Source organism: Bos indicus x Bos taurus, chromosome 2 (assembly GCF_003369695.1).
Source record: "Bos indicus x Bos taurus breed Angus x Brahman F1 hybrid chromosome 2, Bos_hybrid_MaternalHap_v2.0, whole genome shotgun sequence".
NCBI classification, from domain to species: domain Eukaryota; kingdom Metazoa; phylum Chordata; class Mammalia; order Artiodactyla; family Bovidae; genus Bos; species Bos indicus x Bos taurus.
This window is the reverse complement of record NC_040077.1, coordinates 125,602,747-125,716,468: the sequence shown is the minus strand read 5'-3', so window position 1 is coordinate 125,716,468 and position 113,722 is coordinate 125,602,747. Positions and strand designations below refer to the sequence as shown.

General features: G+C 45.1%; 1 protein-coding gene across 2 annotated transcripts; it reads left to right on the top strand.

Annotated features, from left to right (window-relative positions):
• The first annotated feature begins 41,416 nt into the window (after positions 1-41,416).
• Positions 41,417-108,759, top strand: WDTC1 (WD and tetratricopeptide repeats 1). Of its 2 annotated transcripts, none has more exons than XM_027519313.1 (16): positions 41,417-41,830; positions 55,252-55,399; positions 56,768-56,851; positions 88,830-88,876; positions 89,312-89,423; positions 92,105-92,292; positions 94,329-94,511; positions 95,209-95,303; positions 95,676-95,791; positions 97,129-97,204; positions 97,820-97,925; positions 98,585-98,758; positions 101,792-102,027; positions 103,401-103,578; positions 104,215-104,407; positions 106,780-108,759. In XM_027519313.1, the coding sequence occupies exons 2-16, from the start codon at positions 55,352-55,354 to the stop codon at positions 106,975-106,977; spliced, it is 2,034 nt and encodes a 677-aa protein (XP_027375114.1). In that variant the 5' UTR covers positions 41,417-41,830; positions 55,252-55,351; the 3' UTR covers positions 106,978-108,759. The 2 variants fall into 2 exon arrangements, with proteins under 2 accessions (XP_027375114.1, XP_027375104.1); XM_027519303.1 differs by having other exon boundaries at positions 41,419-41,830; positions 97,817-97,925.
• The last annotated feature ends 4,963 nt before the right edge of the window (positions 108,760-113,722 follow it).

Genomic DNA, 113,722 nt, shown 5'->3' with positions numbered 1-113,722 from the left:
TTAAGGTGTTATTTACATGTAAATTGCAATTATCTTCTCCCAGGGAGTCCTTTAGTATTTTAACTTTGTTCATAATGTCTTTTGCCATTTACGTTTTTAATCTTAATTTAATCATATATGCAAATGCTTTCCTTTATTCTTTGTATGTTCTGAACTACCTTTGAACACCCATCCATGACTCACCAATCCCTTAGCAATCTTTGGTTTTCTTGATTTGATTGATGTTGCCCCTTTGCCTCAAATGTCCTTTCTCCTTCCTACTGCCAAGCAAGCTCTTACTTATCTTCAATGCCATAAACCAAATAAAACCTCTATGGGAAGCCCCTCCCAATTCCCCCAGGTAGAATTAGTTGCTCTCTCCACAGTCCTCTCACAATGTGTCCATATCTTTACTAAAGTACATATCTCGGGGGTCCCCCGGTGGTCCAATGGCTAAGACTCCAGGCTCTTGGTGCAGAGGGCTGGGGTTTGATCCCTAGTCAGAAAACTATATGTCACGTGCTGTAACTAAAGATCCCTCATGCTGCAACTAAGAGTTGGTGCAGCCAAATAAAAAATGAATAAGTAAATAAATAAAATACAAATTATATTGTTTTATTGCTCTTTGCTTAATTGTATGTCTTCTCTCACACTAAATTATTACATGAGGAGTGGAACCCCATGTAGTTCACCTTTCTTTTTTTTTATTGTGTTGAAACATATGCAACATTTACCACCTTAGCCATCTTTAAGTGGACAGCTCATGGTATTAAAAACACATTGTTGGGACTTCGCTGGTGGTCCAGTGGTTAAGAAAACGCCTGACAACGCAGGGAACACTGGCTCAATCTGTGGTTGTGAAACCATTTACCTCAGATTGGGACTTGAACCCATGACCTGGGATTAGAACCCAGCCAAACCCAGCTTGGGACTTGAACCCAGTCAAAACCCTGCTTGGGACTTAAACCCAGGTGACTGGAACTCAAACCCAGCCAAAACTCTACCTGGGACTTGAACCCACATGGTTGGGACTCGAACCCAGCCCAAACCCACGGTACCTGGTTTCAGGGCTCAGGTTCTTGATGTCTCATCACAGAAAGAATTCAGTGAGAGACAGAGTGATAGGTAAGAAGTGGATTTATTCAGATTCAGAGAGAAGCACACTTCACAGACAATATGTGGGCCATCACAGAGGGTGAGTGCCGCCTAGAAATGTAGAGTGGTTAGTTTTTATAGGCTGGGCAATTTCATATGCAAATGAGTGGGAGGACTATCTCTGGTATTCTTTTCTGAAGAATCCCATGGACAGAGGAGCCTGGCGTGCATAGGGTTGCACAGAGTTGGACATCACTAAAGTGACTTTAGCCATGTCCAAGGAGCCGTGGCTGCGCGGGCGCAGGAGGGCCTAGAGGAGCTATCCCACACTGAAGGTCAGGAGGATGGCGGTGAGGAGATACCCCTCGTCCAAGGTAAGGAGCAGTGGCTGCGCTTTGCTGGAGCAGCCATGAAGAGATACCCCACGCCCAAGGTAAGAGAAACCCAAGTAAGACGGTAGGTGTTACAAGAGGGCATCAGAGGGCAGACACACTGAAACCATACTCACAGAAAACTAGTCAATCTAATCACACTAGGACCACAGCCTTGTCTAACTCAATGAAACTAAGCCATGCCCGTGGGGCAACCCAAGATGAGTGGGTCATGGTGGAGAGATCTGACAGAATGTGGTCCACTGGAGAAGGGAATGGCAAACCACTTCAGTATTCTTGCCTTGAGAACCCCATGAACAGTATGAAAAGGCAAAATGATAGTATACTGAAAGAGGAACTCCCCAGGTCAGTAGATGCCCAATATGCTACTGGAGATCAGTGGAGAAATAACTCCAGAAAGAATGAAGGGATGGAGCCAAAGCAAAAAGAATACCCAGCTGTGGATGTGACTGGTGATAGAAGCAAGGTCCGATGCTGTAAAGAGCAATATTGCATAGGAACCTGGAATGTCAGATCTGTGAATCAAGGCAAATTGGAAGTGGTCAAACAAGAGATGGCAAGAGTGAATGTCGACATTTTAGGAATCAGCAAACTAAAATGGACTGGAATGGGTGAATTTAACTCAGATGACCATTATATCTACTACTGTGGTCAGGAATCCCTCAGAAGAAATAGAGTAGCCATCATGGTCAACAAAAGAGTCCGAAATGCAGTACTTGGATGCAATCTCAAAAACGACAGAATGATCTCTGTTCATTTCCAAGGCAAACCATTCAATATCACAGTAATCCAAGTCTATGCCCCAACCAGAAATGCTGAAGAAGCTGAAGTTGAACGGTTCTATGAAGACCTACAAGACATTTTAGAACTAACACCCAAAAAAGATGTCCTTTTCATTATAGGGGACTGGAATGCAAAAGTAGAAAGTCAAGAAACACCTGGAATAACAGGCAAATTTGGCCTTGGAATACGGAATGAAGCAGGGCAAAGACTAATAGAGTTTTGCCAAGAAAATGCACTGGTCATAACAAACACCCTCTTCCAACAACACAAGAGAAGACTCTACACATGGACATCACCAGATGGTCAACACCGAAATCAGATTGATTATATTCTTTGCAGCCAAAGATGGAGAAGCTCTATACAGTCAGAAAAAACAAGACCAGGAGCTGACTGTGGCTCAGATCATGAACTCCTTATTGCCAAATTCAGACTGAAATTGAAGGAAGTACGGAAAACCACTAGACCATTCAGGTATGACCTAAATCAAATCCCTTATGATTATACAGTGGAAGTGAGAAATAGATTTAAGGGCCTAGATCTGAGAGATAGAGTGCCTGATGAGCTATGGAATGAGGTTCGTGACATTGTACAGGAGACAGGGATCAAGACCATCCCCATGGAAAAGAAATGCAAAAAAGCAAAATGGCTGTCTGGGGAGGCCTTACAAATAGCTGTGAAAAGAAGAGAAGTGAAAAGCAAAGGAGAAAAGGAAAGATATAAGCATCTGAATGCAGAGTTCCAAAGAATAGCAAGAAGAGATAAGAAAGCCTTCTTCAGCGATCAATGCAAAGAAATAGAGGAAAACAACAGAACGGGAAAGACTAGAGATCTCTTCAAGAAAAGTAGAGATACCAAGGGAACATTTCATGCAAAGATGGAATCAATAAAGCACAGAAATGGTATGGACCTAACAGAAGCAGAAGATATTAAGAGGTGGCAAGAATACACAGAAGAACTGTACAAAAAAGATCTTCATGACCCAGATAATCATGATGGTGTGATCACTCACCTAGAGCCAGACATCCTGGAATGTGAAGTCAAGTGGGCCTTAGAAAGCATCATTATGAACAAAGCTAGTGGAGATGATGGAATTCCAGTTGAGCTATTTCAAATCCTGAAAGATGATGCTGTGAAAGTGCTGCACTCAGTATGCCAGCAAATTTGGAAAACTCAGCAGTGGCCACAGGACTGGAAAAGGTCAGTTTTCATTCCAATCCCAAAGAAAGGCAATGCCAAAGAATGCTCAAACTACCGCACAATTGCACTCATCTCACACGCTAGTAAAGTAATGCTCAAAATTCTCCAAGCCAGGCTTCAGCAATATGTGAACAGTGAACTTCCTGATGTTCAAGCTGGTTTTAGAAAAGGCACAAGAACCAGAGATCAAATTGCCAACATCCTCTGGATCATGGAAAAAGCAAGAGAGTTCCAGAAAAACATCTATTTCTGCTTTATTGAGTATGCCAAAGCCTTTGACTGTGTGGATCACAATAAACTGTGGGAAATTCTGAAAGAGATGGGAATACCAGGCCACCTGACCTGCCTCTTGAGAAATCTGTGAGCAGGTCAGGAAGCAACAGTTAGAGCTGGACATGGAACAACAGACTGGTTCCAAATAGGAAAAGGAGTACGTCAAGGCTGTATATTGTCACCCTGCTTATTTAACTTATATGCAGAGTACATCATGAGAAACGCTGGGCTGGAAGAAGCACAAGCTGGAATCAAGATTGCCGGGAGAAATATCAATAACCTCAGATATGCAGATGACACCACCCTTATGGCAGAAAGTGAAGAGGAACTAAGAAGCCTCTTGATGAAAGTGAAAGTGGAGAGTGAAAAAGTTGGCTTAAAGCTCAACATTCAGAAAACGAAGATCATGGCATCTGGTCCCCTCACTTCATGGGAAATAGTTGGGAAACAGTGGAAACAGTGTCAGACTTTATTTTTTGGGGCTCCAAAATCACTGCAGATGATGACTGCAACCATGAAATTAAAAGATGCTTACTCCTTGGAAGGAAAGTTATGACCAACCTAGATAGCATATTCAAAAGCAGAGACATTACTTTGCCAACAAAGGTTCGTCTAGTCAAGGCTATGGTTTTTCCTGTGGTCATGTATGGATGTGAGAGTTGGACTGTGAAGAAGGCTGAGTGCCGAAGAATTGATGCTTTTGAACTATGGTGTTGGAGAAGACTCTTGAGAGTCCCTTGGACTGCAAGGAGATCCAACCAGTCCATTCTGAAGGAGATCAGCCCTGGGATTTCTTTGGAAGGAATGAAGCTAAAGCTGAAAGTCCAGTAGTTTGGCCACCTCATGTGAAGAGTTGACTCATTGGAAAAGACTCTGATGCTGGGAGGGATTGGGGGCAGGAGGAGAAGGGGACGACAGAGGATGAGATGGCTGGATGGCATCACTGACTCGATGGACGTGAGTCTGGGTGAACTCCAGGAGTTGGTGATGGACAGGGAGGCCTGGCGTGCTGCTATTCATGGGGTCGCAAAGAGTCGGACACGACTGAGCAACTGAACTGAACTGAAAGTGACTTAACAGGCAGGCATGGGAGGACTATTCCAACTATTTTTCGGAAGGGGTGGAGATTCCCAGGATTTGGGCCACTACCCACTCCTTGGTCTTTTATCAGTGCCTTGGAAATGTCAAGGCACCTCTGGGTGTGTCATTTCACTTGCTGACTGAGGATCAAGGTCTAGTCTTGTCTGCCATCTTGGTCCCACTTGATTCTAATCAGTTTATGTTGTGTCCTTGGGGTATGTCATTCTTTCAAAAGTTATGCCCTGCCCCTTTCCCTCCTGTTACAGTTGGGGAACTAAGATCCCACTTGCTGCAGAGCAACAAGGCATAACTACTGAGCCCGCACTCCACAACTAGAGAATCCATGCTCCGCCACAAAGGATCCTACATGATGCAACAAAGATACGGCCTACTGACCGCAACTAACCCCCAACACAGCCAAATAAATACATAAAACACGTTGTTGTGCAGCCATCACCACCGTCCACCCCTGTAACTCTTTTCTTCCTGTAAATCTGAAACTCTATATCTATTAAACAATAATTCCTCCTTCTGCCCTCCCCTCAGTTCAGTTCAGTTCAGTTCAGTCGCTCAGTCATGTCCGACTCTTTGTGACCCCATGAATCGCAGCACGCCAGGTCTCCCTGTCCATCACCAACTGCTGGAGTTTACCCAAACTCACATCCACCGAATCGATGATGCCATCCAGCCATCTCATCCTCTGTCATCCCCTTCTCCTCCTGCCCCCAGTCCCTCCCAGCATCAGGGTCTTCTCCAATGCCCCCCAGCAACTCCCCATTCTACTTTCTGCCTTTAAAGTACCTCATACATATCATGTATTTTTTGTCCTTTTGTGACTAGCTTGTTTCGCTTAGTATTACATCTTCAAAGTTCATTCATGTTGCAGCATGGGTCAGAATTTTTTTAAGGCCAAATATGATTCCATTGTATGAATATACTGCATTTTGATAATGCATTTAAGTGCCAGACAGTTGGGTTGCTCCTATGCTTTTGCTGTTGTGAATCATGCTGTTGTGAACATGGGTGTGCACAGGAGGGTGTCTTCGAGACCCTATGCCAAGAAGTGGAATTGCTGGGCCGTCGGGTAATTCTATGCCTTTTTGAGGAAGCTCCATACTGTTTTTCACAGCTTCGGCATCATTTTACATTCCCACCAACAGTGCACAAGGGTCCCGATTTCTCCATATTCTTGCCAACACTTGTTTTCTGTGTTTTTTAACTTTTTAATAGAATTAATTATATCTCTGCTGTACAGCAAAGTTGTTTTCTGTGTTTTTGATAATAAGCATCCTAATGGGCATGAGGTGGCTGACTAATTCATCTTTGTAAATGAACACTGGGCATGATGCAATCAGTGTTTATTGAGTGAACAAATGAGGCTACAGTCTTGTTAGAGGAAACACTGAAACCACTTGGCCTGGTCAGGCAAAATATAGCTACTTGTATGAATTACCTTAGAACAAGAGGTCCTGTTTAAAAATGTGGGACTAACAAGCTACCACCAACCAGAAGAATTCAGGAAAGGTCGAAAGGAGACAGTACACGCCCGTCCATGTGTGCCACTAAGAAGGACCCTGAGTCAAACGAACTAATCCCATCACCATAAAATCAGAGGCCGAGAGCCACGTGGCAGAGCAGCTCTTTCGGGTTCCTTTACCCTGCTGCTCTCCACCTGGGCACCTTTCCCTAGTAGCTCAGCTGATAAAGAATCTGCCTGTGGTGCAGGAGACCCCAGTTTGATTTCCGGGACAGGAAGATCCCCTGGAGAAGGAACAGGCTATCCACTCCAGTATTCTTGGGCTTCTCTGATGGCTCAGGTGGTAAAGAATCTGCCTGCAATGCTGGAGACCATCCCCAGAGAAGGGAACAGCTACTCACTCCAGTAGAATTGCCTGGAGAATTCCTTGGACAGAGGAGCCTGGCAGGCTATAGTCCACAGGGTTGCAAAGAATCGGACACAACTGAGTGACTTTCACTTCACTACCCTGCTGCTCTCCACCTGGGCACCTTTCCCAGTACAAGCCTCTGGCTTTGTCAGCATGTGTATTTCCTTGAACAAGTCATTTCCAAGTGTTAGACAAGAGCCCACTCTCGGGCCCTGGAAGCAGTCCCCGGAAGCGGTCCCCCTTCCTGCAGCAGTCTGAATCAGTGGTCTTCAGACTTTTTGCTCTCGTGCCAACTTAAAGTATTTTTTTTAAACTGCATTTGTGAGGATTCCAACATGAAACAATAACACACTCAAATTAAGATAATTCAAGCAGGTCATATGTACAAAGGAGCTAATTTAGAAGGTGCGGTCAAGGGGTAGGGAAATCACCAGGGATTATGCAGGAACCTGGGAAGAGCAGCAGCTAGGGTGTTACCACCTAAGGTCTAAAGGGCAATTTTTCTGCCTTAAGAGGAGCAGTGACTTTCCATCCAGGGTCAGGGCCAGAATGACTAGATGTCCAGAGGCTAGAACAAAGGGGATAAAAATCCTAATCTCGCTCCTCCCTCCATTCTGTCTCCTGCCAGGGCTTCCCAGTGACCAAATCCAAGTTGAGGCTAGAGGCACAAAGCCCTTGATGTCCTCCAACCAAGTCAGCCAACCAGGGGAGAGAAGACGGGAGAGATAGGTTGGAGAATGGATCTGCTGGTCCACATGCAGGCTAGGTGGCACATTTTAATATTGTTCACTGAAACATCTTAAATATAAGCCACTGCAAAAGGTATACTTGTTTGGACTTCCCTGGTGGCACAGTGGATAAGAATCCACTTGCCAGTGCAGGGGACATGGGTTTGATCCCTGGTCCAGGAAGATTCCGCAAGCCATGGAGCAACTAAGCCTGTGTGCTACAACTACTGAAGCTCAAGAGCCTAAAGCCTGTGCTCCACAAGAGAAACCACTGCCATGAGAAGCCCAAGTAGCACAACAAGGAGTAGCCCCTGCTTGCTGCAACTAGAGAAAGTCCGCCAAAAGCAACAAAGACCCAGGGTAGCCCAAACTTTAAAAAAAAAAAAGGATACACTTGCTAAATAAAACTGTTCCATCATCAGCTGAATGTAAGCATCATCAGGGTTTGATACTATCTTTCACTTCAAGAAAATACCAGAACAAGCTCACTTTAACAGGCAGAAATGCTACATCATTATTTTTTTTTCTTCTTGAACTTATAGTTTCATTTTGCTTCCTTTTCCAGAATGTTATCCTAAGGTAATATATTTTATGCTGGAAAGTCTGTTATTGATTACTTTATTCATACTCCGATAGAAATTTATATATATGATTGCAATTTAAGAAATTTTGAAATTTAAATAATTTAAATTTTCCTTTGACTCTAAGTCTCTATGTTTTAAAATTTCTTCTGGATTGAAATATCACTTATTATTGTACTAATACACAATTGATCAAAGCAACATAACATATATCTTTTGAAAAATAATTATTAAACAAAGAGTGAAACAATATTGGAAATATGTCTCTTACTGAAATCGATTTTTTTTCAGTTAGTTTGTGAATTTATGGATGTTACTACTGGAATGAAGCTGGGTTCAGCGTCAATTTTATATCTATTTTTAACTTTTATAAATAGAAGCTCTGAGAAACCGTGTTCAAATAAATAAGTAGATGAAAATGAAGGGAGTTTTGTTATAATAATGTCACGTAACTTTTTTAATTCTTAGAGTTTCAAGCCAAAAAATTACATAGTGATTATTTTGAAAATGATCAAAAGTTATTTTGGGGGGATTTCCCCGGCAGTCCGGTGGTTAAGACTTTGTCTTCCAATTGCAAAGGGCAGGGGTTTGAGCCCTGGTCAGGGAATTAAAGGTCCCACATGCTGTGGGGTGCAACCAGAAATTTCTTTTAAAGTTGTTTTTAATGACAGCAAAATCAGAACCTCTTTCAACTCTATTTTGAGAGCAAAGAACTGGCAATTGCTCCACTTGCAAAATGCTTTATCCAGTCTTCAGAGTTCTTCACCTGTGGTTGGTACCCTGAAGGTATTTACCCCTAGGGTAAGATTGTGGGTAAAACCCAGGGCTTAGAGCCTTTTGTAAAGTTGGAGAGGATGCGTGTGAAAAAGATAGACCTGGACCAAAGAGCATCTTCTCCAGAAGATGTGTCTTAGCAAAGAGCGTGAATAGAGTTTGAGGATCTGGACATCAATTCTTAGAAGTTTCTGTGCCATGCACCTTTGCCCTCCAGGCATTTCCAATTTAGTCAGGGGGAGAAGTTTGCCGACAAAGGTCTGCATAGTCAAAGCTATGGTTTTTCCAGTAGTCATGTATGGACATGAAAGCTGAAACATAAAGAAGGTTGAGGACCAGTGAATTAATGCTTTTAACTTGTGGTGCTGGAGAAGACCCTTGAGAGTCCCTTGGACCACAAGGAGATCAAACCCAGTCAATCCTAAAGGAGATCAACCTTGAACATTCATTGGAAGGACTGATGCTGAAGCTGAAGCTCCAATACTTGGGCCACGTGATGCAAAGAGTGGACTCATTGGAAAAGACTCTGATGCTGGTAAAGATTGAGGGCAAAAGGAAAAGAAGGTGGCAGAGGATGAGATGGTTAGATAGCATCACCGACTCAATGGACCTGAATTTGGGCAAACTCTAGGAGATAGTGAAGGACAGGGAAGTTTGGCATGCTGCAGTCCATGGGTCCAAATTGTGTCCGCAAAGAGTCGGACATGATTTGGTGACTGAACAACAAAAACAGCAAGGGGAGAGGAGTTAGAGAAACGTGCTGAAGGGTCGGTGAGTAATGATGGAGATGTTCAGGGATTTACTTTTCACTGTGGGGGCCAAAAAAGGGTTTGTGGGTGAAGTGGCATGTCAGCTGCTTTTCAGGTTGGGTAGGATTTTGACAGAAAATATAGGAGAGAGGACATTCAAGGTGGAGTGCACTGAATAAACAAAACCTCAGCGATAAGAAGCCATAAGGCAAAAGAATAAAAATGGAAGACATAGACCATGTGAGCATGTTTGGGAAATAAGGAGAGTGTAGACAGAGGCAAAGAGTGGGAGAAAAGGCAGAGACATAAACTCTCAAGGCTAAAATCTTAAGAGCCATCTTATCTAGTCTCCACTGTTATCTCCAGCACTCCACCAAAATCCACTCAGTGCTGTAAAACATCTAGTCCTCAGGAGTTCATTATTCAGAGCTGCGGCTCCCACCTTCTTAGTACTGGGGACCAATTTTGTGGAAGACAATTTTTCCACAGACAGGAATGCAGAGGTGAGAGGGATGGTTTAGGCAGTAATTCAATCATTTTTCTGTGACCCAAGGGCTGGGGACCCCTGCTTTACATAATACCCCATCCATTGGAAATATAAAGCAAGCCACATGTGTAATTTACATTTTTCTGGTAACTACCAAAAGGGGGAAAAAAAAGAAACAGGTGAAATTAAGCATTTTTGTTTTCTTGGAATATTTAAATCCAGATTATTAATTTTTAAACAATTTTGTGTATGTATTTTTATTATTTATTATTTTGGCTGTGCTGGGTCTTTGTTGCTTTGCGCGGGGGTTTCTCTAGTTGCAGCGGACTTTCTCTTGTTGCGGCGAGCAGGGGCTACTCTTCCTTTGGTACTCGGGATTCTCACTGTGGCGCCTTCTCTTGTTACTGACCACCGGGCTCTAGGGGGCTCAGGCTTCAGTAGCTGCAGCACACGGGCTTCAGTAGCTGTGGGTGTGGTCTTAGTTGCTCCTCAGCATGCGTATTTTCCCCAGACCACAATCAAACCTATGTCCCCTGCCCTGGCAAGACAGGATCTTACCCAGGGCACCACCAGGGAAGTTCCCCATTATTAATCTGCATATCATAAAATTAATTAATTTTAAATGTATACGTTTTGTCATATGTACAGGTGAAATTAATTTTAATAGTTTTTTATTTAGCTCAACACATCCAAAATATTATCATTTTAGTTAGAAATCAAAAGAAAAACAGTTACTGAGATATTATACATTCTTTTTCTGTACTAAACCATCCCAGTTCAGATCAGCCACATTTCACTTGCTCAGTGGCCCCACGTGGCTAGTGAGTAAAGCACAAATCTAGGGGGAACCTATTATATCTTGGACCACTTTTGGTAGTTAGACATCTTCCCTTGGATGATAGAATAATGCTGACTTGATTTCTTCTTTAAACACTTGCATCTTCAACTTGTTTGCTATCGACATGTATTAATATAGAATTAGGATAGGAATAACCACCAGGTGCTATGGTTTCTCATGTTAGGGGTGCCTCATCCTGGCCTTGCAGGTCAGAGAAGTTTTCAGGAGGAAGATACACAGGAATGGGTATAATTAATGCTTAAAAGAGATTTTATTATATTCAGCTTGTAATTATTCTCTAAACCATACTTATATGTTTGGTGTACTCCTCTGTATGTGATATATTTCACAATTTAAAAATGTAAGTTTTCTTCCCAGTAGCAATGAGCAATGATCCAGTGTCCAGATTTTGGCTTCTAAAAATCATCTTCAAAAGAAGAAACCAGGGATCTTTGGAGAAGTAGATGATTTTATGGTGGGTAGAGAAAAGAAAAGGCTTCTCTGGTGGCTCAGATGGTAAAGAACCTGCCCGCAGTGCGGGAAAACCAGAGTTCAATCTCTGTGTCGAGAAGATGATTCCCTGGAGAAGGACATGGCAATCCACTCCAGTATTCTTGCCTGGAAAATTCCATGGATAGAGGAGCCTGGCAGGCTAAAGTCCATGGGGTCTCAGGACTGAGTGACTAAAAATTTCCAATTTCCAGAGAATAGACAAGATGAGCTCAGAACGTCTTGCAGTGCCAGAAAGTAAGAAAGGATTAAAAAACCAAAACCCGATAACCTGAAAGAGCAAGCGATGGGCAAAGCTGGGACAATTTGAGCTACAGAAGAAATAACGTAGTGTTGGATTATAACCCAAAGTGTCAAATAAATATTACATGAGTCCCTGTTAATAAAAATAAATAACTGAATAAATAAGTAAATAAATGGGGGAGAAGAGACAAATCTTCTTTAAAGAAGAATCCCAAATAGTTTATGTAGATGCTTCCCCCTCCAGGAGGCAGAATTTAATCCCATTCCCTAACCCTTGAGTGTCAGCTGATCTAGTGACTTGCTAAAGAACAGACTGTGGAAAGGTGTGGGGGCAGGGGTGGTGGTTATGGAGTGGGAGTGGTAGAATCAGCAAGTGGTGGAAGGTAACATAACCAGTAATAAGCCCTGTGGGTAGCATGTGACCCATGATAGGGTGTGATGAGAAGGGCTCTTCATCTCTGTGGCTATTTGTTCTCCAGAACCCATAACCTCAGTCTAGTCATGAGGCAAATAGCAAGTAAGTCCAAATTAAGGGACATTCTGCAAAATACCTAACCAGTGTTCCTCAAGGTTTTCAAGGTCATAGGAATAAGGAAAGACTAGTAAGTTGTCGCTGGCCAGAGCAGACTAAGGAGACAGGGGAACTAAATGCAGGGTGGTGTCCTGGCTGGGATTCTGGAACAGAAAAAGAAAATTGGTGAAATCTGATTAAAGTCTGGAGTTTGGGATTTTCCAGGCAAGAATACTGAAGCAGGTTGCCATTTCCTCCTCCATGGGATCTTTCTGACCCAGGGATCGAACCCGAGTCTCCGGTGGCTTCTGCATTGGCAGGCGGATTCTTTATTACCGAGCAACCTGGGAACCCCTCAAAGCTAGGGGAGAAAGACATCAAAAAAGAAAGGAAGGAAGAAAGAAAGGTCTTGCCTACTAGAAGCAGAAACCTTGGAGGAGGCTGCATTTCTGGGAGCATGGGGAAGGGGTGAAGTGGAATAGCAGACCCAGTGGAGACTCTTGGTCAGGTCAGGGTTAAGCCTTTGGGACTTTATCTCATGGTAGTGGGGGAACCATTGAAGGTTACTGAGTGTAGCCTGACTTCAAGGGTATGGCTGATTTCAGAATGACTCAGCCAAAGTCATCCTGTTCAGCCTACCCAGGCCCCTTTCTACCCTCCCCTACCCAAGGTCCCTTCTTTCCATGAGCTCTTTATTCTTTGCCTGTAGAGGCCAAACTCTGGCTGGAATCTGAGTCTTTAGCACAGAGAGATCTCCTCCACTGCTCACCCTCCCACCCCCACCCTATCCTGGTTCAGTGGTCTTTAGAGGCTCAGCATTGCCACACCTGCTAAGGGTCAGAGCCACCTTTCAACCCACCCAGCAGAGACCCCTGGGCAGGGAGGTGCAGGATGGGGACTCATGTAAAAATCCTGTAAGCTCTTAGTGGAGTCATTTCCACCACACTCTGTCCCCTCTCTCTCCTCTCCTCTGGTGAAAGGAAAGCAGTCCATTGGAGAGGGAAGCAGAAGGCACCTTCAAGATGGAAACTTCTAGACTGCCACCAGGAAGATTGTTATCAGCCTTTCTTCGATGACCTGCTTGGAAACGCAAATATGTCCAGGTCAGAAGCTGGGGGCAGGGATGAGGGAGAAAATGGGAGAGAAAAGGTAACTCTATAGTTTGCTCTCCATATCCGTGGATTCAACTAACTGCAGATAGGAAATATTCAGAAAAAGACATTTCCAGAAAATTCCAAAAAGCAAAACTTGAATTTGTTGAGCACTGGCAATGATTATGGCACCCCAGTCTAGTACTCTTGCCTGGAAAATCCCATGGACGGAGGAGCCTGGTAGGCTGCAGTCCATGGGGTCGCCAAGAGTTGGACATGACTGAGCGACTTCACTTTCACTTTTCACTTTCATGCATTGGAGAAGGAAATGGCAACCCACTCCAGTGTTCTTGCCTGGAGAATCCCAGGGACGGGGGAGCCTGGTGGGCTGCCGTCTATGGGGTCGCACAGAGTCAGACACGACTGAAGTGACTTAGCAGCAGCAGCAGCAGGCAATGATTTACATTGTATTTACAATGTTATTGACAACTATTTATGCAACATTTACATTGAATCAGGTATTATAAGTAACCTAGAGATTGATTGATATTTTGGGCTATGCTGGGTCTTTGTTCCAGCATGTGGGCTTTTCTCTAGTTGCAGCTCACAGGCTTCTCTTTGTAAGAATCCGCCTGCAATGCCGGAGACCCCAGTTTGATTCCTGGGTCGGGAAGATCCGCTGGAAAAGGGATAGGCAACTCACTCCAGTATTCTTGGGCTTTCCTGGTGGCTCAGAAGGTAAAGAATCTGCCTGCAATGCATGAGACCTGGGTTTGATCCTTGGGTTGGGAAGATCCCCTGGAGGAGGGTATGACAGCCCACTCCATATTCTTGCCTGGAGAATCCCTGTGGACAGAGGAGCCTGGTGGGCTGCAGTCCATGGAGTCGCAGAGAGTCGGACACGACTGAGCGGTTAAGCACACAGCATGCTATTTTACAGGTATGAAGGACTTCAGCATCCACACATTTTGGTATTGGCAGGAGGTCCTGGAACCAATCCCCCAAGGACACTGAAGGAGGACTTCTCCTGCCAGCAGTGGTAGCTATGAGAATTCAGTGTTAGAATTTATCAATTTCCACACCTCAGTCATGCCAGTTTTCTCATCCTGTATCTTTAATCCTGTATCTTTTCCCTCTGTGGAAGAGAATACAAAACTTTAACTTTACTGAGCAATCTGTTCTGTGCTAGGCACTATGCATAACTTCGTTCGGTCCTCATAACAACTCTGTCAGTATACACATTTTACAGATAGAAAGCTGAGGCTCAGAGGAGGTAAGTGACATGCCCAAGGTTATGCAGCTGAGAGGTAGCAGAGCAGGAAGACAGCAAAGCCAGTTCAAGTCTTTAGAAGCATGGGCTTGAAAAGGATCTTAGGGAATTTTACCTTTCAGGGTAGAGGAAGGGAATGGTTTTATGGTAAAATCCAAATTTCTTACAAGGTATCTAGCCTCCACTTCTGACCTCACCCCTATAATGTCTGAAGTAGCCACAGCATTTAGAGAAATTCTTAAAGCCTTGTCCTTCTTTCTAAAGGTGTCCCTCCAAATCGTTCATTCAGGTCTGGGGCTAAAAATCAGAGCCACCATCCTTGTTCACCCCATGCAGAGCCCACATCCCCCTCAGTCACTCTTTGCGACCCTATGGACTGCAGCACGCCAGGCTTCCTTGTCCTTCACCGTCTCCTGGAGCTTGCTCAAACTCATGCCCATTGAGTCGATGATGCCATCCAATCATCTCATTCTCTGTCACCCCCTTCTCCTGCACTTAATCTTTCCCAGCATCAGGGTCTTTTCCAATGAGTTGGATCTTCACATCAGGTGGCCAGAGTATTGGAGCTTCAGCTTCCAATGAATATTTAGGACTGATTTCCTTTAAGATTGACTGGTTTGATCTCCTTGCAGTCCAAGGGACTCTCAAGAGTCTTCTCCAACACCACAGTTCAAAAGCATCAATTTTTCAGTGCTCAGCCTTCTTTGTGGTCCAACTCTCACATCCATATATGACTACTGGAAAAACCATAGCTTTGACTAAACGGACATTTGTCGGCAAAGTAATGTCTCTCCTTCTTAATACACTGTCTGGGTTTGTCATAGTTTTTCTTCCAAGGAGCAAGAGTCTTTTAATTTCATGACTTCAGTCACCATCCACATCCCCTTACACATGCTCAGGTGTCATCATAGTACCTACTGCCTCCTGACATATTTCTGTACTTATTTCTTTGCTAGTCTGTATCCATCCAAGAGAATATAAACTCCACAAGATCAGGACCTGGTCTGTTTGATTCACTGCTGTACTCCTAGTGTCTGATATAGTAGACCCATAATGTGTTGGATGAAGAAATTCTGCTTTCTTCCACTGAGTACTTGGCTCCTATTCCCCATCAGCTGCTGAATTCTCTCCCCACTTCAAAGCCTTACTCCTTCACTTTCCCATTAGGGACTGCTTCTCTGTCACCTTTCCTAGCCTAGGGACTGATACAGCCACCCAGTTAGTTGTTCCAACCAGAAACCAGAAGTCTCTTCAACTCCTCCTTTCTTTCTATCTGCCCTGTACCACTACCCCCAGTTTCCGATCAATCACCAACTCCAGTCCATTTTATCTCTTTACCTGTCCCCCAGATATGCCAAGTCTCCCAGTCCCTGCTATGCTCCCTCCTCCAGGCAGCTCTCCTACTTTGCCTGGGTTGCTGCATCAGCCTCCTCTGCCTCTGGTTAGGCCCTTGACATTCAGTCTGCATGTTGTAATCACAATGATTAGCCTAAAACTCAAATTGCCTGGGTAAGCATCCCATTGAGTCCTCAGAGACTTGAAATAAAGTCCAAGATCTTAATGAGGAATATAAGACTCTGCCCTGTGTGCATAGCCTTACTTTCAACCACACTCTGCTCCTGTCTGATTGAAACACTTTTCGTTTCCCCAAACGTGTCCATGACATTTCTTTCACCTGGGAACTCTGGCCAACTCCTGACTGTCATTCAGATCTTAGCCTGAACATCACTGTCTCCAGGAAGCCCTCCCCAGCCTTTTCCTCCCCACCAGGCTGGGTTAGGAATCCTAAGTGTGTAGAATCAAGGCATTTTGCCTACCCTGAATGATCTCCGTGGTCACCTGGTCCAATTTCCCACCCTCTTCCATTGCGTCCCTCTGGGTGTCACTGCTTGAACAGCCTCCATTACTTCTCCAACGCTTTTCACCTTTCAAGACCCATCTCAAGTTTAGATTCATCTAGAAAAATTTCCAGAGAGGGAAAAGAAGGCTGCCTATGAGTTAGGATGTCTCTAGTCTCCCCATTGCCACTTCCTAGTGTGACTGTGGGCATGCCATTTTGCCCCTGAGAGCCTCAGTTCCCTCTAAAAAACACAGATGATAACATTACTATCTACCTCATGGTTGTTACAAGTCAAATTATAGATGTTAAAAAGCAGTGTAAACACTGAAGTGTTGTGTAGACATGAGGATGATTATCGTCTTTCTGGGCACTGTGCTCCTGCAGCACTCACAGGTCATGCCCTACCATTCTGCACTTAATTATACCCTGCCTCCAACCATCTGCTCTTGTTCCTGTGTGGTAGCCTACTGTTTACCCCAGCGCGGAAGCCAACTGGGATTGCATCTCTTACAGCCCTTCTGCATCCCCTAGAATTCAGAGATCAGCGCTGAGCTAACAGAAGGTGTGTTTTATTACTGTGATTGTAACACAGTACCGTTTATTGATTGCTTATTAAGCACTCAGCATATACTGTTTCTCAGAACTACCTGAGAGATAGGTATTTTTACTTCCACTATGCAAACTAAGGGTCAGATAAATTAAATAACTTGTCCAAGGTCACAGAGCTGTTAGGGCCATGGGGACAGAGGCCCTGAGAGTCTTTGTGGCACTATCCCCAGATGTATGTTAAGGGGCTGGTGGCTTTCCACCTATTCAGTCTTCTGCCACAGCTGAGCTGTGTTGGAGAAAAAGGAAAAAAAAAAAAAAAAAATCAAACCATAGGCTGATCAGAGGAGGTGGCTGCCATGTCATGGACCAGACACAGGGGCAGGAGACTTTTGGCAAGTAAGTTAGGTATGGCTCCACCAAAGGGAGTCACAAAGCCTTGGTCTTGGGGATGCAGTGGGTGAGAAGTGGTCAGCAAAAGCCCTGGGGCATCTAAAAGTGTCAGCACTGAATAGCTGCCCACACCTACATGAGGAGCGTAGAGAGAAGTGTGCTCTGATGGCAAAGTCACTCACAGCAAGAGGGTGATCAGCTCACAGTGAACGTGAAGTCGCTCAGTCGTGTCCCACTCTTTGCGACCCCATGGACTGTAGCCTCTGTCCAAACAGAGAGCTGTAGACTCCTCTGTCCATGGGATTTTCCAGGCAAGAGTACTGGAGTAGGTTGCCATTTCCTTCTCCAGGGGATGTTCCCTAATCGAAACCGGGTCTCCCTCGTTGTAGTCAGACGCTTTACTGTCTGAGCCACCGCTTCCATTTTCCTTGTCCAGGAACTTGATCCAGGAGGAGGAAACGTGGAGTTCACAGTCTACCACTAGGTGGCGCTGTGCACAGAGAGGGCGCACAAATTACGCGATCAGAACCTTTCACAAGAATCAGAAGGGATTTTAGATCAAGTAAGCCATAAAGTAAATGTCTCCTTTTATAGAAGACATGTGAGACCCAGAGAAGTTAACCAAGTTTCCTAGTTTTGTGGCTGAACCAGTTCAGTTCAGTCGCTCAGTCGAGTCCGACTCTTTGCGATCCCGTGGACTGCAGCACTCCAGGCTTCTCTATCACCGACTCCCAGAGTTTACTCTAATTCACATCCATTGCGTCGGTGATGCCATCCAACCATCTCATCTTCTGTCGTCCCCTTCTCCTCCTGCCCTCAATCTTTCCCAGCATGATTTTTTCAAATGAGTCAATTCTTCGCATCAGGTGGCCAAAGTATTGGAGTTTCAGCTTCAGCATCAATCCTTCCAATGAATATTCAGGACTGATTTCCTTTAAGATGGACTGGTTGGGTCTCCTTGCAGTCCAAGGGACTCTCAAGAGTGTTCTCCAACACCACAGTTCAAAAGCATCAATTCTTCAGTGCTCAGCTTTCTTTATAGTCCAACTCTCACATCCATACATGACCACTGGAAAAACCATAGCCTTGACTAGACGGACCTTTGTTGGTAAAGTAATGACTCTGCTTTTTAATATGCTGTCTAGGTACTAGAGGCCAAATTCGGCCTGCTTCTAAGTTCACTACACTTCATCTTTAATGCTCATCAAATCCCATCAAAATGTCCATCTATTCATGGTGTGATCTTACTCAAGTCATTCATGTCCTCTGTGCAGAGAATAGTGAATTAGTCTAGATCCATGATGTCAATATGGTAGCCACTAGCCACATGGCTATCTAAGTTAATCGTAGTAGTAGTGTTAGTTGCTCAGTCATGTCTGACTCTTTGTGACCCTGTGGACTGTAGGCCACCAGGTTCCTCTGTCCATGGGATTCTCCAGGGAAGAATACTGGATTGGGTTGCCATGCCTTTCTCCAGGGGATCTTCCTGACCCAGGAATTGAACTTGGGTCTCCTGCATTGCAGGCAGATTCTTTACCATCTGAGCCACCAGGAAAGCATAATTAAAACTAAAAGTTAAAATTCAGTTCTTAATCACAATAACCACATTTCAAGTGCTCAATAGACAATTGTGAATAGTGGTTATCATATTGGACAGCATAAATATAGATTATTTCCATTATTGCAGATAGTTCTAATACCATTGCTGCTGCTGCTAAGTTGCTTCAATCGTGTCCGACTCTGTGCGACCCCTGAGACGGCAGCCCACCAGGCTTCCTGTCCCTGGGATTCTCCAGGCAAGAACACTGGAGTGGGTTGCCATTTCCTTCTCCAATGCATGAAAGTGAAAAGTGAAAGTGAAGTTGCTCAGCCGTGTCCGACTCTAGCGACCCCATGGACTGCAGCCTACCAGGCTCCTCCGTCCATAGGATTTTCTAGGCAAAAGTACTGGAGTGGGGTGCCATTGCCTTCTCCTCTAATAGCATTGGTTGGTATTTAAGGTCCTTCCAGCTTTTAGCATCCTAGAGATCCTCTGTGAGAGTGATGGAGGGTATAGGATTAAATGCATAAGGTTTTCCAGCTCTCAGCCTGAGTTTTTAACCACATACAAGGAATACAGAGAGAATAAGATGAATAAAAATCCTCCCTTAATGGAGTTGACATTCTAATGAGCCTAAGATACTGAATCTAAAAACCACAGCTTTGTGCCCCAGGACCTGTGGAGGGGTAGTTTGAGGTTACTATGTAAATAGTCCCTTGGAGACTGTTAGTGGCTACTGACAAATACTTCTTCTTAATTGCCTTTATTATCTCGATTCTTTCTTTCTCTACCCAACTCTCCCTGTGTTAGAACCCCAATAATGCTACCCTGCATAATTTTTGCAAAATAAATATCATTAGGAAATCCAGATGTAGGATATTAGACCATTATATACTATTTCAATCCATAGTCTCTGGAGCATAATTTTTAATCCATATGAAAATAATTTCACATTAATGCAATAAGAAAAATAACAATTTAGTGCATGCTCAGTCACTTCAGTCATGTCCAACTCTTAGCGATCCCATGGACTGCCTGTAGCCTGCCGGGCTTCTCTGTCCAGGGAATTCTCCAGGCAAGAACACTGGAATGGGTTGCCATTCCCTTCTTCAAGTGATCTTCCAAACCCAGGGATCAAACCCAGGTTTCCTGCATTGCAGGCATATTCTTTTACCATCTGAGCCACCAGGGAAGCTCAAATACAAAGTAGAGGGACTTCTCTGCTGGTGGTTTAGCCATGGACTCTAGCCAATCAGGTTCCTCTTTCCATGGGATTTCCCAGGTAAGAATACTGGAGTGGGTAGCCATTCCCTTTTCCAGGGGACCTTCCCCACCCAGGGATCGAACCTGGGTCTCCTGCATTGCAGGCGGATTCTTTACCAGCTGAACCACCAGGGAAGCTCTTGTCACAGTTTACCTTCAGATAATATTCTACCATTTCTCTGATACAGTGTTTGCAACAATAAACGTATGCAGTAAGTTTACAGCAGTAAACTTCCAGTTCCTTCTGAGCACATTTTATACTATTATCATCATGCATTTTACTTTTAAATATGTTATAAATGCCATGCAATACATTATTGCCTATTTTGGTTTAGTTGGACAATTCCTTTTTTTAAATAAGCTATTTTTAAATTTTTTATTTCTTTTTATTTTTGTGGTGGGTCTTTGTTGCTGTGTTTGGGCTTTCTCTGGTTGTGGTGTGCGGGCTTCTTATTGCAGTAGTTTCTCTTGATGAAGGGCACAGGCTCTAGGGCACGCAGGCTTCAGCAGTTGCAGCACTCAGGCTCTAGAATGCAGGCTCCAGCAGTTGTGGTGCACGGGTTTAGTTGCCCCGCAGTATGCGGGATCTTCCTGGACCAGGGATTGAACCTGTGTCCCCTGCATTGGCAGGCAGGCTCTTAACCATTGGACCACCAGGGATGTCCTAGTCAGCCAATTATTTTTTAAATAGATTGAAAGTGTCTTTTCTATTTATTTTATTTATTTTTTTTTACCATTTTCAATACTTCTCAGTTCTTTATACATATCCAAGTTCCCTCAGGTATCATATTCCTTCTTCCCGGAAGAACTTCCATTACCTTTTCTTATTGTTAGGTCTACTGACAGTGGATGTCCCCAGCTTTTGTCCGTTGTCCCCTCAGCTTTCAGCCACCCCTGCACCCCTGCAACCCAGCAGGGGTTCTTCTCCATGCTCTCCCTGCTCTCCTTGGGGCAGCCTGCGGTTGCCTCTTACATGATGATATGCAGGTCACGATGGTAAGACCTAAGGTGGGTTTCTCCATTGTCCTGACCCAGCCTCAGTCTTAGGCAGGATCTATGCATCTGGGCCTCAGGCAGGAGCCTTCTCAGCATCCCTGCCCCTCCTCCTTGTGGCACCAAATTCCACCTGGAGTTTTTGGTTGGTCTATAATGTTCCCAGACCTATACCAGATCTCAGATTGGTATTGCTGTAGGGTTTTGAGCCTGAACAAGTTTCCAGCCCCTTTGCGAAAGGTGGAGGGTTTCTGCTTCTCCTCACCCCCTGCCTGCAGTGGAGCCTTGCTTGTGTCTTGGAGTGAGAGTGTTCTCTACACACCCACCAGTCCAAGCAAAAGGGTGTTGCTGCTATTCTTCCTGCAGAAACAATAGATCTTTGCTGGGAGGAACCCAGGTGTGAGGGTCTGCTTCCCCTCCCCCAAAGGCTTAAAATTTTGCTTTGTTGAAAAGAAGGAAGCATCTGGAAAACTGTAAGGGACTTTGTAGTAGCTCCGTTGGTAAAGAATCTGCCTGCAATGCAGGAGACCCAGGTTCAATCCCTGGGTTGGGAAGGTCCCCTGGAGAAGGATAGGGCAACACATTCCAGTACTCTTGTCTGGGGAATTCCATGAACAGAGGACCTGGTGGGCTACAGCCCACGGGATCACAAAGAGTCAGACGCGACTGTGTGACTTTCACTTGCATCCTTCAGCAGGAGCCAGTAACCTGCTGCACACCTATCCCATGTGGGTGTTCTCTGGTCTCCTGCTCTGCTTTCAGTCTTTCTAGTGAGCCGCCACTGGAGGCCTGTGGAAGAGAACTTGGAGTGAAAACTCCTCTTGTGTCAGAGCCCCAGTCCATACCACACTGATATGCTAGCCCATGCATGGTTTTTAGAAATTTGTCAAAATTTTAGTTAATTTCTTCTCATCAGCTTCTCTGGCAGCCGCCACTTTCTCTTGTGTTTAATGAAGGTGACATGTGTGTGTATCCCATCTCACCTTTGAGAAGATTCTCACTCTTTGGAATTCAGTTGACTTCATTCTTCTCCGATGGGTTGAAGAAAAATTATGACATTGTAGACTACTTGCCTTTTTCTCCTTATTGAGTTGGGAGTGGTATTTTTCCCACTTTCTTCATCTGAAGTGGAAGTAAAAGCCTAGGAAATTTCTTGAAACGTACATTTTGTTACTGAACAGCACTGGCAACAGTAAAGGATTGGCGTGGTAAGTCAAGACTACTCTGGTGACAAGGCAGTGCCCCAAACAGGAATGTTGCCAAAAGTAATTCCCCATCCCTCTAGGTTGGGCCCACCTTTGCTGCTCCAGAGTGTGTGTCAGGCACTGTGGGGCAAATTATCCATTCATTCACTCAGTAAGTACTTACTGAGAGCATCCCGTGGAAGGGTATCCCCCAGGCTACCTGCTGGAGACTGTGCCGACAGGCATGGTCCTGGCCTTCATAGGGTTCACAATATAGTGAAAGTAGATACTGAAAAAAATCATGGCAAGTGTGGTTAGTGCCCCAAAAGAGGAAATAGAGGATGCTATGGGACATCACGACCAGTGATCTAACCTAGTCCTGTCCAGGGAAGCATTTCAGATGAGAGCTGGAGGTTCAGGAGAAGCTAGCCAAGTGGAGAGAGGAGGTATTCTACTTAAGTGTGGGTATGTATCAAATTCCCCCCAGTTTTATTGGCATTTATTTTATGATCACAAGTTCCCTGTGTCAGGAATTCAGACAAGGCATTACGGGATGGCTTGTTTCTACACCAGTGTCTGGGGCCTCAGTTGGAAGACTTAAAGGCTTGAGGCCTGGAATCATCTAAAAGTTTAATTACTCACTTATCTGGCGGTTTATGCAAGCTAGTGGCCTCAGCTCCCCTCTACATGGGCTTCTCTGAATGTTCTCTCCGCATGGATCAGTCTGGGCTTCCTCAGGTTCCCAGGGCAAACATCCCAAGAAAGAGAGCTAGGTGGAAGCAACACCAATTTTTCTTTTGGCTATGTTGGGTCTTCACTGGTGGTTCAAGGGGACTTCTCTAATTGCGGGAACTTCTATTATTATGACATGCAGGCTTTGGTGCCCTGTGGCATGTAGGATCTTAGTTCCCTGACCAGGGATTGAACCCATGTCCCTTGCATTGCAGGACAGATTCTTAACCACTGGACCACCAAGGAAGTCCCAAAACCATCTTTTCTGACTCAACTTCAGAAGTCACTCAACATCACTTCTACTATTTTTCCACTTGCTGAGGCAGTCGAAAAAATTCCACTCCACGTCAAGGGAAGAAGAAATAGACTCCCATCTCTTTATGGGGGACAGCAAAGTTCTAGAAGAGTATGTGGGACAAGAAATACTGCTGTGGCCAGTTTTGAAAAAAAATCCCACAGATTGCCCCAGTGGGAAGAATATTTCAGTTGAGACAATCCTTAAACAAAAATCTTCCAATGGGAGAAGGCAGAGTCCACCTGAGGACAAAAAAAGAGGCTGTCAGGCAGCCAAGAAAAGGAGACTAGCATGAGATCTAAGAAGTCAAAAACCAAAGTCCTCATCCTTACCCTTGATGAGTTTGTCATCTTAATGGCCGTGGTGCCTCCCTTCTGCTCAGTGCTTTACCATCAACAAAGCAGCACCTCAGCGATTTCATTTGTTTCAAACAACCACCTTGTGAGGGATGTATTATTAGTCCTATTGTACAGATGAAGAAGCTAAGCATCAATGAGGTGAAGTGGAAGGTGATACAGGAGGGGCAGACTCAGTGATTTTAGTTGACACACGGATAAACATTTTACATGTTAGTGTTAATAGTTAACATCTTTTTTTCATAGAGAAATATGTCTAAGACATCAAACGCATCATCTCATTGATATTATAGCTTGGACAAATCAAAGAAGCAAATTGATTTAAAGTTGACTTAAGGGAAAGTTTTATTTTTTTAATTTTTAAAAATTTATTTATTTTTGACTATGCTGGGTCTTTTTTGCTGTGTGAAGCCTTTCCCTAGTTGCAGCAAATGGGGGATACTCTCTAGTTGCTGTGTTCAGGCTTCTCATTGCAGGGGTTTCTCTTGTTGCAGAGCACGGGCTCTAAACACAGGCTCGGTAGTTGTGGCTCATGGGCTTAGTTGCCCCAAGGAACATGGAATCTTGCCAGACCAGGAATCAAACCAATGTCCCCTGCATTAGCAGGGAGATTCTTAACCACTGGACCACCAGGGAAACTTTTAATATAAAAGGTGTGTAAATATTGTAATAATGATAAAGATGAGAGGTAAATGAGGAGAGCGTGAGAAATACCGGCAGAGGAGTAAATGTGTTGGATATGTCTGGAGTTGGATCAAATCCTGATCAGTTCCAGGGGCAAAAAAAAAAAAAAGGTGTGAAGAGAGAGCCTGGCAAGTTATTTAACTCCCTTCTGCCTCAGTTTTCTCATTTTAAAAATGAAAATAATCATATTACTTCCCTATGAAAAGTAAATCAGTGAATATTGGTAAAGTGTGCAGAAGAATTCCTGGCACTTAGTAAGTACTATATAAGTATTTATTAAACAACTAAATTAAATCAACTTACTTAAGCATAAAAGGGAATGTACTGGTTTGTGTAACTGAAAAGTTCATTGATGTTTGTCTGTCTTCAGTCTGGATCCAGAGGCTCAAAGTGTACCATTACTTCTGTCTCTCTCTCTTTCTCCTTCCCTCCCTGACTCCTCCCTCTCGCTCCACATCTCAGCTCTACCCTGCGTAGACTCATCCCCAGGTGACCTCTCAACCACTGTTGGCAAGGTGACCACAGCAGCTCCAGGGTTAGAGGAACCTGACAGAGTTCACAGCTCCCACGCCAAAAGGAAGAGACACCTCCTTTGCACGGCTGTAGGAAAAGCCGCTTTATTCGTTCTTATTGGGCCTGCTTAGGTCACATGACCACACCTCAACCAATCATTGTGGCCCATAGGGAGGACTACTTGGGTCAGTTTAGTTACAAATGTAACCCTGACTCCAAGAGGTGGAGTGAGTTTCCGCAAAACCTTGGACCAAATATGCAGGAGGGGCGGTTCTCAGAGGAATATCCAGTGTTCTTCGAAGAAGAAAAAGCATTAGATACGGGAAGGGCTTCCCTGGTGGCTCAGATGGTAAAGATTCCACCTGCAATGCGGGAGACCTGGATTCAATCCCTGGGTTGGGAAAAATCCCCTGAAGGAGGGCATGGCAATCCACTCCAGTGTTCTTGTCTGGAGCATCCCCATGGACAGAGGAGCCTGGTGGGCTACAGTCCATGGGGTCGCACAGAGTGGGACACGACTGAACAACGAAGCACACAGCACTGGAAGGGCAAACAGAAAAAGTCTTCTATATTAAGTAAGTTTGTAAATTATCTAGAGTCGCCAGGCCTCAGTGTCCATGTGTTTATGTCAAATGAGTACAATATGAGACAGTGCCCACTGGGAATTCCCTGGCAGTCCAGTGGTTAGGACTGCTTTCAGTCACCAGCCTGAGTTCAATCCCTGGTCAGGGAACTAAGATCCTGCAAACCTCAAGGTGGTGCAGGCAAAAAAAAAAAAAAAAAAGCTCCCATAGAGTAAAGTCATGGTAAGTTTTAAATGATATAAACATTTAATAAAGCTTAGCACTATACCAGTCATAAAGTAAGCACTCAATAAATATTAGTTACTATTAGTAATACCCATGTCACAGAGTTGATAATGATGGAGCTGGGAGTTACATCTATGTTTTCTGATTTTAAAAACTACTGGTACACTTCAATCAACTGGTCTTTGTACCCTTCAATCAGTTTTTATAACAACAAACCCTCCTATCTCTGTAGTATTTTGCAATATACAAAGAGAATTCACCTACAATTTTCTTATTTGAGCCTCGCAATAAGAAATAAGGAATCCTCCTTATTTGATACACTTTGCCCTATACAAATGATACAAAATTGGAGAACCGGAAGCTTGAAGAATAATACATTTGCTCTATTCATTTCCTCAACAAATATTAAGTGTACACTACTTTGTGTTGAAAGGGACTCCTCCTAATGCTCCAGCTTTCTTCTCTACTCACAATGACGAGACATGCTTTTCAAGTTGCAGATCATTACCTGTTAGTGGGTCATGAGATCAATTTCGTGAACTGTTACCAGCATTTTAATTTTTAAAATGAGACAGAAAACACTGAGTGCATCCCAAATAGTGAGCCAGAATTTGTGAAACTCTCATTTAATTACACAGCTGCATATATATGTTGATACAGATCATGATGAAAAATGGAGTTTCCTCTGAAAGACTGTTGAAAAAGTTTCAAAGCCATTGACCAACAGAGGATCTCAAACTTTTTGATCCTAGGACTCCTTCGTTGTTCAGTCACTAAGTTGTGTCTGACTCCTTGCGACCCCGTGGACTGCAGCATGCCAGGCTTCCCTATCCTTCACTATATCCTGGAGTTCGCTCAAACTCATGTTCGTTGAGTCGGTGATGCTTAAAAATTATTGAGAACCTTAGAAAAATTCTTGTTTTATAGGTTTTATCTATTGATATTTACCATGTTAGAAAATAAAATACTGAGAAAAATTTAGATCACAGGAATATACGGTGGAAAAGGCAGGTAACATTTTTTTTACTGAGCTGGGTCTTCCTTGGTGTACATGGCCTTTCCCTCGGGGCAAGCGGGGGCTACTCTTTGATGCTGTGCGCAGGCTTCTCACTGCGGTGGCTTCTCTTGTTGCAGAAGACGGGCTGTAGACGCACCGGCTTCAGCAGTTGTGACAAGATGGCTCCGTGGTTTCGGGTCACGGGCCCTAAAACTTGGGGTCTGTAGTTGTGGCGCACAGGTTCAGTTGCTCTGTGGCATGTGGAATCTTTCTGGACCAGGGATCGAACCCGTGTTCCCTGCACTGGCAGGTAAATTCTTATCCACTGTACCACCAGGGTAGTCCAGCAGGTAGCTTTTTTGCACTCTTATGGATATTGTTTTGAATGTACAGACCCTCTGAAAGGTTCGTGGGAAATGGTCTACAGGATATCTGTTTAAATGTTTCTGCCAAATTTCTAACTCACTCTTTCCAAAACACACTCATTATTTAATCAATAGACTTTCCCAGAATGCCTGTTTAGTCATTGGCACTACTCTCCTTCAGTGATCCAGGTTTCAAACTAAGAATTCTGGTTTTGTGTTTATTTGTTGTTTTTTTTTTGTTTGTTTGCCATGCCTCAAACTCAGTCCCTTGGCAGTGAAAGCGCAGAGTTCTAACCACTGGACTGCCAAGGAATTCTCTAAGGATTCTGTCTGAGTCCTGTTTTCTTCATCCGTCAGACATCTACCTCTCTTCTGTCTTCCAAGTGGACCTGGAATTATTATTTGGGAGGTGCTGTAATGATTAAGAGCATTAAGTTGCAGTTACATGACCTTGCTATAGAGCTCTGGACAAGTTACTCACGTATATGCAAAATTCAGAAGTACTACCAGATATAAAATGAAAAGTAAATCTTCCCTTCTCTGTCCCAGAGCATCCTGTCCCTCACCTTAGAGGTAGCCATGTCTCAAATATCAGCCCTCAAAAGTTTTTCATGTCATTTCTTAATTTTTCTGTCTGTCAAACTCCAGGCTCACCTTGAACCCCTCCTTGGCTCTCCCCCAACAAAACAGAATTGGTTGCTCCTTCCTATTGGCAAACTCTGCATAAGCCTCTACAAGTTTACCAAATGTATCGCTTTGAACATAGACACATTTATCGTTTCTCACTGTATTTTGAGTGAATAGCGCAATGCCTTTTGCTTTTGTAAGCCTAGTGTCTATCCAGTTCAATGCTTAAGGCAGTATGAGTGTTCCAAGAGTCTCTGAAGACAGAGTGTATTTCCCTTGATCAAGAATTTTCAAAGACTCTCCAGTGTCTGTGAGGGTTCAGTCTACACTCATATGGAATTTCCAATTTTCCCCATTTTACCTCAACTTCCCTATCTAAACTGATGCCCTGGGAAATTTTGCTGTAGCCAAGATAGTCTCCTAATTAGAGCCAGTCTGCCAAACTCTGTCCAAATGCCAGGCCTTTTTCTGTGCTGTTGACCATCAGCTGAAATTCTGAAATCAAATGTATGTTTCTTAGAAACAAGAAATGTATCTGTTTACTTATCAATATGTAAGTGTTTAATATTTCTCACAAGAAATTATCTAGTTTGGAAAGTTGCATGATATCAATCCACTGCAGCATTGTTTTAAAATAGCAAAAGAATCCCACTCCTGGGGGCAGGGGGACATGTTTTGAAAGGATATATGTAGCCCAAAATTCAATGTAGCACTGTTTACAATAGCCAAGGCATGGAAGCAATTTAAACAAATGGATAGAAAGATGTGATATGTATATACAATGGAATACTTAGCCCCTAAATAGAATGAATTAATGCCATTTGCAGCCACACGGATGGACTTGGAGATTATCATGCTAAGTAAAGTAAGTCAGACAAAGACAATTATATGATATTGCTTATATGTGGAATCAAAAAATGATACAAATGAACTTATTTACAAAACAGACTCACAAACATAGAAAACAAACTTATGGTTAACAAGGGGGAAAAGTGAGGGGAGGGATAAATCAGGACTTTGGGATTGACATAAACATTACTACGTTAAAAATTGATAACCAACAAGAACCTACTGTATAGCACAGAGAACTCTGCTCAATATTCTGTAATAAACGTGAGAAAAGAATTTGAAAAAGAATAGATATATGTGTATGTATAATTGAATCACTGTGCTGTACACCTGAAAATAATACAACGCTGATAATCAACCATAGGCCCATATAAAGTAAAACATTTTTAAAAAGCAATAAAAATACTGAAAGTATCCTAAATTTCTACCAATATAGGAATGGTTAAACAATAATATAGTTTCTTTAGTGGCAAACTATATAGCTATTAAATGAGCTAGATCTAGATATATTAACCTGAATGAATTTTAAATGGAATTTTACTGCATGCTGGGCTTCTTTCTACAGTGTTATGTTCATGAGATTCATCTAGGTTGTTGCTTGTGACAGTGGCTTGCTCCTTCTCCTTGCTATATATCAATAGTATTCTACTGTATGAATACATCCATTTTACTATTGATGACCATTTGGGTTGTTTCCATTTTTCGGTTATGATTCTGTCATCTGCTATAAATATTCTTGTGCATAAATTATGCTTATATGTTCATGATCCACGTAGAGTGGAGGATATGAGTATACATTCAGCTTTAATGGATATTTTCAAAGTCAATTTCCAAAATGGTTGTACCATTTTACATTTGTACCAATAATGAATAAGCTTTCCAGTTGATTCACACTGTCACCAAAACTTGGTAACATCAAGAATTCCCTGAGAACCTTACACTTGCACTGCAGGCAGCAAGGGTTTGATCCCTGTTTTGGGATCTCCAGTCAGGAACTAAGATCCTGCGAGCCTTGGCTTGACCAAAAAAAAAAAAACCAACAAAAACTTGCTAACATCAGTAATTTAAATTAACCATTTTAAGGGTGAATAGTGAGATCTGATGAAGTTTTTTTGGTTTTGGGGATTTGGGGGGTCATTTATTTTATAGGATCTTTGCTGGTAGACCACTTTCTTACACCCAGGAGACTTACATGTCTCTCAGACATGTGCCTAGAAGGCTTTTGAGGGACAAGTGAAAGTATAAGTCTCTCAGTCGTGTCTGACTCTTCGCGATCCCATGGACTATACAGTCCATGGAATTCTCCAGGCTAGAATACTGGAGTGGGTAGCCCTTCCCTTCTCCAGGGGATCTTCCCAACCCAGGAATCGAACCCAGGTCTCCCGCATTGCAGACAGATTCTTTACCAGCTGGGCCACAGGGAGGGCCAAGACTGGACCACAAATTCAACCTTGTATCAATGCCCTTCTCACCAATGCATAAGGCAAAACTTCCCCTCACCTCTTATCTGCCCAGGGGAGAGCAAAATCTTCTTCCTGATAAAGCAAAGTCTAAAGACATCTAAAGCCAAACATTCGGTAGGGACAAGCCTAAGAGAGGTGGACAAAAACCAGCCCAGTGGGTCCAGCACGATGACCAGGGGTGCCCAGGTTGGGAGCGGTCAAGGGCTGGCTCTGCACCAGCCACAGGATCTCGATGTCTCGGGCCAGCTTTGGGGGTCCCAGCTCTCAGTGCTCCAGTTCCGTGTAACAGCCACTGCCTCAACTCAAACGACTTGACGACAAGGGTGTGTGTGAGGCCTGTGGTGGCGACGCCCCTCTCCAGCTGGATGGGGTGGTGTGCCTGTGCAATGCGGTGCAGGTTGGCTTCCAGGCAGACGAACATGAGCTCCTCCTGGGCCTCTTCTATGTAAAATTGCAAGGGGAAGTTGAACTTTTCAGGCATGGTCCAACCACAGCTCTGTCTCCATGTCCTCCTGCCCCTGGCTGATTCTGAATAGGGGCTAGTTCAGGAATTTATCCCAACAGGATTTAAGAGGAATCAAGCTCATGAAGTTTTAATTTGCATTTCCCTGATACTTGAGGTTTAGCAACTTCTCATTTAATAGTCATGTGAGTTTTTTTCTCAGTATGCATCTTTTCAGGCATTTTGTCTATGTTTATCTTACCTTTTATTGTAAAGGTGGTCTGTCCTTTTCTAATTGGTTTATAGTAATTCTTTATATATTCAGAACACAAACCTTTCTCATTTGTATATATTGTAAATATCTTCTCCTGCTTTGTAGACTGCTGCTTAATTTGGGTGATATGTGAGTTTGCCCATCCTTCCCCATCTTTGTTAGCATCAAAATGGAATTTGGAAAAAAAAACAGAAAATTTTGCCCAAAGGTATTTCATTGCTATCATAGTTTTAAAATATTTTATTATTTATTTAGCTGCGCTGGATCTTAGTTGCATCTTACAGGATCTTTCACTGTAGCCTAAGGACTCTCTAGCTGTGGCACGGGCTCCCGAGCATGTCCTCTGCATTGCAAGGCAGATTCTTGACCACTGGACCACCAGGGAACTTCCTCATTGTTATTACTTTTTAATAAGTATTATTTATTTTTTAGAGCAGTTTTAGGTTTATAGAAAATTGAGCAGATAGTAGAAAGGCCCACAGACCCCCTTTCCATCGCCTCCAGTTCCTTAATATTAATACCCTTCTTTAGTGTAGCATATTTGTTATAATTGAGGCAATATTGATACATTAAATATAGTGCAGAGTTGTTTTTTTTACAGCCCATAGTTTTTACATAAGCTTCATTTTTTTGTGTTGTATAGCAATAAGCACTTTGATAAATACGTAATGTCATTTATCCACTTTTACAGTTTCACTGCTCTTAATGTCCTATTTCCTCCCTCCCTTCTTCCTTCCACTTTAAATCCCCTGCTAACCACTGCTCTTTTTACTGTTGCTGTAGTTTTGCCTCTTCTAGCATATCATATAGTTGGAATCATACAAGTAGCCTGGCTTCTCGCACTCAGTAGTATGCATTTAAGTTTCCTTCATGTCTTTTTGTGACTTAATAGTTCATTTCCTTTATCACTGATTATTATTCCATTGTATGGATTTACCACAGCTTTTTATACACTCACCTTTAGAAGGACATCTTGGTTACTTCCAGCTCTTGGCAATTATGAATTAAATTTCTGTAAATATCTGTGTGCAGGTTTTTGTGTGGACATCAGTTTTCAACTCATTTTGGGTGAATGTATGTGTGTGTGTTAGTTGCTCAGTCATGTCCGACTTTTGGTGACCCCATAGACTAGCTCTCCAGGTTCCTCTGTCCATGGAATTCTCCATGCAAGAACACTGGAGTGGTTAACCATTCCCTTCTCCAGGGGATCTTCCCAAACCAGGGATCGAACTCGGGTCTCTTGCATTGAAGGCAGATTCTTTACCATCTGAGCCACCAGGGAAGCCCATTTGGGTGAATAACTAGGTGCTAAGACTAAGTCTGGGGCTTCCCAGGTGGCACTACTGGTAAAGAACCCACCTGCCAGTGCCGGGGACTTAAGAGACACTGGTTTGATCCCTGGGTCAGAAAGATCCCCTGGAGGAGGGCTTGGCCACCCACTCTAATGTTCTTGCCTAGAGAATCCCACGAACAGAGGTGTCTGGCAGACTATACAGGGTCGAAAAGGGCAGGACACGACTGAATTGACTTAGCACACATGCATGCAAGACTCAGTCTGGCTTTGTAGGAAACCACCAGACCGTCTTCCGAAGTGGCTGTGCCATTTTATATTCCCATCAACATGAATGAAATTTACTGTTGCTCCATCCACATCCTTACCAGCATTTGGTATTGTTAGTTTTTTTAAATTTTAGCCATTCTATCATTGGAAAAGACTCTGATGCTGGGAGGGATTGGGGGCAGGAGGAGAAGGGGACGACAGAGGATGGGATGACTGGATGGCATCACTGACTCGATGAACGTGAGTCTGAGTGAACTCCAAGAGTTGGTGACGGACAGGGAGGCCTGGCGTGCTGCGATTCATGGGGTCGCAATGAGTCGGACATGACTGAGCGACTGACCTGATCTGATCTGATCTGATTAGGTAAGTTGCATTTATCAAATGGCATCTGATGTTGAGCATGTTTTATATGCTTATTTGATACCTATGTATCTTCTTTGGTGAGATATCCAGAACTTTGTCCATTTTTAAATTGGGTTGTTTTCTTATTGTTGATTTTTAAGAGATCTTTGTATGCTTTGAATACAAGTCCATTACATGACAGGTGTTTTTGCAAATATTTCCCCCCATTCTGTGGTTTATCTTTTTTAACCTCTTAAGTGTCTTTTGTAGAGAAGATTGTTTTAATTTGAATGAAGTCTGGGTTACCAGTTTTTTCTTTCATTAACCTGAAAATTCATCACCCAACTCAGGGCCATTTAACTTTTCTCTTTTTTTATTTTCTAGAAGTTTTATAGTTTCACACTTAAGTTAATATTTCCATTATAAGTTAATATTTATGAAAGATGTAACAGCAGTATCTAGATTCTCTATTTTTTTTTGTATGTGGATGTCCAATAATTCAAGAAGTATTTATTGAAAAGATTACTTTTACTCCATTGAATAATCTTTACCCCTTTGTCAATCAATGGCCAGTTAACTATATTTGTGAAGATCTATTTCTGGGTTCTATGTCTGCAAGGTTAACAACTACTTCTCATTACATATGAAAACACTGGAATTCCTTTTTTTTTTTTTTTTAATATTTATTTAGCTCCACCAGGTCTTATTTGTGACATGTGAGATCTAGTTCCCCAACCAGGGATCGAACCCAGGCCCCCTGCATTGGGCACACAGAGTCTTAGCCACTAGACCACCAGGGAAGTCCCCCACTCTTTTTAAAAAAGTTTAGTTTTGGCTGCGCTGGGTCTTCATTGCTGTTCAAGGGCTTTCTCTAGTTGTGGTTCGAGGGCTTCTCATTGAGGTGGCCTCTCTTGCTGCAGAGCAATGGACTCTGGGTGTGCAGGCTTCAGTAGTTGAGGCTTGCAGGCTCTAGAGCACAGACTCAGTAGTTGTGGAGCCTGGGCTTAGTTGTCTCGAGGCATAAGGATCAAACCTGTGTCCCCTGCATTGGCAAGCAGGTCTTTTATTTATTTATTTTGGGTTGTACTGGGTCTTCACTGCTGCTCCGGCTTTTCTCTAGTTGAGGAGATTAGGGGCTACTCTCTAGTGGTGAGGTACAGGCTTCTAATTGTGGTGGTTTCTCTTGTCGCAGAGCACAGGCTCTGGGGCTCTCAGGCTTCAGTACTTGCAGCACTTGGGCTCAGTAGTTGTGGCTCCCATGCTCTAGAGCACAGACTTAGTAGTTGGGGCACATGGGCTTAGTTGCTCTGTGGCATGTGGGATCTTCCAGGATGCAGGATCAAACCCAGGTCTCCTGCATTGGCAGGTGGATTCTTAACTACTGGACCACCAGGGAAGCCCTGAAAACACTGGAATTCTCTTTGATCTATCTTTTGTGAGTTTGATTAGCAAAAGTCATTGCCCTAATCTTGATTGATACCAGGAATCCTGATACCACCGAGAGTCTAACTGTAGAGAACTGGGCTTGTCTCTGAGTTCTGGACTCTTGAGTTCTGCCCAAATCTATCACCTTGAAAGATTCTACAGTTGATACTCCTGGCTGGGTAGCCCCCAAATCCATTTATTAATCTCTGTTCCTTTGCCTCCTCTTGGGATGCCAAATAATTGCTTACTGGACTTTTCCAAACCTACCTTGTACGTAGTTCTAAGACATAGTTCCAACAAGTGAGATATAAGCAGAAATCTGTTGAGGGCTTCTAAAAAACTTTTGCTTTCTAATAAAAGACAGCTAGCTGTTTTCTTTTCCCCTGTTCTTCTTGCTTTGAACATAGATATGATGTTTGGTGCTGCAGCAGACATTTTATTATACTGAACAATTAAAACTGAGTGTTGGAGCAGAAAAAATAGAAACAAATTATGTTGAACAGTTGGACTAATTACAACCATCACCTACCTCAGGACTTCTTGTTAAGCATGAAAACAATCTCAAGTGTTAAAGCCACTGCTGGTCAGGTTATTTATTACTTGCCACTGAAAACCATCTCAATTAATCTTCTAACAGTCTTAGTTAATCTGCCAACTATTCTAGTGGGGCCATCTTGGGTAGACATTTCTGGAATGCTTCTTTTGGAAATGACCTAGGATTCTTTTTTTTCATTGTGCCACTCAGCTTGCACAGGCCCTCAGCAGTAAAATCATGAAGTCCTAACCACCGGGCCATTAGGGAATTCCTACCATAGAATTCTTTGAGACATTTTCTTGAATGTTCCCATCAGTGGCGATCTCTGCCCCTTCTTTGGCTGGATTAAAAAAAAAATGAAGATAATTCATTTAGGAAAGAGAAGACTCAGTGGGGACACGAGAGTCATATTCATTATCTAAAGCTTTTTTAAAAAAGATATTTAATTGCCTGGACCAGTTCTTATTTGCTCCTCATGGGATCTTTGATCTTCACTGGGGCATATGGGACCTTTAGAGTTGTGGCGTGTGGGACCTAATTCCCAAATCAGGGATCAAACCCAGGCTCCCTGCATTGGAATCAGGCGTCTTAGTCATTGGACCATCAGGGAAGTCCCTAAAGGTTTTTTAAGAGAAAAAGGGATCATTTTGACTATCACTCCTAATCAAATTGACACAAGACTTTACAGTTTATGTAAATATCACTTCACTTAATACACAAAATCTATGTTGCCACAGAGAACAGAGTTGAGACAAATAAGTGGAAGTAAGAACTTCATTACAGAGAAGAACTTTCTAGTGATCAGAATAACGCAAACAAGGAAATGTGCTGCCCCATGACAGGAAGAATTGCTCACCTGGAAAGGGCTGAGCAGAAAGCTGAGGATGCCAAGCAGGAAAGCAGATTAGGGCTCAGTTGATGCTAAAATTCAGACCCAAGTCTGGGGCATGAGATTGGCTAATTCTTTCTTAGTTTCGCTAAGCAGGATTTTAGAGAAGGAACAGAAGATCGGTAAGATAAATGGGAGCAGGAGGAAGCTTCCAAGTGGAGTGAATAACTTGAACAAAGGTGCAGTGTCCTCAAGATGAGTTGGGATACTCTTGATGGACCAGTTGGACTGGAGTGGACAGTTTGGGCCCTTGAGGGTCTGTGACTTTAAGCAAATCACCAGACTGTTTTAGATCAATTTTCTCTTCCGTAAAATGAAAGGACTAACCGAAATCAGTGAGTCTGAAGTTTTCTCACAGCGACCTAGAGGGCACTCCCAAAGGCTTTGCAAACACAAGTCCTAAAGAAAATACTAGGAGGGAATGTGTTAGTCGCTCAGTCATGTTCAACTCTTTGTAACCCCATGAACTGTAGCCCCCAGGCTCCCCTGTCTATGAAATTCTCCAGGCAAGAATACTGGAGTGGGTTGCCATTTCCTTATCCAGGGGATCTTCCCGACCCAGGGATCGAACCCGAGTCTCCTGCATTGCAGGCAGATTTTTTTACCGTCTGAGCCGCCAGGGAAGCCCCTGATGAGTACATTAAAAAAAAAAAAAAAATTCAATTATAAACTGTTTCAAACATTCAGAAAAATATAGATAATAATATAACCACTAAGATAAAAGTGATGTTTAATATTTTGCTATGTTTACTATTGACCTCTTTTTTAAGAAATAAGTTAGCACTATAGCAAAACCCAGTTTCCCAGGTCACAAAAGTGGTAAACAACCCACCTGCCAATACAGGAGGCATAGAATACCAGACCACCTGATCTGCCTCTTGAGAAATTTGTATGCAGGTCAGGAAGCAACAGTTAGAACTGGACATGGAACAACAGACTGGTTCCAAATAGGAAAAGGAGTTCATCAAGGCTGTATATTGTCACCTTGTTTATTTAACTTATATGCAGAGTACATCATGAGAAACGCTGGGCTGGAAGAAACACAAGCTGGAATCAAGATTGCCAGGAGAAATATCAATAACCTCAGATATGCAGATGACACCACCCTTATGGCAGAAAGTGAAGAGGAACTCAAAAGCCTCTTGATGAAAGTGAAAGTGGAGAGTGAAAAAGTTGGCTTAAAGCTCAACATTCAGAAAACAAAGATCGTGGCATCCGGCCCCATCACTTCATGGCAAACAGATGGGGAAACAGTGGAAACAGTGTCAGACTTTATTTTTCTGGGCTCCAAAATCACTGCAGATGGTGACTGCAACCATGAAATTAAAAGATGCTTACTCCTTGGAAGGAAAGTTATGACCAACCTAGATAGCATATTCAAAAGCAGAGACATTACTTTGCCAACAAAGGTTCGTCTAGTCAAGGCTATGGTTTTTCCTGTGGTCATGTATGGATGTGAGAGTTGGACTGTGAAGAAGGCTGAGCGCCGAAGAATTGATGCTTTTGAACTATGGTGTTGGAGAAGACTCTTGAGAGTCCCTTGGACTGCAAGGAGATCCAACCAGTCCATTCTGAAGGAGATCAGCCCTGGGATTTCTTTGGAAGGACTGATGCTGAAGCTGAAACTCCAATACTTTGGCCACCTCATGTGAAGAGTTGACTCATTGGAAAAGACTCTGATCCTGGGAGGGATTGGGGGCAAGAGGAGAAGGGGACGACAGAGGATGAGATGGCTGGATGGCATCACTGACTCAATGGACGTGAGTCTCAGTGAACTCCGGGAGCTGGTGATGGACAGGGAGGCCTGGCGTGCTGCGATTCATGGGGTCGCAAAGAGTTGGACACAACTGAGCGACTGATCTGATCTGAAGAGACTCAGGTTTGATCCCCTGTGCTCCTGAAGGAGGGAGGGAATGGCAACCCACTGGAATATTCTTGCCTAGAGAATCCCATGGACAGAGGAGCCTGGCAGGCTATAATCCATAGGGTCGCAGAGTCAGACACAACTGAAATGACGTGGCATGCATAACCAAACCCCATTGTTCATCTTGGTTTTCTTCCTTTTCCTCAGAGGTACCCACTTTCCCCAAATTTCTATGTGTTTTTCCCATTTAACTTTTTGTACTTTTATTTCATATGTAAGCATCTATAATATGTGGTATTTTGTGTTACGTTTTACATCAATGTCATACTGAATGGATCTTTTTCAACTTTCTTTTTTCCACTCATTATTATGCTTTTAAGATTTCTCTATCTTGACAGCATGTGAATCATTGAATTGGTTGTGTAGTACTTCATGATCAGGGATTGAACTTGCTTATCCTGCATTGGCAGGCAGATTCTTTACCACTGACACACCTGGGAAGCCCCTGATGGCTCAGCATTAAAGAATCCACCTGCAATGTTGGAGACAGAGGTTTGACCCCTGGGTCTGGAAGATCCCCTGGAAGAGGAAATGGCAACCCACTCAAGTATTCTTGTCTGGAAAATCCTACAGACAGAGGAGCCTGGTGGGCTACAGTCTATAGGGTTGCAAAGAGCCAGTGCAAGTAAACGCACAGTCACCAGTGGTTAAGACCCCGTGTTTCCAATGCAGGGGATGCAGGTTCAATCCCTGGTCAGATCCAACATGTCTTGAGTTGCGGGGGGAAAGGTTGTGTTCTTTTTAAATTTGTAAAAAAAAATATCAGAAGTTGCATTGCTGGGTTGTAAAATATGAGCATCTTAAATGCTTTAATGAGCATCTTTAATTTCAGGTTGACTATATCCCCTTTTGTCCCAGAGTCCAATCAGGACATGAAAATAGTGGTGTCAGTGACTACCTCTATAGAGCTGATCAGCTGGGGCATCATCGCTGCATTCACTACTACAAGCCATATTTGAGTAATCTTTGTCTACTTCCAAAAGTCAAATCAGAAAATATTAGAATTGGTCATATAATTAAATATCTATACAGTAAAGTCAGAGAAGGCAATGGCAACCCACTCCAGTCAGTACTCTTCCCTGGAAAATCCCATGGACAGAGAGCCTGGTAGGCTGCAGTCCATGGGGTTGCTAAGAGTTGGACATGACTGAGCGACTTCACTTTCACTTTTCACTTTCATCATTGGAGAAGGAAATGGCAACCCACTCCAGTGTTCTTGCCTGGAGAATCCCAGGGACAGCGGAGCCTGGTGGGCTGCTGTCTATGGGGTCGCACAGAGTGGGACACGACTGAAGCGACTTAGCAGCAGCAGCAGCAGCATACAATAAAGTAATTCTTTCTAGAGTATCCTGGACAGATGACTATATAATATATCCTATACATGAATCCCACCAAAGACAGAGAGCTCCAAACCTCCCAAAGTAGCCCAACTCTAGTGGTTAGAAAGTTCTCTCTTAAATTGATCTGAAAACACCTATGGCTGGGAGGGGTCTTATTCTGAACTGAACTCCCCTGTGAGTCTCTGTTTCTTCTATGTAAAATGAGAGTAAGAATAATACCTACCTCATAATGTTGTTGTGAAGATCAAATGAGTTAGGGTGTGTGTGAATGTATAATGTGTGTAAACAAAGATACATGTATATATGTATGTATACATGTGTATATATATATATGTATACATATGTATATGTGTATATATTTATCTATAAATGTGTACACATGTATATGCGGACATGGATATATGTATGTATATATGTATATATATGCAATATATAAACCTGTCATATATACATATATATTCATAGATGTAGAAAAGAAAAAGAGCGCATGAGAGAACAAGTGAGCTCCTGATAGAAAATAATAAATAATAGATGTAGCTATTATTAACATTCTTCTTGCTATCATCCACTCCCTATCAACAACTTGACAACAAATATTTACTGAATGTCTGCTCTCTGCAAAATATTGTTCTAAGAGTCACAGAAACATCAACCATACTTCTCTATCAATATTTCTAAGATCCTCTGATATTGCCAGCATAGAACAGGGTTTAAAATGGGGGTTCTGGACTCAAATAAGCTGGGTCTTAATTCCAACTAGCTATATGATTCATGACAGTATTGCTTAATTCACTGATAAGTACTTATCTCCCATGGTAAATGTTCAATAAATGTTAGCTATTATTCATTTGAATTGACCCAGTGGTTTAGCCTGCAGCTTGGGAGCTATACATAGGTGATCTCAAAGCTTTCTCCCAGTCTCGAAGTTTATAATTTTTTATTTAAATTATTTATTTATTTTTATATTATCTTGGTCACACCATCCAGCATGCAGGATCTTAGCTCCCCAACCAGGGACTGAACCCATGCCCCTTGCATTGGAAGCACAGAGTCATAACCACTGGAAGTCCCCTATACTTTTTCTTTAATTTTATTTTATTTAACTTTACAATATTGTATTGGTTTTGCCATATATCAAAGTGAATCTGCCACAGGTATACATGTGTTCCCCATCTTGATACTTTTTTAAATTTGGTGAAACATCTATCTGTAAGAGAGAGATCAGGAGGAATGATCCACAACATTTTTAGGATAAAGGCATTGCACAAAGCTGAATTGACAAGGGTAGGCTTTAACGCTTCCAAATGGGGAGAAATCGCACTTAGGGAGCTCACAGACTAATTCAGCTCTTGATATGAGCAGAAGCAGGACAAAACAAGCAACTCATGGAGTAATAAACACGGGGCAAACACTCTAAATGCTAAATACCTATATATAGTTCTTCCTGAGGACAAATGCTGCCTGGTTCTCACTGGAGGGACAGGTACTATTCAAAAGTTCAGACTCTCAGATTGGTTCCTTATCATCCATGTGACCCTGGGCAAATTGCTTTTAACTTTTTTATGCCTCAGTTTCCTCTACTGCAAAACAGATACAGTAATAGTACCATCTAAGGAATAGCATCTTCCTTAGTAGCTCAGTTGGTAAAGAATATCCTGCAATGTAAGAGACTGAGGTTCTATCCCTGGGTGAGGAAGATCCCCTGGAGAAGGAAATGGCAACCCACTCCAGTACTCTTGTCTGAGGAATTCCATGGACAGGGGACCTGGTGGGCCACAGTCCATGGGATCCCAAAGAGTTGGACACAACTGTGAGACTAACTTTCACTTTTCAAGGAACTGTACTCAGTACAGTGCTGACATAGTAAGCAAATGCTCAGCAAAAGCACATTATTGTTATTGTCTGATAGAGGGCACCCTATGGGTGAGCGATAAGTTTCCATTCTTGGAAGATGACCTTGTCTTCTTTTTGACTGGAGGCTCCTCGTGGGTGGGGCCCAGTCTCTACCTTCAGAAGTTAGGCAAAATGACTCCCTTGTGACCTTGGGAACTTCTTTAGAGAGGAAGTGACTCCTCCATCAGACTTGGGACTCCACAAGGCTGGAACCGCCTCTCAGAGGTGGGAACAGCAGTACTTGCACCGATCTCGGATGCATCTTGTCTCTTCCAACAGACTGAGGGTTTCCAAGAGTGTGTGTATGGCTGGCTCCCCTCCAGGCCACCCAGTGTAGGCTGATTACCTTTTATCCTCCTCCTTCAGGCGGGGAGACAACGGTGAGGAATGTGCCGCTGCAGCAGCCTCCAAGAATAGGATGGAGTGAGCTGAGACTTGGCTCTAGGGGAGGACCTGGGGCCCCAGCCTTGAGGGGTCCCGCAATTAAGGGGCTCTGAGGAAGTCTTGAGAAGGCTCTTGAGAGACTGTGTCGGCCTCTGGGGGCAGTGGGTGAGGGGAGTGTCCCAAAAGTGACAGCAGGGAGCATTTTACGTGGATATAGGATAGAAGGCGCGTCCGGGTAACTAATGGCAACTGGGCGGGGTAAGCCCGCGCTGCGGGAGCTCTTCGACGGAGAAAAACTACGACTCCCAGGATGCCTCAGGGCCTAGCCCAGCTTTTCCGCCCGCCCACTGGCTGCCGGTCTGGCGAGCGGCGAAGCGGATTGGCCGCGGCTGTGCGGGGCTCCCCCACTAGCAGGTTAGTGGGCGCCGCCGGCAGCAGACGTTGACCGGGCGCGGGGAGTGGAGGGTGTTGGAGGGGGCCCTGATCGCCATTCTGGAAACTGCCGGGCGCTGTCTCCGTAGCGTAGCCGCTGGCTGTGAGGCGCGGGGCGGGGGCGGAGACTGCGTGGCGCAGGCGCGGTGCTGGGCTTCTCCTGGGTCCCCAGACAGCTGGAGGAGATAAACAGAGCAGGAGGAGGGAGGGGAGTGCGTGTGTGAGAGCGCGCGAGGGAGTGTGAGTGTGTGTGTGAGCGCGGGTGTGAGGCGGTGCGCAGGGGCGGGCGGAGGCGCTGTCCGGCCCCGGCCAGGCGCCGGGCGGGGAGCATGGGAAGGGGCTAGAGCAGCCCGGGCCCCCCAGCCCCCTCCCCGGGATCCGCGCCCCCCCTCCGGGGAGAGGGGCCGGGCCCCCCGGACGGACATGGGCTCCTGAAGTTGCGCCGCCACCGGTCCTAGGAAGAGGCCTGACAGGTACGGGTAGCCGCCGCCCCCTGCTCTTCGCGGGCGCCCAGGCGAGGACCGGCTCCGGCAGCCTTGGGCGCACGGGCCGCCTCTGCTCTGGGCCGGCCCCAGCCCTGCCGGCCCGGGGGCCTGAGCCCGTCCGCCTCGGGGAGGGGGGCCCGGGGTGTCCCAAGAAGGGGCAGGCCTCGCCGGGGCGGAGGGCAGAGTGGGCCGGGGTCGAGGTGGGGACGGAGGGCTGGCTGGGAAGTGGTGGGGAAGGCTCTGGGAGTTCGGGGAGCCTCAGCAGAGGGAGAGGTGGAAGTCGTCCCATCACGGGACTTTCTTGCGGAGTTTTTGTTTGACATCTGATATGGCCCGGGTCTCAGGAAGAAGGGGGCAGGTGGAAGTGCCGAGAGGGCTACGTTGACCTGACCTCCTGCTCTCTCTTAGTTTCTCTCTCTCTCTCTCTCTGTCCGTCCCCGTGTCCAGTCCAGGCTTCTGGCAGCCGCAGATGCCTTCAGTGGCCCATCCTGGCACCAAACTGAACTCTGCCGAGGTGTTTCCACCAGGCGACTGTAGCGCCCGTACAAAAGGGCCTTTACTTGGGAACTGGCTATTCAGTACCCACTTCAAAGGGCAAATAGGAAGTGTGGAGTAAGAGAGAGACTGCGACCCAGCAGGTTCCAATTCTCGTTGCTGAAAGCTGCAGAGACGCCCCCTTGCCAGTCAGGTTGAATTTGCCCAGTGCCCTCTGTCTCTCCTCTGCAGGTGTGCTACCGGGGTCTCTAGAAAAGAGATATCGGGGACTTACGACTCATGTCTAACAACCTAATTTGACTATTTCGCCCAAAGGCCTTTTTTTCTATGACTTTCTTTAACTGGTAGAGCAACTTAAAGTTTTCTTCTCAAGTTAGTGAGTTTAAAAGCCTGGTAGGGTGGCTGTAGCTTCCCCATTCTTTCTAAAGATGGGTAGGTGATCAGGGCCAAGTGGCAGTTAAGTCACCACTTTTAATAAAGCCTGAAACAGTTTTGAGAAGACTATTCTGAGGTCACCTCCTGACTCAAAGGCATTATGAAATCCCCACCTAGGGCACAGGTATGCCCAGTGGCCTCACTAAACTTTTCTATATCTTGCAGTCCTTCTTGACTGGCTAGTCTTTGTTCCTAAGTTGAAGGAACTACTTAAGGCTATTTTGGTTTGAATTCTGGTTTCTTCTTTGTAATTCTTCTGTTTTTAAAGAGGTTGTTGGCTGTTGAGTATAGTACTAACTAGATTCCTCTCTCACATGCCAAGGAGTAACTAGAAGGGCTTCCTTGGGCCGAGTCTAAAGACTGACAATGAATTTCTTCCTTGCAAGCTGTTGTGTTTCATTAGTAGGTGGAAAAACAACCTTTTCTGCCGTAGTTTGTCATCACACTGCTTCAGTTCTGGAGTCCAGCGATCCTTCCCTCTTTTAATCTGCTTGGGGGCACTTGTGTTCAAGTCACATCCCTGTTTGTAGAAGCAGTGCTTTGGGTCAACTTTGAGGAATAACTGAACAGCAATTCATATTTGTGCCTGGGACTCCTTCCCTTGGGGTCACTGAAGGAAAGAGAATATGTGTAATGCTTGTGGTGATGATCTCATTGACGATTTGCCAGTTTTGAGTTTTAAAGTAGTCAAACAGCTTTCCTAGCTGGCAAGAACTCATGAGACATCCTGTAAAGGATATTTTCACACACCTGGGCTTAGAATCTGGCAGATTACAACTGAAGAAGCCCCCTGCTAAACATCTGTAGCTCTGGAGAGGCTACAGATCCCTCTCCAGATCATCCCAGCATGGAATGATCCAGAACTGTGACTTTAATTATTCTTTAATTATTTTTCTTCTGTCTTTTTTGAATTAAGGAATATAGCCTGTATGTGCAGTCCTGGGTCTCAGAGAGGGAGTCATAGACAACACGTAGTGTGGTGATACTTACCTTTTCTTTTGGGCGACTGGTTTAATGATCCATTCTGTTTCCTTTCTTCTTTCATTGTCACCTTTCCAGATTCTCCACCACATCTTTGGGCTGCCAAACCCATATAACTCTTGGGCTGTGCTTTCTTCTCAGCTGTATAATAAGAAAGCTCTTCAAAAACCCAAGCCTCGATAGTTCCCATCAGAAACCAGTCCCTTGTGTTACATTTAATTCTGGCTCATTTACTGTGAGGGATATTTGCTAATTGGAATACATCCTAAAAAGTGACTGACATTTATTGAAGGCCTGGTATATGTCAGACTCTATGCTCAGTAGTGTTTTTACTTTATCTAATTTAACCTTCATGACTACCCAGTGAGGCGAAAATCATTTTTCCTAATATACGTATGAAGATACTGGTTCAGAGAGGTAAAATAACTTGCTTAAGGCCGCACAACTAGTAAGTGAAAGGATCAGAACTCAGACCCAGGTCTGTCTCCTCGGGAATCGTGACACTTGATCAGGAGCTGAAGGGACCAGAGCTAAGAGCCTGGGGGACGTATACTTGAAGAACTGTCCTTGGAAAGGGACCTGGACTTTTCTCTGTGTGATTCTGGAATGCAGCATTAGGATCAGAGGATGAAAATCCCAAGAGGGTAGATGTTGGTGTGACAGGAGAGAATTTGGCTTTCTAAAAACAAAATGGGCTGCCTTGTGAAGGAGTGAGTTAGCCATCATTGGAAGTATTCAAGCAGAGGCTTTGCCACTTTTTATCAAAGATATGGTAGAGGAGTTCATACTTATGTAGTTAATTGGACAAGTTTTTTGTTTTTTTTTTTAGTAAACTGTTAATATGTGAAAATTATATAAAATTCCTATTGTTTTGATCCGTAAATAACTAATATGTATTGAATATTTTGTGTCTGGTACTTGCTGGACACTTTTCTTCCAAGATTTCATTTAGTCCTAGTGATAAGTATTATCACTATTCCCACTCTACAGATGAGGAAGCTGAGGATCCAGAAAGTTGACAGATATGCTGGAGGTTACACAGGGAGTAATAGTAGGGCTGATACTTGATCCTGCGTGTGCACCTTCTTAGATGCGTGTCCTGGAGTAAATCAAATGTTCTCTCTGAGCTATGCTTTTCTGATCTGTGAAATGACCACCTACTCTACAGTGGGTTTGTGAGGACTCACTGATGTAATATTTGCTTTTCATTAGATCTCGTCTATGGCCCATCAAGGGCCTGGGTTTGGGGGTGAAGGGACTTTGGTTTCTTCAGGGTGAATTCAGGCCTGCCAGAAACCCTGAGAGTAGTTCTGGGGTTCATTCTTGGTGCTATTAGTAATAGCTGCTGACTCCACAAAGGGCTTTGTGGCATTAGTGACTAATACCCTAAAAACTTGAGGCCTGAATAAGAGGAGGATTCAGCCAACAGGTTGGGGTATAGGAGGCAGTGTTGGAGGCTGTGTGGAATGGAAATTCTCACCCTGTTGTAGAGTCCGCTTCAGGGATCAGTGCTGCATCTTTATATTTAATGTCTTCTTTTAGAATGAACAAGGTCATAACTGCTAGAGCTGTGACAGAGCTGGATGCAAAGAATAATAACCCTTAATCCTCCCTGTAGCCATCTGGGGAGGTATTAACCCCATTTTCTTGGGGAAGGGGGCAGAGGAGGATCTGTCCTTGCCCAGGTAGCTATCTACAGGTTCTTTGGAGGCAGTGTTAGGATCAGGACCTTGGTAAAATTATGTCCTTGTTCATAACCTCCAGATTTTATTTTCGGAAAGCATAAAACTGTGCTTATTCGTGAACCTTTTAGAGAGCCTTTCTCAGAATGGGAGTCAGGTGTTTCTGGTCAGGGAGCTTCATCAGTTGAGGCCTAAGTGTTTGGGTGCCAGTGGCTCTTCCGGTTCCCTCTTGAGCTAGACATCTGGATGTAACACAACTGCAGTTGAATCAAAAAGGAAACATTTCCAAATTGATTGACTTAGTTTTCCTTGACCTTTCTACTAGGAGTGAAATTAGAGGGTGAAACTTAAGGGCTTCCCTCTGAGAGGTATGTTGAGTTGTGGCAGGATTTGGGGTGATCCAAGTTAAAGGTGAAATGCAAGACCAGATGCTCTTGAATTCAATGAGAAAGGATAATGTTATCAGAATACTCTCCCATTTCTGTTTCTGTTCCCTTCCACTACCTTAAGATAATTGTGGCCCTATGACACTGCAGATAAATTAGTATGGTCACTGAAAAGCAAAGTTCTGAGAACAGGAAAATCTTTTACAAAACTTCAGATGGCAATAGAGAACTCTACAGACAGAGAAGACATCAAGGTGAGTTTTCATCCAGAGCTCCCAGAGTGGAGCATTTCTTAAATGGCCTTTCACAGAGAATGCTTCAGTCAGCCCCATACGGAATCATTTAAGCCAGGAGCCTCAAAGATGGCAAAGAACTTTTCCAGTGGTGCTTGGCTGATGGGCTTGTCCTGCCATCCACACCTTTCTCAGATGTTCTTGTGCCAACTTAGTCCATGACCCTGAAATGCAAGCTTTAAGTTTGTGTTTGAGACCAGCAAAGTCAAGGTGATTTTGATGCCTTAGCCTAACCCTAAGAAATAAGAGACAGAGTTTCTTTTGGCAAAGAGTGCTTGGATGTGGTCTAAATAAAGATAGTAGGAATTCTTTTTTAGTGGTCAACAGCCTGGGTTCTGGAGATAAACTATCTAGTTTGACTCTTCATTTAATTACTGTAACTTTGGGAAGTTAACTTCTCCATGCCTCAGTCCTTCATCAATAAAGTGAGAATAATAGTAGTACCTGTCTCAGGGCTGTTATGAGGAGGGGTCTGTCAGACAGTACTTGTAAACTGCTTAGAATGTCCAATAAATACTATTTGCTAGGCTCAGTATCAGGCATTTCCTCCCATTCCTCATCACTCTGTGAAGGTGGGCTTTATAATCCTTGTTGTATAGATTAGGAAACTGAGGTTTAGAAATAACTTTCACAGAGAAAGTAGGTGGTAGAACTGGAATTTGAACCTGAGGTCTGTTGGACTCTGCAGCCAACTTTATTTTATTATTTTAGTTCAAATTACCTTTATGCATTGGAAGTGCATTTTTTTCCCCCATAGGATTGCTCCAGTAGGAAAACCATTGCAAACAGAGAGGAAACTTGCATATATCTTTTGCGTAATTCAGGATGTTGACAGGGAGGTCAGTCAGTTGTCACTCAGCCGGGGGCACTTCCCTGTAGTGGGAGGCAGCAAGTCCAGAGGAAAGAGAATACAGATGATGTGGATTCAATCTCCACTCTACTGCTTCCTAGCAGTGTGTCCTGGGATAATGGTATTGGAACGAATTTTGCAGTGCATCTCAGTCTACCTCTTGTTTTACAGATGGGTAAGTAGGCTGAGGGAATGAAATGCCATACTCAGAGTCACGCCGCCAGTTAGAGGCAGGTCTTGGCTTGGAGCACAAGACCCTAATCCCAGTTCCGTGCCTCTCCCTCAGTACCGCGTAGCAGTGGGCTTCAGTTCCCTCTTGTTAAAAGGGGATCGTAGGAACTTTCCAGCATCTTCTCAAGGTTATTGTGAAGTTCAAATAAAAGCATGAACAGAAGCATTGTGATAGGTATGAAACACTGTTTGTATGCAAGGCAGTCATGTTGTTGTTCATTCAGCAAGTTTTAATATATTGGTACCTGCTAAGCCCACATCACTCCTTGGGAGACCCAGGAGGGGTCAGCAGATGAATCAGATAGATAGAGTTGGCCCTCAGGATGTTTTCAGTCTGTTAAGAAAAAGAAGCCACATAAATAACTGCTATTCAAGTTAGGAGACAAATGAAGGAAAGGGTGAGAACTAAATTTTCTTAAATTGTGATTTTGAGGTAGAGAACCGAAGAAAGGGTTTGGGGACTTTTCCTCCTTTATAGCTGAGATATAATTTACTTACCATAAAACCCATGCTTTTAATGTGTGCAGTTCTTCACTTTTTGATATAGTCACAGTTCTATAACCATCTAATTCTGGAACATTTTCGTCACCCCCCCCCCCAAAGAAAACCATACCATTTAGCTATCACTGCCCACCCCCAATCACCCCATCTTCTCTCTCAACCCTAGACAACCACTAATCTACTTTCTGTCTCTAGCTTTTTCTATTCTTGAGATTTCACATAAATGAATTCACACAATATGTGGCATTTTGGGACTGGCTTCTTTCCCTTAGCATAATGTCTTCAAGTTTTCATCCATGTTACAGTGTGAATCAATACTTCATTCCTTTTTATGACCAAATAACATTCCGTTGTATGAATAAGCCACATTTTGTTTATCCATTCATCAGTTGATGGACATTTTGGTTGTTTCTGTCTTTAGCTATTGTGAATAATGTTACTATATGCATTCTTATACGAGTTTTGTATAGAATTTCTTTGTTTTCAACAAAGTCACTTTTTTCCTCCTGATCTTGTATTTCAAAGCTAGTAGAGGTGATAAAGACATCCTGTTCTCTATGCCCCACCATACCACGCACAATGGAATCCTCAATGTCAGCTTTGTCTCTCTGGTAGGGAAGGAAATGTGGAAGAAATGTTGTAACCATGCCACTGAGCATAGATAACAGGAGTTATCCGGTCTTAGAATTTAGGTTTGGCTACCATATATTCCCTCATAGCTCAGTTGGTAAAGAATCTGCCTGCAATGCAGGAGAGCCTGGTTCGATTCCTGGGTGGGGAAGATCCTCTGGAGAAGGGGTAGGCTACACACTCCAGTATTCTTGGGCTTCCCTTGTGGCTCAGCTGGTAAAGAATCTTCCTGCAATGTGGGAGACCTGGGTTTGATCCCTGGCTTGGGAAGATCCCCTGGAAAAGGGAACAGCTACCCACTCCAGTATTCTAGCCTGAAGAATGTCCATGGGGTCACAGAGTCGGACACAGCTGAGCGACTTTCACTTCACTACTACTGCTGTTGCTAAGTCACTTGAGTCGTGTCCAACTAAGCCTTCAATTAACAATCTATTAAGCCCCTACTATGATCCAGGTATGTATTTTGCACTTTTATACATACTTTATCATTTATTCCTCACAATGCTCCATTGAAGGAGGTTAGCATCCTTCTTTTACACGTGAGCAAATTGAAACTCAGAAAGATTAAGTAACTTGCCCAACCAGAGGCTGAAATTCAGGCCCAGGTGCCTACGTACTTTAAGTCTGCTCCTCTTTCTGCTACATTAACCAGAGCCCAAACAAGGACTGTGGCACACCTAAAATGGGCGGTTCCTCGTGTTTGCATATTGCCATTTAATCCTTGGTTCCAGATGAGTAATCTTCTCCAGGTGTACTTTGTTCTAGGTTTGTTAACCTTAAGCTGTTATATTACTGGTACCCTTTGCATTATGACCCTGGAGAAGGAAATGGTAGCCCACTCCAGCATCCTTGCCTGGAGAATCCCATGGACAGAGGAGCCTGGTGGGCTACAGTCAGTCGGGTTGCACAGAGTCCAACATGACTGAGTGACTAACACTTGCATTGTGAAGTATGAGTTGAAGTCCTCCAAACTGAATTTTATTAGCTTCCTTTAACTGTAACAGATATAGGCCCATTGAAGAAAGTTTCCCAGTAGCCTAAGTTAGAAGTCTGTGGAAGTGATGGTGTTAAGTTCTAGGTGTTTTAGAGCTCCAGGAACAGAATACCCTTTGGAAGATACAACATCTACATAGCAGCTCATGTTTTCTTTATAACATTAAGTCATATGTTTTCCTCTGTGCCTTAGGTGTTTCTGTATTTCTCATATTCCTGATTCACAAAAACTGGCTTCCTTCTTCCTCTTTTCCATTGAATATCAGCTGGAGTTTGCCTGTAGTATCTTAAATTACAAGTAAATACCATTCCTAAACCTTTGTATTCTAGCTGGAGAACGTTTTCTTGAACTTTCATATTCTGCTAGCAAATTAGCCCTCAATGTTATGAGAGCTTTAAGTGTGAAAATCAGAGTTTATTTATTAACTGTGCTATCCTTAGGATGAAGAAGATACATTAAAAGTTTCTTGTTGTCTGGGAGTTCCCTGGTGGTTAGGACTCAGCCCTTTCACTGTGATGGCCTCAGTTCAGTCTCTGGTTGGGAAGCTAAGTTCCCACAAGCCGTGTGGTGCAGCCCCCAAAAAAGTTGCTTGTCAACTGTTAAACTCTTCATTCTTCATTAGTGATTTCCCAGGAGTCTGCCTAGCTCTACTGTTATATGTTTAGATGTGTGAATAAATGAGTATAAATAAGATTTAATTTATTATTCCATGTTGTTCCTTCTGAATTTACTGTCCTAGCTATTCATTTTGATCATCTGACTAAGTTAAAGTCAGCCTTCTTCAGTCTCTCCTTGGAGCTCCGATTATGGCCTGGGTGCCTTTGATGCTCCAGTAACTATGCTTACATTGTGTGCTCTTAGTCTGTCACAGTCCCTGGCAAAGTAGACACTGAATTTGTTACTTTATGGGTTCTTGAAGTCACTTAGTTTGGTCTTTTTACCCCTCAACAGAACTGAATATTATGTAATTCGCATACTGCACCAGAGATAGAAATTCTCTTGAATTAAACACTTTTCTAGTGTTTAATCACACACACACACACACACACACACACATATGTAACCTCCTTTTGCCAATTTCAATATTTCATTCATATCATTTCATGTCTATGAGTTCTTTACTCTGTAGAATTGACTATTTCTGAACCTTCCTTAAAATAATGCTTTTAAAATTTGACCATGATTGAATCTCACATTCATATAACTTTTATTTACTGCTCTGATTATTTATGTATTTGAGAAGTATGAAACTAGTTATGCCCTCTGTACATTTGAGTATATTTCTCTCCTGAGGTGAGCCTTTTAAATGATCTCTACTTAGAAGTGTTTCCAGTTATGCTTGTCTGCCTCTTAAAGTTTGTGAAGAGGCACTGTTTCCTTAAGAGAGGAGAGGGTGGGCTGTGTTACAAAATGAGCTATTTGCCAGTGTGCTATCATTTCTTCTTAGGATGGGAATGGAACTGTTTACCAAAATACCACCTGAGCAGTAGTTGTGTTAAATTTGACATTTTGGGTCTTAAACCTCTGCCTACCAGTCTGATACTGTTTTAAATCCCAGTTTCCATTTTACCATTTACCTGAATAGCAGTGATTTTTGCTTGCCTGGTTTCTCTGCTTTTACTCTTCTTATTCCTTTTAGTATTTCCAAGCCACACACCAATATTAGCTAGAGTTCCTTGTGGCTTGTGGGATTTTAGTTCCCCCACCAGGGACTGAATGCATGCCCTTGGCAGTGAAAAACACAGAGTCCTAACTGCTGGACCACCAGGAAGTTCCCTAAATCCCTTGCCTTTGATTCTTTGCATCTTAGCATAGGTACTGTATCTTTTCACCTTCACTATTCCCTCATGACTAGCACAGTGCTGGGTGCTTGGTAAAAATTCAGTTTATGTTTTAAGAAAATTAGTGAATGAATAATGACAATTTATTTGGCTCTTTTGGGGATTCCCTGATAGTTCAGTTGGTAAAGAATCTGCCTGCAATGCAGGAGACCCCGGTTCTATTCCTGGACCGGGAAGATCCGCTGGCTGCTGCTAAGTCGCTTCAGTCGTGTCCGACTCTGTGCGACTCCATAGACGGCAGCCCACCAGGCTCGGCTGTCCCTGGGATTCTCCAGGCAAGAACACTGGAGTGGGTTGCCATTGCCTTCTTCATTGTGTGAAAGTGAAAAGTGAAAGTGAAGTCGCCCAGTCGTGTCTGACTCTTAGCGACCTCATGGACTGCAGCCTACCAGGCTCCTCCATCCATGGGATTTTCTAGGCAAGAGTACTGGAGTGGCTTGCCATTGCCTTCTCCGAAGATCTGCTGGAGAAGGGATAAACTACCCACTTCAGTATTCTTGGGCTTCCTTTGTGGCTCAGCTGGTAGAGAATCTGCCTGCAATGCAGGAGACCTGGGTTTGATCCCTGGGTTGGGAAGATCCCCTGGAGAAGGGAAAGACTTCCTACTCCAGTATTCTGGTCTGGAGAATTCCATGGACTGCATAGTCCATGGGGTCGCAAAGAGTTGGGCACGACTGAGCGACTTTCACTTGGGGATTCTTGTGGTGATCATTACTCTAGGAAATTGCATAGTGGAGCAGTTTATTTATGTATACATAGTGGTTAAGAGCGTACGTACAGTTTTGGGTTTGGGTCCCTGCTGTGTCTCCAGTTTATCAGCTATGTGACGTTGTGGGAATTGTTTCATACCTATGACTGTCTCCTCGTGTGTACAGTGAAGATAAAACCAGCACTACCATACAAGCTTTTGAGCTGATCTTAGCACTGGTTGTCTCCCTTCTCAGAATTGTATCCCCCTAGATCTTTGTGACTTCTTGCCATTCACATTTCAGCTTAAATGTCATTTTCTCAGAGAACTCCTCTGTATCAGACTGGATTTGTAGTTGTCAGCAACAGAAACCAATTCTAGATGATTCCTAAAAGGATATTAAGGAAACTCAACAAAATATCAAGGAAGGCCACAAAGCCAGACTTGAAGAATGGGCTGGAACAAGGGAAATTAGCTAGCAGCCAGGACCCACAGCCAAAATTATTCACAGAACCAGTCCGTGAGGTCACTGCTGCCACTTACGTAGCTTACCCCACCAGCTGACTGGACCCTAATGGCAACTGTAGCACCCCTTCCTGCCAGCATGGACTCTCCATGGTCCTCTGATTCTTTGACAGCATATCTCAATTAAGGTCTGGGGCTCATGTGTCTGTTGACATAGCCTGGGCCATATGCACGCACACTAGGTATAGGAGAGCCTCAGAAAGAGAATCTTGTCTCCACCATTCTCACTTCATAGTGAGAGGGCTCTCTACTTCCCACCAGACTCATGAGATGGGAAATTCCCAAAATGCAGGAAGGAAGTTCACATGCTGAGCAGCCAGACAAACTCCAAAATGCACTATATCTTTTTTAACCTCAAGTCTAAAAGTAGCTCATCAGTCACTCTCTGATCAGCTTGTTTTATTTTCATCATAGCACTTTTCACTACTGGATATAGTCTTATTTTATTTGTTTTATTATTTGTTATCTATCCCCTCTTGCTAGAATATAGGTACCCTGAGAATAAGGAATTTATCTGTCTGTTCACTGCTATGTCTCCTAGGTCTGGAATAGTACCTGGCATATAGTAGAAGCTTCTTGTGCTTACTTGTTGAGTGAATAAATGAATGGGTGAATAAATATAAAGCACTTAGCATAATTCTTGGCACATAGTAAGTACATAATATTTGGCAACTTAGTATTTCTTAGCAGATACAAGTATTTATGTTCCTTTCAAAATAAAATTAGGGAAAGGGCTTTATACTTACATTATTTTTTTTGACCTTCCCAGTAACCTTCTAAGGAAAAGGGTGTTGGGAGGAAAAAGTGAGCCTTCTTCTGGTGAAGCGTGCATGGCCCCGTCACTGTTTGCTGCAATGCTTCCTGTGCCTGTGAGTCACGGGAATGAGTGCCTACTTAGAGAGATTAAGAGACTTGACCAAGGCCACATGGCTGGTCTTACTTTATATCAGATATACTCACTGACTTTGGTGTTTTCCATTGTGATAAGCCCCATCTCATATTCATGGTGATTGTGGGGGCAATTACTGTTAATGTTTTGGCTTTGACTGTTATAACCCAAATCAGAGTCATAAACACAATTGCAGGCCAGTGCTTAATTGATGTCAGTTTGTTCAAATTTATAATTTTAATTTGATAGCCAAGGGCCCCTGGAAAAGCCATCACAGAATTGTAGTTCTTACGATGGCATCCCTGGATGTTCTTGGTGCTTGTAGGTCTTGTGATCCTAGGTAGTGCCCATGACTTCCATATATCCCTAGTAATGCTCACTGAGATGCAGTGCTGGTTGGCTTCCACATTCTAAGGGAAGGTTTTTGCCCTTTTAAGAGCTTGTAATCCCAAAATAGATCATGGAGACATAAGCCCCAAAGAATTCAAGCCGAATGGGAGCATCTAATCAGGCAGCAAGTTTTGTTTTGTTTTTTTGTCCTACTGTGTGCCTAGCACTAAAGGGAAAAAAGCAATCTCCAATAACATAGTGTTTGTAAATGGAGTCTCCTTTTGTGGTTAAATGTCAAAAGGAAGGGAAGGAGTCTGCTCACAGCTCAGGTGAGGAATGTTTGGTTTTAGGAGGGTATACAAGGGATCTGCAGGAGGCCAGCAGGAGGAAAGCCTGGGCCAGGAGATCCAGAAGTGGCTTCAGGGGGTCCTGCTGACTCAGGAGGGTTAGCAGAGAGGCCTGATGGGTCCCCAAGGCATTGTCATAGGGCCATCATGGAGAAGAAAGACCGGACCTCCTGTGTGACTCCAGAGGTAGAAACAGGACCAAAAAGTGGGCATAACAACAGGCAGAACTTTATTTTAAAATTTTGTGGGTTTATTTTCTCTAGCTGTTTTTTTTTTTTTCTGATTGTAAAATTAATGTGGTTATATAGAAAAAAATTGAAAACATCAAAAAGTAGAAGGAAAAATTCAGTCATACTATTTATTATCTAAAGATGGCAATTGTTATTTTTTATATTTCCTTTTTTAAACATAGCTGTGATGATAGTGTTTATTGCAAAAGAAAATACAGGCAATCTGATATAAGCATTTTTCTTTCACAAGTAGCCTTTCTAATGCTGCATTATATCATATGGCTATCCGTTATTTAGCTGTTCCTCTATCATTGGAAACTTGGGTGGCTTTATTTATTTATTTTGCTCTTCCAAAGTCTGTGATGAGTGTGCTTCAGTTTGGAACTTTTTTATTTCTCATATTTTGTGCTTTCTTAATGATAAATTATCAGAAACGGTTTCTCTGTCAGAGTTGTATAACAAAGAAATAGTTTGCTTCAAGAGGTTCTGAGTATGAAAATCTACCTATCAGGATACTGAAGAAGGTTTTCTTAAAGTTGGACATGGTCACCATTACATTTCCTTTCCACTCTTTGACTCTGTGAATCTGTCAGACAGTTGAATGTTCTGTCTGTGTTACTGATTTTGTTTGGGGGAGAGCCAAGCTGAAGGTCAAGGATTTTGAAGCATAATTAAAAGTTACAGACTGGTGGCCACAGATGCATACTGAGCAAGTAAAACTTGACATCTTTCTCGCTGTATGCCTTGTTCTTCCTTTCAGGATGTGTTTCCATCTTCCTTCATACTCAGTCACACACACACATGCACACACACACACACACCCATTTTCTGGAGAAGCATACATGGCTCCTTCAGTGTTTGTTCCAGTGTTTCCTGTGGCTGTGAATCACTGTTTCTCCCCTGCCCCCTTGACCCTCCAGAGGTTCTTCAACACTATGGAGCAGGGCCAGCGCACCATGTCGTAAATCACAGGAGATAGCCAGTTTACTGGGTGGGCTGGTGGGGTATTTTAGGGGTGGAATCAGGGCTCCAAAGCCACCTTTCCCCATCCCTCAAGGTTTGATGATTTTTCTTCCCCCAGGTAATTAAATGTGTGTCTTGTGGACCTGGGCTTGGCTGGAATGCTCAAGGGTCCTGAAGATCCTTCTATAGCGTCCTTCTGTTGAACCCATTAAGAGAAGATGGCAAAAGTCAACATAACTAGAGACCTCATCCGTAGGCAGATAAAGGTAAGCAACCCAGGCCCATGATCCAGAACATGAGGTCCTTTTTTCCCCACAGGTTTCTTTTATAGCTGAATAAACTGAGGACTAGAGTCTCTGACTTGCCCGAAGTCGTACAACTAATTTAATCAGTGACAGACCCAGGACTGGAGCCGAGGTCTCTTGACTCTGATCTTCTTTTACCCAAGAACGTGGGATGCATGGGGATTCCTCTGTCCAAGCACGTGTACCTGGGCTCCTGAGATTGGTGGAGTCTGGGGAGGGAGGGGAGCACGAGTGTGGACATCTCTGAGGGTGGGGGTACAGCAGATGTAAGGAGAGCTTCTTCATGTTGCTCTGGCTGCTCAGCTGAAGCTGGGAGAGTCCTAATCCCACTTTAGCTTAAGCTCGCTCTTCTCTTCTTCGAGAGTCTCCTGTACCAAAGCCTGCACCTCTTCTCTGCGGTTTGTACATGGAAGACTCTCTAGTACTGTGAGATGAATAGATGACTGGGCATTCACACTCATTTAGCTATGTAGCCCGGACTTTGTCAGGGAGGCCCTCAGCAAAGGAACACGGGTGTAATGGAGGAGATTCAACCAAGACAAGTTGTGCTTCTGAAATAAGAACCCCAGGCTGGGGTCAGGAGCTTATAATCTCACTGCCCTAATTAACTACCTGTATGACTTTAGTCATTTCACCTCCTTGTGCTGCGGTTTTCAACTGTTAAACGATAATAATGTCTGTCTGCCTGCAGGCTAATCTTGAGGATGAAATCTAAAAGACCCTGAGAAAGTTCTTTGTAAAGGTTTGGTGACAAAAATCTTTAAAAACTTAAGTGGCCTGCAGCATCAGGTGTGGTTGCCATCTAGAAGGACCAAGCACAGCCTCCCCATAAGCCATGCACTTGGTGCGCGTCAGTCTGTGTGTCACGTGTTCTGCTCTGCATCCTTTTGCAGCTTTGTTCACTTGTAGGGGCATTTTCTTGGTTTGATTTCATTAGACTGGGTGGCCCTCAAGGGCCAGGACTAATTCCTAGAGGCACAGAGTCACATAATTGAAGGACTGTGCAAGTTATTTTTCTCCTTTGTATATATCCCGGAATATGTGTCCTGAAGATGATGCCCACCTTCTTTAACCTAAATATGGAAACATTCTATTTGTTGTTTCAGGTTTGTTTGTTTTTTTGAACCTAACAATTAGGACTTAGTGCTTAATTACATACTCTCTTCTATTCTCTAATCCCTGCTGAAGTATAGTGTAAGCTCCTGCAGGCCAGTTTCTTGTTCTCTTTTTCTAGCTCTAGCCCAGCACATTGCTGTATATGTAATAGGAACGTAGTAAATCATGTTACATTTCAATCAGTTGAACCCATGAGTTTGTTTCTGTCTGCAGGAGCGGGGAGCCCTGAGCTTTGAGCGGCGCTACCATGTCACTGATCCCTTTATCAGACGGCTGGGCCTGGAAGCAGAGCTGCAGGTAAGAGCTCCAGTTTGCACCCTAGATGCAGATGACTGGTTCTCCACTCTCTGCCTGCCGAGAATCTTCTTGGCACTGTTCAAGGCATAAACAGTTTTTCTCTGTAGGTCATACCTGAAGGTTACCTCTCGTTTATAGCAGCTTTATTAGGCACAGAAATCTGAATCAAGGTTAGTGATTGACACGGTCACACAGGAGTTGTTTTTTGTCATACTATTTCCTTGGTGCTTGGAAAAAGACTATTGAATTTCTTTCATACTGCTGTTTTTACTATTGGCTTGGACAGTTAAGATTCTTACCTTTGTATATGAATTTAGAATTTACAAAGTGTTTTCTCTCGCTCACACACGCACACACACATGTTTTCTCATTTTATCTTCAGAGAAATGCTGTGGGAGGTAGATAGGAAATAGATACATATTTTTTTGAAAAAGCGATTTAGAAAAACTCAGCACCTTGTCCAGTGTTGTGTTGTCCTGTCCAGTCCATGGAGAGTCAGGTCTAGAGTCCAGAAGTTGAGCTTTTTCGTTGTGTCAGACATAAAAACAGTCCATAATATTAGTTTCATTCCCTTTTCTTCCACAAGATCATGTTCTGAATCCAGCTTTTAGCTGTCCTGTCCAACTTAGTGTCATTCTTGGTTCCTTCACATTAGTGTTTATAAGTGATTGTGTTGATCTTAGAAAAAGATTAGAAAGGAAATTATTGAATACTAACAGTGTTATCTGGAGGTAATGAAATTATAGATGATTGTTATTGTTTTCTTTTCATTATAAACTTTTATCCCTTATAAAATATGACTACATTAATAGTAATATGGAAAAGAGAACTAGAAATTACATCTTATTCCCACCTCCCTAATATAGTTACTATTAGCATTTTATATACTTTGTTTTATCTCTTGCATATTTTCACATAATCGTAATCACACTTTGATTTGATATTTTTTTCTATAATAATCCTTCTCTCTGTATTACCAAGTAGTCCTCACAGCTTTCACTGAAAATTTTTTTCTGATTATAGAAGTGGTAAATATCATAGTAGAAAATATGGAATTGACAGAAATATATAGAGAAGAAAACAAAAATCACTTTTAATTCTTCCATCCAGAGATAAACATTGTTGCTGTTTGGAATATTACTTTTGTGTATTATGAAGCAGAATGCTCATTAAGAGATGGGCATTAGAGTTGGATAAATTTAGTTTCAAGATCTATCTTCTCTCCAGCTGTATGTACAAGTTACCCCTCATTTCCTGATCTATGAAAAAGAACAATAGCTGAGAACTGTGGTGATGATTAAATGAGGTGATTTTGTAAAGTGATTAATACAATACCTGGATCATAGTAAGGTAGTTCAGTAAATAACAATTATTATTATTAAGTCTTCCAGTTTTTTTAATGCTTATATAAATTTTTTTTTACTTAATTGGTCTTATACTATTTACACAGTTTGTTACACTCTTTTATACTTTTATTTCCCCATATCCCATGGACGGAAGACCCTGGTGGGCTAAAGTCCACAGGGTTGCAGAGTCAGACACGACTGGAGCGACTTAGCACACAACGCACATATCTCTAAAAAGCCTCTGAACACATGAGTTTGTAAATGCATTGTACTATTTGTCCTTTGTTTGTTTCTTTCCGTGTTTCCTTTAGAATATAAAGTGCATCTGTTTAGTGCAGTTGGGCGTGGTGCATGGAAAGTTTTACCTCCGAGGAGACATTTGGTAATGTCCAGAAACAATTTTGGCTGTGAAAACTAGAAGAGCTCTACGGGCATATAGTGAATAGAGTGTAGGGATGCTGCTAAACATCCTACAATCAGAGTACAAAAAGAACGTGCAGCAGAGGATTATGCAGCGCCCAGTGCCAATAATGCCAAGGCTGAGAAACCCCACTCAGGAGGCGGGAGATGCTGAGTAGACAGTTCCCACTAGCTGGCTGGGCTTCTCCTTTTAACTGTGCCTCCACCCAACCTGTATTGTCTCTACTATCTCTTCCTGGTTTGATAACTTTGTCCACAATAGACTTGGAAACTTCAAGAACACAAAACAGGATTCTATGATTCCCAAAGATTTGGCACTCAAATACAAAAATATGTTAAGGTGGATGAATTGTTTGAATTTACACCTGGCTGAAGGCAGCCTTGTTGGGGACCTGTAGCAGCAGTGCACAATATGAAGGAATGCACACAGGTTTAGATGGTAAAGCAAACATCCCAGCTTTGCACTTGTGAGGCTTAGAGAAGTCAGAGCAGATGGAAAGAACACTGGGAGAAAAAATAGGCTTATGAGAGAATCAGGGGGTTGGACCTGTAAAGTTGGGAAGCCTTTTGGATAGCTTTGTGGAGATGTCAGGTAGGCAGTTGATGGTGCTAACTGGGGGAGAGCTATGGACCATAGGGAGAAATTCAGAGACTTCAGCATCCATTTAGGCTTAAAGAATAAGCCTAAATCTCTCTAACTCTTAAGAGATACTCCAGCTGTCAGAATTGATTACAACCTAAGGAGATTGAAAAGTTAACCACCAAAGAGAGTCCATGAAGTAGAACAGAAACAAAACCAGAAGAGTGTAAGGAGAGCATTTCAAGAAAGGAGTGGTCAGTTTTACTCAGTGCTTCGGAAAGTCTGAGTAAGTGGGGGCAAAACAATGACTGTGGCCTAAACTAAAGCAGTTTTATTGGAGTGGTGAGAATAGACACTAGACGGAAGGAGTAAGTTGGACATGAAGGAGTGCAGAAGCAAGTAATGGTAGTGGTTTTGCCACTTAAGTCCTGTCCAGCTCTTACGACCCCATGGACTGTAGTTTGCCAAGCTCCTCTGTCCATGGGATTCTCCAGGCAAGAATTCTGGAGTGGATTACCATTTCCTTCTCCAGGGAATCTTCCCAACCCAGGAATCAAACCCAGGTCTCCTACATTGCAGGCAGATTCTTTACCAACTGAGCTACAAGGGAAGCCCGTAGCAAGTAGACAACTCTGTATTTTAAAAAAAATTTTTTAGGAAATTCTCTCATAGTCCCATGGTTAAGACTCGGTGCTTTCACTGCAGTGGGCCTGGGTTCATCCTCTCGTTGAGGAGCTAAGATCCCACAACTGCACAAAATTTTAAAGAGGGTGATTAAATTTTACTTATCTGTTTAGTTATTACAAACTTTTCCCCTAGATGAAAGGAAAGATAGGATGTAAGCAGTAAAAAGGGTAAACAGTGGCAGGAAGGGGGACCCCTTCCAGGGCCGGAAAGTGGGCTCTTGTCTAACACTCAGAAACGAATTGTCCGAGGAGACACACACGCTGACAAAGCAAGAGACTTCATCGGGAAGGGGCACCCGGGCAGAGAACAGCAGGGTCAAGGAACCCAAGAGAGCTGCTCTGCCCCGTGGCTTACAGTCTCAGGTTTTATGGTGATAGGATTAGTTCCTGGGCTGTCCCTGGCCAGTCATTCTGACCCAGGGTCCTTCCCGCTGGCACACTCATCACTCAGCCAGGATGAATTCCATGAGAAGGGTTTTTAGAACTTGATGGGACATGCGGCCTGGTGCCCCCTCTCTCCTGACTTTTCCCAAACCCTTCCAGCTGGTGGTACCTTGTTAGTTCCATTTTGTTCACCAGGACCTCCTGTTGTAAGAAAACTCTTGGTGCTGTGCCTGGCCGTGGTGGGAGGTTTTGATAAGTGGTGCCCCTAACAAAATTGTAAAAGATAACCTTCTCTTGTCTCTACACCTCCTCTTCACCGTTTTTTCTTAGCTCACTGCCGGGATAGCTGACTTTCACAGATGTGAATCTCTCTTGTCCTGCTCTCTTCTGTTTGACTTTAACCAGTGGGGAGTCTTTCAGGAGATTGGAGGAAGAAGACATCTGTTTTGTTTTCCCTTCATTTCCACCCTTCAAAGTCACTTTTGTTTTGTTTTTGTATTTGTTTTCCAGCTCTATTGAGCTGTGTAGACAATTCTTGAAGGACTTTGTTTACCAAATGGGACGGTAGATGGAGGGGCATATGGGATCAAAGGAGGGATTTGTAAGAATGGGAAGAAATACTAGAGCTTGTTTGTATGTTGGTAAGAGAGAAAGGGATTGAGGATACAGGATTAGGACAGAATGACTGAAGGAGCAAAGTCCTAAGGAAGATTGGAGGGTTTAGGATTCAGAGTTGAAGCAGAGGGCTCAGCCTTTGATAAGTGCAAAGACATTTCTATCATTGTTACAAGGTCTGGTGGGTCTGGGGCCAAAAGAAGCATGAAAAGTGAAAGTGTTAGTCGCTCAGTCTTTTCCTACTCTTGGCGACCCCATGGAGAGTAGCCCCCCAGGGTCCTCTGTCCATTGAATTCTCCAGGCAAAAATCCTGGAGTGGGTCGCCAGGGGATCTTCCCGACCCAACGATCAAACCCAAATCTGCTGTGGCCCCTTGCCCGTGGATTGTTTACCCGCTGAGCCACCAGGGAAGCGTAGACTGGGATAAAAACCAGAACATCATTGTAATAGTCTGTACAGTAGCAGTTCTCAAAGTGTGGCGTGCAGACCCCTGGGATCCCCATGACCTCTTCAAGGGAATCCATGAGGTCAAAACTACTTTCATAGTAATACTAAGACATTGTTTGCAAAACTAAACTAATTCATTTAAAAGTTTGTGAAAAAGTGGTAATATTGTCATTTTAGTGTGAATCAAGGCAAGTAACATCAAATTCATTGAATCATTCACCCTATGCATTTGCAGTGACAAGCCAGTCTTACTTAAAATGCCCTTGATGTAAGTGCAATAAAACGTACTAATTTTAAATTTCAACTCATAAGTACAGATCTCTTTAGTATATGGGGTAGGAAGTACTGCTGCTGCATACTGAATTATGATGGTTGTCTTGAGGAAAAGCACTTGTTCAGTTGTTTTGAGTTGTAAGCTCAACTGGACATTTTTTTCATGGAACACCATCTGAAAGAATGGCTAGCAGACGAAAACTGTGGTTATTCAAATATGGATATTTGGCAGACATTTTCTTTAAAATGAATGAAGTAAACTGTCACTTCAAGAAGAACAACTGACAGTATTTGTTGCCAAGGATAAAATTTTAGCTTTAAAGAGAAAAAAAAAAAGAATGTAGGAAAACTTGTGTTTGCCACCAAGAGCTTGATAGCGTCTCAATACTTAAAAAAAAAAAATTATTCAGCTCTGCCAGCTCTTAGCTGAGGTATGCGGCATCTTAGTTGTGGCGTGTTGCATCTAGCTTCCTGACCAGAGATAAAACCTGGGCCCCCGGCATTGGGAGTGCAGAGTCATAACCACTGGACCACCGGGAAAGTCCCTTCTTAATACTTCTTAAAAGACTTTTTGATGAGATCTGTGGTGATTTTAACAAATGTCAGCGATATTTTATTGTATAATAAATGTTAGCATTTGAAGATCTTCAAATTCAATAAGTCGCTATTTTCCAAACAGTCATACATGTACAGAAGTCATACGTGTGTAAAAGACCCAGGCATAATGTAAAATCAACCAGCACTTTTTAATGTAGCAGGTTACCAACAGCTCATTTATGTGGATTCAGATTCCACATTGTAACATTAAGAAACCATTATTTGTCCAGTTGTTGTGTAGTATCAAAGAAGGATACCTACAGTGATCTGAAAAGGCCATTAAAATACTGCTCCTTATTCCAACTACTTATCTTTATGAGGCTGGATTTTCTTCATATACTTCAACTGAAATAGCATCTTGCACCAAAGTAAATACAAAAGTAGATATGAGCACCCAGACATGAGAATCCATTAAGCTGGACATTAAAGAGTTTTGCAAAATGTAAAGCACTACTGCCGTTCTTCCCATTACATTCTTTTGCCTTGGAAAATATAGTTACTTTTTATTTAAAATGTGTTAACTTATCATTTATTACTATTTTAAGTGAAATTAATAACTTTATTTTCATTAAAGTTATAATTAATAATGTTAAGTTTAAATGAAGTTAATATTTCAGTTTTAATTTCTAATATGGTAAATATTGATAACCTATATCAATAGGTCTTGAGACTAAAAAGTTTGTAAACCAGTTGTCTATAAAGACACGAAGCCGAGTGACTGGATTGTGTCACTGGTGAGAAAAAAGAAAGAAGACAGATAAAGGCCCAGGACCAAGAACAAGGCATTTTCGGCATCTAGAGATTATCTTTCTTCTCTTTCTCTACCCACAGGAGACAGAAAGAATAGCATAGTGGTGGAAGAACATGATATCTTGGAAGTCAAGGAGGAAAAATATTCAGCTGTACTGATTCTTACAATCCTGATCTCAAAAGTCTATCCTATTTCCCTCTTTCCTAGTTTGAGGTTGAAAAGGATAACGTTTTTTGATACTCTCACCCCCCACTATAGTAATAAAAATGCTATTATAAGCCATATGACCTTGGATAAGCCCTTTAACTTCTAGGGCTCATTTCCTCATCTGTATAATCTGTATAATCTGACAAACATCCTGTTTGTCTCCTGGGTTTAAGAGAAGGAATAGTTAATTTGTGTATGTAAAGTATTTAGCCGGAGAAGGCAATGGCACCGCACTCCTTGCCTGGAAAATCCCATGGATGGAGGAGCCTGGTAGGCTGCAGTCCATGGGGTCGCCAAGAGTTGGACATGACTGAGCAACTTCACTTTCACTTTTCACTTTCCTGCATTGGAGAAGGAAATGGCAACCCACTCCAGTGTTCTTGCCTGGAGAATCCCAGGGACGGCAGAGCCTGGTGGGCTGCTGTCTATGGGGTCGCACAGAGTCAGACACGACCAAAGTGACTTAGCAGTGACTTAGCAGAAAGTATTTAGCATGGCACTTAGTATATTGTAAAATTCATCGTATATAGTACTCAAATATTAGCTGCTATTATTATTGTTATTTATAGAAAGTTCTTAAAGTTTCCTAAGATGCTGATTTGATGGCATCTAACTTTTAAAAACGCTTTCTGGTCATTTTCTTCCCTTGTTTTGTTTCCCATCCATTATCACATTTGTGTGTTGGTCGCTCAGTTGTGTCCAACTCTTTGCCAACCCCATGGACTGTAGCCCACCAGGCTCCTCTGTCCATGGAATTCTCCAGGCCATAATACTGGAGTGGGTAGCCTTTCCCTTCTCCAGGGGCTCTTCCCAACCCAGGAATTGAACCCGGGTCTCCTGCATTGCAGGCAAATTCTTTACCATCTAAACCACCACAGAATCCCTTATCACATATGGACCCCATTTCATTTAGCCAGAGTTGGTTTGGGGCATTAAGAAGAGGTGATATTATAAGGGTTGGGGGTGGAATAAAAGAGGTAAAATCAACAGTAAAAGCTCCTGCCTTTTGTGGTTATTGATTATAATGCTTTCCATACTGTCTGGGGGAATTTTTTCTCCTGGATTTGCTAATTTACTATTTTGTATACTTTTTGAAAAAGCAAAAGGAAATTCCAAGAGAACTTTTAGGATATAGTGCTGAACATTTAGTAGAGGTTCACTAAAAGCCTATTGGTTTGATTGACTTTTAAATTTTTCTATTTTAGAGCTAGCTTAAAAGTTTAAAAAGGTCATCTCCTTTCCACTGTTTTTCTCAGCCACCAAATGCACTCTCCTGGAATCAACTAGCATACTCAATTTCAATATCCTTCCAGATAAATTTTATTCATTTTTATGTAGATTCTCACCTTTTCTCACAAATGTTAGCCTAACGTATTTACTACTTTGTATCTTACTTTTGAATTTAAAAATATACTTTCTTGATTTTACCATATCAGTACATAAAGATGTCTCTAATATCTAAATTTTTCATGGCTTCAGAGTATTGTGTTGTATGAGTGTAGTATAAATTATTTAAATTGTCCCTGTTGTTGAAGATGTAGATTACTTACAATCTTTTGTATGGACAGTGTTATTCCTTGCAACATCATTTGGCATATGTGGGTGTTTATCTTTAGAATAAATACCTACAAATAGAATTAGCAGGCCAGAGAGTGTATCTACCTGTAATTTTGATAAATATTAACAAAATTGCCTTTCATGGAATATGCACAGTTTATCAATTTATACTCAAAGCGTCAATTTACACTCTTATCACACTTCTTCACTCTTAAACATAGTATTCAATAAACAATTGTTCTCTCAATCTCAACCTCTTCTCCCCCATGTAGCCATCATTCTGAGAAATTTCACATACAAGTGAAATACAATGGGCCAGAGAGTTGGCTTCCTAAGAGAAATGTAGTCTAGGCTGATACCTGAAATATGGATGGAAGGAGCTAACTAGATTTGGGGGAGATAGGAAGAGACTGAGCAACTTCACTTTCATGCATTGGAGAAGGAAATGGCAACCCACTCCAGTGTTCTTGGCTAGAGAATCCCAGGGACGGGGTAGCCTAGTGGGCTGCCGTCTATGGGGTCGCAAAGAGTCAGACACGACTGAAGCAACTTAGCATCAGCAGCAGCAGGAAGAGAAAAGTTCTAGACTGACAGAACAGCATTTGAGTGATACAAAAGAGAGTAGAGGGTACTTGGTTCATGAGAACAGATAGTTACAGATACAAATTGAAAAAGGATATAGATAAGGTTGGTGAGATGAGTGTGAGTGGATGATGTTTCATAATGAAGGGTGTTGTAAGCTGTATTGAAGATTGTTGATTTTATCCTCAGAGCAGTGGAGAGCTATAGAGTGGTCCGTATCATGTAAGCAACATGATCAGAGTTAAGGTTGTTTTTGTTTTTTAATTAAAATTGCCTTCAAAATGAAGATTGCTGACATTTAAACTGTGAACAAATAGACCACTTAAGAGACAGTGGTAGTGATTCAGGAAGAAGTAATTGGTTACTTGAACCTAGATAATGGTAGTTTGGGTGGAGAGAAGTCAGTGAATTTGAAAGACATGTAAGAGGTAGAATTAATAGAATTCTTGATGATTAAATGTGAAAAGTTAGGAAAAGAGAGGAGTCAAGGATGAAGTTAAATTTCTTTTAGCAGAGTAAATGATAGTATCATTCACAGAGTTAAAGAGCACTGGAGAAGAAATAATTTTGAAGGAAAAGATGATAACTTGGTTATTGCTGTTCTGGAGCTATAGGCCATGTGTCATCTAGTGCTTTCTAGATTGTTGCTGTTCAGCCACTAAGTTGTGTCTGACCCTTTGCAACCCCATGGACTGCAGCACTCCAGCCTTCCCTGTCCTTTACTATCTCCCAGAGTTTGCTCAAACTCATGTCCGTTGAGTCAATGATGCCATCAAACCATCTCATCCTCTCTTGCCCCCTTCTCCCCCTGCCCTCAATCTTTCCCAGCATCAGGGTCTTTTCCAGTGAGTCGGCTCTTTGCATCAGGTGGCCACAGTATTGGCACTTCCACTTCAGCATCAGTCCTTCCAATGACTATTCAGGACTGATTTCCTTTAGGATTTACTGGTTTGATCTCCTTGCAGTCCAGGGGATTCTCAAGAGTCATCTCCAACACCACAATTTGAAAGCATCAGTTCTTCAGCGCTCAGCCTTCTTTATGGTCCAGCTCTCACATCTGTACATGACTACTGGAAAAACCATCGCTTTGACTGTACAGACCTTTTTTGGCAAAGTGATGCCTCTGCTTCTTAATATGCTGTCTAGGTCAAAGAGGAATGTTTCATTGAGAAGGAAGTGTAGTCAGCATCATCAAATACAGCCAGGGACCAGTAAGATAAGGACTGAGAACTGTCCCTATGATTTAGGGCGAGGAAGCCTCGTGGTCACCTTGGCAAGGGCCACTTTTGTGGTATCGATAGAAGTGGGTTGAGAAATTATTGGAAAATGAGGAAGTAAAAATGTCCAGTATAGACTGCTCTTTCAGTATGGTTATGAAGGGGAAGAAAAATGGACGGCCACAGCTAAATGTGAATTTGGCATCAAGGGAGGACTTTTTAGATTAGAGAACCTTTAGGACCCTTAATCCCAAGGGGAAAGAATCAGTAGAGAAAGGGAAAGTTGAAGATACAGAAAAGTTAAAAGATCATCTAGGGTTGGGATTTTGTCAGATGAAGGTTGGAAGAGAATGATTGTGGTAACGAATCATATATTTTTAGGGAAGTGGGAAGATACGAGTAGCTTGTGAGGGAAGAATAGAGTGATTGGACTTAGAGGACTTGTTAAGGATAAGAATCATTGAGGAATGATATATATTCTCTTTTTTTCACTTACTAATGTATCTTGAAAATCACCCAGGTTGGTTCAGAGAGTTCTTTTTTTTGTTTTTTGGCTCCGCCTTGCAATCTGTATGACCTTACTTCCCTGACCAGAGATCAAAGCCAGGCCCATGACAGTGAAAGTGCTGAATCCTAGCCACTAGACCTCTGGGGAATCCCTCATGGAGCTCTTTTTCACAGCTGCATGGTAGTCTATTAATAGTATGTAGATAAAACAAGGCTAAGTCAGTGAATTTCCCATGTATGGGCTCTTACAGTTGTTTGTAATAGTTTGTAATTACAACGCCATAATGAATAAACTTTTTGTGTATATGGATTTTAGCATTGCTGGAGATACATCTTCAGGGTAAAAACCTAGAAGTGGGAGTGCTGACCAAAGGGTAAATGTATATGTGGTTTTGTTAGCTATTGCCATGACAGCACCTGTTTCTCCACAACTTATCAACAGACTGGGGGGTTGAGCTTTAGAATATTTTACCATTCTAGCAGATGAAACACGGAGAAGGCAATGGCAACCCACTCTAGTACTCTTGCCTGGAAAATCATATGGACAGAGGAGCCTGGTAGGCTGCAGTCCATGGGGTCGCTAAGAGTCAGACACAACTGAGCGACTTCACTTTCATGCATTGGAGAAGGTAATGGCCACCCACTCCAGTGTTCTTGCCTGGAGAATCCTAGGGACGGGGGAGCCTGGAGGGCTGCCGTCTATGGGGTCGCACAGAGTCAGATACGACTGAAGTGACTTAGCAGCAGCAGCAGATGAAACATGATATCTCAATAGAGTTTCAGATTATATTTCTCTTATGAATGGGCTTCCATGGTGGATCAAACGGTAAAGAATCTGCCAGCAATACAGGAGACCCAGGTTGGATCCGTGGGTCAGGAAGATCCCCTGGAAAAGGGACTAGCAACCCACTCCAATATTCTTTACTGGAGAATTCCATGGACACAGGAGCCTGGAGAGCTATAGTCCATGGGGTCTTAGAGAGTCAGACACGACTAAGTGACTAACACACAAGGGTGAAATGGAATATCTTTTTTTTTAATGTATGTAAGGGCTTCCCTTGTGGCTCAGCTGATAAAGAATCCGCCTGCAGTGCAGGAGACCTGGGTTCAATCCCTGGGTTGGGAAGATCCCCTGGAGAAGGGAATGGCTACCCACTCCAGTATTCTGGCCTGGAGAATTTCATGGACTGTATAGTCCGTGGAGTCACAAAGAGTCGGACACGACTGAGCGACTTGCACTTTCATACAAGGGTTGCTTTAATATAATTTTGCGAAGTTTGGTTTAATGAAGGAGAGTAAGAATTTATATATGTAACTGCATAGTTTTACAAACATAAGTATAGACTGGATAAGCAGAGACTAATGCAATTGGTCATCCCTAGGGGATAGAAGGGAGAAGGCAACGGCACCCCACTCCAGTACTCTTGCCTGGAAAATCCCATGGACGGAGGAGCCTGGTGGGCTGCAGTCCATGGGATTGCTAAGAGTCAGAGCGACTCCACTTTCACTTTTCACTTTCATGCATTGGAGAAGGAAATGGCAACCCACTCCAGTGTTCTTGCCTGGAGAATCCCAGGGACGGGGGAGCCTGGTGGGCTGCCGTCTATGGGGTCGCACAGAGTCGGACACGACTGAAGCGACTTAGCAGCAGCAGCAGCAGGGGAGAGAAGGCATAGAGTGGAGGGGTAGAGAAAAGGGAATAATGCTTCTGGACCGTTTTGTAGAATTTTTACTTTTATAACCACATTGAGGTTTTACACATTCAAAAAGTAAAATAAAGTTGGCAGAGATGGGGAAAGTGATGTCAACTAACTCAAGTAATTTTTGACATAGTACTTTGACTATAAATATTAGTTGACTGTATATATTTTGAAGACAAACTAAAGAAATCTTGATTGAACTCCAGTTAGTAAATTTGTCATTTGTAGTGCAATTGCTGCAGCAGTTCTGTAACTATTTTGCGTATGTTGCAGAACTGAGCAAATTAGTAAATATGTCGGTGTTGGGGTAAATTTATCAATGTATAATAAATATAATATTTATAATATTGATATAATGTTATCAGTGTTATTCCCTTCCAAATATGGAATAGGCAAAAGAACTCTGAGGTATTGAATTGGAATTATTAGTATCAGTAGGAATTCATGGGTGTTTTGGGGTTTTTTTTGGCCACACAGCTTGTGGGATCTTAGTTCCCCAACCAGGGATTGACTGTGGGCCCTAGCAGTGAAAGCGCCAGATCCTAACCACTGGACTGCCAGGGAATTCCTGAATTCATAGTTTAAAAATACATATATTTTAGCATACGTTTATATATTATTTCTAGCTCTGTCTTCTGAGAGGGTCCAAGAAGCAATCATACCTCAATAGCCATGAGTTACTGGTTTCTAAAAAGAACTATGGGTTCTTGGAGGAGTGACTGATTCAAGTCTGGGACAGCCATGAGCCTACAGCATCTTGTGGCAGAGCATTAACAGAAAGTGAAGAAGTAAAAATGATAGGGGCTTATCATAAGGACACGGAAGCCAGCTTGAAAGGCATGCTGCTGGCCAAACCCGTTGTAGTTTGAGCATCAGGATGAATAATGACTATACTGAATTAAAAACCCACTGAATAAAAAATACCTGAGTTTGTGCTGGTGAGAGAGAGAGAAAGAGAAGGGGAGGAGAGAAAGCGGGGGAAAAAAACCACTTAATTCTAGTAGATTGTGGTGGTGGTTTAATCTCTTAAGTCGTTTCTGACTCTTGTGACCCCACAGACTGTAATCTGCCAGGTTCCTCTGTCCATGGGATTCTCCAGGCAAGCATACTGGAGTGGGTGGCCATTTCCTTCTCCAGGTGATCCTCCCAATCCAAAAATCAAACCCAGGTCTCTTGCATTGTAGGCAGATTGTTTACCAGCTGAGCTACAAGGGAAGCCCAAAGTGAAAGTCATTCGGTCATGTCCGACTCTTTGCAACCCCATGGACTATACAGTCCGTGGAACTCTCCAGGCCAGAATACTGGAGTTGGTAGCCTTTCCCTTTTCCAGGGGATCTTCCCAACCCAGAGATCGAAGCCAGGTCTCCCGCATTGTAGGTGAATTCTTTACCAGCGGAGCCTCAAGGGAAGCCTAAATGAAGAAATGAAACGTTGGGAAAATCACAGATTTATAAGCATCATACCAAATCAGTAATTGATTCAGACAAAAATAATCAGTGAGTTATCGAACCTTTGGGTGGAAATTGATGTTTGCACAATGTAGAAGTATTTTCTCGCAGACAACAAAAGGGAAAATAATATTGGAGTGGAAACCCTGGTCTGTCTGTACTCAGTCTCGTCCGACTCTTTGCAACCCTGTGGCATGTAGGCTGCCAGGCTCCTCTGTCCATGGGATTTTCTAGGCAAGAACACTGGAATGGGTTGCCATTTCCTGCTCCAGGGGATCTTCCTGACCCAGGGCATCTTCCGCATTGGCAGGTGGATTCTTGATCACTGCGCCAGCTGGGAAGCCAGAGCAACCTGTAGATGCCACCTTAACATCAGGTGCCACCTGATAGTGTGCACTGAGGACACAAGATCACCCGGGTGGTGGTTCTGTCAAAATGCGTGATCTGAAACTAATCCTCAGGAGGTAATCAGACAAATCCAAACCCAGAGACGTTCTCCAGCACAACTGACATATTATTCAGAGATGTCAGTGTCAGAAAAAATAAAGGACTGAGGAACTGTTCCACACTGAAGGAGACTAAAATGAAAATGACAACTAAATGCAGCATGTGATTCTGGATTGGATCCTGGATCAGCAGAATCAAAGGGGTGATATTGGGACAGTTGATGAAATGTGAATGTAGACTCTGTATTGAATAATAGTATCATGTCAAATTTCCTGACACTGAAATTTAAGTATGTAAAGGGTCCTGAAGTCTGTAACTTATTCTCAGATGGTTCAAGGGGGAAAAAACGTGTGTGTGTGTAGAGAGAGAGGCGAGGGGGACACAAACGTTAGCAGTTATGAATTAGGGGAAAGATGTATGTGGGTGTTTTTGTTCTATTCTTGTTCCTTTTTTATATGTTTGAAATTGTTTCAAACAGAGTTTAAAATGCTCATTAAGAAAATATGAAGAAGTGTTGTAGTGGCAGCAACTTAGGAAGAGAGACCAAAGGGAGGTCAAAATTAGAAGATTTAAGTTTAACGTTGATTAGGATAAGTTGTAAGTTGTTCTTACATATAGACTAAAACACTTCTCTGTATTCCTTGAACACCTTTGCTGAGCGTTCCTCATCCCCCTTTAGTTTTATATGCTAGCTCATCTTGTCTCAGTGAGTTTTGTCCTAACCGGACAGGAGCCAGATACCCTGGGATTTCAGTTTGTGACCTGCAGTCCTTACTGTGGAGGCAGGGAGCTGTTTGCTTTCAACATCACTAGGATTTTCCAGGTCTTCCTTAAACTTCTGATCATACTTTGATCCATTCTATTCCTTCCACTCATGGGATTTCTTGCCACAGTGTTTGGCATCAACACTGAAAGGCAGAGGGAGAGAGAAGAAAGTACCCTCTCTTTACAAATAATGAGAGTAAAAAATCACTTCCAAGTTCACATGAGTGGTAGAAATAAGATTAGTAAGATTTGTATCAGGCCTGTCTGGCCTTAAAGTTCATAGTCTTTCCTACCTCACCCATGTGTCTACTTTTTTAAAGGCCTTATTAACAAATAGTTCTTAGCTTGGTGGATTTATTTTTCTGCCTTTTTAGTTTTATTAATAATGTCCTTATAAGTTGCATACATTATATATGTCCCAACTTCACAATTGGTTTGATGTTTTTTTGTTTCTGTTTTGTTTCTTCTGTAAATTTGAGCATAAATTCACTGGAAACAAGTCATACCAAACTAGTGAGGTTTTCTTTTTGAATATAGTTGGTATGGCAGACCAGGATAGTTTGATAGAGTAACCTGATTCTAATGAAGATTTGTCAGAGTTTTTTTACAATATCAGTTTAGAGAAGGAAACTTGACAACTTTTATCAAGTAGTCACCCTGAAAGAAAGAGATGGAGCAGAGATCTGACTTTGTGAGAGATTTCAAGGACTGTCCTTTATATCAGGAGCCAGCAGATTATGACTTGCAGGCCAAATCCAGCCTGCCACCTTTTTGTTGACTTGAGTTTTTGGGGTTTTTTTAAGTTTATGTGTTTTATGTAAGTGTACAATTCAGTGGGGTTTTTGTTTTGTTTTTAGTATATTCACAAAGTTGTGCAGCTGTCACCATTACCTAATTCCATACATTTTATCACCCCAAAATAGAAGCTGTTTACCCATAGTACTCCCCATCCCCTACCCCTGGCTCCAGCCCCTGGCAACCACTCATCTATTTTCTATCTCTATGGATTTTCAGAGAAAGCAATGGCACCCCAATCCAGTACTCTTGCCTGGAAAATCCCATGGACAGAGGAGCCTGGTGGGCTGCAGTCCATGGGGTCGCGAAAAGTCGAACACGACTGAGCGACTTCACTTTCACTTTTCACTTTCATGCATTGGAGAAGGAAATGGCAGCCCACTCCAGTGTTCTTGCCTGGAGAATCCCAGGGACCGGGGAGCCCGGTGGGCTGCTGTCTATGGGGTTGCACAGAGTGGACATGACTGAAGTGACTTAGCAGCAGCAGCAGCATGGATTTTCCTATTCTGGATGCTTCATATGAATGGAATCATATACTATGTAGCTTTTTGTTTCTGACTTCCTCATTATGGGGGCTTCCCTTGTGGCTCAGACAGGTAATGTGGGAATGTAATGTGGGAAACATCAGTTTGATCCCTAGGTCAGGAAGATCCCCTGGAGAAGGGAATGGCTACCCACTCCAGTATTCTTTCCTGGAGAATTCCATGGACCGAGGAGCCTGGCAGGCTATAGTCCATGGGGCCGCAAAGAGTCAGACACGACTGAGTGACTAACATCTTTTTCATTTCCTTAATATGATAATTTCAAGATTTATCTATGTTGAAGCATGAATCATACTTCATTCCTTTTTATTCCCAAACAACACTCCATTATATGGATATGCCACATTTTATTTATCCAGTCATCAGTTAGTGGATGTTTTGTTTCCACTTTTTGACTATTGTGAATAATGCTGCTGTGAATAATTGGTGTAGATGATTTTGTGCAGACATTTATTTCCAGTTCTTTTAGTTATATACCTAAGAGTAGAATTGCTGTGTCATATGGCAACTCTATGTTTAATTTTTTGAGGAACTGCCAAACTTTTTTTCCAAGTGACACCACCATTTTACATGTCCACCAGAAATGTACATGGGTTCCATTTTCTCCATATTCTTCCCAATACTTACTGTCTTTTTTTTTATTATAGTCATTCCTAGTGGGGGTGATGTGCTATTTCATTGTGGTCTTGATTTGCACTTCCCTAATGACTAATGATGTTGCACTTCTTTACATGTGCTTATTGGCCATTTGTATGTCTTCTTCTTTGGAGGAATGTCTTTTCAGATCCTTTGACCATTTTTATTTTTTTTTAATTAATTTATTTTAATTGGATATTTAATAATATTTAATAATATTATTTATAATATTGTAGTGGTTTTTTTGATACATTGATATGAATCAGCCATAGGTGCACATGTGTCCCCCATCCTGAACCCCTCCTCCCACCTCCCTCCCCATTCCATCCCTCAGGGTCATCCCAGTGCACCAGCCCTGAGCACCCTGTCTCATGCATCAAACCGGGACTGGTGATCTATATCACATATGGTAATAAACATGTTTAAGTGCTATTCTCTCAAATCATCCTACCCTTGCCTTCTTCCACAGAGTCCAAAAGTCTATTCTTTACATCTGTGTGTCTCTTACTGTCTCGCATATAAGGTCATCATTGCCATCTTTCTAAATTCCATATATATGTGTTAATATACTGTACTGGTGTTTTTCTTTCTGACTTACTTCACTCTGTATTATAGGCTCCAGTTTCATCCACCTCATTAGAAGTGATTCAAATGCATTCTTTTTAATAGCTGAGTAATATTCCATTGTGTTTATATAGCACAGCTTTCTTATCCATTTGTCTGCCAATGGACATCTAGGTTGCTTCCATGTCCAAGCTTATTGTAAACAGTGCTGTGATGAACATTGGGGTACATGTGTCTCTTTCAGTTCTGGTTTCCTCGGTGTGTAGGCCCAGCAGTGGGATTGCTGGGTGGTATGGCAGTTCTATTTCCAGTTTTTTAATGAATCTCCACACTGTTCCATAGTGGCTGTACTGGTTTGCATTCCCACCAGCAGTGTAAGAGGGTTCCCTTTTCTCCACACCCTCACCAGCATTTATTGTTTGTAGACTTTTTTGATAGCAGCCATTCTGACTGGCATTAGATGGTACCTCATTGTGATTTTGTTTTACATTTCTCTGATAATGAGTGATGTTGAACATCTTTTCATGTGTTTATTAGCCATCTGTATGCCTTCTTTGGAGAATTGTCTGTTTAGTTCTTTGGCTCATTTTTTATTAAATCATTTATTTTTCTGGAATTGAGCTTCATGAGCTGCTTGTATATTTTGGAGATTAATTCTTTGTCAGTTGCTTCGTTTGCTATTATTTTCTCCCATTCTAAAGGCTGTCTTTTCACCTTGCTTATAGTTTCCTTCGTTGTGTAAAAGCTTTTAAGTTTAATTAGGTCCCATTTGTTTATTTTTGCTTTTGTTTCCATTACTCTGGGAGGTGGGTCATAGAGGATCCTGCTGTGATTTATGTCAGAGAGTGTCTTGCCTATGTTTTATAGTTTCTGGTCTTACATTTAGATCTTTAATCCATTTTGAGTTTATTTTTGTGAATGGTGTTAGAAAGTGTTCTAGTTTCATTCTTTTACAAGTGGTTGACCAGTTTTCCCAGCATCACTTGTTAAAGAGATTGTCTTTTCTCCATTGTATATTCTTGCCTCCTTTGTCAAAAATAAGGTCTCCGTAGGTGCGTGAATTTATCTCTGGGCTTTCTATTTTGTTCCATTGATCTATATTTCTGTCTTTGTGCCAGTACCATACTGTCTTGATGACTGTAGCTTTGTAGTATAATCTGAAGTCAGGCAGGTTGATTCCTCCAGTTCCATTCTTCTTTCTCAAGATTGCTTTGGCTATTCAAGGTTTTTTGTATTTCCATACAAATTGTGAAATTATTTGTTTTAGTTCTCTGAAAAATACCGTTGGAAGTTTGATAGGGATTGCATTGAATTTATAGATGGCTTTGGGTAGTATACTTATTTTTGTTATATTCTTCCGATCCATGAACACGGTATATTTCTCCATCTATTTGTACTTTGACCATTTTTAAACTGTTATTTATTGTTGAGGCATAAGAATTCTTTGTATGTCCTGGATAATAAACTTTCATCAGATTATGTGATTTGAAAATTTTCCTCTCATTCTGTGGATTTTTTCACTTTCTTGAGAGCACTTTTGACTCACAAAACTTTTAATTTTCTTGAAGTCCAAGTTATTTTCTTTATTTTTTCATAATAAATGTGACACTTTTGATGTCACATTTAAGAAGCCATTTCCTAATACAAGATCACAAAGATATATACACTTGTGTTTTCTTCCAAAAGTTTTATAGTTTTAAGTCTTCTGTGTATGTCTTTTATCCATTTTGGGTTAATTTTTATATATGGTGTCATGTTGAGGCCCAGTTTCATTCTTTTGCATATACATATTCAGTTATGTATATGGGCTTCCCTCATAGATCAGTTGGTAAAGAATCTGCCAACAACGCAGGAGACCTGGGTTCGATTCCTGGGTCAGGAAGATCTCCTGGAGAAGGAAATGGCAACCCACTCCAGTATTCTTGCCTGGGGGATCCCATGGACAGAGGAGCCTGGCGGGCTACAGTCCACAGGATTGCAGGAGTCGGACACAACTTAGCGACTAAACCACTACCACCATTCAGTTATTGGGCTTCTCAGGTGGCGCTATTGGTAAAGAACCCACCTGCCACAGCAGGTAGACATAAGAGACTTGGATTCGATCCCTGGGTTGGGAAGATCCCCTGGAGGAGGGCACGGCAAATCACTTTGGTACTCTTGCCAAGAGAAGCCCATGGAGAGAGGAGCCTGGTGGGCTGCTGTCCATAGGGTCACACAGAGTTGGACACAACTGAAGTGACTAAGCAGCAGTGGCATTCAGTTATTACAGCATCATCTGTTGAAAAGACTACTCTTTCTCTCATTTGAATTGTCTTGGCACTCTTGTTGGAAATCAGCTGCTACTGCTGCTAAGTCACGTCAGTCATGTCCGACTCTGTGCGACCCCGTAGACGGCAGCCCAACAGGCTCCTCTGTCCCTGGGATTCTCCAGGCAAGAGTACGATCTTGCCTCTGCTCACCTCCGAAACTTAGCTTGCCTTACTCTGTCCCTTTTATCCCTGTATTCTAGCCACTGGCCTTAATTCTATATCTATAGCATGCCAAGCCTCTTCTTACCTTTGTACTTGTTCTTTTCTATGCCTGGCATGCTTTTCCTTCTCAGCATTCAAATTTCTTCTCAAACTTATCTATAGGGTTTCCCTGGCCAGTGTATCTAAAGTATAACCCATCACCATGTTTTCTTGTCTTTAATTAATTTTCTGTTTGTGCCGGAGCCAGCCGGCAAAGTCAATCAGGTCCCGAGAACGTGCACGACACGGCTGAGAAAGAATACTACAGCAAAAGAATACTACAGCAAAGATGGGGTTGAGAGGATCAGACACGTCTCCACAAAGGGAAGCGGTCTGACCACGACTTTATTCAGCATCTTATATTTATACAGGAGAGCAAGAGAAAAACAAGACAGTTAACATTTTTCCTGGCTGACCTATACATCTTACGAAAAGTCACAAAAAATCTTGAGAGCATGGGAATGGCACCCTGTTATTATTTCTTACACAAGATAACATTTCCCTGTGTGTGAGAAGTTTGTCCAGAACTCCAGGTGTCTGCAGTAAATAATCGCCTAATCTCTGGGGTGGCGGGACAGAGAGCTATGTTTGCAAGCAAACCCTCAAGGACTGAGGCAGCTCCCAGAGCTGTGTCCTTTAGATAAAGGACCCCGTTCTCACGGGCAGCTCCCTGCATCTCCTCCTTTCTTTTTATATAGGTGCACGCTTATGTTCCTTTAACCGCAATTTCCATAGATAGAAGCCTTTATCATCTATAGATCATCAATCAGTTTTTTAATTAAACAAGGTGCAAGAAATAAAACAGTTAAAATTATTAAGAATAGTCCTCCTATGGCTGCTCCCAAGTACCAAATACTATTGATGGTAGGTACATGTCAAAAAAGTTCTTTAACAAAAGACTCAGCTCTTTTTGCAACATCCAAATCAAGTCTGGGCGCATTTTCAATGTTCATTGTTTCCTGATGTAGATACAGTAAATCTAAGGAAATATTTTCATTATGCCAAATACCTTCTAAATGAGCTTTCACCTTATCCCAAGCAGTTATACTACCATTATATTTTTTGGGGGTAACACAGATCCATCGAAAATCGGCATGACATTATACCCGTAATCTCAACTTTATACCTTGAACCTCTTTGCCTAAAAATTTTACAACATCATAAAGGGCATTCAATCGATCCTCTAGCTTTTTGTCAATATCTTCTTGAGTCCCCAGGGTAACGGATACATTTTGTGCCAGATTATTAACAGAAGTTGCAGTTTGCACTGATTGTGCCAGGGACAGGGCTGCAGTAATCAAGGAGGCAATAAGGGTTACCAAAGCTACAAATCCCAGAATTATTAACCCTATTCCCCTGCGATAACGCATTAAAGCACCCTCTACTTCTCTCCAAAGCTCAAGTCCTTTTTCATCATACCAAGACCCATTAATCTTTACAGGAATCATAACAAAAGCAGGCTGTCTTAAGACTAGAACCCTAGTTTGATTAGTAATTCCCCTGACGCAGTTAGTTAAGGTACAGTTGTTACAAGTTACATTATAATTTCGTAACCCAGGTTGTATATTTACAGATCCTACTAGCAAAGCATAAGGGTGAGGCACACATGCACGAGGGTATCTCATGGTGAGATTCCATAAATAACCGTGTCTCACTTTTGATCCCACCTGAAGGTAGAAACCCTCACATCCAAGGGTGGCAGCTAGTTTCCAGATTTCTGTTTGGAACACTTTAGAGCCGCCCAAGTTCCAAATACGGGATGCAAACTTTCTATTATCTTGTGCTCCGGAGTTTCTGGCCGAGTCTGGAGACCAGTCCCACAATGACTCATTTGTCCCAAATATGTTATAAACCGTAGCAGTTCCATCTCGACACAGTTTCCATGGTGCAGCAGTGGCTCTTCTCCTTGCTTCAGGGTCACAGAAAGGGATATCTAAAGGACCAGTTCCATTAGGACATTGAGGAATTCCAGATTCTTTCGTTACTCCAGGAATATATAGGCTCCAACCATTGTCATAATCAGCCTATCCTGACTCCCCAACAAAAAGACATCCTGTTGAATTAAAATATCTAGACAGACAAATAGGTAAACGATCAAACACTCCATGATAAGAGAAATTAACTTGATTAGGAATAATATGTTTATCTGAAAACCTCCCAGGGCATATCCTCTCTATGGTACTGAGCCGCTTGTTCATTTAACTCTTCCTGTTCATCAGAGCTTAACACATCATCATTCCTTCCAGCCTTACAAGATGTTCCCTCAGGCACGGCATAAAGCGGCTCAGGCGGAGGGGCGGAAGGCTCTGCAACTTCGGGTTCTGTGGAATCCTGGAGGGCCTTTTGAATCTTACGTCCCTCATGTTCAGGATCCAGACAGTCTCTTATGAGAGTCCACAAAGAAAAAGCATCCACAGGGACACGATTGGGACCATGTAAGGAATAATATGTCTGCAATTGTTTTCCTACTTTCTTCCAAGTTTCCAGACTAACTGTTCCTTCCTCTGGGAACCAAGGACAAACTTCTTCTACAAAAAGTAAAACCTTCTCTAACTGTAACTTATTTACATGAATTCCCCTGCCTTTTAACATAGTTTTCAACATATGTACAAATAACTGGCTGCTATTGCCTTGTCCCATGATTTATTACTCTCAACAATAACACTCCCTGCCCCTTCAATAATTAGGCATTCCTCGTTACTTAACCTCAATCCTGACGGGCAGCAGCCGTCGTCGCACTCCAATTCTCGAGTCCCTGTTCGGGCGCCACCTGCCGGAGCCAGCTGGCAAAGTCAATCACGTCCCAAGAACGTGCACGACACGGCTGAGAAAGAATACTACAGCAAAGATGGGGTCGAGAGGATCAGACACGTCTCCACAAAGGGAAGTGGTCTGACCACGACTTTATTCAGCATCTTATATTTATACAGGAGAGCAAGAGAAAAACAAGACAGTTAACATTTTTCCTGGCTGACCTATACATCTTATGAAAAGTCACAAAAAATCTTGAGAGCATGGGAATGGCACCCTGTTGTTATTTCTTACACCAGATAACATTTCCCTGTGTGTGAGAAGTTTGTCCAGAACTCCAGGTGTCTGCAGTAAATAATTGCCTAATCTCTGGGTGGCGGGACAGAGAGCTATGTTTGCAAGCAAACCCTCAAGGACTGAGGCAGCTCCCAGAGCTGTGTCCTTTAGATAAAGGACCCTGTTCTCATGGGCAGCTCCCCGAATGTTTGCACTAGATCTTCATTGCTGTGCAGGAGCTTTCTCTAGTTGCAGCAAATGGGAGCTAACTCTTTGTGGTGCCTGGGCTTCTTATTGCTGTGTCTTCTCATGTTGCAGAGCACAGACTGTAGGCCCACAGGCTTCAGTAGTCGCAGTACGTGGGCTCAGTAGGTGTGGCATATAGTTCTAGGGCACGTGGGCTTCAGTAATTGCAGCACATAGGCTCAGTAGTTGTGGCTCTCAGACCCGAGAGTTTGCAGCCTCAGTAGCTGTGACCCACAGGCTCAATAGCTGTGGCACATGGGCTTAGTTGCTCTGTGGCATGAGGAATCTTCCTGGACCTGGGATTGAACTCGTGTCCCCTTTGTTGGCAGGTGGATTCCTATCCATTGCACCCCTAGCTAAGTCCCACCATGTTTTATTTTCTACATAGCACTTATCACTGTCTGAGCTCATTTTCGGAGAAGGCAATGGCAAGCCACTCCAGTACTCTTGCCTAGAAAATCCCATGGATGGAGGAGCCTGGTAGGCTGCATTCCATGGGGTCGCTACCAGTGAGTTGCGACTGAGCGTCTTCACTTTCACTTTTCACTTTCACGAAATGGAGAAGGAAATGGCAACCCACTCCAGTGTTCTTGCCTGGAGAATCCCAGGGACGGCAGAGCCTGGTGGGCTGCTGTCTATGGGGTTGCACAGAGTCGGACATGACTGAAGCGACTTAGCAGCAGCAGAGCTCATTTTACTGATTCCTGTGCTTTTTTTTTTTGGTCTCCCTCATCACTGGAGTTCTTTATCTTATTTACCACCATAGCTTTTGCACATGTAAGAGTGCCTATTTTATAAGAAATAAAAATAAAATCAGTCCATCAATCAAATAAAGTGAATTTGCTGGGATAGACAGCAGATATAGGTCAGCATAAGGAAAAAGTTTCTCATATGGTTGTTGACTCACCCCACTATATTCATACTTAGATTTTTGCTTAAACATATAGCAGTTGAAATATATATTACCTTATTTTTTTAGAAATATGTTTTAAATTGTTCCTTTTAATAACTTCTAGGAGGATTTTTCCTTCCCCAGTAATCATAGTTCACATTAGGCTGTACTGTAAGTCTTAAATTATCCTGGTGCAGGGGAGAGAACATATTTGGACTTGATTTCCAATTTTGCTACTCAGCTATCACAGTGTTTTACAAATACTGATTTGTGCCCCACAACAATTCTATGAGGTTATGTATATTATCACCATTTTTTTTAGAGATATAAAACCTGACACACAGAGAAGTTATAGGACTTCCTCAAGGAAACACAGCTTGTGAACCCAGAAACACATTTACTGTCCTTTATGAACAGTTTAATGAACTTTGAAGAGTAATTATGTGAAGCAGTTAGGGCAGGGCCTGACACGTGGTATGATGGGTTTTGGTCACTCTTGTTTCTCTTACTACTCTAGTAGGCAATTTTCAGTCACACTAAAATTTGAGAAAGCATTGAACTCAGTTAAAGAAGCAACAGAGGATTTTACAAAGATGTTTGTTTACTCACATCATTCTGCCTTTAGGATAACTGAGTTGTTTTTTTTTTTAACTTTACAATATTGTATTGGTTCTGCCATATATCGAAATGAATCCGCCACAGGCATACACGTGTTTCCCATCCTGAACCCTCCTCCCTCCTCCCTCCCCATACCATCCCTCTGGGTCATCCCAGTGCACCAGCCCCAAGCATCCAGTATTGTGCATCGAACCTGGACTGGCGACTCGTTTCATATATGATATTATACATATTTCAATGCCATTCTCCCAAATCATCTCACCCTCTCCCTCTCCCACAGAGTCCAAAAGACTGTTCTATACATCAGTGTCTCTTTTGCTGTCTCGTATATAGGGTTATTGTTACCATCTTTCTAAATTCTATATATATGCGTTAGTATACTGTATTGGTGTTTTTCTTTCTGGCTTACTTCACTCTGTATTATAGGCTCCAGTTTCATCCACCTCATTAGAACTGATTCAAATGTATTCTTTTTAATGGCTGAGTAATACTCCATTGTGTATATGTACCACAGCTTTCTTATCCATTCATCTGCTGATGGACATCTAGGTTGCTTCCATGTCCTGGCTATTATAAACAGTGCTGCGATGAACATTGGGGTACATGTGTCTCTTTGAATTCTGGTTTCCTCAGTGTGTATGCCCAGCAGTGGGATTGCTGGATCATAAGGCAGTGCTATTTCCAGTTTTTTAAGGAATCTCCACACTGTTCTCCATAGTGGCTGTACTAGTTTGCATTCCCACCAACAGTGTAAGAGGGTTCCCTTTTCTCCACATCCTCTCCAGCATTTATTACTTGTAGACTTTTGGATCGCAGCCATTCTGACTGGCGTGAAATGGTACCTCATAGTGGTTTTGATTTGCATTTCTCTGATAATGAGTGATGTTGAGCATCTTTTCATGTGTTTGGATAACTGCGTTTTATTTGCCTTCAGGACTCATTGCATTCTGTTATATTGTGACTGTGTAATCTTAATACATTAAGGCTAATAAACAACATGTATTGTGAAGTTTAAATGAATTCGTATACATGAAAGCTTAGCACTTACAGGCACATAGCAGACATTTCAGTTTTGAGGGAGATACCCCAGAATTTAAAAAGGCAGTATGACACCATGGTTAAGAGCCAAGCAGTGGAGTCTGTCAGACAAGGATTCACATTCTTACTATACTGTTTATGCAATATGGATATTAACCTTTTTCTCATTAAAAAAAATGAGAATAGTAGTGGTATTTCCATCATGAGGCAGTTGTAGAGTTTAACTCAGCATTAAGTGAAGGGCATAATGTTGTCCCTAGAGGATGGTGAGATAGCACTTACTATATATTAGCTACTACTATCACTATTATTGTGATTACCTTTTTTCTTCCCTCTCTTTATTGAAGTATGATTTGCATAAAAATAAAGTACATGGGTCTCAGGTTGGATGAGTTTTGACAAGTAACTACTACTCATGACAAGACAGAAAATACTTCCATCACCTTAGAAGTTCCCATGGTGCCCTTTCCAGTCAACACTCCTCTCTCAGAGGAACCACTTTTTGGCTTCTGTCTCCATAGATTAGTTTGTTTGTTTTCTATTTCTCCCCATAGGTTAGTTTTGCCTGTTCATACACTTTCTGAAACTGGAATTATACAGTATGCGTGTTTTTCTGTTTGGCTTCTTTTGCTTAGCATCATGTGTTTTGAGTTTCATCCACGTGGTTTCATGTATCTATGGTAGTTTCTTTTTATTTCTGAGTAGGATTACACTGTTTGAATACACTACATTTTGTGTATCTCTTCTGTTGATGATCATTTGGGTTATTTCTCATGTGGGACTTTGAAAATTAAAGCATCTAGGGGGCAGGTAGAGAAGGGGATGACAGAGGATGAGATAGCTGGATGGCATCACTGACTCGATGGGCGTGAGTTTGAGTGAACTCCGGGAGATGGTGATGGACAGGGAGGCCTGGCGTGCTGCGATTCATGGGGTCGCAAAGAGTTGGACACGACTGAGAGACTGAACTGAACTGAACTGAATGCTATGAAACTATAAAGAAAGCTGAGGGCCTAAGAACGATGCTTTTGAAGTGTGGTGTTGGAGAAGACTCTTGAGAGTCCCTTGGACTGCAAGGGGATCCAACCATTCCATCCTAAAGGAGATCAGTCCTGAGTGTTCACTGGAAGGACTAATGTTGAAGCAAACTCCAAAACTTTGGCCACCTGATGCAAAGAACTGACCCATTGGAAAAGACCCTGATGCTGGGAAAGATTGAAGGCAGGAGGAGAAGGGGATGACAGAGTATGAGATGGTTGGATGGCATCACCAATTCAATGGACATGAGTTTGAGTAAACTCCGGGAGTTGGTGATGGACAGGGAGGCCTGGTGTGCTGCAGTCCATGGGGTTGCAAAGAGTTGGACACGACTGGGCGACTGGACTGAACTGAACTGAACTGAAGGATATTCTTATACCAGTCTTTAGGTGGACAAATGTCTTCATTTCCCTTGAGTAAATACCTAAGGAATGGAATTGCTGGGTTATACAGTAGAGGTAAATTTGACTTTATATCAAACTGACAGTTTTCTAAGGTGATAGTAGCAGTGAGATCTCTTTTTAATACGGGTGGGAATAAGGGTGGCATTTGAGGTAATCCAGCACAGAGAAATATTTGGAGTCATATGGACCTGGGTTCCTGTAAACTGGTGTTTACAGTCTGAGTGACTTATTTAATATCTCTGAGACTTAGTCTTACCTGTTAAAAGGGAATGACAATAAGGTCATGTATATTACTATCTAGTATTCTACCCAGCAGCAGCATACCAAGCTAGGGGCAGTAGTGCAGGCTTGTAAGGGGGTGTGTGGTCCGCAAAGAATTTAAAAGCAGTAAGAAAACCACCAAAAAAAAAAAAAAGAAGGCCACCTAAGTGTCGGTCTGCTTTTTACCATCATTATGCACCTGCAGGTCGAAGCAGCGTCAGTGATAAAATGCTTCTCCTTGCCTCCTTTTCCTCCTGTATACTATGCTGCCTAGCAATTATAGGAATTTATAATAAATAGTCATTATAAGCAATCTTTAATCAAGTTAAGCAGGAAGTAAGAGGTTGGAATTTGGAAGCTGAGCGAGATCTAGGACTTCTGTTGCAGGTTCGTTCTCTGGGCAGTTTGTTTCTTCCTTATTCCTGGTATGCAAGGCTCACCATAAGCAGGTACGTGTCCAGGGTTCCAGGGAGCCAGCCACACAGAGGTCTGTTCCTCTCTCGGAGCCATCTGTAAACAACGACTCCTCTCTTTCTTTAAAGTTTGAGGTTTTCTCCCTTCTTTTTTACCCACTGTTTAATTCTGATATGCCATAGGCATATTTTCTTCCGTTGTATTCTTCAACTTAATTCTAGATCACGTACCTCATCTAAGCCAGGCTTATTTATCAAGGCCAAAACAAATCCTCTTAAACACCCCATGCCTTATATAAATTAGCTTCCCAAACACATAGTCTAACTTATAGAGCCCTTTATTAATGCCTTTTGTCAATAGTTACTTTGTATTTTTGTAGAATCTGATTTGGACTTTCTCTCTACACTTTCTCCAACTTACCTGTCTCTGAGCTGTTTTTTACTGTGTAAAAATGAGTCATAAGTAACATGTTTGTCTTCTGTGGCCTGTCTTCTGTACTTTGGATGCACTACTGATTTGAGGACAAATATAATAATTCTGGAAGCATTCATGCACTTTTCAGACAGTGCTTAAGAGCCCGAGCCCTTGAGTTAAAATGCTTCCTGATTAAAAAAAAAAAAAAAGTGCTTCCTGATACCACTTCTAGCTGTGCTACATTAGCCATGTCCAACGTGTGGGTATGTGTTGGTTTGGTTTATACCACCAAGCAACTCTCCAATACCAGCTGGTTCCCTACAATTTAACTCAATCCTGATACTGTCTACCTGGAGATAGTGTCAAATCCCTCGGGTTAAGAGCTCAGTCCTTAACCACTAGACCACCAAGAAGTCAAAAGCTTAGTCCTGTGAACAACCCTGCTGCCCTTCAGCCCCAGCAGCTACTTCAGACACCAGTTGCAAATCCAGGCTGTCCCCTGTGCTTTCGACTAATTGTAGATTAGGAGTTCCAAGGGGCTTCCCTGGTGGCTCAGACAGTAACGAGTCTGACTGCAGTGCAGGAGGCCTGGGTTCGATCCCTAAGTCAGGAAGATCCCTTGGAGAAGGAAATGGCAATCCACTCCAGTATTCTTGCCTAGAGAATTCCGTGGACAGAGGAACCTGGCAGTCCACAGGGTCACAGAGAGTCAGACACGACTGAGCGACTAACATTTCAGAAGTTCCAAACCCCTTTTCCTTGGTTTCAATTAATTTGCTAAAGTGACTCACAGAACTCAGAGAAACATTTTACTTACTAGATTACTGGTTTATTATAAAACAATATAATTTAGAAAACAACCAGATAAAAGAGGGCAAGGTACATGGGATGGGCTGCATAGCTTCCATGTCCTCTCCTAGCATGCCACTCTCCCCAAATCTCCATGTGTACCAACACAGAAGCTCTCTGAACCCTGTCCTTTTGTGTATCCCATTACCTTGGCTGGTTGATTAAATCATCGTCCATTGGTGATCAGTTCAGCCGCCAGCCCCTCTCCCCTCCCTGGTGGTCAGGTTGGAATGAAAGTTCCAACCCTCCAATCATATGTTTGGTTCTCTTGGTAACCAGCCTGCACCCTTAGGTGCTTCCCAAAAATCTCATCATTAACATAAACTCAGGTGTTAGTTGAAAGAGGTTTGTTATGGATATCACGACATCTTTATTACTTTTATTACTTAGAAAATTCCAAGGGTTTTTAGGACTTCTGTGCCAGACAGACTATATCAAGACTATATCTTCCTGACATACAATAAATACATATAAATTACAGAATCGCAGCAGTTTACCTAAGCTCTCTGAGTATTGGGTTTTCTTGGGGTTTTTTTTTTGGAGGGGGGGAGTTGTTTCTTTTTGTTTTGATTTTTTTCGGTCACACTGCTCAGCGTGCAGATTCTTAGCTCCCTGAACAGGGATCAAACCCATACCCCCTGTGTTGGAAGTACAGAATCTTAACCACTGGACCTCCAGGGAAGTTTTTCTTATCCGTGAAATAAGTAATGATACCTGTTTCTTAAACAAGATAATGGATGTGGAATGCTGTAAAATTCCTGTGGCTGCCGTAACAAATCACCATAAACTTAGTGGCTTAAAACAGCACAAATGGATCATCTTCTAGTTCTGTAGGTCGGAAGTCTGACCTGGCTCTCACAGGCCTAATGTCTTGACAGGGCTTTGTTCCTTCTGGAGGCTGGAGAACAGAATCCGTTTTCTTGCACTTTCCAGTTTCTAGCATTTCTTGGCTAGAAGAAACCTTCCATCTTCAGAACTGGCAGTCGTCGGTCAAGTCCATTTCACACTTACATCTCTCTACTCTCTGCAGCCAGGAGAGGTTCTCTGATTTTAAGGACTCCTGTGATTGTATTGGGCTCCCCTGGATAAAGATAATCTCCCTACCTCAAGGATTTTAGCCTTAAGTCACATCTGCAGAGTCCCTTTGCCATCTACCATAATGTGTTCATGGGTTCCAGAAGACCAGGACATGGACATTTGTAAGGGGGCCGTTATTCTGCCCACCACTGGTACACGGTACTACACCTAGCTCTTTGTAAGCCCTTGGTAAGTGATGAACATTAAAAGCCCTCAGCACTCTGGGAAATTGCACGCTAAAGATGTGACCCCTGGGCGCAAGTAATTTAAAGCTTGGAGGGAAAATGAGAGGGGTGAGGAAAGAAATGAATCTGATTCAGGAAGAGTGACCAGAATCATGTATGGATTTCAACCCGGTGCCATGGGAAAGTGAGAGGCCGCAGGTGAGCCAGTGGTCTGGCAAGTTAAACAGAGTGAATGTGTCAATAATGTATTGAAGTGCAGAACCTATGAAGACATGAGGTTCAACCCACATGAGCATTTTTATAGGACAGTGGGTGAGAGGGAAGGAAAAAGCAGAGGAGAAGCCTCTGCTGACGAGAGAGTCAGGGGTTTGTTCATTCTCTCAAGTCTTCCCACGAGGCCCACCGGACCCACTTGTTCACTGTGCAGCAGATACGTGCCAGGCACTGTTCCTGGCCTCGGGAATACAGTGAGCGTGGTCACAGGGGCTGCCTTCCCCACTCAGTGTGGTGGAACAGACAGCCGTGTCAACACAGAGCCGTGATACAGCTTGACAATAGGAGCCCACAGGAAGGGTGTCCCTCCTTCCCAGGTTTACGGGATAGGAACAGCTGCTTGAGGGAAGTGCCCACGAACTGAGACCTGAAGAGTGAGTTGATCAGGATGCTCTGAGCCACAAGCAACAGCCCAGCTCAAGTGACCTTAAAGCAACGAGCAGACTGGCTCCTGACTGGAGCCCAGGAGTCGGGTAGGCATCAGGGTGGGTTACTCTGGTCATTCTGGCTCCATCTTTCTGTGATTCCTTTGGCTGGGCTTTTCTCTCCATGTTTATTTCACTGTCAGGCTGGCTACCCTCGTGGTCACAGTCCTAGGAGTCACATCAGGACACCCAGCATCCACAGGAAGAAAGGTGTCCCTTTTGTAGGTTCTTCTCTGAAAATGAGAAAACTTCTTTTTTACACGCTCTCACCTCCTGGCCCCCTTGCATCCAGTTGGGGTTACAGGCTCATTTCTGAGCCGGTCCCTATGTCTGGGTGAATGCCATGTCCAATTTGGCTTAGATCTAAGTTCCTGAACCCACCATTGTGGAAAGGACAATGAACTTACACTTCCTGAAATACATGGTCTTATTTTGGGCTGGACAGATAATGAAATGAAAATCAAGATTCCATTAGGAATGAGGGAAAGAAAGAACAGAATGTAGGAATGGAAGTGGCTTGTTCTCCTCTTCTCCAGTGTAAGACTTGTTTCTGCCACTGCATACCTTCTGCTTTTCATGGTTTCTGTTTCCTCGTAATTCTGGCTTTGCCATGACTTCTCTCTGTGCATGCTTTCAACTTCAGCCTTCGTCAGTAAGTGCCTCACTTCTCCATGTTTCTCAGTTCACATCCCTGTGCTTGATTTACCTCACTTTACACGTACCTGAAGTAAGCTCCAGGAGACCAGGGACTTTGTTATGCCCCCAGCATCTGAACAGTACCTGGCATGCAGTGCGTGCTGGGTAAACACGTGCCCTATGAGTGAAAGATCAGGCTTCTGGCAACTAGCTGCATTTCGGTCAGTTGGGCTCCTCTGTCCAGATTTTCTGTGGCTGAGGGGCTGTCCCTTGAAGCGACTGTTAATAGATACCCCTCTGGTGGTAGGAGCAGAAATTTGTTTGGATACATTTCCACTATTACCTGAATTTTGGTTTACTTTTCTGCAAAATAAAGTCAATAAAATCTTCCCTTTGTGGCTCAGAGGGGTTCAATATCAAGTGGAATTATGCATATGAAAGTGTATTATATATTGTGAACTGCATGGTGGTTTGATTCAGTCCTGGTCACTCACTCACACCTAGAAAACCCTGATGATGGAAAGGCTATTTTATCTGTTCACTTCTACTTCTTGACATTGAGTTCTCCAGGAGAACTTCTAACTGGCTCTCTTCTTGTCCCCCAGGGTCACTCAGGATGTGTCAACTGCCTGGAGTGGAACGAGAAAGGAGAGTAAGTATGAAATCCGGCACCTATGGGTGCTGGAGGAGGGTGTGGGGAGGTTGGGAGGCGGGGATTTTCCTTCCTCTTTGTAGATCGAAGGAAAAGAGTGGACCCAGAAGAGGAGTTGGGTCCTCTGCTCTCTGCTGTGTCCTTAAGTTTCATTCATCAGCAGCACACAGTTAAATAATGAATCCCAGATAGATGGAAGGTTGGATGACCTTCCAAACTCTGTTTTTTTGATAAGCTAATGCATTTAAGGAACAATGAGAAATCCTCAGAACAAAATATGAGACTCAGTCACTGTTTACAAGATAACCTTATATTCTGTGACACGTACTGTTGTTCTTAAAGTTGTGTGTGGCCTAAGTCCTTTCACCTGGGAAACATGGGCTAGAGGAACTTGAGGAGAGGAGAGGTCACAACTGTTCCTCTCTCCGCTTACAGCTTGCTGGCCTCTGGTTCTGACGACCAGCACACGATTGTGTGGGACCCGCTGCACCACAAGAAGCTGCTTTCCATGCACACAGGACACACTGCAAACATCTTTTCTGTCAAGGTGAGCAGGACGAGCCGCGGAGCAGACGGACGGTGTGACTGGGCTCCGGGTGTGGTCGTGTTTGCGTGTGTGTCTCCCACCTACCCTGGGGGTCACAGACCTCTTTGTGATCTGAGCATCTGCTGGTGATTTCTAAAACTCTCTGTCTCTTTTCCATGCGCTAATTCCTCTCTCAGAGCCAAGAGGTCAGCTCCAAATGAATGTATACGCATGTGAGTGGTGATGATATAAGGTATGGTTCTGAGTACGAACTTTGATAGCATAGCAGGCAGACCCGTATTTGACTCCCTCATCTGCCTCTTGGAAGCTGTGTGAGCTGGGCAAATCACCTGACCTCTCTGAGCCTGTTTACCCATCTATAAAAAGGAAGTAGCTAAGGACAATCCCTCAGATTCATGAATAAATAAACTAAAAAGGGAAGTAGCAATCCACAGGGTTGATGTTACAGTTTAAGGAGATTGTTGATTAAAAAAAGCACCTGGCCCAGGTGATTGTAGGAAATGAGTCTGCTGTCTGTTGGTGGAGGGGGGTTGAGGAGAGGGGAGGGAGGGGACTTACAAATGCCTTCAGACCTCTGAAAGTGAAAGTGTCCAACTCTTTGCAACCCCGTGAACAGTATAGTCCACCAGCCCCTTCTGTCCATGGGATTCTCCAAACAAGGATACTGGAATGGGTAGCCATTCCTGTCTCCAGGGGATCTTCCCGACCTAGGGATCAAAGCCAGGTCTTCCACCTTGCGGGCAGATTCGTTACTGTCTGAGCCACTGGTGAGGCCCCTTCAGACCTCGGGAGGCCTGTTATGTGGAAGTAACGTGACGCTTGTCCCTTTTGGTCCCAGAGAACAGACCTCGAATTAGTGACTATGAGTTTTCAGAAGCAGATGGAGGCCTGATGAAGGAAAGAACTGTCTGATGCTTAGAGGTATTTGAAAAAGGCAAAATGGGCCTTCTGAGGATGTAATCAGTGTCCCAGCACTGAGGTATTCCTCACGGGGAACTTAAAGGAAATGACCTTTAAGGATGTTTCCAGCCCTGAAATTCTATAATGGTGTATGTGAGAGTGAGGCTGTCCTTTGGAAAGCCTCACTCATCCAAGAAATCTTTTCCTGATTAATATCAAGACCAATTACAAGAAGCCTGAAGAGGAAGACAGATTCAAGAGCTCAAAACCAACTCATTTCCTTAATCAGAACTTCTTTCCCAGCTCTGACTCTCATCTACTGTTCCAAGGACCAAGCCTAGATTAATTCTGTGATTTTTAATGGCAGGAAAATGCTGATTCACCTCCTGCATGATGACCAGAAACTGCTTTCGTCCCCTGAAAAGTGTTAGGCCTAGTTTAAATCTGTGGGGTCAGATCAGGAGAAGGGACCTAAGCCATCATTTTGGCATCATAGAACACAAAATGTCGAGTTCAGAGACCAGAATTGGACAGTGGCCTTGATATTCCCTAATACTAAGACCTTGGGCAAGACCCTCAGCCTCCTCTTCTACTATAAAAGGGTTTCTCTCCCTTCTGGTGATAAACCACAGATGTATTTAACCCACGAGCTCCCCCTAGTGGCATCTATAATGTAGGACGAGTAGGGCAGCAGCTGCAAGCTCTTCCCAAGGGCTCTTGTTTCTGTTGGGAGTAGGGTATATGTTGTTTCCAGACAGGATTAAAGATCCCTAGTTGTCCCTAAAAATGATCAAATTCCATCTTTCATCTAGCCCTTATGCTCGTGAGCTATTAGAGAAGTGGATGTGGAAAGAGTGAATTTTTAGCTCAAGCCAGGTGGGACTTTAGTATTTTTAGACAAAATTTTAGTATTAATCAAAATTATGTTTGTGGCTGTTTTGTCCTTGCCATATGTGATCTGGACCGTTCTGTTCTCAGCTTCATTGGAATGATGGTTGTCCTTCTGAATGATGGCCACATAGAGCTGAGCCTTCTGATGCTCAGCCCTTCCCCAAGGTCTGACTTCTGAGCCATTTCCAGCACTGCCCTTATAAGGAGTGCTACTTGGAGCATCTTTGCATGGGTCCCGTTTTTCTTTTAGAATTACTTCCCAGAAGTGGTAGCTTTGGGTCAAAAGATAGAAATAGTTTTTATATGTTACCTGTTGCCAGATTGTTCTCCAGAAATATTTGAACCAATTTAAAACACTCACTCTCTTAAAACACTGAGGGACTTGTGTTTTAAGACTAATTTATTACTTAACCCCCAGGTTATTAAATAGTCATCATGAAGCATCTAGGAGTCAGACAGACTTGAATTTGAACCCAGTCCTGCTGAATGCTAGTGCCAAACCTCAATTTTAATGAGATTTTTATATTAATAAGATAAATCACGTACTCAATGTCTAGCACATGGTAAATACTTAATAAATGGTAACAACTGTGATTATCATCCATTCAGCTCTTGGCCTGGGGAAGAATCAGAAGAAGAGAGTTCCTTAGATAGTCCAGCTTGGCGTGGGTCAGGACCACTCTGGAAAATAAAGGTGTACACCCTGATTTTGACTGATAGGCCTACAGGCTGATGCTCAAGATCCAAAGTTCTCTTGGTGGACTGGCCTGGATGGGCTCCTTTTCTTATCTGCTATGGAGAGGGGGGAAAGATGCTAAGATGCAGGCTAGTCTCCTTCCGGGGCCCACCCCTACCACCTGCCAACCTCTTCTTCAATCTCTCCCAAGCAGTTCCTGCCTCACGCTGGGGACCGCATCTTGATCACAGGGGCAGCTGACTCCAAGGTGCACGTCCACGACCTGACAGTGAAGGAGACGATCCACATGTTTGGAGACCACACAAACCGGGTGAAACGCATCGCCACGGCACCCATGTGGCCCAACACGTTCTGGAGCGCTGCTGAGGATGGGCTTATCCGGTGAGGCCCTAAGGCGGGGCGTGGGGCCTGGGCCTCCCCTGCTCCCGCTGCATGTGGGTTCCCCCCTCCCATCTGCCCTCCTGCTTCCTTCCACAGACCTGGCTCCTTCCCTCCAACGGAGGTCCAGCCTCATTGGCCTGCCCAGCACAGTTATCAGGGAACAGATACAGTGGGAACACTTGCTGATTCTATTCTTCTCCTTCCTCACTTCTTGCCCTCTCCTGAGCTACACAAGCCCACTGGCTTTCTCGCCGCCTTGCACACACAGTCTGCTTCCTCAGGCTTTTGCCCCTGCTGCCCCCTCTGCCTAGTTTTCTCAGCCCCAGCTCTCTCTCAGCTCTTCTCACCCTAAGGAGACTGCCAAAGAGTCACCTCCTGGGAAGCACCTTCCCTGGCCACCCTCTGCCACAGGCCTTCCACCACTGTGTTTTGTCTCTGTGCTCTCACTGTATCCTCTATAGCTCTGATCACCACCTGGAGTTATTATTTGCTGGCTCACCCTTTTGTCTGTGCCCCTCACTGAGTAGTAAACTGTCAACACTTTCGCCTGTCCTGCCCTTGGTTGTGTCCCTAGAGCCCAGCACAGTGCCCCCACACAGAGGCACATGATCCGTTTGCCTTGAACAGTCGGCCAGTGGGCATATTCTTGGGAGGGGATCGCAGCCAGAAATGGTTAAGTGGCCTCTCCCCCTTTCCGCTGACCTGCATCATCACACCTCTGCCTCTGCTTCCCTTTTTCTTAACATGGCCTCATTGCCTTTCTCTAACTCCTTTCTTCAAATATACCCTGAGAACTTTCCCCCTATCCCCACAATCTGCTTTAACTGCCTCCCTGAGGTCCCACGGGACTTGGTGCCCTCTCCCTTTTCACAGAGGACGAGGGGTATCTGAGTCATGGAGGAACAAGGACTCGGACCAAGTCAAGTCCTACCTCTGTCACTCGTGTCCAGGCAAGTCACTTCACCCTCAGACCTCAGTTTCCTCATCTGTAACAAAACCAGCATTTCAGGAAGAGCAGTCTGGTGAGGATGGCTGAGAAAGATAAGCGAACGACAAAGAGATTATGGCAGATGTTTAGGTGGAGGTGGGTAAGCTCAGGGGTGATGCCCCTGCCGTTTTCTGGATGTGCCTGCGTCCTAGAAGCAAAACAGGTCCCGGTAGAAGTGTGCTTGTGCTGGGTGGGCGTTTTGGCCTCACCTTTACCATTGGTTCAGATGGTGAAGAATCTGTCTGCAATGCGGGAGACCCGGGTTCGATCCCTGCTTTAGGAAGATCCCCTGGAGAAGGGAACAGCTCCCCACCCCAGTATTCTGGCCTGGAGAATTCCATGGACAGAGGAGCCTGGTAGGCTACAGTCCTTGGAGTCACACAGAGTTGGACACAACTGAGCGGCTTTCACTTTCCCTTTACCATCTGGATGGGACTCGGGCTTGTTCTGGGAGTAGGCGTTTCTGGGAAGCTCGTAGATGATCTCCAGATTCTCCTTCTGTCACCTCTGTACTTCTTTTGTTTCCTACAATAAACTAGGTTAAGAATAGAATTAAGAATTAGAATCAAGGAGCAGAGCAGAGTGGTTAAAACAGTCTTCCCAGCACTGCACTTAACTGCGGTGTCATCCAGGCAAGTTATTGAACTTCTTTGAACTTCTAGTGGTACCTAGGGATAGTGTGAGAATTTAATTAGATAATACCTGTGTAACACTTGGGAACAATACTGGACACCAAGCAATGTCTCATGAACTGTTAATACTCAGTAATAATGGTACTTAGTGGCAATAATATTGATATCTGTTAAAAGAATAAAAGGGTTCAGTAGTATCTGCCTTAGGGAGTTCTGTTAGAATAAAAAGAATGTATGAGAAGCCTGCTACAGGTGCTTGGCACACAGGGCACTCAAGATATGGGAGTGGTTTTTGACGTTCTTACTTACACACAGATCCAGAACCCCTCCCAGTTCGCTTGCGCTCCAGGCCTCGGCTTCTCCCCTGCCCTGTGCCCATGGACGCAACCCCCAACCCGCCGTGTCCTCTCCCACAGCCAGTATGACCTTCGGGAGAACAGCAAACACTCGGAGGTGCTGATCGACCTGACAGAGTACTGTGGCCAGCTGGTGGAGGCCAAGTGCCTGACCGTCAACCCCCAGGACAACAACTGCCTGGCCGTGGGGGCCAGCGGGCCCTTTGTGAGGCTCTACGACATCCGCATGATCCACAACCACAGGTAGGAGCACACGACAAGTCCCTGGGAGCCTGATACCCTGACCCTCGTTGCCAGGCCCTCTTCTCTTTGAGGTGGTTTTTTTTTCATTCTGTGATTTTTTTTTTAAATAATTCAATCCGTGTTTGTTTTTATGAGAAGTGTATTAAAGAAATTACTTTTACTCCATTACCTGAAAGAAATCCCTGTGTGTAATGTCTTCTGTACACACGTAGTGTACGTAGTTACCATCTTACACGTGTAAACGCCTTTATTTGTACATACAATTTTACTTTATTCTTTTAAAAAAAAAAAGTATACTCAGAACCTCCACAGAAGTCCCAGACCTGCGCGGCCCGCCAGTCTGGTTTTCAGTGGACTCCTGGGACAGGTGTGTGGACTTCTGGCCTGCGTTGCTTTCGTTTGTGGATTTGGGCGACTGTTGTTGCTCTTCACACACTACATGACTTAGAGTAGGCCACGAGCTTTAGCTTCCTCATCTATAAAATGGGAGTAACAGGGAGGCCATGAACCAAAGACGGGTAGGCAGGGCCACTGTGATGGATGTGCCCACAGCTCTCTAGTTGGTTGACTTTTGGGGGTGCTCAGGTAAGGAAGAAAGGTACCTCTTCCTGACACAAATGGCTTTTTCCCGAGGAAGTGTGGTCCAGCCAGGAGTCCTGATCGGTATTATAACCTATTTCGTTTGCCTTGCCACCAGAAAAAGCATGAAGCAGAGCCCTTCAGCAGGCGTGCACACCTTCTGTGACCGGCAGAAGCCCCTCCCGGATGGCGCAGCCCAGTATTACGTAGCAGGTAGGGCTCACCCCAACTCTGGCCCTAAACTCTTGGCGGGGTGCTGATTGTCTCCAGAGCAGTGCAGGGAAGCAGTGCTGAGAGTCAGACAGACCCGGGTTTAATCCTGGTTACCACCCACCAGCTCTTACGTGACCTTTGGCAAATTTCTTACTCTGGAGGAATCTTAGTTTCTCTTCTGTAAAATGGGATTATGATGACTCAGTGAGACAGTGTTTAACGTTGGCCCAGTTCATACAGTAAGGGCTCAACTCTTAGAGCTGCTTTTCTGAGGAAGATGATTGGTCACTGGTAAGGCTGACTTCTCACAACTCCTTGCCCCTTTTTGGAGGGACTGGAAGCCTCCCACCTGGGTAACTCTGCTCGCTGCAGGTCACCTGCCAGTGAAGCTGCCTGACTACAACAACCGTCTGAGGGTGCTGGTCGCCACCTATGTCGCCTTCAGCCCCAACGGCACAGAGCTGCTAGTCAACATGGGGGGAGAGCAGGTATGGCTGGCCCCCCGAGGTGGCCCCTCCCCCTGCCCCCCGCCCTCACATCCGGCAGCCAGGGCTGGGTCCACCACATCCCCTACCATGAGGCAGACAAGAAGCCTCACTGGAAATGACGTTACCGTGAAATACGGAAATGCCCCGGCACTGTTGGAATTCCCAGAGAAGTACCCTGGTCTTGAGTGTAAGCTTCAGAACTGACAGACCTGTCTTTAGTCCCTGGCCTTTTATTCATGAGCTGTGTGCTGTAACTTTGAACACCTCTCTTCATTTTCCTGAGCCTTGGTTTCCTCATCTGCTGCTTTCCTAGGAGGAAATCCTGAGGCTCAGAGCTTGCAGCCAGGGTGCAGTTCAGGGCCAGTTTTGGGAAGTGTTCTTTGATAATGGCCGGTTGCTAAACCTTCTGTTGTTCTCAGTCAGGTTGTTTAATAAGCCTTGCATAAATTAATTTACTCTGCAAACACTCACTGAGTACTTACTCTGGGAGTAGCATTATCATAAACATGAGGGAGACAGGTGCAAAATATGATCCATGCTAGGCTGACGGGAGAGACATGGCAAGTGAAACAAACCATTGATGACATTTAAAGGCAAGGTGTGATACAGGAGAAATGGGATGTGGAGACTGGGTGAGCCCCCGAGTTCAGAAGAGGCCTCTGGATTCAGATTGCTGAGCCGTCCCCTGGCTTAAAGGTAGTGTAAGGATAAGTGGGAGAGACAGTCTAGCAGAGTGGTTCGGAGCCAAATAGACTTGGTTTTAGGTGCTGGCTGTGCCACTTGCTACTTTTATGGCCCTGGATAAATTAATTAAACTCTGAGCCGACATTTCTTCTTCTGGAAAGGTGGCTGATAATAGTACCTTTTTGTGGTACTAAAGATGGTACTCATTTTGTGGTACTCATTTCTAAAATGAAATGAGAAAAGTCATATAAAACACTTAACAGAGGAGCAAAGTAAGGATTCAATACATGTTAAGTGATAGTAGGTAATATTTACTGAGGGAGGTAACTAGCAATGTTACTTTGGGCAAATTGCTTCTCTTCTCTGAGGTTTCAGCTTTCCCATTTATAACACAAGATCACTGAGGCCCTTGTTGACCTAATACGTATGTGATTCTAAGGAATGACAGTATTTCAAGCCGTCCACCCCTAGGGCCAGGCCCTGGGAGGATTTTCCTGCCTGAGGTTTGCTCCATGAAGCACCCCATCCTGGGTCACTCGGTGGTTCCCTGCTCAACACTCAGCTGCATTCCTGACAGCCGCCCAGGCCTCGCTCCTGGCCCGGCCACGTTCTTGCCTCACAGTGTCCATCTTCTCTTGACCCCTGCGCTCTAGGTCTATTTGTTTGACCTGACTTACAAGCAGCGGCCGTACACCTTCCTCTTGCCTAGAAAATGCCACTCCTCAGGGGGTAAGTTCTCCCTGCCCAGCTCCTTCGGGGCATCTCTGCTGGGATCGTGAGTGTGTGCTGCCTCTGCCGGGCAGCCTGCGCCTTACTTTGCACTGTGGCTGTGATCCTCCGGAAGGAGAAGATTCTCTGAAATAGCACTGTACAGTAAGAAGGAAGGGAACCCCAGTTCAGAGAGCTCTGTAAAAACAGGTTTGCCTCACAGCCCTTTTCACTTCTTTCGGAAAAAGCAGGTTCTTCCCATGGCTTGGCTCTTGAGGACCTGAAGTAGTTGTGCCCTCCCCTGCCGTCCTAGACCAGTCTCCTCAGTGATTCTTCCTGGGCCTGCAGTTGATTTAGGCACCTCCTCACCCCCCGACTTTTAGGCATCCCCACAGCCAGATAATGCCAAGTTGAAGTTATGTCCCTCTCCAGCCAGCAGAGGGCGCATAGGCTTTCTTTATGTGCTTGCGGATCTGCCTGTCAGAACTTGCTTTCTGGGAGTGGATCTACCCTGGGAGGGATAGCCCTGCCGTGGAGCCGTCAGATCCCCGGATGGAAGCTGGAGGGCTGCTGAGGAGAAGTGAGGACTGCCTCCTAAGTTGTTGCTGTTCCTTTCTAACCACCCCCCGCCAGAAGTTCAGAATGGCAAGATGTCCACCAACGGTGTGTCCAACGGCGTGTCCAATGGCCTGCACCTTCACAGCAATGGCTTCCGGCTGCCAGAGACTAGGGGGCATGTCAGGTAAGGCCAGCCTGACTTGGGGCACAGAGGCTTCTGGAATGTGGCAGTGGTCCCCATGCCACCTCCGCCTGGTGGGACTCCAGTCGTGCTCCAGCTGAAGCTCTGGTCTCTTGGTGCCAGTAGTTGGGGTCAAGACCCAGGGGCTAGCTGCTTTTAGCCCTGGGCTCCCTCCTAAAGGGTCCCGCACAGACAGGCCTCCCCCATTGTGTTTTCTGCATTCATCTTCACGCCTCTTTCACTGCCAGGCCCTGAGCTCAGCTTTCGATATAGAGGTGCCCAGGTCCTCTAGCCCTTGAGAGAAACCTCTCTATAGAGAGATCCATGGGCGGGACTTGGACGGTGACAAAGTTCAGCTCAGCATAGAGGCCGGAGGTGTCAGCTACTTTCCTGCCTAGTTTGATGAAGAATTCCTTTAAACCTGTCTAGGACAACTTCATTTCTGCCTCTCTGTTTTTTTCACTGGCTCAAAGCATCTGGAATTGTGGCCATTGACCTGCCACAGTTACCCAGGCCAAGGGTGGGAGTGGTGTCCTCTTTCAGAAGACAATGCAGATCTCAGGGACCAAGAAAACCAGAGAGGCCTCCAGGCAGGGCCACAGATGTCCTGAGGGGCTGCTCTGACCTTCCTTGGTTGGCCTGACACTCTGCTTCCCCCGTAGCCCCCAGGTAGAGCTGCCCCCGTATCTGGAGCGGGTGAAACAGCAAGCCAATGAGGCTTTTGCTTGCCAGCAGTGGACCCAGGCCATTCAGCTTTACAGCAAGGCCGTGCAGAGGGCCCCTCACAACGCCATGCTCTACGGGAACCGAGCTGCTGCCTACATGAAGCGCAAGTGGTGAGTGGGCCTGATGGAACCAAGTTGCTGAGGCATCCAGGGGCAGTAGCAGTGGCATCCTGCCGGCCCTCAGGGCGTGTTAGGCCCAGGCCTCTCACCAGTTCCTGGTTGGTGGTGGGCAGGTGCCTGACCTGTTGGTCAGGAAGCCTCAAACACCAGGAAAGCTCACAGTTAAGTGGAACATGTTCACAAGTAGCTTCAGCATGTTAGTGCTGTGGTTGCTGGAAGTAGGAATTGGGAGAGTGGTTAATCCCAGTCCTTGGAGAATTGGGCCTTGAATCGGACTCTTAAAGGGGCAGTAGAATCTTGCTAGATGGAAATGAGGCCCTGGTGAATTCAGTTGCTATCTGTTTGAAGTGATTGTGCAGTGCCTTGACCTTGGGGTTTGCTGTCCTATCCTCTTGGACCCTTTGGACCAAGCACAAGTAGGATCCTAGACATCTGAAGCTGGCTGTGGGTCTTGTTGTGTGGTAGTGGCCAGTGGTAAGGGAGCAGGTCCATATCCTGAAGAACCCTTTACCTTTGAAGACCACCAGGGCCCCCAGCCCTTCCGCCTGCAGCACCAGCAGGCAAGCAGGCAGGCAGACCCCATCCCCCAGCCAGGGCCAGGATGGGAGATGGATAAAGCTGGGCCCACAGCCATTTCTGCTCCGTCTGGCATCCGTCGGCTCTGCCCAGACAGACAGGCCAGCTGGTGTGCCATCGTCTGGCTGCAACTCGGCAGGCCAGAGAGGGAAGCTTAAGAAACCCACCCAAGTCAGCAGGCTGGTGGATGGGGGTTTGGGAAGATGCTGCCCCTACAGGCCTTAGCTCAGACATCAGGAGTTGAACAAGGACTCAGATGGCAGCCAACCCCAGGAGATGACAGTTGGGGGGCCCTCCTGAGGTGTTTTGCCCCTCTTCCAGCAGGTAGGTAGAATGCAGTGGTCTTCATGCAGGCTCTAGGCTGAGAGCGCTGTCCTGCATTTTTGCTGAGAGGGGCTGATGATTTCCCAGTCCACAGTACCCTTAACGTCTTCTTTGAGTCCCTACTGCGCACTGGGACCTAGAGACACAAAGTTCTGTCCCTCCGAGTGCCTGTGCTCTGGCGCGCACAGCCTCTGGACAGAGGGTAAAGAGGTGGGCATGGTCCATCACCGAAGAGGCAGGAAGCAGTGAGTCTTTGCAGGGTCAGGTGAAGTGCCATGGGCAGAGGAAAAGTCGGGTCACTGTAGCTGGGGATCAGGGAGCACCGGGAAGACGTAGTGTCTGCTTTCAGTGTGGGCAGGCTTAGACAGGAGAGGGAAGGGGGAGGGGACTGTGGGGGAAGGACATTCCCAGAGAGATGAAACGTGTGAACAAAGGCGTGGGGGTGGGGGACTGACTGAAGAGCTTGTTTGCAGAACAACAAATCCATTTGGCTGGAGCAGAGGGTTCGGGAAGGGACTGGCAGGAGATGAGTCTGTGAGGTAGCCTGGGGCCAGCCTGGGAAGGACTTGGAATGCAGAGCGGTGGTGTTTTGGCCTCGATTCAGTGGATGATGGGCAGCTACTGAAGAGTTTCGAGCAGGAGAGGGAGGTGTTGAGGGCTGTCTTTTCAGGGAGATTGAGCTGGCAGCAAGTCCGGATGGGTGCGCCCTGGGGCCAGCCTGCTCTCTCCCCATCCCCACGTGCCTGCCAGTGACCCCTAGAATGTCACGTTCTGTCCCAGGCCAGTCTCCCCAGGGCGGCCATCTGCTCCTGGATGCGGTGGGAGCTGTCGCCCTCTGGCTCCTGGCTGCTTTCTGGTCTGGCTCTCCTCGGGAGTTCTGAGGGGCACCTTGCAGGCGGTAATTGGGTTTCCGAAGCGCGCCTGCTCCTCCGTCACAGCCGCTCGTTCTGACGCAGCCACGCCGTCGGGACACTCTGTCTCCTGCCCGCCTCCGCACTGCCAAGCCGCTTGTCCCTGGTCTGAGTAGGCTGCTCTGAGCACCGGTGCTCCCTCTGGGTGCTGTAGGAGGGAGGGTCAGGAGCACAGCTCCAGCGTCGGACCTGCCCTGGCCCCCTCACACAGGGGCTGTGAGCTGCGCCTTGGTGGGGAGGCCATCAGCTCGGGGCCAGAGAGGTGGCGGGGGGCGGGGGGCCTGCTTCTTAACACAAGTGGGTCCTAGGCCCGCCTCACCCCAGCAGAGGGGAAAGACGGAGAAGTGGATCCCGTGAGGGCACCTGGCTCTCCAGTTGAGAGGTGGGGCTGTCTGTGGACCTGGGCAGATGTGTATTCTATACTCCTGCACAGGGTGGGAGGAGGAGGGGCTTCTTCTCTGACCCTCCCCACCCCCCAAAATCGTTCCCACTTCCCCACATCCGTGCTTCGGGAGTTTGGAGAAGTTAGTATGGACGATTTGCAGCTCCTGTGGCCTATGCCCACCCCCACCCCCGCCATCCGCTTCCAGAGAAGTGGCTCTGCCAGACTGTCGGGCCCCATCCTCCAGCCCCTGGAGGTAGAGGCCACAGCTGCTGTGGATCAGTCAGCCAGGACAGAGGGGGGCCTGGCTGAGGACTTGCTGCCTGCCGGTCAGACCCTGAGTCCCCAGCCTGACACTTCTGGCTTCACCGGACCACGGAACTGTCCTTGAGGGCCCCCTGCCTCAGACCTGGCTTTGAAGGCCAGCCGGGGGGATCTGAGGAGGTGGGTGGAGGAAGGGAGAAGGAGGGCCTGGGGAGCCTGAGGCGGGCAAGATGCCAGGCCTTCTGCTGCAGAGCTGCGGGTGCCTGGGGTGAGCGGGCGCACAGTTGCACTCTGTGTCCAGCAGAGGGCAGCCCGACACTGGTTTTTGCCTCATGCCCACCCTCTACCTGCCAAGACGCCGGGGTTCCTGGCTTGCCTCCTAAACATACTCTGCCTCCTAGAGAGCAAGTCCTGGGCTGAACCAGGATTCTCTCCATCCCCAAATACCCTTGCCCTGAGATTGCTCAAAGGTGGGCTGGGGTGGCCACAGGAAGCGATGAGACTGAATGGGGACTCCCTGCCTGCCACGGGGCCCCACCTCCAAACCACACTCCCCTGCCTTCCCAGGGATGGTGACCACTACGACGCCCTGAGGGACTGCCTCAAGGCCATCTCCCTAAATCCATGCCACCTGAAAGCACACTTCCGCCTGGCCCGATGCCTCTTTGAGCTCAAGTACGTGGCTGAGGCCCTAGAGTGCCTGGATGATTTCAAAGGGAAGTTCCCGGAGCAGGCCCATAGCAGTGCCTGTGACGCATTGGGACGTGACATCACGGCCGCCCTCTTCTCCAAAAATGATGGTGGTGAGTAGAGTGCGCACTGAGGAGGGGTTGCTGTCGCTCTGTCTGTTGGAGATGCTACGTGACATTCTGGAGAGGACATAAGTTCTGAGACTGGAGAGGCCTGGGCTCACGCTGATTGAGAACCACGTGACCTTGAGACAGTCACTCGGTCTCTCTGAGACAAGGATTAGCAATAGCGTGTTTAAGGCACCTGGTGTAGTTCCCCCGGCCTCAGGAGAGGAGTCGGCTGAGCTAGGCCATCCTCTCCTGTCATGGACAGGGCCTTGGCCGTTCTGCTGGGATCTGAGCTCCAGCTAGTTGGCTAGAGTGCACTTGCTCCAGATGGCGTGGGTGCAGAAGAGACAGCACACAGAGCAGTGGTGAGGCCCCGGGCACAGGTATGGAGCCTCGGTTCCAGTCTCAGCTCTGCCATGTGGAACCGTGAGACTTTGGGCAGAGCACAGCCTCTCTGAACCTGCTGGCTTATTTGTACAGCGTGTTGAAGGGCCTGCCCTGCTCCTCTGGGTAGCGCTGGAGAGTGAGCCAAGTAACTGCAGTCTGTAAACATGAGAGGGGAGCTCACTGAGGGCAGACATGCAGCTTCCTCTTCTGCTGTGCAGCGTATTGGACCACGGATTGATCCATCTGTCTGGGTAGTGCCAGGCACTGTGCTATGTCCTGGGAATACATCTGGGAACAAGTCAGATGGAATTTCTGTCTTCATGAATCTATAGCCTGGGAAGGGACTGAGCGATGAAGGAGAAGCAAAGAAGACCCCGGGGGCCTGATAGGTGCAAGTGCAGGGGGAGGGCTTGAAGGCAGCCTGGGGTTCTTGAGGGAGACGTTCAGGTGGAGATCTTGAAGCTGGGGAAGGGGTGACTAGGCACGGAGTGTCGCCAGAGGTGAAGCGTCTGGCAGAGGGGCCAGCACGTGCCAAGGCCCTGAGGCAGGCAGAGACAAGGCACTGAGAGAGCTGGTGTGACTGTACAGAGGCATGTAAGCAGCCCACCAGGACCCAGGCTGACTTGTCTTCCAGGGCAGGAGGGCTAGAAAAATCACCCGCTCAAGGCTCTCTTGGCAGCACTTTGCCCTCCCCTCCCTGCCGCTCACCTCCACAGCAACAGACCTTAGGGCCGTGCATCCTCGGGGCTTCCAGACATTATTCAGGGAGCTAAGCCAAGGCTCTCCTGGCATCAGCGGTCTCCTCTTGAACACCCTCAAGGGCAGGATGCACAGATGCCTCTTTTTCACAGTTGTTCCCAGCTTTTCAGGGTAGTGGGAGAGAGATAACCCTTCATGGCTTACTACTTGAACGGAGAACAGGATGAAGGGGAGGAAACGGGGACCGAGGGAGAGATGGGCAGGACTCTCATGGTCCCTGTTCTCTGCCCCAGAGGAGAAGAAGGGAGCAGGCGGTGGCGGCGGCCCCGTCCGCCTCCGCAGCATGAGCCGCAAGGACTCCATCTCTGAGGACGAGATGGTGCTGCGGGAGCGAAGCTACGACTACCAGTTCCGCTACTGTGGCCACTGCAACACCACCACGGATATCAAGGAGGCGAATTTCTTTGGCAGGTCTGAGGCCCTGAAGAGGAGGGGAGGGCCTAGCCTGGTTCGCGGCAGGAGGTTGCGGGTGGCATGGGGACTTAGGCTTTCAGAAGTCTCAAATCCCAGCTCTGTGCCCTTGGGCAGATGGCTTCACCTCTGTGAGCCACCATCACCCCCAGCCCTCCTCTATAGATGACATACTCTCTTGGGTAGGTGAGATCCATAAATATGAATCAAGCATCTCCAGCAAGATCCCTTCTAAATATCAGCAGTGTGTTGGGGGCAGGTGTGCTGTGGGATCTGGGGGTCTGGATCCAGAGAGGCTAGGACTACTGAGGAAAGGCTGAGGCAGGAGAGTTCCCAGAGACCCCCGAGAGGCAGGATCTGATCCTGGCACCCAGGGGGCTTATGACGCACTTTGAGGGAGAGTAAGTTAGAGGGACCTCGGCCGTCTTTGACCCCAAGGTTTAGAACAGTTGGACAGTGACACGACTCTCCAGTGTGGAGAGGATTCTCGTGTGCGTGGGAGTTCCGAGTCGGGTGAAGACTCCAGAGTTCAGGGGGCTGAGTGGCTCCAGGCTTCCCTGCCCGCCCTTTCCCTCAGCCATGCAGCCTGCGGGCCATCCCCCCACCTGACCTCCCTGCCCTTTGCCCCTCCGCCAGCAACGCTCAGTATATCGTCAGTGGCTCTGACGATGGCTCCTTCTTCGTCTGGGAAAAGGAGACCACCAACCTGGTCCGCGTGCTGCAGGGCGACGAATCCATCGTCAACTGCCTGCAGCCACACCCCAGCTACTGCTTCCTGGCCACCAGCGGCATCGACCCTGTTGTGCGGCTCTGGAACCCCCGGCCAGAGGTGAGGGGGCGGGCAGGGTGGCAGCAGCCAAGCCGGGAGGAAAGAAGCGGGGGATGCTCTGCGAGGCCTCCAGCTGAGCTCGTGTGGGGCGGGAAGGGAAAGGAGTCACAGCCTCAGGGAAGCAAGGGGCTTCCGGGGAGGAGCTCTCTCCCCAGGGGTCCAAGCTGCATCAGGGCGGGAGCCAGCGAGTTCTGAAAGCTCCAGATGAAGCGGGCAAGTCCAGGGGCATATCCGTGAGCCAGGTGTGAAGGTGAGCCTCACACCCGGGAGGCAGTGGCCCAGTAACTGGGCCCGGGTATGGGAGGGCAGGGAGGGCACCTGCCCCGCCCCAACACCAGCTCCCAGATCGGCACCTCCTTCAGTGCCCTGTCCCTCGTGTCCCTCTGCGTCATGTCCCCCAGAAACCCTGCAGAGGCCAGTGCCTCAGGCACACGGGCAGCGCATAGGCTTTGGAGTCTGATGGCCCTCAGTTTGAATCCTGGTCCCTTCACTTAGGCCTGAGGGACTCAACCCAGGTTTTTATCATCTGTGTATCAGAATGGGCATGACAGCAGCACCTCAGAAGGCTACTTTGAGGATTAAAGAAGTGATGCCTGTGATGTGTCTGGTCCACGGGGACACAGGGACGGTGCGGGTAGTCAGGTGGGCTGGCCTGAGGCCTCCCTGGCTCTCTGCCCACCTCCTCCCCCTTCCCAGCTGGTAAAACAGAAGTCAAGAGGTGGATCTAATTCCAGAGGCAATTTCCTATAAATTTTAAGACCTTTCCTTGAGGGACGAGTGGCAGCAAAAGAACGGGGTGGGGGAGCTGTGTCTGCACCCCCCCGCCAGGGTATGGTATCTGTGCCCCCGCCTCAGGGTATGGTATCTGTGCACCCCACCCAGCGTATGGTATCTGTGCATCCCCCCCAGGGTATGGTATGTGTACACCCCCAAGGGTATGGTATCTGTGCCCCCACCCAGGGTATGGTATCTGTGCCCCAAACCCAGAATATGGTATCTGTGCCCCGCACCCAAGGTATGGTATCTGTGCACCACCCCGCCCAGGGCATGGTATCTGTGCCCCCCCCCCAGGGCATGGTATCTGTGCACCACCCCCCAGGGCATGGTATCTGTGCACCACCCCCCAGGGCATGGTATCTGTGCCCCCCCCAGGGCATGGTATCTGTGCCCCCCCCAGGGCATGGTATCTGTGCACCACCCCCCAGGGCATGGTATCTGTGCACCACCCCCCAGGGTATGGTATCTGTGCCCCCCCCAGGGCATGGTATCTGTGCCCCCCCAGGGTATGGTATCTGTGCCCCCCCAGGGCATGGTATCTGTGCCCCCCCCAGGGCATGGTATCTGTGCCCCCCCCAGGGCATGGTATGCGTGCCCCCCCCAGGGCATGGTATCTGTGCCCCCCCAGGGCGTGGTATCTGTGCCCCCCCAGGGCGTGGTATCTGTGCCCCCCCCAGGGCATGGTATGCGTGCCCCCCCCAGGGCATGGTATCTGTGCCCCCCCCAGGGCGTGGTATGCGTGCCCCCCCCAGGGCGTGGTATGCGTGCCCCCCCCAGGGCGTGGTATCTGTGCCCCCCAGGGCATGGTATCTGTGCCCCCCCAGGGCGTGGTATCTGTGCCCCCCAGGGCGTGGTATCTGTGCCCCCCCAGGGCGTGGTATCTGTGCCCCCCCAGGGCGTGGTATCTGTGCCCCCCCCAGGGCATGGTATGCGTGCCCCCCCCAGGGCATGGTATCTGTGCCCCCCCCAGGGCGTGGTATGCGTGCCCCCCCCAGGGCGTGGTATGCGTGCCCCCCCCAGGGCGTGGTATCTGTGCCCCCCAGGGCATGGTATCTGTGCCCCCCCAGGGCGTGGTATCTGTGCCCCCCCAGGGCGTGGTATCTGTGCCCCCCCAGGGCATGGTATCTGTGCCCCCCCAGGGCGTGGTATCTGTGCCCCCCAGGGCGTGGTATCTGTGCCCCCCCAGGGCGTGGTATGCGTGCCCCGCACACGCTGGGGCAAGTCCACCCTTGTCCGTGTCCATGCACCCCGCCCCCCGCTGTATTCTGTGTCCTCTTCACTTTCCAGTGTGGGGCCCACCAGAAGACGCTCTGGTGTGTGTACCCCCTGGTATAGATCCCACTGTGTGACCGTGTGCCCCCCACCCCCAGTGTAGTGCGTCATCCCCTCACATGTATCCTGGCGTCTGTCTGTCCTTCCATCCATCCACATACATCCCAGGACGAATTTCCCCTGCACCTGGGCACCCATGGGTACACCCACACACACACCCTGGTATGTACATGCCCCTCCACACGCACAGCTCAGTCTGTGTGTACTTGCCCTGCTTACAGATCCCTGCAGTAAGCGTGCTTCCCCTGGCTCCCTTCCCGCAGAGTGAAGACCTCACAGGCCGAGTTGTGGAGGACATGGAGGGCGCCTCCCAGGCCAACCAGCGGCGCATGAACGCAGACCCGTTGGAGGTGATGCTGCTCAACATGGGCTACCGGATCACAGGCCTGAGCAGTGGGGGCGCCGGGGCCTCTGACGACGAGGACAGCTCGGAGGGCCAGGTGCAGTGCCGGCCCAGCTAGGCCCTCCCAGCCCCCGGCCCAGCCCCCGCCATCGGCTGCATCCTCCGCCCTGGGCAGGAGGTCAGGGGGTTCTGTTTTGGTTTGTCTTCCCTGTCCCTCCATTTTTTTTTTTTCATTTTTCCCGTTACATTTGTTAGTTTGGCATTGCGGGTGGGGATTGCTACAACTTGCTGGCTTTTGGACTTTTGGGCAGTTGCCCCTTGACTGGCCCCTTGACTGGCCCCAGCCCTGAGCAGAAGAGCAGGGGGGAAGCCCCTCCATCTCCCTCAACCCCACCTCCCCCCTCCACGTTCCTGAGGGCTCTGGCCTGCCTCAGGTGGGGAGGCCAGGGCTGCCGCTGTCTCCGGGGACTGCCCCACCCTTCAGCTGGCAGCAGGAGTGGGGTGGAATTGGACAGGCTGGCCTTGGCCTGTTAGCATTCTTGCTCCTGACGGCGAGGCTGGCTCCCTCCTGGTCTTCAGGGAATGTTCTAGAAAAGGACAGGGTGCCCCCAATCCCTGCAGAGCCGCTGTGTCAGGGTGGAAACAGAAGTGAGGAGGGAGCCCTGGAGTGGGCACGGTCAGGCCACTTCCTCCTGGCAACCCGATGTCCTTTCCCTCTCCCCCCGCCGCCCCCGCTGGACCCCCCAAGCACGGGCGCTGGGCGCTGGGTCCTTGCTGTGCCCGCACGCCCTCACCGGCCCTCTAGGGGCTCAGCCTCTCCCACGGGCCCTGGCAGTGGGCAGGGGCACCACACCATTCCCCGCCCACCCGTGCCAGCCCTTCTGCACTCTCGGGGGGGGGCCCCTCTCCTCCCTTGGGCGCTCTTCGGCCTCACTGTGACCTTTCTGCCAGAGCTCCCAGCCAGGCCTCCTCTCGCTGAGATGGCACTCCCTCCCACCCCCCACACGCTGAGCCGCCACAAAGACCAAAGAAGTGATGGCTTTTCTCTGTCCCCTGCTGCTCTGGGGGGAGGGGGTGGGTCTCCTGAGCCCTGGGATGGAAAGTCCCTAACTCGGCCCCCTCCTCAGCAGCCAGAGCTCTACACTGGATGCAGCGGTTCCCCCAGCACCCCACCACTCCCCCCCCCCCCCCCCCCCCCCCCCCGCCCCCGCCAGGCCTCGCTCTTGGCCCCCTTGGCTCTCAGCTCCCCTCGGCACTCCCTGGGCTCCAGCTTCCAGCTGCAGCCTCCCTCCACCCTGCTCCCTCCCTCCGCCCTGTCTCTGCCAGGTGCCTCCTCTCAGTCAGGCTTCTGAGAAGCCCTGGAGACAGCAGGGCCATGTTAAAAGCTTTTTCACAGTTTTAAGAAGATGGGGGTGGGGGTGGGGTGGTAAGGATAGTGGTGGGGGGTCTGGCACCATCTCGTCATTGCTTTAATCCCAGCTACACAGGTGGCAGCCTCTCCCCCTTCCTCTCCCCGCCCCCCATCACCCTCCCCACCCCTCTCTCCTAGCTTGGTAATGAAGTATATTTATTGGTGAAGGAAACAGCTGCTGCTGCTTCTCCTGCTGCTGGGACTCGCTCCCCTGTCTCTTCTCCACGACCTTTCTCCAGCCGGGAGGGGAGAGCCGGAGCGCTGAGGCTGGGCCTGGGGCCCAAGGACTAGTAGGGGCCCCTTTGCTTTCCTGTGTTCCAGCCACCCGCCATTTCCTCCCTCCCTGCCTCCTGCCTGCCCAGCCTGGGCCCTGCCGTGTGGAGAGACACAGAAGCCTTACTGTCCTCTGGGGGCAGGAGCCGAGCCTTTTTGTTGCTCCGCTCCCAGGAGAGTGAGGGTGACGCAACTGATTAAAACCATTTTGTTCTAGGTGTGGCTGGTGGCATTTGTGGGTTGCCCATGGGTCTGGGGGAAAGGGAGAGGATTTCATCTCCGTAGCTCCGTGACTCTTGAGTAACCACACCTCTGCGGGGTGGAATGAGGCCTGCCTTGGAGCATCCCTGTGGACCGTGGCCACCAGCCGGGCAGGACCAAGTGCAGAGCCTGGCCCTGATGGCCGTGATTTGCAATAATCAGCTTTCATTATTTGGGCTGTCTTCTCATCTGTAAAGTAAGGAGGGTGAAGTCTTAGTGGTTTTTCAGACTTTTAAAATCATAACCCAAACAAATACACATCTTGCATTGTGACCCAAGATACCCATGCTAATTTGTATGCATATAATGAACATAAGTTTTACATAATAACACTAAGCCTTGCTACATGCAGTGTGTTCTAGTTACCATTCTATTTTATGAAGGAGGGGAAAAAAATGCTGTCTATAACCCACTAAATTGATTTCAAAATCTGTTGTTTCTTGATGGGCCCTAGATTAGAGGGTTTCTTACACCAGAGGTTCCCAAACTTTCTCAGCTCACTGAACCAATAGTGCCTCAGTAGTTTTTACCTGGACCCCCTAAGCCAAAAGAAATACCTGACATTTCAACATGTTAGTTAAGCCAAGATCACTTAAGAATTTATGTCCTGGGCTTCCTTGGTGGTCCGGTGGTTAGGAATCCGCCTGCCAAAGCAGGGGACATGGGTTCAATCCCTTTTCTGGGAAGATCCCACATGCCACAGAGCAGCTAAGCCCGTGTACAACTACTGAGCGCAGCCAGCCACAGCTGCTGAAGCCTGTGTGCCTAAAGCCTGTGCTCCACAGCAAGAGAAGCCACCAAAATGAGGAACGCGTGCACTGCGGCTAAGCAGTAGCCCCAGGCATTGCAACTGGAAAAAGCCCATGCAGCAACGATGACCCAGTGCAACCAAAAATAAATAATATTCTTTAAAAAAAAATTTTGTCCTACCAAGTTAGTCATTAAAGAATACACAAAAGAAAAAAAAAAATTGAAAAAAAAAATACATATCAGAAGAACCTCTCTCTATTTCATTCTCAATAACTACAGTAACTACTGGAATCTGTGTGTTTGTTGGGTGCTGTAAAACTTGTCAGACTTTCTAATCAGATTGGACGCCACCACCCTCATTTCGTGTTCCACAGTGACTTTCATTTACTTTGTATCTCAGCAACCTCTAAAAACTCAGCTTCTCAAAGATGGCATAATCAAAGGAATGTAGTGGAGTCTAAGGATAAAACTGAACCACCCTGAGCTAGAAGCTCTCTCAGTAGCCAACAGATGCTAAGTAACTCTAAATTTAAAATATCCTTCTGTGCTCCTGTGACTTGACTGTGGCACCCTAAGGTAACTTTATGCACAGTTTGGGAACTGTGGGTCAGTACTGTAGGAACAGTAGTTCCACTAGTGAGATTTTGTGGTTATTCTGTTTGTACATTTGGAAAGAACCAGGCTGAGGCCAGCAGGGTATACTCAGTTTAGTACAGGAGACAGGGAAGAGATTCTGTCAGAAGCACAATAGGTGATGTCATGAAGCAGGTGCTTATCATTCCTCTGTATTCCCAAACTGATGCTGCTTTAGCACGTTTCCAGACTATGCAAGGAAGGGGTGATGTACCAGATCGAGGGACTAGGGCAGAGTCCCAGGTGCCCTCATGGAGCCTGAGTGACTCAGTTCAGCTGCATGGTAGAGGATGGAGTCACCCATGGACTTCAGGGGCAGCCAAACTGGGGAGGACTCCCTGTGCTTGACTGCAGGGGTTGCAGGCTTGGTCCTGCGAGCAGGGATTAGCCATTGGAAGACTTCACCAGGAGCTCCATCTCATTTGGAATTGGTACATTTTAAAAAAAAAAAAGACTTTTTTTTTTTAGAGCAGTTTAAAGCTTACAGAAAATTAAAAAGATAATACAAAGTCCCATATGCCCCCCTCTCTCCCTGCCTCCATTTCCCCTCTTATTAACATCTTGCATCAATGTACATTTGTTACAATTAATGAACCAATGTTGATACACCATTAATAACTAAGGTCCGTAGCTTATACTGAGGTTCACTCTTTGTATTGTACAGTCTGATGGGTTTTGACATATATATAATGTCGTGTATTCACACTGTGAAAAACAGTTGCACTGCCATAAAAATCCCCTGCCCTCCACCTATTCAGTCCTTACCAGCACACACACACAAAAAAGAAAAAAAGTAAGTACTATAAGTACTAAGTACATACATGCTTCAGTTCAGTCGCTCAGTCGTGTCCGACTCTTCTCGACCCCATGAGTCGCAGCATGCCAGGCCTCCCTGTCCATCACCAACTCCCGGAGTTCACTCAGACTCATGTCCATCGAGTCACTGATGATGCCATCCAGCCGTCTCATCCTCTGTCGTCCCCTTCTCCTCCTGCCCCCAATCCTTCCCAGCTTAGTACCTACTAAGTATGTGCCAGCAAAATATACACAAGATATTTATGAGGAAAACTACAAAATCATGATGAGTGAAAACAAGGGAAATCAGAATATGTGAAGAGATATTCCATGCTCATACATAGGAAGCCTCTATTATTAATAAAGATGTCATTTCTTCCCAACTTGGGCAGTGAAATCTCAACCAAAATCCCAGCAGATTATTTCATGACTATCCACAGGCTTATTCTAATGTTTGTATGGAGAGACAAAAGACCCAGAATAGCCAACACAGGTAACAGAAAGAACAAAGTCAGAGGACTGACACTATCCAACCTCAAGACTTATCATAAAGCTACAATAACCAAGACAGTGTGGCATTTGTGAAGGAAAAGACAAATGAGTGGAATGATCTGGGGATCCCAAAAGTAGATCCACACAAATATAGTCAACTGATCTCTGACCAAAGAGCAGAATCAACTCAATGGAGAAAGGAAAGAAACCTTTTCAACAAATAGTGCTGGAACAACTGGAGGGTGCATGCTAAGTCGCTTCAGTCATGTCTGACTCTGCAACCCCATGGACTGTAGCCCGCCAGGCCCTCTGTCCATGGGATTCTCCAGGCAAGAACACTGGAGTGAGTTGCCATGCCCTCCTCAGAGCATCTTCCCCCACCTAGGGATCAAACTCACGTCTCTTGTGTAGCCTGCGTTTTGGTGGGTGGTTCTTTACCACTAGAGCCACCTGGGAAGCCCAGACATCTACATGCCCCACCCAACCCCCCCAAAAAAGGATCTAAGCACTGAGTACACTGTCCACAAAAATTAACTCAAGATTGATCATAGAACTAAACGTAAAACATATCAATAAAACTCAGAAGAACACATAGGAGAAGATCTAAGTTTGGCAACACGTATTTAGACACAACATCGAAAGCACAACCCATGAAAGAAAAAATTGATAAACTGGACCTCATCAAAACTCCTGTTCTATGAAATCACTGTTAAGAGAATGAAAAAGACAAGCCAACAATTAAGAGAAAATAAACGAATTTTTACAACTCAACAATATGAAACAAGCACCCCAATTTAAAAATGGGCAAAATATCTGAATAGACACCTCACCAAGGAGGATATACAGGTGACTAGTAAGCACACAAAAGCTGTCCAGCATTATGTCACTTCAGTTTAGTTGCTCAGTCGTGTCCAACTCTTTGCGACCCCATGAACCGCAGCACGCCAGGCCTCCCTGTCCATCACCAATTCCCAGAGTCTACCCAAACTCATGTCCATTGAGTCAGTGATGCCATTCAACTGTCTCATCCTCTGTCGTCCCTTTCTCCTCCCACCCTCAACCTTTCCCAGGATCTGGGTCTTTTCAAATGAGTCAGCTCTTTGCATCAGGTGGCCAAAGTATTGGAGTTTCAGCTTCAACATCAGTCCTTCCAATGAACACCCAGGACTGATCCTTTAGGATGGACTGGTTGGATCTCCTTGCAGTCCAAGGGACTCTCAAGAGTCTTCTCCAACACCACAGTTCAAAAGCATCAATTCTTCTGGGCTCAGCGTTCTTTATAGTCCAACTCTCTCATCCATACATGACTACTGGAAAAACCATAGCCTTGACTAGATGGGCCTTTGTTGACAAAATAATGTCTCTACTTTTTAATATGCTATCTAGGTTGGTCATAACTTTCCTTCCAAGGAGTAAGCGTCTTTTAATTTCATGGCTGCAGTCACCATCTGCAGTAATTTTGGAGCCCTAAAAAATAAAGTCAGACTCTTTCCATTGTTTCCCCACCTATTTGCCATGAAGTGACAGGACCAGATGCCACGATCTACGTTTTCTGAATGTTGAGCTTTAAGCCAACTTTTTCACTCTCCACTTTCACTTTCATCAAGAGGCTCTTTAGTTCTTATTGACTTTCTGCCATAAAGGTGGTATCATCTGCATATGTGAGGTTATTGATATTTCTTCCAGCAATCTTGATTCCAGCTTGTGCTTCTTCCAGCCCAGCATTTCTCATGATGTGCTCTGCATATAAGTTAAATAAGCAGGGTGACAGTATACAGCGTTGACGTACCTCATTTGCTGTTTGGGACCAGTCTATTGTTCCATGTCCAATTCTAACTGTTGCTTCCTGATCTGCATACAGATTTCTCAAGAGGCAGGTCAGGTGGTCTGGTATGCCCTTCTCTTTCAGAATTTTCCAGTTTGTTGTGATCCACACAGTCAAAGGCTTTGGCATAGTCAATAAAGCAAAAATAGATGTTTTTCTGGAACTCTCTTGCTTTTTCAATGATCCAGTGGATGTTGGCAATTTGATCTCTGGTTCCTCTGCCTTTTCTAAAACCAGCTTGGACATCTGGAAGTTCACAGTTCACATATTGCTGAAGCCTGACTTGGATAATTTTGAGCATTACTTTACTAGCGTGTGAGATGAGTGCAATTGTGCGGTAGTCTGAGCATTCTTTGGCATTGCCTTTCTTTGGGATTGGAATGAAAACTGACCTTTTCCAGTCCTGAGGCCACTGCTGAGTTT

Bases quoted from the DNA above. Each gene is read 5' to 3' on its own strand.
- WDTC1 (XM_027519303.1), top strand. From the start codon at position 55,352: ATGGCAAAAGTCAACATAACTAGAGACCTCATCCGTAGGCAGATAAAG. The intron at 92,293-94,328 runs GTGAGGCCCTAA...CCTCTCCCACAG, and splicing joins GCTGAGGATGGGCTTATCCG to CCAGTATGACCTTCGGGAGA. The intron at 97,926-98,584 runs GTAAGGCCAGCC...CTTCCCCCGTAG, and splicing joins GAGACTAGGGGGCATGTCAG to CCCCCAGGTAGAGCTGCCCC.